General features: G+C 38.1%; 1 protein-coding gene and 1 non-coding gene across 2 annotated transcripts; one reads left to right on the top strand and one right to left on the bottom strand.

Annotated features, from left to right (window-relative positions):
* Positions 1–42994: 42994 nt before the first annotated feature.
* On the bottom strand, positions 42995–124453 carry SLC15A5 (solute carrier family 15 member 5). Its single transcript, XM_059183617.1, has 9 exons — positions 124093–124453; positions 119548–119770; positions 107469–107638; positions 97381–97601; positions 93068–93254; positions 80159–80347; positions 65800–65928; positions 46066–46174; positions 42995–43142 (listed from the first exon to the last, which is right to left on the bottom strand). The coding sequence occupies exons 1-9, from the start codon at positions 124451–124453 to the stop codon at positions 42995–42997; spliced, it is 1737 nt and encodes a 578-aa protein (XP_059039600.1).
* Positions 62592–62698, top strand: LOC131839973 (U6 spliceosomal RNA). Its single transcript, XR_009357095.1, has one exon. It is a non-coding gene; the product is annotated as a U6 spliceosomal RNA (small nuclear RNA).
* Positions 124454–144179: the final 19726 nt, after the last annotated feature.

Here is a 144179-nt window from a genome sequence, read left to right as displayed (position 1 = left end):
GAAGAGCCGCGAGAAGGTTCTAGGTGCGACAAATGTGATCCTGCGATGATGCTGCTTTCCCAAATCCTTTAAAGCTCTCCTGATTCTGTTGCAGAAAGCAAGCCTGTAAACTCATTACCCCAAGGCATTCCCATTTATTCTTAGGCCCACAGAGAAGGAAACTTGCCACCTCAACTGTTATCTTCAACAATGTGAAATTCCGGTGTCTATCAGCGCTGGTCTTCTCTATTTTCTAAGCTCAGAAAGATAAAGCCAAGAGATTGAGTTCTAGTATCTGTGCAAGCGAACAAGGACCTATTAGGTCTGTTTTCCAAACTACGTGAAGATTCCCGTCTTGCCTTTCTCCCTCCTTGCCTCCGTGCCTCCCACTCCCACATTTTTGGGAATCATGGACCTAAACATATAAATGCCTAATAGGGGCACTTCAGGTATCTGCTGAAGGCCACACAGGAAGAGATCTGAGGCATGAAGCATTTAGCCCACGAAAATCCTACTGGTAACTGACAGCCAACTCTGCCTGCCAGTAATTACAGCCTGTCAGAGTTCACAGGCACTTGCATTTCACAACGATGTGTGAAGTGCACAAGCCTTCCATTTCTCAGGAGGGGCCGGCCCTACGGCAATATTTTTACAAAATGACAGTTTTCAGCAAGATATAGGATCTTATTTAGGCAAATAAATAAATAATAATAATAATAAGCGTCATTCTTCACCTATAGGACTGTAAATGAGGTTGTAATTAATGAGCTTGCAGTGAGGAACACTGCCAAAGGCACTTGCTCAAGTTTGGTTTGGAGCTATTTATTTAGTCATCATTAGGAGACCCCAGACCTCTTTGGGGCGACAGGCAGTGTGGTCTTAATTCCTTTATCTGCTTTTTTTTTTTTTAACCGATTCATCCAGATCTCTCAAGGGTAAGCTGCCTCTTTTTAATCTACCTATGCAATATAAAATTAAGAGCCAATTACACCACCGTCAAGCAGAGGAAGGCTTTTAAAGGATAACTGGAGAGTGATATATAGGGTTTGCTAATCACTACACCTAATTGCAAAGAGGAGTAAAGAAATTTTCATGAGTATCTGAACTAAAATTAAGCACAAATAATCAACTATGAACTTTCCATTATTCTAGCTGTGTGTTCTCTGAGGTGACCACACTTTCCCCAGGAGGACATAGATTACTATTTGTGGTAAATCAACTGTGTACAGAAAAAAAAAGGGGGGGGCATACAACAGAGTGGGAAAGAAGAGAGATAAGACTCCAAGAAAGTAGCTGTAAGAATTCCTGAGCCAGGAAGAGGTGGGGGAGGTTTTGGAAGCCAAATGGAGAAGAATTAAAGAAAAGAAAGACCCCAATAAATATGAAATGGGAGGAAAGGGTCGCTGGAAAAGCAGAGCTAAAAAAGGAGGGATACGGAGCCCATCTCTAACATGCTAGGGGAATCCAATCCCAAGATATCAGTTTCCAAGCTGGACTTCATTAAAAAAAGAAAAAAAAAAAAAACAACCCTCACTCAATGGGGACAAATTCAGCTGCTAATTTGTTTACACACTGTGGTTGATTACTGGGCCAAGATCACTCAGAGTCAGTTTCCTCTCTGGGGTGGGATGACAGATTCCGGAAGGAAGGCTGTTCACTGGGGATAAACGGGCAACATGGAAACGTGTTCTTGCCATTCTAAAGGCAGGGGATTTATTCATTTTTTTCTTCCATTTCACATTTCTTTGGCTTGTGCCAGGTTCTAGGCTAGAACACTTTCTTGAAACCGTGAGCCAGACCAACAAGTTTGTTTTCATCGTCCTTACTTTCTGGCTAAGGAGAAAGATGACCACACAAGTAACCAAGACAATATCAGGTAATAAGATCGGCTATGAAGAAATCATAGTGAAATCCTGGGATGGAGGATACACTTTCCTATATGGAATGAATTATTAGGCTGTTTTCTCTTTCCTTCCTCCCTCTCTCTTGCTGTCCTTTCCCTCTTTCTGTTCTTTACATGTTTTATTGAGCCCATAATACATGCCAGGCATGTCTGGTTCATCTTTTTAAAACTTCCCAACCCCCGCCCAAGATAACAAGTAAGTGTTTTGCACCTGACAGGCATTCAGTGAGTTGTTGGAAAGACTCAGTTGTTCACAAACTTAGATTCTACTCAATGAAGAACATAATATATCAAAAGAGAGAAGAGACAAAATTCTGCATAATTAACACAGAAACAGGTTAAAATTAGATGACAGTGAGCCTTATTGGCACAAATAATGACTATATCAATATGGCATTTGAAATAGCAGGACCGCATCACAGCTCTCACTTTTGTGTCTCATCTGTCTTATGAATTTGGAGAAAGCAAGGCATTTTGCCAAATTTAGAAGCAATTCAAATTTTACGTATTGAGAGTTTCGACTGAAACTTGTGTATGTCTGTATTTGAGCTCTGATTGCTGGCAAGATAAAATTTCCTAGTTAAAGGAAAATTGGTCCTCAAGACTGAGAGAAGGAGGAGGGGGGAGGAGGGGGAGGGGGAGAGCACGCCAACTCACAGAGTTAACTGTAAAGAATCAGAAACAGATGGACTGATGTCTTCAGAGGTGGAAGGGAAAACAAAGGGAAAACAGTGATTGGCAGAATGCAATTTGGAGGTTGTTGCCTTTGATCACGGAGCCTTCGTATGTTGGGTGCCTAACAAGCTTAGGCCGATTTCCCCTGGTAAAGAAGCTTTGGATGACATAAGCCAAACATTTTCCCTCTTAATTCTCCTGGTAATAGCCATTTATCTTTTTCAAACCGTGGTGGAAACGGAGGAGTGTACATGAATGCAGATGCTGGACCTCTCTGCCCACCTCACATGTAAATGTTATAATAGGATTTCTCTGACTTAGCAGCACAGAATCAGAATTCATTTGGATTCCCACCCTGGCTCATGAAGTCTAACACATAGGTCTGTAGAAAAGATTGGCACGAAGCGGAAAAAGTCACCGCCACACTAACACCTCTGGGTTTATCCTAAAATACAAACCGATCTGAAGTTCTCGTAAGAAAGTCATGGATGTCTTAGAGTGGGGGGAGCTGATCCACAACTGAGTTCGGCAGATGTGGCAACTGGCATTATCTTGCATTTCAACATTCATGAATAAATTCCCTCAACCTAAGGCATATAAACACACTTTCATGAAAGAACCCACACGACTCTTTATTTGGAGGAGATTACATAAAATATTTATGTCCCTCTGTCCTCCTAACCAATTACTTTCCCTTCGAAAAAAAAAAAAAGTACATATGAATTGTGATTAAAAATTTACCTTGTAACAAATAACTGGCAATTAACTAATTCATTTCCACATTTCTCCATTCTCCCTTACAGTCGGGATGTATTGTAAAATAACTATCACTTTGGAACCTTTCAAACTGGAAATACACCATATCAATGGTGGCAGGCAAGTCAAAACACAGTGTAGATTTCGTATCAATCAGAATGTCAAATGATCTCATTATAGTTTCAGGTCTATATGTGGGTGCATTTCAACTGCTCAGCTTTTGTGGCATAAAAGTTTAGCAAAGATTAAGTCATTTACCAGCGACATTTGGCTAAGGCAGCTGAGCGGAAGCTTTGATGAAATGTGTCAGTCATTTCCCAGCAACCCTGCCTTCGACAGGAGGCTATCGGGAGTCACCCCTGTCACTGAGCTATTGCCAATGTGGCTGGAATTCTTTTGACAGAATATTCCAACTCTAAATTTTGTCCTTAACTTGCACGTGAACGTTTTATGTCTATGACGGTCTTTGCCATTAAGATGAACTTTCTCCACATCATAGCCCGGAATGACTATTCCTCTTCTGAAAATAATTTTGGGAGGTAATGTATTGAAGTGATAAGCTTTAGAATTTCTATAAAGAAAGAGTAAATAGGTAGTGCGCATGAAACTTATGTAAAATGTTGTTCCAAGTTTTCCTTAAAATTAACGATCCACTCTGACTTAGCTTGGTTCTGGGAGTCAAATATTATTTCTGGTCTTGTCCCTCTCATCGGCCTGATGCAAATCCAAATGTCTGGTGGTGCTAGTACACAGCATAAACTCTAAACTTCTGCTTGTGGCATATTTATGTAAAGCAGAAAAATCTTGGCCTTCCAAGGGTCTCGGTAACAGATCATTCTAGGAGCTCTTCCAACTATTTCAGATACCAAGCTTCCAAAACATTGCTACTTCTCTTCTTCTGAGGAATCGATAGCAATCAGATCCTAGCAAAATTTGGAGTCTCTGAGCATGTGTACACAAATATTACATAAAATGAGAAGCAAATGTAACACATAAGAAAATGGATTTGAAGTAATGACCATCTGTTATTAAAACAGATTTTACCCATCTTTCAACATTTTTCTTAAGCTAAAGGAAGCTGCTTTACATTGATCTTACCGCAAAAATCTGCCACAAGGTTCATGACTTCTGTTTGAGAAGCACCTTGTGGAATTCTTGGTCACACGGTACTGATTTTAACCAGCAACTCAGTAATAACCGAGTAGACCGACCTTTAATAACGAAACCTATCAACCTGGCCAACATGACCGTCAATTGGAAACAGAGGACCTTCTAGTTCAAAACTACCCTCTCAAATTAGCTTGTGTAAATTTCAAAAATTAAATATTCATTTTAGGATATTGCATATTAATTTAAGGCTTTAGTGAAAGGCGCATATTAAGAAACTGAATCACACGGTAGGGCACTCTTAAATATTTTCTAAATATAAAGGAACTCTCTTTGGGGTTAATTTCTTAAGGAGAAAGTTTCTCTCAAAAAATTCTGAGTTGTGTTTTGAGATCTTGAAAACTTTCAGTAGGTGAATAATCAAGTGGCATTGATTTGAGGGTGAAAAAGACATGTCAACAGATAATTACAATAAAATGTGATAAGTGCTATTATAAGGATTTGTGCCAAGTCCTCTGAGAGGGCTCCTCCCCTTCCATATGGGAATTTTGGCAATGACAGAATCAGGGTGTGGGTGAATTTGCTGAAGTGATTGCAATCAGGTCAGAGAATGAAAGAACTCTTAAAGTAGGGACTTAAAACAGTCTTCCTACTGATGGTATATTGAGTATGAAGGAAATAATGTTAAATAGGATAAAAAAAGATGTTATTAAGATTATCTAAGAACTCACTGTGGCATTCTAATTGAAATTAAAATTCCACCTAAAATTGACTACAGTTATAATGCTTAAAATTTATGTAACACTTTGTGCTTTACAGAGTAATTTCTCATTGTATTAGCATTTGCTTTAAAAGGTAATTTAATTTTTAATATATTCATTCATATACCATTCATTCACTCAATAAATATGCTCTGTGCCAGATACTCTGTCAGGAGTTGATAATTCCAAGATGAATAAGGAACTGCCTGTGTGTTCATAGAATTGTATTCTTGCTAGACTGTGAACACTGTTTTTATTTTATTTATTTATTTTTATTACATTAGTCACCATACAGTACATCATTAGTTTTTGATGTAGTGTTCCATGATTCATTGTTTGTGCATTAATACCCATGCAATTAATACTCCATGCAAAACATGCCCTCCGTGATACCCACCAGGCTCACCCATGCCCCCCATCCCCCTCCATCTAAAACCCTCAGTTTGTTTCTTGGAGTCCACAGTCTCTTAAGGTTCATCTTCCACTCTGTTTCCACCCCTCTTCATTTTCCCCTTCCTGCTCCTAATATCCGCCATGTTATTCCTTATGCTCCACAAGTAAGTGAAACCATATGATAATTGACTGTCTCTGCTTGACTTATTTCACTCAGCATAATCTCCTCCAGTCCCATCCATGTTGATACAAAAGTTGGATATTCATCCTTTCTGATGGAGGCATAATACTCCATTGTATATATTATCCATTCTTCTGTTGCAGAGCCTCTCGGCTCTTTCCACATTTTGACTATTGTGAATCTTGTTGCTATGAACATTGGGGTGCATGTGGCCCTCCTTTAACTGGAAACACTTTTGAAGGAAAAGGTATTATAGCATATATATATATATATATATATATGTGTGTGTGTGTGTGTGTGTATACATATATATGCATCTAGTGTATAGTATACCAAATGTTTGCTGATGAATAAATGAATGTATGTATTGGTCAAGTTGGCAAATAAACAGTTCTTTTACTGAAGAGAAATTTGGGCATGATAAATTCATAGGGGCTGGAGTCAGAAGCCCTGGTTTTAAGTTTTAGCTTAGATATATAGTAGGATACTGGGAAATTCACTTAACCTTTCCAGTCTCAATTTTTCTTGCTGTGGGCATAACTAATATATCTCTTATAAGCTTGCTATGGGGATGGATGTGAAAGTGGTTTCTAATCTGAAATGCTATTTAGATGTTAGTCATTATTAGAAATGTGATCCCAATATTCTACATTATAGAGCAACATTTAACAATAAGTGGCTCCATCAGGAGTAAAGTAGTATAGACTTTCCAGAATGGATAATTCAAGAGTGCTAGTCATGGAAAAATGCAACCCTGAGGCAAATTACACCAGTGATTAGAATCATAGGTTGAGACAGACGTCTCTGTATAGATAGGTAAACCAAAAGGGACTGGAAGCACTGTGACTTGGAGGTAGGGCAGATCCCAAGTAGTTGTAATTGAAGGTATGGGGTTCTAAATCTGACCAGCAACAAGCACACTTGTTCCAAGGTCAATGAATGGTCCTAGCAGTCACATTTCAGGCATCTGAATTTTAGTTCTGGTATTCTGACGGCACTTGGAGTTTCATCGGATGGAAGCTAAGGAGCTGGGTGAGTGTATAGATGAAGGGGTATCATGGATCTTGCTAAAAATATGTGAAGACAGAAGTAATTGAAATGAGGTTGGGCTCATAGACAGTGGGATCGATAACAGGGATGATGATTATGATACTATGACTACAAGGACTGCCACCACTAGCGCCAGTAACTGTATGTTGATAGTTTGCAGGGTATTCCCCATTATCTCTGTTAATACTCATTAGAAAGTTGTAAAGCACTTATTCTCATTCCATTTTACAGACAAAAGCATACATTCAGATGAATCAAGTCACTAGTCTAAGGCCATATTTCAAGGAAATTGACTCAACTCCTGGGACTCCACATCAGATGGCACTTCATATAAGATGATTAACTCTTTATGTCATGGTCCCAGGATATCAGGGTTCTATGCAGAGTGGACTGGGGGAGCAGAAATTATTTCTGGATAGTCAATAGCATTTACTACAGGATGCTTTGAATTTTTTTTTAACATATATCTGTTTTCTTCTTTAGGAAGTGAAAAACTCCTTGAGACCAATAAACTTATTCTCCCTTTTCATTGCTATAGCTTCAAGGACAGTATTCGTATCTGCTAAATGAGATAAGTACATTTAGTCATTATTAGTATTTCAGTAAAATTATCTACTAAAATCTATTAGAATTTGCTTTCCATTCAAATAGCTAATTCATGAATTGCTGCCATTTCTGCCCTCTCTAATAGACATATGCAGATTTTACTACTATACCCATATCTTTTTCATGCTGCTAGATCTCTCTGCTGGATTCTATGACCAGCAAATCATGGCAAAACTCTTCAGGCAGGGAAGTTCCTGAGTATGGCTCCTTGCTGACTTGTTGCCCATGACCATGATTCTCTTTTCTCTCTACATAGCCTGTGGTTCATCTAATCTGCCATACACTATCCCATTTCTTTTTCTTATTAGTTTCTCTATTCTTCGTATTCTTCAAACTTTGTCTTTCAAAACTAAGTATTTAGCTTATTAAAGAAGGATAGACAGAAATGGAAAGTGGAAGGTTAAAGTGGAATGAGTAAAGTGAAACAAATGAAATAATTGTTAGATTTTAAAACACAACTTGTATTTAAAATTAAATTGTGTGTCTCATCGTTAAGGACTATCAACTTGTTCATAGAATGGAAGCTTGGGTGAGGCCAAAATGTAGGTTCAACACCTATTTTTGTTGTATATGAATCTTATTCTGGTAGTGTAGGATCTGTCTGGCTCTCCAGTCATACCAGACTCTTTCTCTCCTGGCCCAATCTTTTTAGAAACCAAGTGGGATGGGCTTCAAAAGGGGCCAACTGAAACTGTGTATGCCAAGATTGAAGACTTAGTAGTTCTTGACCAGCAGGCTATAGCAGAAACATCTTGGGAGCTTTGCAACCCATCTGGCCCACTTTTCATCTCTCTAATGAGTTACCAGAATGTCTAGTGGGGCAAAGACCTGGAAGGCAGACACTTACCCAACGGAGCCACGCAGGCAACCGACTAGATCTGTGGCTTTGATTGAACTATATAACCTCTCTCTCTGATCATCTCATTCTCTCATTTGAAAAATGTAGTTAATAATTCCTGAAATACTTAGACAAATCTTGCTGAAATCCATGCTAGACCTGTCTAGTAAAAACTAAAGTACACTGATAAAAGAAATTAAAACCTGAATAAGAGGAAAGACATATCACATCCACAGAGTGGAAGGCTTTAGGCAGTTAAGAGTAATTCTTCTCAAATTAATATAGTCACTCTAGTGTTAATAAAAAATCTTATTTTGAGTATGATTTTTATAGAAAATGACAAATTGATTCTAGAATTTGTAAGGAGATGCAAAAGATCTGGAATAGGCAAAAACGATTTTGAAAAAGAGAAAGGAAGATGGAGAATTTACGCTACCTGACTTTAAGGCTTACTATAAAATTGTAGTAACTAATATGGTGTGATCTTGGCATAAGGCCATATAGATCAGTGGAGCAGCATAGAGTCCAGATATATATTATCAATTGATTTTTGACAAAGGTGCCAAGATAATTCAATGGGGAGAAAGGTAGTCTTTTTAACAAATGGTGCTGGAAAGGGTGGTTGTCTGTATGGGGGAAAACATGAATCTCTGCCCTTATTTCACAACGTATACTAAAATAAACTGGAGATGGAGCATAGATCTAAAGACAAGTGGTAAAACTGTAAAACACCTAGAAGAAAACATAGAAAAAAAATCTTTTAAACATTGGGTAGACAAAGATTTCTTAGGACACTAAAAACATAAGAAAATATTTAATAAATTGGACTGCATCAAAATTAAAAGTTTCTGCTTTTCAAAAGACATTAATGAGTGAATGAAGAGGAAAGCAATGAAAAGAGGGGAAATATTTATAATATTTAACAAAGAACTTGAATCCAGAATTGATCAATTACTTTCACAATTCACTAAGAGAAAAACAACCCGCCAAAATGAGCAAAAGATTGAACAAAAGCTTTTTTTTTTTTTTTTTTTTTTTGTAAAGATCTTATTTATTTATTTGACAGAGACAGCGAGAGAGGGAATACAAGCAGGGGGAGTGGGAGAGGGAGAAGCCTTTTGCTGAGCAGGGCCCGATCCCAGGACCCTGGGATCATGACCTGAGCTGAAGGCAGATGCTTAACAACTGAGCCACCCAGGGGCCTCTGAACAAAAGCTTTTAAAAGGAAGATGTAGAATGGCCAATAAACACAAGAAGAGATGCTGAACATTGTTATGTATTAGGGAAATTAAATTAAAACTGAAATGAATATGATTTCACACCCACACCAGTGGTAAAAATGGGTGGTAAAGACTGATAAAAACACTGGTAATTCCTAGTGTTCATGAGGATGTGCAGTAATAGAAAAAATAAAACCAGGAAACAAAAACAAAAACAAAACAAAAAACCCTAACCTGTTATTTTGCTGTAGGAATGTAGAATGATACATCCACCTTGGAAAACAGTTTAATGTTTTTTTACAAGGTTAAATGTACACTGACCATATACGCTAAAAGCTCACTCCTAGGTATATGTCCAAGAAAAATAAAAACAGATGTCCAAAAAATGCTCACCATAAATGCTCATATTAGCTTTTTTGGTAACAGACCCAAACTGGAAACTATTCAAATATCTCTCCACAGGTGAATGGAAAAATAATTGTGCTCCAGCCATACAATGGGCTAGTACTCAACAACCAAAAGGAATAAACTACTCATACAGCCACACTGATGAATCTTAAAAGATAATACCGAGAAACAGAAAACAGACCCAAAAGAGTTTGTACTATATGTTTCCAGTTAAGTGAAATTCTAGAACAGGCAAAAAGTAATCCATGTGACAGAAATCAGATCAGCGATTGCTTTGGATGGGGAAGGGGGGAAAGAATCGACTTAAAAGGGGTCCAAGGAAATATTTTGAGATGTTCTATATTTTGATTTAGATGGTGGTTACATAATGTATTCATTTATTGAAACATATCAAACTCTACACTTCAAATGAATGCATATTATTGTTTAAAATTATATCTCAGAATAGTTGACTTCAAAAAAAGCCTGCCTTATATTGATGTGAGAAAAAAATTATACACATGTAGTATAATATAAATATATTACATAACAAGTATCTTGTATATAAAAATGAATAAATGAAAGTATATTTCATCTACTCTTAAACAGTTGTCATCAGGACACTCTGAATGAATTATAAGAATATAAGCTATGATCATTATAAAGTGCCAGCAATTTATAGACAGACTTTGGTAAAACAAACAAACAAACAAAACCCGACACAAATGAAGAAGCAGATACTTCTTTTGGATAAAAATATTTATATAAGTTCTTCACTGAAAGTTGGTCAACATTAGCAAGAAAAAAAGTTCATTTGTCCTTTTAAAATTTTACATTATTCCAGTAAAGTTAACATACAGATTATTATTAATTTCAGATGTACAGTATAGTGACTTGACAATTCCACATATCACCCAGTGCTCATCACAACAGATGCACTCCTTAATCTCCTTAATTCCCATCATGTATGTATATATATACATGTATACATACATACATACACACACACACACACACACTCACACATATAGACACACTACAACTTCTTTTTCCATTCATCTATCGCTGGACATTTGTGTTGCTTCCATAGTTTGACTCTTTGTAAATAATGCTGCTGTAAATACGAGGGTATCTCTATCCCTTTGAATTAATGTTTTTTGTAAATAGCCAATAGTGTGATTATGGGATGATGGGCTAGTTTTGTTTTTAACTTTTTGAGAGACCATGATACTGTTTTCCACAGTGGTTGCCCCAGTTTGCATTCTCACCAAGAGTGCAAGAGAGTTCCTTTTTCTCTACATCCTTGTCAACATTTGTTGTTTCTTGTGTTTTTTATTTTAGCCATTCTGACAATTGTGAGGTGATACCTCGTTGTAATTTTGATTTGCATTGTTCTGATGAATGATGTTGAGTATCTTTTCATGTGTCCATCAGATGTCTGCTTTGGGGAAATATTTGTTCATGTTTTCTGTGAATTTTTAAAAAAGATTTATTTATTCGAGAGAGAGAGAGAGAGCATGCATGCATGAATAGCAGGGAGGGACAGAGGACAAGAGTCTCGACCAGAATTCCTGCTGAGCAGGGAGCCTGTTTTGCGGCTTGGTCTCATGACCCTGAGATCATGACTTGAGCTGAAACCAAGAGTCAGACGCTTAACCATCTGAGCCAGCCACCCATACCTGGGTTATTTAAGGATGTTAAGTGATATAAGTTCTTTATGGATACTAACCCTTTTTGGATAGGTCATTTGCAAATATCTTCTCCCATTTGGTAGGTCGCCTGTTAGTTTTATTGATTGTTTCCTTCACTGTGAAGATGCTTTTTATTTTGAAGTAGTCCCAATAGTTTTTTTTTCTTTTCTTTTCATTCCCTTGCCTCAGAAAACATATCTAAAAAATGATGCTACAGCTGATGTCAGAGACATTTCTACCAGTGCTCTCTTCTAGGACATTTATGGTTTCAGGTCTCACTTTAGGTCTTTAATCCATTTTGAATTTATTTTTGTGTATGGTGTGAGAGTTGCTGATCAGTTTTCCCAACACCATTTGTTGAAGACATTGTCTTTTCCCCATTGGATGTACTTTTCTTCTTTGTTGAAGATTAATTGATCATATTATTTTTATTTTAGATGCTTCATTTGGAAGAATCTGTAAGACATCCTTTACTATGCATTGGTGCCATAACCATATTAAGTGAATGAGTGTTATTACCTCAGGGAGAGATGGACCACCAAAATGAAGGTGGAAACCTGGAAGTGGGCCAGTAGTAGGAAGTGATGCTGGACACCTTTCTGAGAAAGCCTCTGAGTGAATTAGAAGGGTCTGTCCAAAAAAATAGAGGAATGGATCTGAAACATATTCTGGGTTCTGTATGTTTATGGTAGGCTAACAATAAAATTGTTCTGAATCTGGCAATGGACTTGACTCATGTACCTTTCCAAGTACTAACTGAGATCCTAGATTTAGGCAAAGAGCCCAAATGTACAAAATGTTTATAGGATGGCTTGAAAAATATTTGTAGTTTTAATAGTTCAATGTTTGATATATTTTGAGTTAATTTTTTAAGTTAAAATCATTTAATCAATCAACCACACACCAGCCAACCACAACATAAAATCTAGATACTATCTTAGACTGCAAAGATAATAGTTTCTGCACTAAAATGACTGGGGAGGCTGTAGAAATTCCATTCAAAGTCTGATCGTGTTATTGAAGAACATGAAAAGAATTTTGGAAGAAGAATGCTTGAAAAGAGAAAGGAGAAGTATTTGAAAATCTGTCATGTAGAAAAGAATTTTTCTTCATAGCACTCAAGGTTGGAAGCAAAGCCAACGGATAGAAATTGCAGTGTGGGAGGTTTGGGTTTAAACCATTACATTATATAGTTTTCAGATGTTTTGTTTCTGCTGGGGTATTTCTAGGGAAGGGAGAGAACTCACCTCATCACAGGGTAGCTCAATTTTCAATGAATGGCTCTAGATGTTAACATGAAGTACAGGTTCATAGTTAAGAGAGTAGACTCTTGAGTTTGAATTCTGTCTCTACATGTACTAGCTATATGACTTTGGACATGTTGCTTCATCTTCTGGAGCTCATTTTCCCCAACTTTCGGATGGCTCTTACCTTCTAATACCTTTGTGAAGCTTAGAACAGGATCTAGCATTTGGTAAATGTAAATTAAATGTTAACTATTAATTATAATTATTACCTTTCTGGAGGACTGATAGAGATTTCTGTGTGAAGTAGGAGGCTGTTCAAGATGATCTCAAAGATTTCTTCCAATTCTGTGTTTCTGTAGATTCAGCACATTGTTTTAAAGGTTTACATATCATTGGAAAAGGACATCCAGCCTTGGATGTGGAATTCTCTTCCATGAAGATTTTGAAACAGTAAGCCCATCTGGTACAACTTCGCATGACTTTTTAGGCTAGTTAAAATACTTCCACACGAGAATGACTTTTCTCTCCAACTCCTTGATCTATTGTTCCTGGGTCACTTTTCATGTGTGATATTCATGTGTGAGAAAAATAGTGGGACACAATACCTCTTTCTGTTGTTTCACAAGCATTGTACAAAAGGGCATAGTTCCATGCTATGACAGTTTATTAGAACATATTGACTAATAATTCTAAAATAGAGAAATCTGGGGCACCTGGGTTGCTCAGTTGGTTAATTGCCTGCCTTCAGCTCAGGGCATGATCCCAAGATCCTGGGATCGAGTCCTCCATGGGTCTCCTGGCTCAGCAGAGAACCTGCTTCTTGCTCTCCCTCTGCCCCTCCCCCTTGCTCATGCTCTCTCTCTCTCTCCCTCTCAAATAAATGAAATCTTTAAAAAAATAAAATAAAATAGAGGGACCCCTGGGTGGCTCCGTGGGTTAAAGCCTCTGCCTTTGGCTCAGGTCATGATCTCAGGATCCTGGAATCGAGCCCTGCATCGGGCCCTCTGCTCAATGGAGAGCCTGCTTCTCCCTCTCTCTGCCTGCCTCTCTGCCTACTTGTGCTCTCTCTCTCTCTCAAATAAATAAATAAAATCTTTAAAAATAATAAAGAAATCTCCTCTCAACTATGAATTAATAAATACATAAGAATGCATGCTATGACATAAACATTGTATGAAGCTTTGGAAATACACTCATCATTTAAAGTCCAAGTTAAATACTATTTAAAAAAAATCTGACCCAGATGTGTATCCATTACCCATGGCTGTGTTACCAAGCACCTCTAAATTAATGATTTTTTTTTTTTTTTTTTGTCTTAGACTCAGCCAAGCAGTTCTTCTTGTAATTGGGGTGAGCTTTGTCTTGGCTGGGAATATCTCTGCTTCTGGTTGTTGTTGGGGGTTGGCAGGAGCTGTGGGTGACTGGGCCAGGTATCTCTCATTTTTCTTCAGACAAACCTGGGCTTGTTTTCCCTGCAGAACCAGGGGTTCAAGAGAAAGACTCCAGAGTCGGCTTAGAACATCACCTTTTTCACCAAATTCTACTGACCAAAGCAAATCCCAAGGTCAGTCCAGATTCAAGACTTGAGGAAACAGGTCCCATCTCTTCATGGGGAGATCTAGAAATTCGCATTGCAAAGAGCATAGATACAGGGGAGGCCAGTGATTCAGGCCATCTGTGCAATCAACCCACTACAAGATGCAACCACCAAATAGATGAGAAATGTTACTATAACCCTGATATAGAGTCAGACACTCTGCAAGACAGTGTAAGAGATTAACCATATTCACTGTACAAAGCTTCTCACAACTAATGGAAAGGTAAGCCACACTGGGGCTCTGCCTGCCTGACATTTTTTTTTTACTCAGACAGCATTCCCAACAGATGTCCAAGAAGCTGACAAATACGTAAAAATTTTAAAACAGCAAACGATATCAATTATAAAATTAGAGTGTCCAGAGTAATTTAACCGGAGGTGCCAGAGTAAATAGCCAGCGATGTGAATGTTCTAGAGGTATGCCAATTAATTACACAGTGTGAGAACCAGGGACTTCTGTTTACAGACAAGGAGTTAAACTCTCACAGCAGCGCCAGAGAAGACTTTTGAATTAATGGCTAATTTCAAACAAAGCATTTAATGTCACCACTTGAAATGTTTCAGTAATAATTCAAATGGTTTAATTCTAAGCCACTTATGATTAAATTTCAAATATGCTAAGGTATTATTAGACATTTATAGGAAAAATCATTTTTTTCCCTGCAAATTAAATGTTCTTCTGTGACAACGGTTCAAGTTATGATGGGGGGGGGGGGGGTTCCTGTTTCCTTTTAATTATAGCCCAAACACTTACACGGATAAAGCGGCAATGCGATCGCTATTTCATTTCGGAGCCATTATTACCGAAATGCAAACTATCTCAATATCTACCCCCTCCCCCTCCCCCTAGGTTTTCTTTTTAATCCCATAAAAGCATCTGTCTTTGATTTCAAGTGGAGTACCTGCTGTGCTAGATGCAAGGCAAATCCAATTTGTGTGTAACAAAACCAAATGGGCTGAAATGAACTCTGCATTTTAAAGATGTTTTTGTTTAATCATTGCCATCACTCGTCCTTAATGAATGCATAATCAAGTTAAACTTCAGGCAAGAAACGGAATGGCTCTTCTTAAGACGGAGAAAGCGAATTCCTGTGATATCCCTCACCGCCGATCTGCCTCCTATTCCTGTGTTGGCAGGAAAAAAAAATAAGAAAGATCTTCAAATGCATCTTATGGCCAACTGTTGAGAACCACGGCGTGAGCGGCAACACTGCTCATTTTTTCTGCTTTCTTCAGAAATCATTATAATGATTGTTTGGAGCAGAAAGTGAGATGTAAGGGTCCTGGGTTCTCATTTCATCCTCCCCTTTGCTACATGGCACAGAAATAGGAGGTGCAATAAAGTACTCTGGGACTTTGCAGGAGGATCTGGGGGTATTTCTGTGCCGCACATCACCCAGCCCCAGTATTGGTATGTAATTAACCAAGGTCAGAGTTTCTTTGTGGTAGTGAGACTTCAGTGGTTTCTTTCTTTTGGAAGAAGGGAATCTACTACAAAGACCTCAAGGTGGTGGTGATTTTTGTAACGTCGTGACACTTGACAAATGGATCGGTGACACACAAGGAAATGGTAGGAGAGGATGTTTCATTCATTTCACAGATGGGAAAGCCGAGCTCGAAATGTGCACTGACTGACTAGCGTGGAGTCACAGGGTTAAAAGTTGGAGAATCTGAGAAGAAACACTACTCTCTTGGTCCTCAATCTAGGCAATCCTAAAATACAAAATCACGTTACTATGAAGCAGAGATGACAGACTTCAAAAGGGGAGTATCTGGAAGACCCGTTAGGTCTGCATACATGAGCTTTGTATTTAAGGTGATTGTAGGTGACGTATGGTTAAGTACAGTGTGTACCTGTTTTTTTCTTGTTGTTGTTGTTGTCAAACAAAAATCTAGAGCTTTATGAGGGTGCCTTCTGGCATTTCTTCTGGTTACTTTTAATGGATAAGAATTAGGATTGGTTTTATTAATAGCTGAGAGTCTACATGGCAGGATAACTAAAACTCTGAGATGGAGAGTTTGAACACCTGCCATTATGTTTGACATTCCAACACTGCAAGTTATTTTTATGGAATAAAGTATTGTCTTCTATTAGGGAAAAAATCTTTTGGAGCACTAACACTGTGAGCCAGCATCTGTCTTTTACCCTTAAATTTTCAAAGACTCATTAATTTCCTTTCTGATTAGGAACATCTCACTGGGAGCAGAGTCCTGTGATTGTACACCATGGTTGTGTTGATGATCGATGAGAAGGTTAAGGAAGGCTGGAGAACTGCTTACAGGCCAAGCCTGTTAAAACTTATAGAAACTATTGTGGAAAGCCAGGGAATGGACCAACACTGAGGAAACCCCAAAGCTATATGCACCTATTTGCAGCTTTTTTGAGGGAGACTGCCCCCGAGTTAAGCCATTCAGAGGGCAGATACAATGATGTGTGTTCCAAAGATGATGTCTTAGGGGTTCCCTTGTCCTTGTCCTTGATCTCTTTACCTTGTCCTCCAACTTTACCTGTTCTATTCAGATAAGGATAGGAATGTTGAGTTTTGAATGGTTTTAAAACTTTGCATGTGACAGCAGGAAAAATTACAAGCATAATAACTAAACTACATTCCAGGAGAACAATATAACATGATATTTTTTATTGGCCAAATTCTTTCATCTCATGGCAGAGTAACACCAAACACCTTTCAATAATATTATTCTGGAGAACTTAAAAGACACATGTGTTCTTTCCTCACTGAAAAAATTTCCATTCCTAAATTGCACTAGCTGGTCAATGAGACCTCTTGTCCCCTCCAACGTTTTTGTTCCTTTTCCTACTGCCAAAAGGAAGACTTCATCAATATTGGTATAACGTGCACACCCTGAGGCCAAAAGGTCATCCATATAAATGGACTGAGTTCAACAGCTTATGATGTTCAGAATCTTTTTTTTTTTTTTGGCAGTTAATGTCATCATGTACTTTGGTTTAATGTGGTAGGTTATGTTGAGCAGTGGACTATGATCCCGGTATCCAAAAATGAATTTATTTGACAGAGATAAATTTGCCCATTGAACTCTAAACACAAATAGCTGGGTACCAAAGGATCCCACTTAAGATATTTTAAAAACTGTTAAAACCAAAAATCTTTTAGCATTCTCCGCAGCACAAGGGTTTATGTCAAATCATAACTTATCATTGTGGTGATAATTCAGTTGTTATCAACCTAGGTGGCCACTGGATGTCCCCACTCTTCCTCAAATGTGGCCAAGGCATCACTTAACTGGCAGTTATAAAAACAATGCATTTTGCAGGGAACCTTTAGAAAGATCGCACAAGAGTTCTGGTGTGCTTAGCAGCAGCATTGTGTGCCCCTGGCAACAGCAGGGTGGCCTAGAAATGGTGACGTAGAGACAGAGTTGAGTGGAAGGAATTCTCTGGGTCATGTCACTCTGTGTCAGGTATATTTACTTCCATATCCTCTCCAAAGACTAGCTTTTCCAAAAATCTTAAAAAAAAAAAAAAAAAAGTATGTCTGTGGATACTTCTATTATAATTCACGCAGGTGAAACAGGTATGACCAGGGAAAGGCGAGAACATGGGAGTGTGTCAACCTTGCAAAATACATGAAAAACTGACTCCTGGGAGCACAAGATAGAAAGCATTAAGAGATTTTTTTTTAGCACAGTGGAAACTCTGAATTTTGATCACTCATTTATTCTGAGCAGTTGTACCTACCCAGGTAATGGCTATCGGACAACAGACTGAACTTTATTTTTGGAGCTAGGAGACCAGGCTTTGAATCTGGCTCTGTGCCATTGGACAAATTTGCTTTGTTTCCCCGAACCTCAGGCCCTTGTTTGTAAAAGGGAGACAGGAGTCCTGTCTTCAGAGTTGTTAAGAAGTTTAAATGATATTTTATATATATATGAAGGAGCCCAAGACATAGTGGTTACAGAATAAATGTCAAATATATTAGAAATCTGAGATGCAATGAAAAGTTACAAAAGGACTTTACATCTTCAGGACATCTAGGTCTAGCGAAAATGGAAAAGAGAAGGATTTAGTTTTACTTCCAATATACTTTATGATCTACCTGGAATTAATGAAAATTTGTTTAACCACATTAACGCTCCCTTTAAAGTGTCAGGGAGGGAAACTAATGCAAGCTACTTAACGCTTCACCTAAAAAAAGGCTTTGGAAAGTAGAATCCTCTTAAAAAAAAAAAAAAAAAAAAAAAAAGTACCGTAAATACTTCATTACTTCTTAGGATTTTATAGAGGGGGAGGGCCATGCAAGTGAAATGAGGTGTTTTGTTTTGTTTCTTTTTGTTTTGTTTTTACTGAGGAGAAGCTGAAGCACAGAAAGCTGTGCGAAGTCAAGGAAGGAGTTTGCACTGTTCATCACGTGCCTGTGTCAAAGTCGAACTGAGGGGATGAAATGCGGTAGATTTTGCGACATTTGTCTTGGAACCGTGGTCTGAAACATTCAGAGAATTATGGAAAGCCGGGACTTTCCCCTCTCTGAACAGTGTTGGTAAGGCTCCCAAATGAAGTCCCGTTTCTCTAATTCCATTCTACCACCAGACTATTTTATTTTCGTTTAGGGAAAACAATAAAACTTGCCTGTAACTAAGGAGCAGTCCTGGCACACAGTTCCTGCTGGGAAAACAGTATTGGAGCTCCTCTGCTGGGAGACAGTTCCTCGTGCTCCCTTCCAAGCACTGACTACCAGGCTACTAATTAGTATTTCTCAAAGGAAGAAGCTGACTCCTTTTTTTGGTTATGTATTCTCTACAATAATACCAATGTTTCTATATAGTTTGGCCAAAAAAAAAAAAAAAAAAAATCAGATAGTATTTCTGTCATTGGCAGGGTAAGTAAAAGTTATTTCAGAGATACTATTTGATTTGAATGACTGAAAGTAAGATTCAAAGGCTTTTATTAGCTTTGGTTTGGTTGAGAGTGATTGTAAACTGCTGAGACGTTTGGGAGTTCAGGAGTTAGGTTGGTGAAGAAATACTACTACTCAAGGTTTATGGCCATGGCACAACTTTGTAAACTGGCTTTGGTTATCCAATTGAGAGCTCTTTTTTTTTTTTTTTTTAAGATTTTATTTATTTGAGAGCGAGAGAGTGAGCAAAAGAGAGACCACAGGCAGTGAGAGAAGCAGCTCCCCACCGAGCAGGGAACCTGATGCAGGGCTTGATCCTAGGATCATGAGATCCTGAGATCTCAACCTGATCAGAACCAACAGAGCCAGCCATCCGGGTGCCCCTCCACTGAGAACTTTTATGGACCATATTTTATAGAAAAACTCCACCTACAATGTAACGTTGCAGAATGCTCCACAGAATAAATTACAGGCTCTGCTGCCCTTAAGATCTTCGGACCCAAGACCCAGACATGCGTTAACCAAGACCTAGGGGAAGTCTCACGGATGTTTTCCTTTTTTTGGAAACTAGCGCTAGGTCTTAATTATTAGTTAGGCATTTAAGAAATGCCAATGGAAAAAAAATATATTACCTCTTGTGAATACAAATAATGCCCTTCTAATTAGTTTTCCAGTTTGGGTAATAAACTTGACTCTAACTATCCAGACTGTTTCCCCCAATTCCCCATATTGTTTAGCTGTTTTTAGTTGGGAAGAATGCTGAATAAGTAAGGAAAGGGTAGAAGTAGAACTGCCAAACAAAGTTGGCTCTTCTGTCTGAGAATTGAACTGCAGTCTAATTAGCTCTAACTAGCTGAGCTAACCAATCATAAAGTCTAAACTGAGCTCAAACTTTTGTATGTATCGGAATCATCTAAACAGCTTGTTTAAAGCACAGCCTTGGGCATCATCTTCCAAAATTTTAATTCAGTGGATCTATGGTAGGACCCAAGAATTTGCATTTTTAGTAAGGACTACTGTGATTCATCCTCAGATGGTTCTTGGGCCAGACTTTGAGGAACAATGGTAGATGATACCCAAATCATGTGAATTCACTGGAAACTAGTCAGGATGCAATGAAGAAACAAAGATTTACCTCCCTCCTAAGGGCTGGAAAACTGAGGGGGAAAGGGGACAGAGAGGAAATGTAGTTGATTAGATGTTCGTACTATTGACTGTGAAAGTCATACATCCTGGAAATGCATAGCTTTCCTTTTTCATTATATAACTACCTTCCACTGTCCACTTAGGACTGTGGACCACACATAGTTTGGAGGGTAGTACTCAGCCCATAAGAGAATGTGAAAAAAGTGCTCAGAACAGTGCCCAGAATTAAAGCCTGCCCCTTAGTAAGAAGTTAGCTATTACTACTCTTGCTTTTAATTCAGTGCTTTTCTGGGAAGGAAAGGAGATGCAGGTGGAGCTGGAAAAACAAACTCACCCAGAATAGAAGAAAAAAAAATGTAGAGCTTCTGAGCTCTTAAATTGTGCCAAACCATTTTGTGACTAGATTTCAGTTATTTTAAGATAAGACATCTCTATCTTGTAAACTTGTCTGTATTTGAACTACATTTGCAGTATTTGTTTTTTATTTTGGTTTTGCTTTGCTTTTTGGGAAAGTCCTGTATGAAAAGATTCTAATGTTGATGTAAAGAGAGTAATACCTGAGAGCATTAATTCTTGGGCTTGAGGGAGTCTCTGATACAAAATTTTACCTATACATACTTACGTGCTTTTGTGGACACTGGCTAAGAATTTTTTCTCTACTTGGGGTGCCTGGATGGCTCAGTCATTAGGCATCTTCCTTTGGCTCAGGTCATGATCCCAGGGTCCTAAGGTCGAGTCCCACATCGGGCTCCCTGCTCAGCGGGAAGCCTGCTTCCCTTCTCTTACTCCCCCTGCTTGTGTTCCCACTCTTGCTGTGTGTGTGTCTCTCTCTGTGTGTCAAATAAATAAATAAACTCTTAAAAAAAAAAGAAATTTTCCCCACAAAATCTTGGAGAGTACTGGGATACCAGAAAGGTTAACAATTCATCCTCTGAGAACCAATTTACATGTGACCTCTTCCTGACCCCACTCTCTATGACCCTAGGTGAGTGGTGGTCAACCAAGGGCAGCTTTGTTCCTTGCTCTGGGGGCACGTGGCAAAGTTTTGAGATATTTTTGATTTTACAAGTAGTGGGTGCTACTAGCATCCAGTGGGTAGAAGTCAGGAATGTTGCAAAATATGCTATAATGCATAGGCAGCCACTCACAACAAAGAATTACCCGATCTGAAATATCACTTGTGTCAAGATGGAGAAATCTTGTCCTAGGAGTAAGATCCGTAGAAGCGCAGCTGGGGGCTGGAGGCAGACCTGGTAAAGCTGGGTACTAAGTGAGAAGCAGCAGAGCTGGGGACAAGGGAGATCGCCACTCCTTTCCTTTTCCAACAATAGGACGGGCTTCCTACCAGCACAGTGCCAGATGCCAATGGCAGTAATCTTTGTTTATCTACAGAATATTCCTACCAACACTCTGTTTGGGTCTTCATGGCTTGAAAGTGTTGGGGTATACTCTTGTCAAGTTGTCATACCACTTACCCTGCTCACAGGTCAGGTATTGGGATCACTTCTGATTCAGAAGCAGGCAAATTTAAATTTCTTCTTTTTTTTTTTTAATAGCATTGCTTTTATCAGGGAAGGTATTTCCTTACTTGGGTAATGGAGTCCCAATAATAATTAGCAGTAATTGAGATCCAGGTAAGAGCTTTAGTAGAAAGGCTGACAACTCAATCACTCATGGTGGTGACTGGGGAATAGTCTCATAGGTGCTTGTTTAGTCACATGATTGAAGAAGAGGAAGGCAGAATTGAATGAGATTATTGTTAGTTTTCAGGAAGCATTGCATTTATTGTAAGCAATTGGAAAACAGTTTATTTGGACTAAATGCCATGAGCCGAACACGACTCAACACACACACACACACACACACACACACACTTAAGGAGAATCTGAGCTCTACCTAATTATACACAGAGATCAGAGGGTCAGCAGGATTTTTCTTTGAATAATAAATAGGTTCTGTCTAGTAGCCTGGGGACAAGATCACATGTGTCCCAGTCATGTCCCTAGAGTGTCTTTGTGTGACTCTTACTTAACTTTCCTTCAGTTTCTCTATTATTAAAATGACCTAAACCTTTATTGTTTTCTGTTCTGTGAAAACTTTCCCGTACCTCTAGAGGTATTTGGAGGGAAGGCTAACATCAGAGAGAGCTGTGAAGTTTACAGAGACATGAAATCATTAGCATTCTAGAGTCCTATCTTGGTTTTCTGGGGGATATAGAGTAAGTGTGGGAGATAAAATCATTCAGACGATGAGGACATCCTTTTAGTTGGATCACAGATGAGAAAAAATTCAGTGGAAAAAAAAAAAAACCGGAAAGAGCCAGGGTACCTGCCATGGAAAATAAGATGTAAGACTTTGGCTTTGTGATATAAACGTGGGGAATAGATGCCAATCAAAGTTCACAGAATTTTGACAGTTTCTTTCTAACATTTCTCATGAGAGTAGAGAATAAGAAGTCCTCTGGATTGTATTAGGGCAAGTTTTCCATAATCTGGGACAAATGTGGTAGATACCAAAGCTGTAAGAGTGTCAGAAATCTTTGCCCTGTTGTTCTTGTGATTTTTCCATGAGGAGAGAAAAGAAAGAATTGTCTGGATTCTAGTTCCAGCTTTGCCACTCACTAGCTGGAAAAAAAAAAAAAAATTCTTCATATGCCAAGAAAAATCCCAGATGACTTTCTATGACAGAAGTTTCTGTGAGAGGTATCCTGCGTGGCTGAATCAGTTAAGCCTCTGCCTTCAGCTCAGGTCATGATCCCAGGGTCCTGGGATCGAGACCCATCTCCTTGCTCAGCAGGGAGCCTGCTTCTTCTTCTGCCTGCCATTTCCCCTGCTTGTGTTCTCTCTCCCTCTCTCTCGGACAAATAAATAAATAAAATCTTTAAAAAGAGAGAGAGAGAAGTTTCTAAGATAAATAGAATAACACTTCTGTAATCCATACCCCTGGGACTCCCCAATTTTGAACAAAATCTGCAGCTTGGCCTTTCTCCTCGCTGAAGTCATCATCAGAATTATTTACTGCTAGTGAGTCCAAAGCTTGAGTCTAAGCTGCTGTCACTCCAGGCAGTAGGACACATCCATTCCTTTTGGCAAAACCAAGCCATTGAGGTCACTGACTCACTAGAAGCCTATTTGCCTGGAGGCCTGTCAACATTGTGTATTCTCTGTCCATGGTAGAAATTCTTGGAGAACAGAGTTGTAGGCACCCAAGCTTGCTCTCCTCAAAGGTTTTGAATACAGAGTGGTGTCCATTATTTTCATCTTCCTGTTCCCACTAACAATTCCATGAGATGTAAGGGTGCCTGGCTGCTCTGCTTTGGTATTTGTGTGACAGGGTGGAACACAAAATGGGCAAACGCTTTGGTGGGGAACAGAACCGGGGCTTCTGAGAATGAGGTCACCAGAATACAGAATCTGAAAGGCTGTAGCAGAATTACACAGTCAGGAGCTGTCAATGTACCCAGGGGCCCTGATGAGGGGATTAACAGTGGTGCTACCTGGAGTGGTCTTGGGGACTCTGGGAAGGACGATCCTTATGGTTGGTGGCCTCCCTGTGGGTACAAGCTGTGCTAGTGAGATCCCCTTGAGTGGCTTTCTAGGGAGTATGTGTATATGGAGAAGATGTCACACACCAATGAGTAGTCCACATGAGGTGGAAAAGGTTCTTCCATGAGAACCTGTGAGATCCCCTTTGGGAAGACTCTGAATAGGGCAGGGGCTCCACCAATCACAGGCCCAGGGGACAATTGGACAAACGTGGTGCATAAGTGTAAATGTGACCCCCTGTTTTCAGTCACCCTCTTCCTCCTCTGACAGCACTCATTCATACCAGCCTCCTCCCTCTAACCACCCCTGTTTCCTGTGCTGAAAACCACTCAGTCGGAAGTGAATTCTCATGGGAAGTCTGAATAGAACTGAGTTAAGTAGTTCCAGTGCTAGTTACTGCATGTTTGAAAGCAGTTCTTATATAATAGTCAGAAATAGAAATGCTTTCAAGAGGTTTAAGATCATTTGATTGTAAATTTCAGATGATAATGGTAAAATGCAGGAGAAATGCTAAAAGAAGCATCCAAATGGAATATCCTGGAATAGAACTTGTACACATACCATAACTTATTGGAAAAGATCCATAGCATATGGTGAGCTACGCAACCTTACCTGGTGATCCTAGCTTGGAACAGAAAAATCATCAGCCTAGTTTTTGTGACTTTACCAGGTTCAAAATAATGTACAATTTCTTAATTGCACTGATCTCTCTACCCTGACCTCCTAGATCAGGATGACTAAAATATCTCTGACCTTTATTTTATTTTTGCTTTTTTTCACCCATTTACCCTATTTTGGGTGACTATACCCCAATTTTCCCCTGGCAAACTACTCTTTTCCTGACTTTCTGTTTCCATCCTTCACTTCAGAGTACTTGCAACCTCTAGCTTCAGAGATGGGCTCTGGGATCATGGAAACACTGCAGAAACTAACTCAACTCTTTCTATTTCACTTCTTGAGACTTATAAATTCTACTAACACTCCCTCCTACAATTATTGATGAGCATGGAATGACTGAAAGGAAAAGCAGCTAAAAGTTGCTCTTTCTTTCCCTTTCCTGCCAATGATCATTTTCAGACTAATGGTTCACTAATACAGGGAAGTAATACACAAGCAAGAACAGTGCTCACAGGGCTGCTTGGTTTTTTGTGGTTTTTCAGAATGCCCTTGCTTGCTTTCTGCATTCCAAGTCAGTTCTGATTCAGAGGGAAGGTACGCCTCCCTGGACCGTCAGCACCCCTGCCTACTCAGTCACAGACACGGCAGGCTTTCCGTGTGCTCTCTTGGAATCTTCCAGAGCCTCTATACATTGTGGGGTTTCCTGGAATTCCTTGTTTCTGGTTCATCGTGAATGCTATATGCATTCCATTGTTCCACGTTCCATTTTCCCCACTATTCTTGTAAGATTGATACAGATATGCATGTACAGGCTATGAAATATGAGTTGTGGTGATCCTGCATGTGAGTTCAATGCTCTTATATTTGTATCTAAAATGGGCACTGCACAATATAGAGATGAATGGTAAAATTCAAGCTAATAATTTAGCATTTTAATTTTTCTTCTCTTAGAATGACTTAAATAGCAAAAAGTAAAAGGCAAAAATGCCCCCAAAACCTAAATAATAAAACCACCATGATAAGTTGGAGGGAGACTAAGAGAGGGAAAAAAGCCTAATGTTTTAGAAGCATTTGTGATATTTTGTTCTTATTGTTGTTGTTGTTACTTTTTGAACCATGGGCACCACAGTTTCATTTTTCACTAGGCTTCAGAAATGATATCCAACCTTGCGAGGGACTGGTATGAGTTTGCTAGGGCTCCTAAAACAAAACTCCAGACTCAGTGGCTTAAACAATAGAGGTTATATTCTCCTGGTTCTGAAGGCTAAACGTCTAAGGTCAAGGTGCTGTCACAATTGACTTCTTCTGAGGCCTTCTTCTTGGCTTGCAGTTGGCCACCATCTTACTGCCTTTACACGTGGTTAGCTCTCTGTTCATGTGTACCCCTAGTATGTCTCTTTGTCCAAGTTTCCTCTTCTCTTAAGGACATTAGTCAAACTGTATTAAGGCCCACTAACTTAATGACTTCATTTAACCTTAACTACCTGTTTAAAGTACCTCTCCAAATATAGTCACATTTTGAGACACTGAGGGTGAAGGTTTCAACATATGAATTTTGAAGGGCTATGATTTAGTCCATAACTAGGCTTTTCAATGGCATGAGACATAAATTTCCTTTTTTAAATGTCAAGTGTGTTGGGGGTCTTTTAGCTGCTGTATTAAATGAAAAATGGATAGAGCACACGACCTGCCGAATGAGGGGGCATCAGCTACTCGTGGGGTGGCAGTTCGCTTCTTCAGCATTTCAGCTTCCACGTTTGGGGAAGTAACCCCAGGGTCATTTTGATTGAAGGTGCAGTTTCAATACACTCAATCAAAAGAAATAAAGTCACAAGATTTATTCCACAGATATCCCAGAAGTGGGGCAGAGTGTAATGAGCCCAGGGGAGGGCAGACCTCCACCCAGGTCATGAACAAGCAGGAGACAGAGAGCAGAGAAGCAAGCACCTAGTACTTATAAGGTGGTAAGGGCATAGGTCGTTAACTTTCTGTGGCCTCAACCACAGTGGTTATTTCAGCAGATGCCCTTGGGAAAACCAAAGCAGGAACTTGCGGTGGGAATCCTAAGCTCAGGTCCTTACCTGAATGTCCAGACTCTCGGCATGAGCAGGTCATACAGTAAATGCCTAAATGAAGTAAAATAGCTGTTTTCTCATCCCATCGTGGAGGATTCTGTGAGGAGGTTTTTGGTCACTTAGAACTTGAAAGAGTCTAATTGAGACGGCTTTCCAGTGCAACCTCTCGGCTTCTACACCTCAGTATTCTGTTCTCTGCAGACAAAATATTGTTAATGCTCTTAAGGGAATGAGGGAAGAAAGACAGACAATGTTGCCGTAAGATGCAACCAGCTGTTTGTGAAAATATACCTTCACATTTTGTGTATGAAGCTCAGAAAATACTAGTGGTAGAAAAGATCGGGTATCAGCTCCTTCATTCTGTAGATAGAATGCGAGCATGAGAATGAGAATGTAGATGGTAGAATGAGAGCTTGGGGAAGCAACTGAAATCTAGTTAGCTGGGTGAGCAAATACTATAACCCACATCTCCTGATATCTAGTCAGGATTCTTTCCATTCTATTCAGTAATACTTACCCCCAATGCCCATAGCTGGTACCGAGATGAAGTGCACCATTCCGATCCCGAATTGGCTCACTTGTTTGATAAAAACCTCGTCTCTCAGGTGGTCTTTGTGACTTTTTTTTTTTTAAACAAATGATCATTTGAATAAAAAATGTACCCAGTGTACAAAAATGTACCAAGATCCCTGGCTAAATTCAAACTAGCAAAATATGTGCAACAGAAGAGTGTTTTCTCATTTTCAAACAACTTCTTTTATAGAAGTAATGCAAATGCATGCATTTCTCATTCAGGAAAAATCACAAATGCTACAATCTAAACTGAGATCTTTGTAGATGTGACTTCAATTACAGTATGTGCAAGGTAATCAATAATTATAGAAGGCAACTTCTCTAAGGCAATATTGGGCTGCGGAACCAGGATTGAGATTTGAGATTTAGAACATCCTCTACTCATCCCCTGGAGTTAATTCTACATGCAGGGCATAGGCTTTGGTCTCAAGAACGAACAGGGAGCAGAAAAACACTATTTTACTTGCACAATTTTCTAAAGAGGAATCACGTACGGGGTGGATGGATATTTTTTATTTATTGAATGTTATCAGCATTTCTCATTGGTGTCTCTAAGCAGCAGCACTTAGATCAATAGGAAGGCATAAAATTGCAAGATGGGAATGAAAAATGAGATTAAGAGTAATGTTTGTAAAAACGCTAGCTAAGATACCTGTTTGAGAGACAGTAGAGGCTGGGTGACGGACTCTCAGTCTCCCCTCTCTTCTTGCATAACAGAGCTGATGCTGTGGCCTCCTTTAAAAAGCTATTTCTAAAGTGTGGGGAAAATATAAGGCATTGTAGAAATTGAGACAGTGATAGAATGTGATTTCAAGGGAAATGACTATTTGGTCAAAGTTGAGATATTTGTCACTGTCCTAAATACCTCTGACTTTAAAGTAATTTGGCTGGGTGGGTTTTTTTTGTTTGTTTGGTTTTGGTTTTTGTTTTGCTTTGTTTGTTTGTTTTGGCTTTATTCTGGTTTCCACAAATATGCTAATACATCCAAATAAATGTTTTCATTCAAAACAGCCACCTTGATAATGCATGTATTACAACACAGTAGGCATTGCTTAAAACATCTTGGGATTGCCTTTATTTTCAGAGCTAGTAAACATGTGTCTGCTGATTTCTGGAAACTGCCGGAAGATTGGAAGTGCCAAGTTTGGTGAATAAAGCCATGATTTAAGCAAGTCGTCTTTTTTCTTTTTTTTTCTTTATTGTACAGTTGCTAATCAAACATGGAAAGTCAATATGAACTAATGGAATTGATTTTCTTGTATTGTTTATAAAGTGATGCTGAAGGGTTAAGAAGGAGTTGAACAATGACAACACCTTAAATAGAACTTCTGAAGGTGGTTATTATGAAGGGTCTCATATTCAAGTACATCTGGTTCTTTTTGCAAACACATACGTATACATACGAGTATGCACATAGCTTGCATACAGGTTGTACTATTTTCAGTTGTCTTGGTCGTGTAAAAAAAATAACTTTATATGATTCAACTAAATATACATTCCAAGAAACCATTACTCCCTGGTTATAAACATTACAAACTAAGTCACTTCTGAGTTTTCTCAGTTTCTGGTTTAAGCACCATCAAGTCAAAATTTCTGCTTCTTCCTAGGTCTAATCTAAGCTGTGGTGTTTTCATAGTCTCATAGCAATAGCAAAGAGATAGTATCTACTCCTTGGTCTTTACCTGTCCTGAACTGGTCTCTCCTGGGATAAGCACTTATTTCATTTGGTCCTCCATGCTGCTTCATACTTCTGTGCCCCCCTCATTATGATTGTAGGGTCCATCTAGGGCACTTATTCTCTGTATTTCTCTCTTTCAGAGCTAACATCTGCATCCTGAAAAGGTGAGGAAAGAGAAAGAGTCAGTGTACCTCCCATTCCTTTTGGAGTGCTGCAGACTGGGAGAAATCTTGGATCCTGTACCCTAGGAATCCCATAAAGCTGTTCAGCTCCTTTGCTGCCTTGCTTTGGTGGTGTGGAAAAAAAAAAAAAAACCCACTATATAAAGATGTGTTTGGTGCATAACCAAGATCCCTATGAATATTTGTTGATCTACAGACTGAATGAATGCAGATACTGTTCCCCAGAGTTCCAGAAGGGAAGTAGGGAATAGTTTTCTCTTTTGGATTCCCCAAGCTAAAAAAAGATTTCTTTCTTTTTTGCACTCTCTTTGAAACTATTCCTGAAGTGGGAATGAAGGGAAAAGGATGAGGGGCCTTCTAAGAAACCTGGCGAGAATACTTCTAGATCTCCAAGGACTCGTGTATCAGTGTAGTCACTTGAGGAGGCTGCTGAGTGTCCCACCTTCTTTGGTTAAATTATACTTATTTTTTAGGGTCTAGATGAGACCTACTCTTTACTCTCCTCTGGACTGTGTGCTCCATGAGGAGTCTTCTCTGTTTCTATCACCTTCGTATTACCAGGTAATGTACTTGGCATATACGCAGCCAATACGTATCTTTGAAATAATTAATGCGAGTATAAATAACTGAGCTATCTGAACCAGTGTATTTGGACATTTCAGAAGATTACTGGTATTTTCTAGATTTTGGTGGTTCAGTTATCTCAGACGACTGGAATTATTGTCTTAGTCCTGGCTGTGTCTTTACAAATCTGGAGATAGTGGGGTAAGAGGGAAATGTCATTATTCCCAACTTAATACTCCATATTGAGCCCAAAACTCAAGGACACGATCTGGTTTTAAGATACCACCTATTTAACTTTTTACATAGTTAGTTAAAAAAATTTGTTTTTGCACACATTTAAAGTCCTATTAGAATGCCTTGGGACAACTTGAGATTTGACAAAGTCAGTAATCATATGTAAATTTTTGGTTATATAACCAACAATCCATTTCTTATATTCTAGATTCCTCAGTGACCATAAATGACTTTGAAAGGAAGAGTAATCCTCACCAACTAGGACAGGGAAATCTCCAATGGACACTTTGCACAGTGAAGATTAGGAATGGCTGGTAAATCTTTAATGGACAATTGGCTCCACTCTTCATGGGTTTATGAGAACAGCTACACCAAGCTTACTAAATTGAAATGTTCTGCATTCTGCTAAGAAGGGTCAACTTTTGTCTTCCTTCGTTCCTCTTTTTCTTCTTTCCTTTCTTCCTGCTTCCCTCCCTCTCTCCATTTCTTCCTTTGTTTGTTCCCTTGTTCTTTATTTTATTTCCCTTTTTACATTTCTAGCCATCCTGTCTTTAACCTAGTTAACTGTATTTGCACAGAAGTAATTCTACTATGATCAGTACATGTGGGGGAGAGAATAGTGCTTATTTCCATTTTTTTAAACTGTGTCTATATCTAATTCAGCTGTGCATAAATAGGAGCTAAAATTCTTTAAGTTTTAAAAATTCATTAAAAAAAAAAATACCAGTTGTCTGGGATTTCCTCCAGACATATGCCTTCCTTTTATCAGTTACAAAAGACAGAGAGTTATTATGCATCTTCAGAGTCAAGACAAATATTTATCATTGTGCATGCAATATTCCATCTTTGTTACCTTGGATTAATCACAATGAGACAGCACAGCCAACATGAAGGGTGGGAGTTAGAAGACATCAGTCCTTTATCTTAAATTTGCAAAAGATTATTGAACTATGGTTTTTGAAATCTGGAGCTTCTTTCACTGGGGCAAGCATGCATTCAATTTTTCTTTCTTATTTCCTTTTCCTTAGTTTTGCCAGTGGATCATCTAATATACATCTTATGTACCCAATCCCAGCTCCAACATTTATTAACTCACAGCCAAATTTGACTGATCTCAATTTTTACCATTTTCCCTCACCTTAAATTATGTTGAAGAGAATATTAGACATCATAGCATTTCATCCATCTGTATTTCTATATAGATATTCAAAATGATACAAATTATCTTTAAAAATTAATAATAATTACTATATTATTAAATATTACCAGTGTTCAATATACTGCATCCCCCCCCCCACATCTGTATATTGAATCAGGATCTAAATAAGTTCAAACATTGGATTTGATATTATTTTTAACTTTCTTTTTAAAACTTTTACTTCATTATAGTAAGAACATTTACACCAGACCGACCCTCTTGACAAATTTTTAAGTGTACAGTATATGATCGTTGACTATAGATGCAGGGTCTTACAGCAGATGTCCAGAGCATATACATGTGTTTAACTGAAACCTTATGCTGATTAGTAACTTCCTATTTCCCCTTCTCTCAGCCCTGGTAATCACCACTCCATTCTTTGATTCTATGAGTTTGACTATTTTTTGTATTTTTTCCTATTCTATAGATTGCGTTTTCATTCTGTTGATAGTTTCTTTTGCTGTGTAGAAAACTTTCTAGTTTAATGTGGTCCTACTTATTTATTTTTGTTTTTGTTGCCTGTGGTTCATGTCATATCCATAAAATCATTGCCAAAACAGACATTTAAACTGTTCTCCTGTTTTTCTTTTAGGAATTTCACAGATCCAGGTCTTACATTTAAGTGTTTATGCATTTTGAACTGATTTTTGTGTATAGTGTTAGATAAGAGTCTAACTTCATTCTTTTGAATGTATACCCAAATTTGATTTGGCTATTCATGGTCTTTTGTGTTAGTATATTGTATAATTTTTTTTCTATTTCTGTAAAAGATTGCCATTGGAATTTTGATTGATATTACAGTTGATAATATTAAGTCTTTAATCCTTGAATATGGCATTTCTGTCCATTTGTTTTGTTTTATTTAATTTCTTTTATCAGTGTTTTATTTCTAGTATACAAGTCTTTCACTCCTTAATTAAGTTTATTACTAAGTGTCTTACTCTTCTTGTTATTGTAAATGAGATTGAGATTGTTTTTTTTAATTTCCTTTTCAGATAGTTTGTTGTTAGTATATGGAAACAGAACTAATTTTCATTTGTTGATTTTTGTATCCTGCAAATTTACTGAATTCGTTTATCAGTTCTAAAAGTTTTTTATGGAGTTTTCATACACCTTTCAAGCTGGCAAAGACTCAGCAGAATTTAGTTTCAATGTCCCCAGTTTCTTCAAAGTCTTCCCACATGTCCCTGTTTCAGCCTACAGGATCCCATTCTTTCCCAATCAATGCCCTCACTTTAATAGTAGATACTTGTGAGGCTCTGCTTTCAACTGGGTTATAACTCAATCACCAAAATCACAGGATGGTCCTGCATTTGATTTTCAGCAATTTCATCTTTGCAGGTACAGAAGATAGAGGTCTCTTTTGGGGAACATAAGGAAACTCTTAGGTCCTTTATGGGGTGCTTGGAGTGGGAATTCAAACCTCTTGGCTCATCTTTTTCTTGCACTACTTTGTCCAGCAATGTTAGGAGTAAACAGCCAATGTCGCTATATTCATTAGTTTTTTAAAAATACTCAAAAATTTAATTACAGAGTTACCTAGTTTCTTGATTCTTGTAAGTGGTTGATTAGGAATATCCCATGCAGATGTTTTTGGCTAGGTCATGCTGTGGACTATCAGTATTCTCTTTATTATTGGAAGCAGAGTCATTAACATCTTTGTATCTAGTCAGGTTAGAGAGCCAGAAACTCTGGAACCAATTCAGAAAACTTATTCTTAACGTCCTGTTCCCCTAGAACCACTTTTAGTACCAAAATCTGTATTAGTCAAGGTTCTCTAGACAAACAGAACCAATAGGATATACGTATGGAGATTTGTTATGAAGAACTGGCTCACACAATTAGGGAAGATGAGAAATATCACAACCTGTTTTCTGTAAGTTGGAGACCAAGGAAAGCCAGTGGAGTGATTCTAGTCCAAGCCCAAAGTCCTGGGAACCAGAGGAACAATGGTACAGATCTCAGTCTGAGGGCAGAAGACCAATGTCCCAGCTCAGCAGGCAGGTAGGAAGGGGAGTCCTCCCTTCCTTCGCTTTCTGTTTTCTGCAAGCCCTCCATGGATTGAATGATATCCACTCACGCAGGGAAGATAATCTACTTTACAGAGCCCACTGATTTAAATGCTAATCTCACCTGGAGACATCCTCATAGACACACCTAGCAATAATGTTTTATCTGGGTACTTTGTGGCCCAGTCAAGTTGACACATAAAATTAACCATCACAGTTTCCTTCCATCTTATATACTGATTATATGTATGAATTTCTAACTCCATTTATAATTCAATATGAGTACCAAGGAAGTGAAGACTTGCTAATTGTGTATCTGGAGAAATTCCAAATTCCATGAAGTGAAGTCTTGTTATGATGAATCAACAGGGACTTTTTGTTCTGATAAATGAGATTTCTACTTCTCCATCTCTTCTAGCCTCAAATTGGAAGAATTCAGGGTCTGGTATCAAGGTGATTAGTATTAACAGGTAACAATTTTATCTGGAGTAAAATAAATAGGAAGGACAGACTCTTTTTAGTTTTTCTGAAATAATGGTGAGGAAAATCATATTAATTAATATGTATCTGTGAATGGTTTGGGGAAATATAGAAGATGTCCAGTGAATAATTCCTGGTTAAAGAGGAGGAAAAAATAGTAGCTGACTTATTTTTACCCAACATCTCTGTGTCTGAGGGTCTTTGCCACATGCATTATACATGCTGACACACAAAGTATTGTGAACAATATGTTCTTACCCTATTTTGCAGATGTAGAAACTAAGGCTCAGAGAATTAAATGAATTGTCAAAGACTATGCAGCTACTAGCATGGGGAGACTTAATTCAGTTCCAGTCCTGATTTCAAAGCCTATGTATTTTTTACCCTACCAGCACTTCCAGTGTGTAGCAAAGAAGATCAATGCCAAGAAGTATTCTTTGAGTAAAAGACTGTGTGATGGGGCACCTGGGTGGCTCAGTGGGTTAAGGCCTCTACCTTCAGCTCAGGTCATGATCTCAGGGTCCTGGGATCGAGCCCCGCGCCAGGCTCTCTGCTCCGCAGGGAACCTGCTTTCTCCCCTCTCTCTGCCTGCCTCTCTGCCTACTTGTGATTTCTCTCTCTCTCTGTCAAATAAATAAAATCTTAAAAAAAAAAAAAAAAGACTGTGTGACTACATTAATTTAGAAAACTCTGGATAGGGAATTTGTTTCTTAGCAATTCCCAATGTACGTAATAAAACTTCTGAGAAGTCCTGAGGAAATTAAACTAAATTGTTTGCTAAATATAGCATTTGACTATAGACACTTTTGTTCTTTCATAATGAGTATTTGGAGAATCCATAGTTTACTGAGCTAGGTTAAGAGTCAAAAGTCATGGAAGCTTCCCTAGTTAACCAGGTGTTTTTCTATGAGCAAGTTGGATCACCTCTTTGAGTCTGGATTTCCTCATTTATGAAATAAAAAATTGTCCAGGTACTTCATAAGGTCTTTTTAAAGTATAAATGATTGATGACTTTGATTCATTTCTAACATGAACAAAATCCATTGTGCCTTGTGTAGATCATCAGCAAAGTGTCTGAAATCTCCACTCAATTTTCTACAGGACTCCTAAAATTCATTATGTACAAACATGTTTCTTTCCTATTCTCCCATCCTCCTGTATTTCTTTATTTCCCTATTTTATTAAAGGGCATTAATAGTCACTTAGTTGCTTGTCAGAAATCTGTTGATGATCCTGGACTCCTTTTCCCTTGTCATCACCACATCCAGTCAGTATTAAATGTGGTAATTAAATGTGTGGGCTTCAGTGTTAGACACTAGAACTCCTAGTTCTGGTTGTAGGAAAATGGGCATGTAACTTGACTTCCCTGTGTCTCAGTTTTCTTGTGTAACCAAAATGAACAATAATAATTCCAAGTTCATAGAGTTTTTGCCAAAAATACAATGAGATAATTAAATGTACAGTAGAAATCCAAACAATGGGTTCTTCCTAGTATACTGCCTTTGAATTTCTTCTGTTCTTGCCCTCTCTCCATGCCCAGTACTGCCACTATAACCTCAGACCTCATTACTTTACCAATATTCACTTACAGGTAGTCACCAATTTGGGCTAACTCTTGTCTAGTTCCCACCAATTTTATTCTGTATTTCTGACTGAGCACTGTTTTTTTTTTTTTAAATTTTTTATTAACATATAATGCATTACCAGCCTCAGGGGTACAGGTCTATGAATCGCAGGTTTACACACTTCACAGAACTCACCATAGCACCTACCTTCCCCAATGTCCATAACCCAACAACCCTCTCCCTACCCTCTTTCCCCCAGCAACCCTCTGTTTTGTGAGATTAAGAGTCTCTTATGGTTTGTCTCCCTCCTGATCCCATCTTGTTCCACTTTTTCCTTCCCTACCCCACAACCCCCCCACGTTACCTCTCAAATTCTTCATATCAGGGAGATCATATGATAATTGTCTTTCTCTGATTGACTTATTTCGCTAAGCATAATACCCTCTAGTTCCATCCACATCGTTGCAAATAGCAAGATTTCATTTCTTTAGACAGCTGCATAGTATTCCATTGTATATATATGTACCACCTCTTCTCTATCCATTCATCTCTTGATGGACATCTAGGTTCTTTCCATAGTTTGGCTATTGCGGACATTGCTGCTATAAACATCCGGTGCATGTGCCTCTTTGGATGGCTACATTTGTATCTCTACGGTAAATACCCAGTAGTGCAATTGCTGGGTTGTAGGGTAGCTCTATTTTCAATTTTTTCAAGAACCCCCGTACTGTTTTAGAGAGTGGTTCTGAGTACTCTTTTTGAATCACTAATTTGTCATCTGATTCTGCCTTTGAGTCTTGCACTCCAATCAAACAACTATTCCAGCCAAAAGTCCAAATGACTTGTCGTTTTCAGAATAGGCTGTGCTGTTTCACACTTTGGTAGTTTGCTTGTGCCACTTTCTAATGTTACCTGAAATGCTCCTACCACTGCCCTTTGTGTGTCTAACACATATCTGTTCATCTTGAAACTTAAAATGTCCACAGTCTCACTTCTGGACCCAGAATGAATTTCTAGGATCTTACTACTTCTCACCAAGAGATGGAGCCTAGTACTTCTCTTGTTAAATCTAGACATCACTTGCTGACATCCTCAACAAATCGAACCAGCATATGCAATGCTGTGTAGACCCTGGGGTCCTAAAAGACAATAGGGTTTACACTTGGCTTTCTTTTTGTTTGTGTATCTGTTGGGGGTGGGAGAATACTTGCTCTAGGATATCAATCACTAGGCTCCAAAGAAGCCCAAAGTAGCCCATGTAGAGAGATAACATGAAGAAGGACACATGGAGAGGAAGAGAGGCTCTTAGCCAATAGCTAGCATCCACTGAGGGCTGGATCTCAATCTCTCTCTCCCTCTCTGTGTGTGTATACATATATACACACAGACATATATATGTGCATATATATATATATATAGTCTCTATGCTCTCTCTTTATATACAGATATATAGAGATCAAGATACAATATATAGAGAGATGATGTGTATATATGTATATCAATCATATATATGAATGTACATATATATGTAGAGATAATATATCTCCACAAAATATATCTGTACAAAAATCTCTGCCTTCACGAACCATGTATTCCCTATAGCCTGTGGCCGTGTGTAGGAAGAAAGGATACTGTAGTAAAAGAGATGTCTTCAATGCAGCCACAAAAGAGGAAAGCATCCTTTTAGATAGATTTACTCATTAATGTGAAAAAATCATTTACAATTTAGCATGAATTAGAAGAGAAAGCTGGAAGGAGAGAAGCTCTTGGATTTTTTCCACCTGCTCATCTAGCCAGTGAACTTCATGGACAGTTATGCATTCAAGCTTCTTTGTAATTTAAGCCTTCTCTTGTGTGCTGCATATGGCGATCTGGGCTAGCCGTCTGGGATGTGACTCCTGCTTCAAGAGTAATGCTGAAGTTTGTAGCACTCACTGCCGTGGTGGGAAGCAGACTGTTGTTGAAGTGTTATTATTAATGAGGATTACTGCTGGACAGCTTGAACTAGAGGATAATTTATTCTCCGTGAACTTCTAATTGCAGTAAAATGGTTCATTCACTGCCACACTTGTCCATCTTGTTTGCTCCTGTCTTTCAGGCACGGTTGGCTGCAGTGAAATAAGACAGAGCTGCACAAGCTGCACAGGAAACAAAAGTCTGCATTTCTGGAGACACCGTGGAAACTGGTCAGAGAGCTTTAACTCATGTAAGAGAGGCTTGGGAAAAGGATGTAAAGCATTCTGGCATTCTCACGGGGGTGATAATCAATTCAGACGAACCAAGGCACCTACTATGCACAAGCCATTGTGCCGAAATGGGAAATGAGTTTCCAGATGGCCTCTTGCTGCTCTCGCTTTTGAAGCCCATGCTTTCTCTCTGGCATTTCCGAAAGAGAGCTCTTTCTCTTATTTTAAAATTTCACATACCCTTTCCGTTCTCTCGCTCTACTTTAAGAGATTGCCTTGGGGGAATGAAAACTGCCCATGAGAATGACGTGTGCACTTTCTTGGTAGTATCTTCGATGTTATGGTGACTTCCTTCTGATTTTTGCCAAATTTCTCTCTCTCATCGATTTCGTTTTTTTCTCCATCTTTTATCTCTGGTAGGATGACCGCCTTGCTCTTTGCATAAATGTCAGTAAATGTGCTCCTTACTTGCTGCTACCATGGAAATAGACGCTTGTCATAGACTCATTACTGTATTTATAAAAGATTTGATCACTTGTGGTTTTGCAGGCTAAAGAAATAACCGATTCCCAGCCAATAAAATGATTCAAGCCTGTCTAAGATGGATGATAGATTAGGGTTTGGGTGCTATTGTTATTTAATAGTTAGTAAGGTCTCCGAGTGGACTGGTGACAGGGTATCACCTGGGGAAATGATCTTGGCTGTCAAATAGCATCCATTCTACTGTAGACAATCTTAATGGGACACTCAGCCAGGGGCGGGGAGGGGGGAGGCAGCAGAAAGAGACAGAGAAAGAGAGAATGAGAGAGAGAAAAAGAGAGAGGGATAGGCCGAGAAAGACGGAGAATTGAATTTTACCATCACTATCCTTGATAACCTTTGACAATTACACACTTACTGGATAACTGGGCCTGGAGGAATCCCAGGAAATGTCTTCAGAGATGCTAAGGAAGTGGAGAGCCTAGTTGACCTCAGGCTCCCATCTTGATCTAGCAATGAGTGCTTTATGTGAGGAACAGATGGCTTACATTGTGATTTAAGGACCACTGGGAAAGTAGCCATACAATAGTTATTGGCTAGTTGTACCCTTCACTGCCACAGAGCCTGAAATTCTGTCCTTAGAGTCATGCCTTTGCTTTAAGCAGGAGACAGTAATTATTCACAGAAGGGAAGGGTGGGAGGCACAACTGAGGTGTTAAGAATTGCTTGTTGAGAGTCAGCCTAGTCATTATTTATGGAAGAAGTCATATTCTTATAGGTTGGGACGTAAAAAGATTAGAATTCATTGGGCCAAGGTATTGGCTTCCCTGGAACCCCCTGAAATTATATAACAATCTGCCGTAGAGAACAGCTTACTGAGGCAATATAGAGAGAGGGCTAGACCCTGGATGTTATAGCCAGACTCCCCAGGCCTAAACTTTTGCTCTGCCCATAGTGCCTGTGTGATCTTTGGAAAGTCATTAACTTTCTCTGGGCTTCATATTTTTTTATCTGTAAAATGGATTAACCATTGTACTAGCTTATAGGGTTATTGTGATGATTAAAGGAGCTAACATACCAGACTGTTCACTTAATACAGTGTCTTACACTGAGCAAGTACTACAGGAGCCTTCACAATTATTAATATCATAGGGGGTAAATTTGTTGGTCTCAAATTGTTGTTTTCCGAGGCAGTTTGGAATTGACTGTAGCACTCTGGAGTGCTACAGCAAGCACATCAGTGCTTCAGCAAGCACATTTGCTGAAAGGAGAAGGGAAAGATGTTTTGAGCCCAAGACCCCCGACCCCCACCTCAGTCACTCTGAGTGGCTCTTCTCAATGGGGTGCTTCTGACAGCCTAAGGTCCACATGAGGACAGGGCACAGCTCCACAAAAGCTGAGTGAGAGAGATGTTAGAAAGATCCTTGCTTTTTTTGTTAACCGTTTTGTCGGGGTCTCTAAGCCTGCCCTAATATTCCCCCTCCTTCTTAATTTCCTTTTGGATGACGTAGAGAGAGAATCGCCTGAGTGGCTGGGGATGAGCCAGTGTTGGGGACACTGTGAGTGCTGTTTGTAGAAGTTGCTGGCACTTTAGAGACAGAAAGACCAAGGTCAAGTTCTGTCTGTGACATCTACTCTCTCTGTGAATCCTGATAAATCACTTGACGTCTCAGAGTAGCAATCCCTCATTTACCAAACGGGCATGCCAAAATGTGCCTACCTCCCAGAGGGGTGGTGCTGATCAAATGTGGTGATATGTGTGACAGCAACCTGTAAACTGTGAAGGGGGACAGAGATGTGAGCCGTTACTATTCGTGGTTCCCTGAGCTTCCCTGTTCTCTACAGGCAGACCTGCCTTTCAGCAGCGGCACCTGCGTGCTGTCATCACTTGGCTGGTGATTTTCTTTGAGGGCTTTTCTTGTAAGCCTGTAACTGGTAATTGTACTCGGGCTTCTCTTGCTGTGGAGATGGTACCCGCCCACTGCCGGACTGGTTCAGGGAACACGCGCTGGAAGCTCTGTTTCCACGAGACAAGGAATCCTGATGGTGCTCGGAAGGGGTGATGCTCTCTCTCTCTCTTCCGTTTGTGAATCACACTGTATTAATAGGAAACTTTTTGGAATCATGAGCTGTTTTTGCAGATACTGTTTCTCTGATAGTTGAGAAACAATTTCAGAAACCAAGAGAATTAGAGGTTGGCCAGGGTGGAATGAATGCTATAAACCAAGATTACCTGAGGGGATAGGAGAGATAAGGGATTAAGTTGAGTAAAGAGATAACAAGGGGAAAATATACCAGGAGCTTGGGGAAATTTACCGCTTGCAAGAGCATATGTTTTAGCACTATTAAAAAAAAAAAAAAGTCATTCTGATGAAAACATCTTCACTAGCAAATTCACGTACTAAGATTATGGTTTTCTTAATTTTGTATCCTGGCTCAATGCAGTGACATTTGGCTGCCTTGGATTGAGGTGTTACTTGAAAAAAATGAAGAGGAGAGAGATGTCACTGTCAGTTGTGGACAGAATCAGATGGGGTCAGATCTGTGCTCTCCGGGTCACAGAAAACATTTTCAAATACCTTGCCTTTCAGGTCTCGATCATGGACAAAAATAGAGCACAGAAAGTGCTTCTTAGGGAAGACTTCATTTTCCCGATCTTTCACAACTGAAAAATGGAGCAAATGAGTGTCTGGGTATAGACCCTTGGCACCAAGTGACTGGGAGTCAATGGAACACTGCAGGGACACGGAACTTTGCCCGCCACGGAGCATATTACCCGAGAAATACAGTACAGACCCAGCAGGCTTCTGCAAACAACACATCCCTTTAAGTTAATTGGTGTTATATAGAAGCTGAAATGCTTCGCTTATTTACAAAGCTACAGATTTATGTAAAGCAAAACCAATTACACTTAATGCCTAAACTATTCCAGGTGCTCAATGATAATGTTGCTAGGCTCTAGAGAAGAAACTGCAGTGTGAATGCGTCCTGTTCCGAACCGAGGCATGTGTAGTTACTGCAATTTAGCTAATCACAAGTGTCAACCCCGATGTGAGAATTCTAAGCTCTTTTGGTGTTTGCTTTGGGTCAACTTTAAAATTCTGTAGATCTCTTTTCATCTCTAAGGACGAGTGAAAGCATAATGAGCACTTTTTTTCTATTATGATGTAGAAATTAGGGAGATGAAGGCAAATTAAAAAAAAAATCAAAAACGCACACGCAACAAAATAAAACAGACCCTTATTCTAGTGGTGAGAGAGACTGCCAGAGCTCCTTGCTTGTACTAAGGTGAAGTGTTTAAAGGTTTCTTGATATTTTGGATGTTCATTAAACCCAAATTGCAAACGTGGCATTTAACCTTATTTTTTGCAGCAGAGAAAGCCTCTAAGACATATCCAGGGGCTGGCCTCACTATTTTGCCATAGAACAAACACAGAAATTAAGAAAGATTTGGAACAGTTACAGGGCAAGAATTCATGTGTGCTCGAGCTAGTCTCTTTATTTGTCCGCCAAACAAACAAGCAAACAAAAAATTGTTTGAGTAAGAGAAACACCTGGTGCTTTACAGCTGCTCTTTTGCAATTAAAAATGCATATCATATCTAATCAAGCTGAATAAATCTTTTATTCTACAGATCTAAAATATTTTCGGTATACACAAGGGAGGTGCATAATTGCAGAACCATTTGCAATCAGCTGATAAACCTACCTATCCTATCCTAGATGAACTGTCCTAGAAAGCAGTGGTGCTTCTACTTTAGGGAGCACAAGAATGATTTGGGTGTGTTTGTTAAAACCACTGGTTCCTGGGAAAAGAGCTGGGTTAGAGCAGTCTTTGGGAGGGGCCAGAAAATTGGCCTAAAGCAGGTGACCCTCAACCAAACTTTGACAAGCACTGCTACAAAGGACTGGGGCACGAGTTTTATTTTATATTAGTTTATTATTACTATGTATTTTATTTTGGTTTTTTAAAGAGAGAGAGACAGGGAGTTGGGGAGGGACCAAGGGAGAAGAAGAGAGAATCTTAAGCAGACTCCACACTTACTTTGGAGCCAGATGCGGGGCTCGATCTCATGACCTCAAGACCGTGACCTGAGTCGAGACCAAGAGTTGGACACTTAACCAACTGAGCCACCCAGGTGCCCCCGTTCATTATTTTTTATGTGAATTTCCACATTTCTTTGTTTATATAGGAAGAACCTCTTTTGGAAGACGATTTTGTGAATGGGTCTGAATTGGTAGCACTGAAGACCAAAAGATGGGAATTGGGTTAGAGAATTTTTTTTTTTTTTAAGATTTCTTATCTATTTATTTGACACAGAGAGAGAGAGTGTGTGTGTGTGTGCACACACAAGGAGGCAGAGCAGCAAGCAGAGGGAGAAGCAGACTCCCCACCGAGCAGGGAGCCTGACCTGGGGCTCAATCCCAGGACTCTGGGATCATGACCTGAGCTGAAGGCAGCTGCTTAACCACTGAGCCACCCAGACATCTCTAGACTAGGGAATTGCTTTAATCTTCTCTATTTGATTTATCACTTACCTTCTCAACACTTGTTTCACCTTCTCCAGTTTTCCTTTTTCCTTCAATCATTCTATCATTTACCTTTATTTTATAACTTCTTCAGTATGTGAATATTCTTTCTTTGTTAAGGACCTCTATTTTAGTTAACATTGCTTCTCAACTCAGAGAAAATTTCCTTACTTCATATCTTGATAGTGTGACATCGAGATCAAATACAATATAATGACATATAGATTTATTAGTCAGACATAGTATATGATACAAGGCTTGGCATGTAATAAGTGCTCAATAAATATATAGAAAGAAGGAATGTTAACATACAATTATTTTGATTATATTAGCACATTAAAACTAACAAATAGCATTTCTATTGCTCTTAGTGGCTGAACCATTATTGCAAAAAATTGTAAAATATTGTAATGCACATGAAACTGTCACTTTGTTGTCATGGAGTAATCATAGACTTTGAAATTAACTGTAATGTATAATGTGTTAATGCAAAAGGCACAATAGTTTACTAGAGGAGTCATAATTAGTTTTTATAAATAAAGTACACAGATACTGTTCATGAAGTCCCTCCCATATGTATTAGTTCTTAAACTAAAAAGCTTAAGATGTTCAGCAGAAGAAAACAATGACTACTTTGCTCATAAGATGGGTAGAGTCAAACATAGTTTCATAGGGCTGTCTCCCAAAGATGGATACTTGAAGAAAATTCCCGCGTACTGCCATAAAACTTCAGAGACTTTTCATGGAGGAGAAGTGTTTCTTCAAGATTACTTCCACTGATGTTCTGGGCATTAAAATGATTTAGATTACAATACCTAAAAAAGAAAGAAAGAAAGCTTTTTTTAGGACCAGATGTAGATGACTTGATAAATCATTTGCTTTCTTCCTGTGCTTGTCTACCTTTTATTATGGGCCCATAGATACTGGCACAACCGTGATGATTATTTAAGAGCACTGCTCACCAGGAACAGTCTTTATAAAATGACAAAAGGAGTTTTAGGACCTGTTACGGTGTCTCATAAAGACCTCTAGATGGCGCTCATTTACAACCTGCAATGAGTATGACAAAGACAAACTGGAAAGTCTGAAACCCTATCGACTTGATAGCGTTGTGGAGGCCAGGACTCAGGAAGGGCTCATCAAGTGCATGGGGGATTTGTAAATTCGGTGTTGAAGCTATATGGAAAACACCATTATCAAAGAAGAAGTCCATGCATACTTTCTAGAATGTGTGCCCTTTACTCCTGACCCAAGGAACACCTGGTTTTCCTGAGTGTCTTCTAAAGGCCAGGCACCAGGCTAGGGCTCTATCTCCACCCTAACTTAATGAATTCTCATTATAACCCTGGAAGGATGAAATTATCCCCATTTCACAGATAGGGAAACTAAAGTTCTAAGAGGTTACATAACTTCCCTGGGGTTTATATGAATAGTAGTCTGCAGAGCCTAGGTTTGAAATCAGTGCTCCCCTAAGGCACTTAGAAATAGCATGCTATACAAGAAAGTGTTTATAAACAAATGCATTTGGTTTTCAATCCTAGGAGTGTGAACTTAGTTTACCTACCTAGATTCTCACTTTGGTTTTCTTATTTATAAAGTAAAATAATAGGGTTTAGGTAGCAGGGACGTAGGTGGAGATTACATGTTATTTGTCTTGCATGCTGCCCAAGATAAGAAGTGCTCAACACTTGGAAAACTGATTTCTTCCCTTCCTGCTTTGTTTTATCCTCTCTCTTTTCTCCCCCTTCCCTTAAAAGTATACAGAAAAAGGAGGAAAAAGCATAGGAAACTAGAGAAGATACGCTAAGAATCAGATTTATTTCTATATCACTTAGTCCCTTCTCATCTTTGGGTCCTCCAATATTTGGTGCTTTGTACAATTTTGTTCTTGCCTCCTTCTCTGCACCCCATTCCACCATCTTTCCCTTCTTTATAGTAACTCACATGTTCGGTAATCACAGAGAAAGAATCACACTTAAATAATTTAACTTGAGCACTAGGTATTAGCTCCATGTAGACTGGACTGAACTGCTTTCTTCAGTTCTATCTTTTCTAGTGCCTGGAACAATGCTTGGTATATTGCTTGAATGAATGAATGAATGAATGAGTAAATCCCTGAGCTAATAGATTCTAGGTCCAGTGCTATTTCGTCCATGAATTCAGCCCATAATCCTGGTCATCTTGGCCACACCTCTTCATGAGTCTAGAAGAAGAATTAAAAAGGAGGAAGAAAGGGGGCATAAAACAAAGAACAAGTCCATTGTTATTACTGTAGCTAACATTTTTGAGCATTTTTTCATCCTCACAACAGCTTTATGGCATAGTTACTGTTCTTCCTATTTCATTTTACAAATGAAGAAATGGGCTTGAGCAAGTTAAATGCCTTGCTCATGTTTGTACAGCTAAGTTGTAGAACTGGATTCACTTGGGATAACTCGAAAGATTGCCTTTTAAATTACTTTATGAAAAGACAAGGGTCCAATCTTACAGTGGGAGAAAAAGTAAAAGTTGAGAAACTGCAGGTTTATGAGACTTGGCAGATGGGCACCACTTCCGTGTTTGGAGGCAACGGATGGATGGCAAAGATGAGTTGCCTTCACCTTCCGTTTTCACTGATGACTCTGTTTTGCTACAAAGCTGAGGACATTCCTGTTGGATTCTTCTGCAAGACTCCCTGATATTCTGCTTTGGTTTTCAACCCAAGAATGAGATAGAGAGAAACTATACATGGTGAGGGGTTAATTCGATAACTTCTATACTTTGGAAAATAAGAAATTTAAAAATTCAGACTTTTGCTTTTTGTCATTAATTCTGCCTTGCGTGAGATTTAAGTGCCTCTCTCCTATACAGGACCATAAGCTCCATGAAAGCAAGAGCATATATAAACATTTATAGACGTACTGACTTTATGTGCTTCTAGTTCATTGCAGTGCCCATCACATGACCAGTGTTCCAACAGAGTTTTATTCAATGAATAGGCAAAGAAGAAGTGAAAATGATGGGATAAAATTTGACTAAATAGATACGTGACTGGAGGAAAGTGAGAAAAATAAAGATCTCTGTCGTTTCCACAGTGTGGTAGACACGGTGCTCGGCCCTTTACCAAAATTCATACCCCTAAAGCCCCCAAGATGCTGGTATTCTTGATTTTATTTTACAAGTATAAAAACAGAGACTCAGAGAGGTTAGATAATTTGCTCGAAAGTACACAGCTATCCAAGAATATGTCAGTGAGGGAGAGGTGGGCTGGCGATGGATGGATGGTAGCTGATGCATATTAAGCCACTGAATGGTCTCAGGTGACTGACTAAATGATTTGGCAGTTTGTTATTGACCTTGAAATGGTCACTGCTGATTTAAAGGCCTGAATGGAATCCAAATCTTAAGCATCATTAGATTTCTAGCTATTTGTTTAATGATATTTGCTTTTAATGATAATGACTCATTCATTCTTATTATCAATATGGTTATTTCTAATTCTAAAGTGGTACTATACAGTGGAGAAAAAATATCTTCCTTCAGAACATGTTTTAGAATCGAGTAAAACACTATTTTATTATAAGGATCAATGGCAAAAGTGAAGCCTAAATTGAAATTTCTTGCTCTGCATAATCTGTTAAATTTCGCTAATATGCTAATTTGTCCAGTCATGGCATACAGGATTCCTGTTGGCTCGGTGATGGTTCCCAGATCAATATTTCATGGGCTCAGAAATTGCTTGTCTTACCACACACTTACCTTTGTGAGAAACTCCAGAATCCCAGGACGTTCAACAACGTTAATGATGCCAAAAAGAAGAAGAAGCTTTCTAAATTGCCTTTGTTTAATGTGTTTGGAAACCAATTGCCTGTTTGGAACAAAATGTAATTGTTATTCAACTGCAGAGTTATAAGTTTCTGTGAATGTTTTATCATTCCACTATTCATAGAGATTTATTCGCTTCAGTAATATCTACAAAGCAAAAAAGCTCATCTGAAACTCATTGTTAAAATTCATTTAATTCTCTAATTAACAGTAAAATGGCAAGCAAAGCACCCCAAATATTTTGAAGGTCACAAAACCTGAATCTGCATAACACAATATAAGTTCAGAAGAACTGAGCTATAAAAGTAACCCTGATTATGCTAATTTACCAGAACCAAGCAGGTGTATCTTACTCATCCTTATCGATCTAGTATCTAGAACAGTGCCTGACACATAAGAATCGGTCAGTAAATATAAACTGAAAGAATGAAAACTTTTTGCCACAGCTAGACAGTCTGTTGCAGATTCTAATTGTAAGGTTAGTGACATAATACATGTAGATTCCAGATGTTACTTTATTTTGGCAACTTGGGTAAATCCAGTTTCACCTCATTGTAATATCACAGACCCTGTTGGTCAAATTACTTGCAATCTCTTGTTGACATGAAGGTATTTTTTTGACCTGATAAGTAATGCCTCCAAATTAATGCTTCCAAATAAGATAACCCCACTTTCTTATGATGTCAAACTGCTCTATACAAAACCATTAGATGAGTATATATGAAACTATTTAGGATTCAAGGTAATTGCTTTTACTTTGCTGCTAAGTTTTGACTTTTGCTTTGGATCTTTGCTATAATTCTCTCTCCCTTTCCATATCCAGATCCATACTTTTATGTATCATCTCTATTTCTCTATTTTCCTTCAGTGGGTTTGTATTACTATTTAATACATAATATGAGATAATGTATTATATATGCAACACTTATTTTTATGCAGTACTTTTAAAACAACAAGGGGATCTTAGTATTAACAAATACAGATATATAGTATCACATAATGTTCAAAAGATTGTTCAACTAGAGGGTATTATGCTGAGTGAAATAAGTCAATCAGAGAAAGACAATTATCATATGATCTCCCTGATTTGAGGAAGTGGAGAGGCAACGTGGGGGGCATTAGGGGTAGGAAAGGAATAAATGAAACAAGATGGGACCGGGAGGGAGACAAACCAAAAGAGACTCTTAATCTCAAAAAACAAACTGAGGGCTGCTGGGGGTCGGGGGATTGGGACAGGGTGGTGGGGTTATGGACATTGGGGAGGGTATGTGCCATGGTGAGTGCTGTGAAGTATGTAAACCTGGCGATTCACAGACCTGTAACCCTGGGGATAAAAATACATTATATGTTTATAAAAAATTAAAAAAAAAAAGATTGTTCAAAAAGCCAAATCTATCTTCACGGAGAGAGCTTATAATCAATTGCAGTTCTGAATGGGCACAATATTTACCAAAAAAATTATGCATTATGAATACAGGACTTAATCTTCTTTGAGCAGTCAGATGTCAAGGTTTTGGCATTTTCTTCTTTTTGTAGGAGCAGTTCCTACAGTGGGTTGTGAAAAGGGGTGTGGGCCTAGAGCAATCAGTCTACGTGCCAAAAGACTTGATCTCCAGTGCTATCTTTGGTACATGGGTTGTGAGTTGCTTCCTGAACTAGAAAATGGTTCTTGGCCTTTCCCTTGACAGTGCATACTTTTAAATGGAAATTTGAATTAAATGCTCTGTTCAGGGTTGATAGTCAGCAAGTACATAAGTATGACAGCTGTGATTCATGGTGCCACTTCCCATTTAAAGCTGTTTCTCTTCTGTCCTTTAACAATGACTATTATTTTGGACCAACCATGAAAATTAGCTTGTGTCTTGGACCTATAACTGAAATGTGGTTTTGAGCTGAAATCTATGCAGTAAGTTCTACTTCCCCATTTTATTCATTTGTGTTCCATTACAATAGAAATGTATAGTGTTATTGCTATACTGACATAATGCCTTCCTTTGACAGGAGTAGTTTCATAGAATGTTTCCCTCTGTGTCTGGGCCTATGTAGCCTCTGTGTGTGTGTGTGTGTGTGTGTGTCTGGGTGGGTGGGTGTGCACGTGTGTTTAGAAACTACACATTTGATTGTACTTGAATGAGGGGAGTTGGGGTGGAAGTCAAGGTAAGGTGAGATGACATCACACATATTTTCAGGAAGAACTAAACCACCTTGCTAAGCTTATTCAAACAGTCCTATTTCCTTATTTCTCTTGAATTAATATCCCAATCTTATTTCTGTCCTTTTCATTTCACATCAGCACTTTGCATGTGATGTGATTAGACCATCTTATCACTGTGTTTCTCTGGCTAGACTAAGAGGAGTTTGCACAGAGTATGTGAAGCCTCAGAATTAACATGACATTAATTTTTCTTGGAGCATGAATTTTGGTCCATAATAAGTAATTGGAAAGGCTATCTTTATATTATAACAAAGTTAGATGAGGGAGAAGCATATAAATTTTGTAAGATCTTTATAGGTAAAACATAATATTTCTAAAAAAAAAAATAGTTGTGCAATTACAGCACATACCAGCCTATCTGGTTATGGTACCAGCTCGCCCTGCCCATGACCATGTGCTTGGAACTGTCACTAGGGGTGCTCTGGTGGACATAAATGAGAAGTGCCGGGAGATGGAATTATGGGCATGAGGGGTGAAGGGAGGATGTCGTGCTGGAAAGGTTAGGGAAAGGCAGTGGGAATTTATGAGCAACACAAAACATTTCGTGAGTGGAGTATTTAAAAAATAAAATGAAAGATTGACATATTACCTATTCAAATTCTATAGTCTTTCTCAAATATCATTTTCAGTGTTCAGCTTCCTTCCTAATGCTGATCCTCATGCTAGCTCCGTATTTTTTTTTTTAATTTTATTTATTTATCAGAGAGAGAGAGGGAGAGAGAGCGAGCGAGCACAGGCAGACAGAATGGCAGGCACAGGCAGAGGCAGAAGCAGGCTCCCTGCTGAGCAAGGAGCCCGATGCAGGACTCGATCCCAGGATGCGGGGATCATGACCCGAGCCGAAGGCAGCTGCTTAACCAACTGAGCCACCCAGGCATCCCGCTAGCTCTGTATTTTTGCCTTACTTAGCTATAAGCTTACATTCCCTATGTAGCTAATTCACAAGGTGAGCTCTAAGGTAAGGAGAAAAATGATCTGAATTCATAGACTGGAATATACACTGGCATCAAGCTGGACAGAGAGATAGTTCCAGAAACCTAAAATTTGCTTTATTAATACAGAGTTATCAGTCTATGTAAAGAGATAGCTTTGAGGGTGAAGAGACAAAGAAAGAGCATGGCAGAGAGACTTTTGAAGTCAAATACTGTCTCCATTATTTAATAGTTTTGTTTTGGGGCATTTGCCCAATCAGACCATTTCAGCCTTGGTTTCTCCTCTCTAAAATGACAACACCTTTCTCACCGAGGTGTTATGAGAAGTAAAAGAGATAATAGATGTCAAGAGTTGGACACAGATCAGGCACTCCAAAACTTGAGATTATCACCACCCACCACACCTTATAAAGTGGCATATACAAAATCCTGTAGCCTGAGCTTGGTGTTGGACCCACTTCCTATCAGATATCTCTTCATGTTCTTCATGTGCCATTTTTTTTTTTTTTTTTAATCATTGTCCCAGGACTGGTTGTAAAATGTTCCATTTAACATTGTCAGTTGACTCAGCTCTTAGGTACTATAACTTTATTTTAGTAGCTTATAAACTTTTATTGTCGTAATTCACATTTGTGCCATTTTTCATCAGACATTTCTAGTAGCTGATTGAAATCTGGGGCATCCTTGCAAGAGGAGACAAAGAGAAGACTTAAGGTCTAGAATGGAACAAATTAAACTTCCCCAGGTCTTAGTTTGGGTGGGTAGGAAGGTTAAAAACACAAGAAAAAATGCATGCCTCAACAGTGGAGGACAGGAAGTGCCTTAGTGAACCCTAGTTGAGTACTTTAATAGTATATCTAGCCTACTTAGTAATGAGCATTGGGCCACTGAGTAATAGAACATTCACAAAATACTTTGCAAGACTCAGAAGTTCCCCAAATATTTTTTGTTCAGTTAGATCTATTTGTTCATCTGAAAATCATTTGCTAGGAAGTTGTCATGTACCAGGAGATGGGCATTCCAAATTGCTTAAGAAAAAAGAGCTCAGAGAGGTTGGTAGGGCAGGCATGCAAAAAGATAATTACTCTGGAGTATTAGGCCTTAAGAATACTAAGTAAAATGTTTTTACTTACTTTAAATTATCATGGCCATTTTAAAGACAAAAGGACTATGGAATTATCTAGACTAGTTCTTGTATTTTACGGATTAAAGAGCAAAGGCAAGAGAGATAAGTAGAGGCATGGCTCAGTAGAACTCTCATCTTGTTACAACTGCACTGCTAAAGCCACCATTGATGCTAATAGAATTATGTTGCTGTAAACAACACAAAGTTGCTAGTATGAAAAAGGAATATACTTTATCCTTGTCCCTTATGTCTTGCATTGTGAGGCCCCAAATTTCATGTGCTGCCCTCATATCTTGAAGCCTCACAGGGCTCCAAAGTCGTAAGCACATACTTCTCTGCTCTTTCAGATGCCCTCCCCACCCAGTGGGAAGTCCCCCCTCCTCCACCGTCCCCTACAAGGCTAGCTCCCCTGTTAGTCACACCAGGTGCCTGGTACTGGTCCTAGCCCTAAAGCTTTTGCCTCCCTATCAGCCTTCAATGTTATTCAAACAATCACATCCTCCTGCAGGACCCAGGAGCTGCCTCACTGCTTTGTTCCTACCAAGCCTGCCCTCCGCAGATCATCATTTACTCTACTCCCAAGTGCAGCCTCATACGGCCCTGCATGGCACATTCCCCTGCCCTGGGCTATGAGTATATGTGACTAATAAACTGCTCTCAGTCCATCGCCCAGCATCAGGTGTCATATGCCATCAGCTATCTTAGCCCATTTAGGTTGAGGATCTCTTTCCTACACCAAGCTGGTGAATAGGAGGTGATCAGAACATACCCCTACACAGAAATCAAGGTCAGTTCTAAAGAGAATACTGGTAGCTGCTGTTGTTCTAATGCATAATTACTGCTTTGGGAAGAAGTAGCATTTCCATATTCCATTCTAATCAGTACCCAACGCCAAGTACCTCTGCTTCTAGTAGCCCCTTAAACCATAAGACATGAAGTAGTGGGAGCATGACCAGCAAGACACACTGCATTCATGTAGCATAGCTCTCCAAGAAACACATTACACATGAATGTGATTTTTAGGGAGCATCCAAGAGTCATGTATGCTTGAGACCAGTTTACAATCACATCATTTGATCAGATGGTTGGACAATCAGAAAATGGTGTAAAATTCTCATTCCAGCCCAGCAGTCTGCTCCTCAGAGTAACTTGGGGCTTTAATAGGTGTACTTTCACAGAAGACTTTATTAAAAATAAGGAAAGGGAGGAGACTAAGGGAATCCACATAAATTCTTCACTGGTAAATACTGTCTCTCGATAAAACTCTTCTTTTGAAGACGACTAAATATAAAAACTACCCTGCAATCCAGTAATCATACTACTGGGTATTTACCAAACAAACAAACAAAAACAGAAAACATTAATTCAAAGGGATACATGTGCCCCACATTTATAACAGCATTATTTGCAATAGCTAAACCATGGAAGCAACCCAAGTGTCCACCAATAGATGAATGGGTAAAGAAGATGTGTGTGTGTGTGTGTGGACATTATATACATATATATATGAACATTTTTCAGTCATAAAAAAGAATGAAATCTTGCCATTTGCAAGGAGCTAGAAAGTATAATCCTAGGTGAAATAAATCAGTCAGAGAAAGACAAATGGCATATGATTTCACTCATATGTGGAATTTAAGAAACAAAACAAATGAATAAATAAGGAAAAAGAGAGACAAACTAAAAAACAGACTCTTAATTATAAAGGACAAACAGGTGGTTACCAGAGGTGAGGTGGGTGGATGGGTGAAGTCGGTAAAGGGGATTAAGAGTACATTGATAAAGAATACCCTTCACTATTATCTTGATAAACCTACAGATAGGCTTAATAAAAAATAAAAGAGATTCAAATGAAGATTATGAACAGGATAAAATGTGACTTGTCTTCTGGTACTAACATTGCTCTGAAGTTCTATGTCCTGGTAAAGATGCAAAACATAAGAATTAATATTGGAAAAAATGATTAAAAAAAATTATAATTAAGATTAGATAATTTTGTTGTAAACTTAAGGTAAGCTAAAATACTCTCATACATTAACTAAGAAAGTTTAAGAAGTTGAATGCAAGGCACAGACATAAATATTAATAATCCCCCTATATAATAGTGATTATGTCAGCGAGTTGTAATGAGGGAAAAGGAGTCGGTTCATAACAGCAAAAAGAAGCAGAGCATAAAATGCTTATAATAAGCCCAACAAGAAATGTTCAGGATATATGAAGAAAAGAAAATCTTACTGAACTGAATTATTTAACATTGAATAAAGAAAAAATTGTGTTATATACTTAGGTAGAACACAAAAGATTATAAAAGTTTTATTTTTTTAAGTTAACGAACAAGTTTTACGTATTTTATTAAAATAAAAACAAGATTTGGGGAAAACTGATAAAATGATTCTAAAATCCATCTGGAAATATACACCCTAGGAAATAAGATTTTTACAAATGAAGACTAACCATAGGAGAAGTATGATTAGTAATAGTTGATAGGTAATATATATCATAAATCAAGAGGCAGCTCAAAGGTAATCCTGAAATAGCCCAAGAATCTCCTAAGAACTAAGAATATATTAAAGTATATATTACTGATTAGTTACATTCTGATTATCCTATGGCTGTGGAGTACTTACAGATTAACTAATTTTTCCCACAAAAAAATTGAGTTATGCTGTGAAATTTTGTTGTTTGAAGGAAATAAGTGGGTACCTACACCACCACTACACTTTACAGGGTAAAGTCCACAAGGATGAGAATATTATATTTGAAATATGAAACTACTGAAATTTCCACAGATAAATGCAGTGATATTAATCGCAATGGAAAAGGTTGATAGATTTCATCACATGTATCAGCAATACTTGCACAAAACAAACTCATCTATGAAATTAAAATGTTAAGTTAAAACTAGGAAGATATTAGCAATAAATTTGACTAAACGATAATATCCCTAAAGTTAAAAAACTGTTTAAAATTCAAAAAGAAAAAAGACAAATAGACCAAAAAGGAAAATGGGCAAAGAATATGATCAAGCATTCTATGAATGAGAAAAGATCAAAGTATTCATAACATTAAAAATTTCAATTTTCCATTTTGGAAAAATACAAATTAAAGTAGTAATGCAATATAATTTTTTCCAATCATATTAACAAAAACCAAAATATGATTATGCTCAGGGCTGCAGCTTACACACTGAAACAAGTGTTATTCTACTGCAGTGGTGCATAATTGATGCAGCCTTTTAGAAAACAATTTGTCTTTACTTCTCAATAGTCTTTAAAATGTTATCCAGGGGCACCTGGGTGGCTCAGTGGATTAAGCCTCTGCCTTTGGCTCAGGTCATGATCTCAGGGTCCTGGGATCAAGCCCTGCATCAGGCTTTCTGCTTGGCGGGGATCCTGCTTCCCCCTCTCTCTCTACCTGCCTCTGCCTACTTGCGATTTCTCTCTCTGTCAACTGAATGAATAAAATCTTTTTAAAAAAATGTTTATTTTTTGGGTGCCTGGGTGGCTCAATGGGTTGAGCCTCCACCTTCAGCTCAGGTTATAATCCCAGGGTCCTGGGGTCGAGCCCTGCCTTGGGCTCTCTGCTCAGTAGGGAGCCTGTTTCGCCTCTCTCTCTGCTTGCCTCTCTGCCTACTTGTGATCAATCTCTCTCTCTCTCTGTCAAATACATAAATAAAATCTTTTAAAAAAAGGTTTATCCTTTTTGAATGAGTAATCCCATTTCCAGGATTCTAGGGGGGAAAAAAATGAGGGATTTTTTTTGTGTGTGAATTTGAAGTAACATGGAAATATGCTCACAATACTTGTAAGGGGAAAAAAGTGGGAACTTGATATAATTATTTTATTGAGAATTCAGCAGAGTTTATTCAGACCCCAATTTCATTTAAAATCTCTATAAATTTAATACCCATGCACACATGCACACAAATTAAAAAAAATATTGGGAAAGAATTTACCCAAACAGTAATTGTCATCCTCTTACTGGTCTTTCCCCTGCTCCTTTACAGTTTGGATTTATTTCATCATATTACCTTTACTGCTAAAAATAATCTTTGAAAACCATTTCATCAAGCATACTTTTGGAAAAGCTGACTTCCCTAAATCACTTCCGGTTTTTGATAAAACAATGGAAAAGGGTGGTCTTCCATCACAACCTACTCTTTTTCAGCAGCTGTAGTATTGAATAGCAACCTTGTGCTCCAGTTCACAAGTTAGGTGCTGTTTCTACAACTGTCCTAAGATATCATTTTGGAAATCACAACATCCCAAGTAACAAAAAACAGTCTATTCTGAAACCCAAGATTCACTCAACTTCCGTGATAGCTCCCTATATTTCCCTACTGAAACCCTAGGATTACCAAATATCTCAAATATACATGCATTATTTTAAGGGCTACGGCATATTGCTTTTGATTGGAGGTGTATTTCTGCTATGTCTTTTCGGAGGAAGTTTCCGTAGTTCCTCTTTGTACTAGCACTGTTTTATTTTGAATGCAATGGGACTTTGAAAATATTAAAATGTGCCTTTTGGAATCTCTTCAAATGATTGTTGGGCACAGTGAGCCATTATTTCCCCCTCAGACTTTGTTAGATCTTTTTATTTTCCCTTTCAGTTATTTTTTGTAATGCTGGGGATCTAGCAAACGTCCAGAGTTGTTGAGACAGAACAGAAATGGGTTTTATACCTTACTTTATCCCTCGCTTCCTATGTGCGAAGAAGTATGTAATTAAAAATGTGTAACAGCCATTCTCCAGGATGGACCTGCTTCTGTGCCATGGGAAATAAATTCTAGTGTAGCAAAAGGAGCTTGGGAATCAGGCATCCACCCCTGCTGTAAGATTTGGGCAACTGACATACCTTTCTCCGTTCATTTTCCTCTTACGAATGATGAGGCTACAAACATCCACCCCCAAAGAATTGTTGTGAAGATTTAATGAAATAATATCTTTGCAAAATACATACAGCAAGGTCTGCATATAACTGACACTTAATAAATGTTAATTTCTTTCCTTCTTCCTTTCAGTAACCTGATTTAAATGCTTCATTTGAGATTCATAGCTCTCCTACCTGAGTTAATTTTTAAAACACATTAATTTTCATGATACCTGAAGGAAATAATATCTAACAACTATATGCTAACTTTGGCTTTTCTACCACTTTTTCGTATTCGTCTAATAAGTACCCAAATTATGATTACCCTCAATTTACAGACGAGGAAACAGAGGCACAGAGAGGCTGAGCTGTTTGCCTGGAGTCATGCAAAGGAGACAGAATAATTATTTGTTGATTGAATAGGTGAACTGAGGTTGGGCCCCAAATCTGCACAGCTTGATACCTTGCTCTCATAACAAGTCTGCATGTGGAGCCTTTAATTTGCATTTGTACTTCCTGGGAATTGTGGATAAAAATGAAGTTAGGTGGCTGTTTCCAGGAAGGGACACTGTGTCTTTCAAAGCTGTGGAGAAATTGCTGTGCATTGTTCACCTGAACTGCAGAAAGAATGAGCATGGGTGATATTTGGGAGAACAGGCTTTCTTATAAGGGTGAGTTCATTCTGTTGAAGAGCGTTGGGAGGTAAAAACCCATCAAGATAGTGTGTTCTCATGATGATTTCAATGAATTATCATGGAAATGAGTTTTAGAAGAGAGGTAATGCTTTGTGATAATAGCCCGATAATGCCATTAGCTATGAACTGTAATTGTAATAGCATTAGTCAAATGAATATATCTGATATTAATTTGAGTGTCAAATATTTCTATAAGGTTCTTCTTGTTAATTAAACATCAGCCTTGGTATTATTAATTCACTATCTGTCCAGGGCTGGCACATAGTAGGAACCCAGTACGGATTTGTGAACTGAATTTATAAGTCAACCTCAAAGTGGAGCTATTTAAAATAGTAAAATGGTGAGTTTAAATAACACCATGGATACAGCAGGAACTGATTTTGCCCAATATCTGCTTATTTGTACAGTGTGTTCTCTAATTTGTAACTTCAGTCAGCTAATGACATAGACTTATTTCAGAATTTGAAAAGAGATCCATCCCCCTCTTTTGCAGGTTTGGAGGGAAATCGCATGTAAGATTCACTTCACATTACTTTAATTCAAGAAAAGATTTTGTACTTTTTTTCCTGTTCTGGGTTCTTTAGGCCATTTAAAAATCTACCAGACAGCTTCATAACTGCATTGGACATCTGAATGAATACCACTGGACAAAATCATGCTTTCGGTCATTTGGTATCACTCTTCGTGATTACCAGCATCAACTGGGCCTTCAACACTGCTGGCAATCTTAACGCTTCTCTTCTAAATCCTCTTTTCTCGCTGGTATGAAACATGTTCTTAGCTCTTTGCTCTTTCTATTCCTCATTTTCATCTGAACCCCCTTTTGCTCTCACGGATGGCTGGCTGCCCACGTCATAAAGAAACCCAGGAGTCTTGAAAGGTAGGTACCAGCATCTTTCCAAGACTAGAACCACACCTCTGCTTCCCCGGGCACCCATCTTCCCCATTCTCTCTTCTGTATGAGTGCGGGGATCCACCCTCCAGTAAGATCTTAATCTCCATTTCTTTCTCTTACATTTTTAGCTTCTCCATCACCAGATGTTTTCCTCAGTTAAATATACTCAAGTACTGTATGATGACTAACATAGCACAATAAAAAAATTAAAAAAAATATTAAATGAAATCTGGTCATTTGCGACAACGTGGACGGAACCAGAGGGTATTATGTTTAGTGAAATAAGTCAATCAGAGAAAGACAATTATCATATGATCTCCCTGATATGAGGAAGTGGAGATGCAATGTGGGGGGTTTGGGGGGTAGGAGAAGAGTAAATGAAACAGATGGGATCATGAGGGAGATAAACCATAAGAGACTCTTAATCTCACAAAACAAACTGAGGGTTGCTGGGGGAAGGGGGGTCGGGAGAGGGGGGTGGGGTTATGGACATTGGGGAGGGTATGTGCTATGGTGAGTGCTGTGAAGTATGTAAACCTGGCGATTCACAGACCTGTACCCCTGGGGCTAATAATACATTATATGTTTATTAAAAAAATTAAAAAATTTAAAAAATATATATTAAAAAATATGCTCAAGTATCTCTCGAAATAAAAAAGTATCTCGAACTCCCACCTCACCTCCCAGATAAAATACAGGACTCACCATTAAATTTGAACTTCAGAACAACAATGAATTATTTTTTTAGGGTAACCGTGTCTTAAACATTGCACAAATAATTTTTTGGTGTAAAGTATGTCCACAATATTGCATGGGACATGCTTGTACCAAAAAAAGTATTCATTGTTTACCTGAAATTCACATGTAACTGGGTGTCCTATACTTGTATCTGCTAAGTCTGGCAAACCTACCCACATTCCCATCTAGCCCCCGCTTTATCTCTTAAATCTTCTTCATTGCCAAGTTCCTTTAAAAAGTTGTTTAAATGTGGTAGCCTTTATTTACTCACTTTCTAAATGTTCTTCACCCAACTCTAAACTGGTTTTCATTCCCTTCTCACCACTGAAATGACTCTTGGTAAAGTTTTCAGTGATCATACTGTTTGTTGCTAAATCTATAGATATTTTCCATTCTTCATTTTATTTGATCTCACAGTAAGATTTTACCCGGTTTATCATTTCCTATTTGAAACAATCCTCTCCTTTATCTTCAGTAAATAAACATATGCATATACACGCACACTTCTCTGGCTGCTACTTTTCTTTCTTCAGCAGGCCATTCCTCCTCCAACTAAACTCTAATATGGGGCTTTTCAGGTCTAAGTACTGGGCTCCTTTTTGCTCTCATTCTCAATATTTATGCTAGGTAATTTAATTTACTTCTACGGGTTCCAATGCTATTTTTGTGCCAAGGACTCTCATATTTATGTATTTAAGGCAGATCTTTTTACGGAGCTCTAGATATTTCTATTTGGATGTCTCACAGGTATGTTAAAATTAATATGTTAAAAAATGAACAGGTGACAAGTTTCCCAATCCATTTGTCTTCTAGTGTTCTCCATTTAGTAAATGAAATTTTTGTCCATCCTATTGCCCTTGGCAGAATCTGGATGCTTCCTTGATACCATTCCTCTCTTCTGCATCCTACCACCTCTTGACTCCACTAGGCACTGGTGATTCTACCTCTAACATCAAGCTTATATCCATTCATTTCTTTCCATCTCCCTATTTCTTCCCTAGTTCATCCCTCCTCTAGACTTGCTGGGGTTAGTTCAATTGTATGCTTCTCCCAAACCATTCTTTCCCCCCTTCTAAATTATAATGCATTCACAGTGATCTCAAAACAAATAGATCATGTCACTTGCCTGGTGCCTTTATGATTTCATATTGCATTCAAGTTTTAAAAAATTCTTATAAGCCCAAGGTCCTGCATAATTTTGCACCTAATTGCTCAACCTGACTTCATGCGATTTCCTCCCATTTGCTGATTATTTTCAGGTCACTGATTTTTGAGTTCTTCTGATGCGCCTAGTAATTCTTTACCTCCAGGCCTTGGTATAGGTAGTCTCTGCCACAAATACTTACTCCTATGCTCACCAAGCCAAATAGCACTCATCCTTCTAGTGTCAACGTCAATACTATTTCCAGGCACTCTTAGAGTGAGCACTAATGCATATCTAATTTCATCTAGAGTTGTATGTTTTCAATACAAAGGAAGCTCCGCTAATGACAGGGGTCCATGAGGCCAAGAAGAATCTCAGAGTATTGCTTTATTTCATCTCATTCCAATCCAGAGCTGGAATTGAAGCTGAATAGGATACCCAATATCCTCATTTATGGAACACGTTCTTTTTTGAAGAGTTATTGGAGTGCTACAGCAGATCATCATATCCATGATAATCCTAGCTCACTTGGAAAAAGTTGAGATCCCAATCAATTTACAATAACAACAATATAAATCATTATTTCTGTGCACTTTTATTAAGCTAATGCTTTATATCTATTTCCTCTAGTCCTTATAGAAATCTTGGAAGTTAAGTTATTTAGTGACACAGTTTTAGAGATAGAGCTATTGAGACTCAGAGAAGTAATGGGCTCAAGATTTCACAGCTTGTTAAGGGCTGAGTTGAATTTGAATTTGGGGTTGTCTGGCTCAAAAATCTGCTCTTTCTTCTTGTGAGCCAATAGCAGTGGATAGTTGTTTCCCATAGTCTAAGGGTATTTTGAAATCTGCTTTGGTACTGTTATGAACCCTGAGGCATTGGAGCAGCTCCAAGGGTCTCTGGAGGCCAAAGTTTGGGGGGTGTAGGATAAGTTGTATCTGAGATTCATAACCTCGTTGTGTGAGGAAGATTCTGCATCTACTTCTGACTGAGGAAGTGAGCAGGATTTGCCTGTGAGAGTTAGCAGGGGCCTGTCAGTTGATCTAGTTGATAGGCAGGTGGCATATGGCCTAGCTAAAGGTAAATGATGGAGTAGCAGGCCTCTTTCCCTGCTTAGTGTTGGGATCCGTTATCAAAGGAATGAGACTGAGACAAAGTTAAAGTTATGCAAAGCCTTGTTCTATGCCAAGCATTAGAAGTCAGACTGACCGGCCAGGGCCACCTCCGAAGAGAGCGACCCTCTCCCGATCTCACAGGCTGGTTTTATAGGGCATAACCGCAGACCCACAGTACGTGGCTTCTATTGTTAAGGTGTTTACCCCCAGAATGGATACCCGGAACCATACCAGGAACTACTGGGGCATTTATTCCCGGAATGAAGTTCGTGGATGTAAACAACAATATGGCTACCTAGGCAATATGGAATTGCTCTGGCTAAGCAGAACCTAATAGTTAAACAGGTTTTAACATGAAATTGGCCTTAACACTTAGGTCTAAAAATCTCATCTCGAAATCCAGGTGAGGCTGGACCTGAGGCACTGGCATGAATTTGAAAGAAATCTCTCTGGGAAAATAAACACGGACCCACGGAATCCAGTTAAATAGCTTTCCAGGTGTATAAATATTTTCTTTCAAGTTTACTGCAACTGTAAATTCCTCTTTCAAGAGTGACTCTGTGATTCAGGCTGACATGGCTGTCCATGGTCTCGATAACCACAGACATTCAAATGAGGAATTTAAATGATCACATTTTTAATTTAAAATGATCTTGATGGGAATCAAACAGCTAAATCCTTTGCTCTTCTCCTGAACTCTAGGAGGAGGACTAACAGGGACAAGAAGATGTACTCCTCCCCTTCTTGATTCTGCCCAATTATGCTTTTTCCCGTAGACATTTTTGCTTTGGATCTTTCAATCACCTGCACGTCCATAACTAAGATGTCACTTTCCACTGAATTCTGTTTTGTTATTTTTGTCAAAAGGTAAGCTTGAACCCATGAGTGTGAGAAAATTGATCTGGTTGCTAATGGGATATAGTGGAAATAAGCAGCTTGCCTGACTTTTTCACTCCCTCATATTAGCATTGCTACTTTTAGAGAAACTATTCCTGAAATGATTAGTGTAGGAGGATGGGTTTAGTCTTGTATCTTTTCCTTTAAAGCACTCGGAGTTAGAGATCCCAGAAGGATCGGTTTTCTCACTTGTACTGAAAATGTCACTCTAACAGTTATCTGTCTGCACAGTCAAGTTTTGAGAAATCTTTTGAATTTACCGCATTCACACCATTCTCCATCATGGTGCTAAAAATGACTAATGCGGCTTGGAGACTGGGAGACTGTGAGAGCTGATCATCTCTCCCAATCATAGACCAACACTTACACACTCACATACACACATGCTCAGCTGACATGAATCCTTAAAGGTTTAAAATATCTTATATGCTAAATGGAATGCAGAGGCGTGTGGGAGGCTTAAGTACATAGTTGCAGCGCTGGTGTCGCTCTGGTCGGTTCTGTCAAAAAAACTGGTCTGGTTGTTTGACTGAAAGACTGGTCTTGTTTTTAACCAGAGAGGCTACTATATCATATATGACTTAATTTTCTATTTAAAAGAACCTCTGGTATGAAAATGATCAAATGTACTATTTAATTCTATCCTCTCGTTATCTCTGAGAAAAATGGAGTGCAGTATTCCCTTTTTCAAATAAGAGAAAACAGTCTTCGGGAAGATGGTGACCTACTGGAAGTCAAAGGATCATTCTTTTTTAGGGGCCCTGTTAGTCACCTGAGCCAAGTTAGGGTCACAAGAACCAAATCCTCTAAATAACATCATCTCCTTTCTTGATGAATTCTATTCTGATGGCTAAAGGGATTATCACAAACATAGATATATCCTGCTCCCAGAAAAACATATGACAAAGTCTCTCGTGACGTCTTTTAGGGAAAGATGGAGAAGAGCATGGGCTGAATGATAGCAATTAGAAGTGGGAGCTGATTACATCCAAAAGGGGAAGATTAGTTGATAACTGGCAGTGAGTGAGGTCTGTGGGAACTTTGCGCAAGGCTCTATTTTTGGTCCTGTCCAATTCACCAATTTTGTCAATTACCTGGATGAATTCTAGGAACTTGCTTACTAAGTTTGCAGATTACACAAAGCTAGTAAAGCAATAAAGATTAGTAATTCACTGGGTGACCGAATCAAGTTTTTAAAAATGTCCGTTACTTAAGATGGTGAGTTGACATTTATCAAGGATAAAGTCTTGCATTTAATCAGAAAAAAAATTGTGATAGGATGAGTGAAACTTAACTGAGAGCAACTGATAACAAATTTTAAAAAGCCTCAGGTTTTATATGACCATAAGCACAATGCAACTACTGAAATAGTCAACACAATCTCTGTTGTCATGCAGAGAGAGAAAGGGAGAGAGACACCAGGCTGATAAAGATTAATCCTAGAAGCCATAGTACTAGATCATAGCACTAGCCATCTATATGGAGCACATACTGTGTGTATTAATTACTTAATCCTGAAAACAGCATGATGAACTCTGTATTGTTGTTACCGGCACAGAAACTGGGAACACATTTCCAGACCATCTGGATTTGAACACTATACCTCATTGTTTCTCTGAATACTTATCAAATGTTGGAAGAGTTGGTATGTGGATAGAAAATTAGACTTATTCTGTGGAACATAGTTGTTAGCAGATGGGCAGACAAGGTTACGCGCAAAGCAGAGAAATTTTCTAGGTATTAGGTGACACTGTACATCTAGTTTTGGGTACAATGTTAGACTAGATGGCCTCCGACGTTAACATCCAATTGTAAGATTCTAATTTATTGGGTGCCCATTTTGGCGGCATGTATACTAAAATTGGAAGGATACAGAGAAGATTAGCATGGCCCCAGCGCAAGGATGACATGCAAATTTGTGAAGATTTCCATATTTTTTGAGCACTGGATGTTATATGCAACTGATGAATTATTGAACTCGACATCTGAAACTAATGATGTATTACATGTTGGCTAATTGAGTTTAAATTTTAAAAAAAGATTCTAACTTATTGGGAGAAGATTTAATGTAACACAATATTATCACGAACACCACCACCACCATTAAAAAGCTTTAAAAGAATAAGTAAATTGAAATAATAAGTAGTAATGTAAATGGTGTTCTCTTGAATACAAGTTCACAGAGCATTCCACTCATACCCATGTGGCTAAGATGTCCTCACCATTTGTCCTTGGTGAACTCCACCAAAATCATATAGACTTTTGTTTATCCATCTTTTATTATATTTAGAATATTGTCAGTAATATCCAACATGCCGACCCCCATCCGAGGAGGTTGTTTTTCAGAACTAACAACTGTCATTAAAAAAGCCCTCACACTGTGTGACTCGTAATAGCTGTTGGTGTATTAAAAGCAATATTGATGTTGGTTTCAGAATACTGAAAGGGTTAGATCTCTGTCAGATACTAGTTGTGATGACACGACCACTTTGCTTTTTTTTTTTTCTGTTTTGATTACATTTCAAAAATAAGGATAACTTTGCCTTTATATGATTGTTGCAATAAATGCAATAATGTAAGTAAGAGTTCCTATCATATTATTCAGATTCTCAAGAAAAATGTAGGTTTTCAATGAAGTGGATGATACGAATAATTGTGTGTAATAGAGAATTTGCCTGGCCTTTGTCCTGGGTCCTGTTTGGTAAACACTAAACCCATTGAATTTTCTAAGTAAATGGAATGCCTTTGTTATACAGGGTGGGGCCCTCCAGGTTCACCTGATGGTCAATTCTACAGAAATGACCCAGAAAGGGCCTGGCCAGCCAGGAACACCAAGCCCAGGATTAGAGGGTTGAGGCTTTGCGTCATGCGGTAGCCCAACTCTGGAGCAAAGAGCCCAGAGACTGTGTTCAATCACATGGTCAATGGTGCAATCAATGCTGGGTACATCATTAAACCTCAATGAAAATCCTGAAGTTCAAGGAGGCTTCCCTGGTTGGCCATATTCTGCATATTGTAACACACTGGTGCACCAGCTGGCCACTGCATCCTTGAAGAGAGAAGTTTCGCTTTTGGAACCTTCTTAGACCTTGTTCTGACTTGTATTTTTTTGCCACCGTAAAGCTGTAATCATAAGTACTGTGCTTTCCTGAGTTCTGTGAGTCATTCTAGCAAATTGTCAAATCGAAGGGGCTCTGGGGGGACCTCCACATTTATAGCCAGCTTATCAGAAGTGACGGCCGTTCTGGGGAACCTTTGAACTTATGGCTAATGATTCAAGTGAGCATAGTCTTGTGATGCTCAGTTTAACTGGGTATGTTTCTCAAACATACATAGGAAAAAAGTAGATTCATATAAAAGATAAACTGATAGTAATATTTGACTTTGTAGTTCTTCTAGAATTTGTCAAATATGGTTTGATTATAGACATTCTTAAAAGCAAATTTTCAGGGCACCTGGGTGGCTAAGTTGGTTAAGTGTCTGCCTTTGGCTTGGGTCATGATTCCAGGGTCCTGGGACAGAGTCCTGTATCTGGCCCCCTGCTCAGTGGGGGGCCTGCTGCTCCCTCTGCTTGTGTACTCTCACTCTCTCTCAAATAAATAAAATCTTAAAAAAAAAAATTTCAGAAACATCTTCATTGAGTACTATTGAAGAAAATAAATGTATGCTGAACATGAAAGATGTTTAGGTAGAGATATAGGTAAGACTTTTCCTGGTTATCCTATAAAACTCTAATACCAGTGCTTTGTTCCTTGTTTATACATAAAGAATCTAACCACCAGAGCAGTCAACAACTTGCTGCTGTTCACAGAATTATTATGACAGTTTGAATTTTCATCCTTTGAGAGATGGAACCATATCTCACAAATTCCACATAGGACAGAGCCCGGCACACAAGAAGTATTGCAATACACGCTTGTTCCACTCTCTCAGTTAACTAAGACAAGGGCAATAATTCATCTTATTAATAATCAATCAAGGATTGTACATTTGTTCCCTAGAATTCTACTCTACCTATCATCAAATTTATCCTTCTTAATTTTACTTCTTCCCTATGCCCCTGAAAATTTTGTGAGGATTTGGGAGTGTTTATTTCCTTGTCATGGTATCCCCACTATCCAACATGGTCCCTGGAACAGAGTGGTCATCCATAAATATTTTTTGAATGTAGATAGTGTTAAAAGGAGTTTCTCATTCATAGAAGTTAATTTTTCCATAGTTGGAAACTATGTAAATTAAATTTGTTACAGGAGATCCCAAACCAACATTTTTTTTACATTATTTTAAGTGCACAACTGTAAATACCTTTGAAAGTAGAGAACAAGCTTGTAGTATTTTAATACAATAAGCAAAAGTAAATTTAAAAAAAAAAATGTTAAGCCATGTTAACATCTTAGAACAAATAAAGGAAAAAGCTTGTGGATTTAAAATACAGCCAGAGACATTTCACCATGATATCTAATCATTGTCATTCTGTTGATTTTTCTGTCAGCACACGTATGAGTAGTATTTTTTTGTTGTATGTGAATTTTTCAGATGGGGTGTATCTCCTGATCAATTACTATGGGAAAAAATTTTCAAGACCATTTTCTATTCAATTCACAGCTTCCTTTGGTTTGCGTAGACATGATTTCTGGAAAATCACAGGGAAAAAAGATCATCCATAGACCCCATTCGCCTACATTTCCATAGGACTTACCTTTCCTGAAGATTATCTCTGCCAGTTATGAGGCATTATTGAATATGACCTCACTGAAAGATCTAATAAGAATATAATACACTAAAGAAAGACAGCAGACAGGGTCTCATGAGAAGTAACATTCTGTAATTACCTCCTCCTATCAAAAGAAAAACAATTCCCAGAAATTAATGAATACAGCAAGAGTCTATTTCCTATCTTAATTCTATCTTAATTGCAAAAGTGGATCAATTAAAAAAAAGACTACACTGGCAAAGCCCTTCTTTTAAGATTTTGTCTCCCAATTCTCTAGTCATCAAATCAATATATATATGTAAGCATACCATGAACCTATTTTTACCTTCTGAGATGACATACACCATCTCCACCAGCAATGCCCCCATGAAACAACCAAATCCATTGAATAGTGTCAAAAAGTTCATAGAAGTTCCTCTTATGGTACTTGGAACAAATCTGTATATTACAGAGACTGAAAGGAAAAGAGAAAGTAAAAATTTAGAACATTCTCTGTAAAATACTTCCATAGAATATTATTCAAATTAGTGTTGATCATACCTCAAAGAAAGTTTACTGATAAAGGCAAAATTGGGGTTTGACTTCGTTAAAGTTACTACAGTAAGGCATACTATGATGTTACAATTTACATGTTTCTAAAAGGAGTAAAATATGGCAAAACATACTCTTTAACAGCTACAAGGAAAATTTAATTACTTGGTGGTTTAAGTGTCCCAATATATTCACCCAAATTTCACCCCAATGTGAATACTTCTTACTAATTTTGGATTGAGGTGAGAGGTAATATGACAGTCTAGTAATAAGGTCTATGATCCTGTGATTTTTACATAAATCATTAGTTTCCCCCTAGAAAACTTGAATTTATCATGTAAAGTCAGCATGGAGGCTAAGAGGATGTTCTGGAATGAGACAAGATTTTGCTAAAATCCCAGGTCAACTATTCACTACCTCTGTAATTTTAAGTAAGTTATTTAAACTTTCCAAGCCTCAGTGTTCCTCTCTACAAAATGGGAATAATATCTTTACTCACTTGCAGAGGTGCTGTGGCTCTTACTTGCTATAATGTATATGTAATATTATAATGTATGTAAAAGGCTAACTTGTAGGAACTGAATCAGGTTGGCTATTTTTAACAGTAATAATCTTACCAAGTCACATGGTTTCTACTTGGCAAAGTCCCTTACATGCATTTAAATTATCCTATTTAAGGAGAGGTTACCTAAAGAGAGACTATAGCTTAAGCTTTGGGTCTCCTAAAAAGTTATCTTCCTTCACCCAGATCATTGTTGGGGTAATGGTGGCAAAAGGTTGAAAAAAAATCAAGAAGGAAATCTTTTTTTTTTAAATTTCAGTTACAAATAACTTTTTTGAACAGACTCTTAATTATAGAGAACAAACTGGTGGTTACCAGAGGGGAGGAGTTGGGGGATGGGTGAAATAGGTGATGGGGTTTAGAGGGCACACCTGTGATGAGCACCAGGTGAGGTTTGAACTCACTGAATCACTGTTTAAACATTTGAAACTAATATAATATTATGTGTATATAAATAACTGAAATTCAAATAAAAACTTAAACTCCTCCCGCAACATGTGCACACGAATGTTTATAGCAGCAATATCCACAATAGCCAGATATGGAAAGAACCTAGATGTCCAACAACAGATGAATGGATAAAGAAGAAGTTATATACACACACACACACACACACACACACACACACAAGGGAATACTATGCAGCCATCAAAACCCCAAATCTTGCCATTTGCAATGATGTGGATGAAATTAGAGGATGTTATGCTGAGCAAAATAAGTCAATTAGAGAAAGACAATTTTCATATTTTCTCTCTTACATGAGGAATTTGAGAGGCAGGGTGGGGGGCAATGGAGGGTAGGGAGGGAAAAAAATGAAACAAGATAGGACAGGGGAGGGAGACAAACTATAAGAGACTCTTAATCTCAGGAAACAAACTGAGGTTGCAGGTGTTTGGGAGGGAGGGAGGGGGTGACTGGGTGATGGATATTGGGGAGGGTATGTACTATGTTGAGTGCTGTGAATTGTGTAAGACTGATGATTCACAGACCTGTACCCCTGAAGCAAATAATACATTATATGTTAATTTAAAAAGACCCTCCCCAATTTTTCTGGTATCAGACATAGATGAAAATGAATATATCTGATTTTGCACACATGATATTAACTATATTAAAATATGCATGGCAACCTTAGGGGTACATGCTAAAATATTTACAACATTTATCATACTATGTTATCTGGGATTTGCTTCAAAATTATACAACGAGGAGGAAGAGAGTGTGCAAGTGAAGGTGGAGATGAGATCAGTTTGGCTGGCTTGAAAATTATTGAAGCTAGAATGTGAATACATAGGAGTTTATTGCACTAATCTCTCTGTTTTGTATTATGTGTGGTGAAAAATTAGAAGAAAATACATAAAATAACAGGAATAGTGTTAGCTTTGATTGGTTGAATTATTGGATTTTTAATTTTGCTTCTCCTTACTCTTTTGTACTTTGCAAATTTGTCTATAGTGAGAGATCATAAATAAACATTAAAATTCGTTTAAAAAAGAAAAGTGGTGATAGAAAACCAGTATACTGGAGAGGCTAAAAACCTCCAGTTTCCTTTTCTTTCTTTTCTTCTCCTTCTCCTTCTCCTTCTCCTTCTCCTTCTCCTTCTCCTTCTCCTTCTCCTTCTCCTTCTCCTTCTCCTTCTCCTTCTCCTTCTCCTTCTCCTTCTCCTTCTTCTTCTTCTTCTTCTTCTTCTTCTTCTTCTTCTTTTTTTAGATAGGGGAGAGACAGAAGGAGAGGGAGAGAGAGAATCTCAAATAAGCTTCACACCCAGCATGAAGCCCAGCTCTGGGCTCGATCTCATGACCCTGAGATCATGACCTGGACTCAAAAGAGTTGGACAAGTGTCCAACTTGAGCCCCCCAGGCACCCCTTAGTTTTCTTTTCGAGAAAAAGATCTTACTATCTCCTCCCTTCTCGTTCAGGAAAATGTCAGCCCTGGCTTACGTGCCTTTTCCCTCAGAAAAACTGCATTTGTTTGGCCCTTTTGAATAAACTTACTAATACATCCTATAAATGTATTCGTGCACTTTCCTAGCATTCATTTAACATTTCTGTTTGGGTTTCTGCATGTCCTGCACATGCTTTTATTTCTCCTCCAATAAAAGTTCAGAGGAATCTCTATATGCACTTCAGCAAACGGACTGCGTGCTGAGGCTGAGCCCACCGTGGGCTCAGGCACTGGGGTATCTTTCTAGGATTTTCCACTCTGGGCGGACAGAGAGCAGAGAGACATGTGCGATGCTAAGGGCAGTGTTAACAGGCTCTTAATACCACAAATACTTATTGGAAGTGAAGATAATGATGGTGCTAAATAAAATACTGTGGAGAAAGGCTTCAAATATCGGCGTCAAGGGGCCATGGGTGCCACGGCTTTCTTGTGCAGTGCAAATCACCCCGCAGGAGCCCGAGGCCAAGCTCACAAGTTTGTGTGTGTGTGCTTTTTTTTTTTTTTCCTGGAAGATCTGGAGGACCATATGAGAGAAATGCTGAAGAGGCTTTGGGAAGAAATGATTCACTGTTATAAAAAGGATTTGGCTTATGAACTTTCCTTTCTATAAATATGAGGAGACAAACAATGGACAGAAAGACTAAGTAGGCCGATTTCTTTCACTGAGAAAAAGCAGAACGTACAAGCCCATTATTACTCTGCTAGTTAATTATTAATCCTATGCTTTTCTCTTGCTAGAACTTCTGGTGCGGTATATAATTCATGAACACACTTTGCCAGCTCTCTGCCTGCTGGTTAATCTCTCTTTGGTGTCATTTTAGTCGTTTTGAAAGCCTCCGGTTCCCTTTTAGAGAACTTAGCTTTTCAAGTCCTCGGATCTCCATTTTCAGGCATCGACTTGCATGTTCTGATCTCTTTCGACTTTAGTGATCATCAACCTGATTTTTTAGGCTCTGTGGTACTTCTTTTCGCACATAATAGCAGAGATAGTATTCACAAGTCTGCCACAATCCCCAAATTCTCATTTTACTGTGAAGATACAGTAAAAAATATTCGGTACGTGTGAAAGCTGGCCCTGCCAAGGAGAGCTGAAATGTGCCTCCAGGTGGAGTCTGGTTAGTGTTTGCAAAGATGCCCCATCACAGCATCTGTGGAATCTACAGACCGGGAGGCTATAACCACTTTCCTGAGGCCCCTGATGCTGGGGACTCATTGCCGAAATTTCTTTTACTCCAATTGTTCATCAACTGTTTGGTGTGCTTATTATGTTTGGTGAGAAGTTATTTCGAACATGTGTAAAAGAAGTATCCCGGTCCCAGAAAACAGAACTTTATCCTATTAGCCATTTTCAGATCACCATTCCTTCCTCATCCCAAAAAGCTTTGGCTTATTGTTTCTGATTATGTCCATATCATTTGATGGCATCACCTAATTGTTTCTGATTACGTCCATATCATTCGATGGCATCACCTAATACTTCTCTCTTGTGTAGTCATCTGTCAACCTCTAGGACATTTTCCTCTGTTATTCGAAGTCATCAGCTCCTCTCACCTTTTCACATTCTCCAGTTCTAGTCCTGCCTTAGTTCCTGGCAATTTTATCAAATACAGAGATCACCCATCAAAACCTCCATCCTGCTAGATCTTGGTTTCTCAGTTCCACGACTTTCTTTCTAATGTTCTCATCCTCCACTCTACCTTAGCCATTCATTACCATGGTCACACCCTGAAACTTGTCCCTCAGACCAGGAGTTGGTGAACTACCTATGATCAGGTAAGGTTTGGCCCACTACCTGTTTATAAATAAAGTTTTATTGGAACACAGCTGCACCCATTCATTAGATATGCCTATGATGGCTCAGACACTATAATGACAGTTGAGTAGTTGTAACAGGGTCTGGCTAGTGTGAAAAGCCTAACTATTTACAATCTGACACTTTTCAGGAAAAGCTTGCCAACCCATGCTGTAGGCCAGTAATTGTAAACATTCCATCATCTCAACTTTGTGCATCCCCTTCTAACTACAACCTGCTGTCTTCCCAGTTTACTGTCTGCTATTCAATCACAAAAATGCTTAGACTCACTTAGGATCTCCACTGCACCGCTCTGCTCCTTTTGTTAGTCTTACCTCTTTCATGCCTTTATATTCCTACTACTCTTTTTAGCCAACTTAAATTCCGTGGTTAATTGTTATGATCATATTCTTTCACATATCCTCATTCCCTTGCCTTTCACTTGCTTTTTAGAGACTCATTGGCCCAACAATTCACTCCCTGCCATCTCTGCTCCTAGATCCATGCAGTCTAATGTTTCTGGAAGATAAACATGTAACCATAACCATGTTGACCACTCACCTTAAATTCCTGACCACAAATCTCAAATGGTCTCCTAATGCTCCCTGGCAATTTCTATAACTCCCGAGTTCATTCACTCTTTCATTGTCTTAGACAACAATTTCTTCCCTCTCCCTTCTCCTCACACCCCCCAACTCTATTCTTCCATCCTCACTCAGAGCTCATGGCCTGACACTCTACTTCACTGAAAATAATCAGTCAGCCAGCACAGAATTTCCACAGGAATCTCCTCACCTATTTATGCACCCATGAGTTTCCACCTCTACGCACTCTGCTTTCCACATTGTTACCATTGATAAACCATCCTTGCTTCTATCTAAAGCCATATTCTCAACTTGCAAATGAAATCTCAAACTCTCTCCTTGCAGTAATTTCCCCCTTCCTAATACCATCGATTTTCCCTCTTTTTAAAAAATTTCCCTCTCACTTGAATCATTCCCACCAACATGCGGTATGATGCCATTATCTTCCCTTCCTCAAACACGAAAACTTGTTCTTAACCCCATTCCTTTGTCAGTTACTGTCCCATTTCTTTGCTCTCTTGTGCTGCAAAATTCTTAAGATGAATTATCTATAATTCTCTTCCCATTATCCCTTAAACTCATTCTAAACAGGCTTTTCTACATTCCCATATCCCACACAAGAAAGCTCTTTTCCAAACCACTAGTAACTGCCAAATTGCTCAACTCAACGGTCAATTCTCAGTCCTCATCTTGTTTGACATATTAGCAGCATTTGACATGGATGAACACTCCTTCCTCCTTGATACCATTTCTTCATGTGGTAAGATATTGCTCTCTTGGTTTTGCTTTTTCTTGCTTCTTTTCTCTCTTCTTTGCAAATTTCTCATCTTCTTTTAATGTCTTAATGATGATATGCTTCAGGGTTGAGTTCTTGAACCCTCTTCTTTGTCTACACTGACTCCCAGTGTACTCTGACTCCCTTGGTGATCTCAACTAGTCCCATTGCTTTAAATGCCACTGATATGCTTATGACCCTCAAATTTGCATAGATCTCTTAGCTCAATATGAAAATACAGACTTGGATATTCAATTCCCTATTTGTCACTTCAATCTGACATCTTATTCATGTCCAAAATGAAACTGGCTACCCTTTTGTCTCTCTGTAGATGGCAACTGCAACTTTCCAGGTGCTCAGGCCATAAACTTAGATGTAAGTCTTCTCTTTTTCTCATACCCTATTGTTCCTTCTTCAAAATAATATTCTCACCACCTACACTGCTACTCTCCTGGTCTGAGTCAATCATTTCTTCCCTTAATTCATCTATCTTCTATCCTTTTCCTTATTGTAGTATATTCTTTTTTTTTTTTTTTTAAAGATTTTATTTATTTATTTGACAGAGAGAAATCACAAGTAGGCAGAGAGACAGGCAGAGAGAGAGGAGGAAGCAGGCTCCCCGCTGAGCAGAGAGCCCAATGCGGGACTCGATCCCAGGACTCTGAGATCATGACCTGAGCCAAAGGCAGCGGCTTAACCCACTGAGCCACCCAGGTGCCCCTATTGTAGTATATTCTTAATGTCTCTTTTTCTTCAGGGTAGTATGTTCTAGACAGCAGAGAGAAGGTTTCTTTAAAAGTGTGAGTAATGTTGGGGCGCCTGGGTGGCTCAGTGAGTTAAGCCTCTCCCTTCAGCTCAGGTCATGATCCCAGAGTCCTGGGATCTAGCCCCGCATCTGGTTCTCTGCTCAGCGGGGAGCCTGCTTCCCCCACCCTCTTCTGCCTGCCTCTCTGTCTACTTGTGATTTCTGTCGAATAAATAAATAAAATCTTAAAAAAAAAAAAGTGTGAGTAATGTCATGTCATCCCTTTTCCCATTTCACTCAGAGCCCAAGTCAGAGTCTTTACAACAGCCACTCTGACTCATCTCTTACTAGTTTTTCTTTTCCTTACTCTCCTCCAGCTGCATGAGACTCCTTACCTTCATTGCCAGATACACTCTCATCTCTGCATTTAATGACTCCTTTGCTAACAGTAATGTTCTTTCCAGATATCCTTGTGGTTGACTCTCTCAACTTTTTCAAGTCTTTGTGTAACTATTACTTCTCATTGAGATGTATCCTAGTCAATCTTTCTCTCTTTGGTAGAAGGTAGGTTCTACAATGGCAGAAATGTTCATCTATTTTTTAAAATTAATTTACCTTAAGGTTCTAGAGTAGTGTTAGGCATATTGTAGATACCAACACAGTATCTTTTGAATAAATAAAACAAACACAGATTATGAGATAGCAGGGGTAGACAGTGTTATAATTAAGACATAATTTGAAAACTTCTCTGTGTGTGTCTGTGTGTGTTGTTTTTTCTTACAGATCATCTCCAAGTTATAACATGACTTAGTATGGTAAACAATGTCCACTGAAATTTGGGAAGTAACTCACTGTGCTTTCTTGCTTAATGCCATCAATGTAGGACATTGTCGGTAATTTGAGTGATATATTTTTATTGTACTCATATAGAAATAGCTATAGATTATATTAATTAATTTGTTTTTACAGTATATTTATGTCATCTGCTCTGTACAGGCACTTTTAAGGAAGGAAGGATGGGCTATAAGGATAAGAATCTTGACTTAAAGATGACACATTCTCATAGTGAGAGGCAGGTAGTAAACATACACATATAAATAAGATAATTGCAGGTCCTGACAAGTACTATTAGAAAAAATGGAAGAGGGTAATGGAGTCGAAGTGATAGACTCACCTGGACAACCTCTCTGAAGAGATAATCTTTGAGAAAATTTGATGTTGAGAAGAAGCCAGACACTTTAAAACAGAGGAAAGGGGATTCTAGGTAGAGAGAAGAGCAAACACAAAGGCCTTGGGGTGAAAATAAGTTTGACTCTTTAGAAACACAGAATGAAGATCATTAAATTTCTAATGGAGTGGTCAGAGGAAATAATGTTATAAAATGCAGTTGGAGCAGTACAAGAGGCCAAACCATGTATAGTCTTATTCACCATTTAAGGAATTTATCTCCAAAATCCTATTGAGAAATTTGAAGCAGGGGAATGGTAGGAATTCTTTTGGAAAGAGCATGATGGCTGTTTTGGAGAATGGACTCCTGGGCCAGGAGAAGAAGCAGGGAGACAAGTTAGGAGGCTCTGACAGAATTAGTGAGATAACTAGTGTAGACTAGTGGAGAGCGAAGAAGATAGTGAGACATGGTGAGATTTAGATTATATTTCAGAGTAAAGACTAAGTTTTGCTGTTGGATTGGAGGTGAGAAGTAAGGGAAAAAAAGGGATATGGGGGGAGGGCACCTGGGTGGCTCAGTTGGTTAAGTGTCTGCCTTTGGCTCAGGTCATAATCCCAGGGTCCTGGGATTGAGTCCTGCATCGGGCTCACTGCTCAGTGGGGAGCCTGCTTCTCCCTCTCCTCCCCACTCGTGCTCTCTCTCACTATTTCTCTCTCACTATCACTATCTCTCACTATCTCTCTCTCTCTCAAACAAATATATAAAATCTTTAAAAAGGCGGGGATTTAGGATGACTCACATGAGAAAGATTCAGTTTTCCTCAACTACCAGGTCCCTGGTGTTCAGCTTATGGTAGGTGTAGTAGAAGGAGCTATGAGCAGGATATATGTGCTTGAGTCCTGAGACTTGCCCTATTCATTCATGTGAAAGATTAGAATACAGGGCTTCTGGGTGGTTCAGTGGGTTAAGCCACTGCCTTTGGCACAGGTCATGATCTCGGGGTCCTGGGATGGAGTCCTGCATCAGGTTCTCTGCTCAGCAGGGAGCCTGCTTCCTTCTCTCTCTCTGCCTGCCTCTCTGCCTGCTTGTGATCTCTGCCTGTCAAATAAATAAATAAATGAAATCTTTAAAAAAAGAGAGAGAGATTAGAATACTAATACTAGCAGCACACATTACAGTTGCTAATTATTGAGTGTTGTCCATATACTGATACTCTGCCTTTTCCTCTCCATAAAACATTTCACTTAGTCCTGATAACAATCATTCCACATTTTATAGATGATGAGAAAGGCTCAGAAGTGCAGAATAATTTATCTAGAGTCACACATTTAGTCAATGGCAGAACTGGGTTTAAAGCCCTGGGTTTAAACTCATATTTGTCTGATTTAGATATTAACCACTATGCTGCACTGCCTCCCAGAAGAGTAATTTTTGTTTGTTTGTTTTTTTGTTTGTTTAGTATTTCTTCAATTTACAGTTCAAAATACCCTTCACATGTTGTCATTTAATTCTCGAGGAGTAGTCCCCATTCCCATTGATTCTTATATTGCTGCTGAGATATGAAGAAGAATTTTTTTTCTTTTCATATTTTTAAAAAATTTCTTTTCAGTGTAACAGTATTCATTGTTTTTGCACCACACCCAGTGCTCCATGCAATACGTGCCCTCCCTAATACCCACCACCTTTTTCCCCCAACCTCCTACTCCCTGACCCTTCAAGACCCTCAGGGTGCTTTTCAGAGTCCATAGTCTCTCATGGTTCACCTCCCCTTCCAATTTCCTTCAGCTCCCTTCTCCTCTCCATCTCCCCATGTCCTCCATGTTATTTGTTATGCTCCACAAATAAGTGAAACCATATGATAATTGACTCTTTCTGCTTGACTTATTTCACTTAGCATAATCTCTTCCAGTCCCGTCCATGTTGCTACAAAAGTTGGGTATTCATCCTTTCTGATGGAGGCATAATACTCCATAGTGTATATGGACCACATCTTCCTTATCCATTCGTCCGTTGAAGGGCATCTTGGTTCTTTCCACAGTTTGGCGACCATGGCCATTGCTGCTATAAACATTGGGGTACAGATGGCCCTTCTTTTCACTACATCTGTATCTTTGGGGTAAATACCCAGGAGTGCAATTGCAGGGTCATAGGGAAGCTCTATTTTTAATTTCTTGAGGAATCTCCACAGTGTTCTCTAAAGTGACTATACCAACTTGCATTCCCACCAACAGTGTAAGAGGGTTTCCCTTTCTCCATATCCTCTCCAACACATGTTGTTTCCTGTCTTGCTAATTTTGGCCATTCTAACTAGTGTAAGGTGGTATCTCAATGTGGTTTTAATTTGAATCTCCCTGATGGCTAGAGATGATGAACATTTTTTCATGTGTCTGATAGCCATTTGTATGTCTTCATTGGAGAAGTGTCTGTTCATATCTTCTGCCCATTTTTTGATATGATTATCTGTTTTGTGTGTGTTGAGTTTGAGGAGTTCTTTATAGATCCTGGATATCAACCTTTTTTCTGTACTGTCATTTGCAAATATCTTCTTCCATTCCGTGGGTTGCCTCTTTGTTTTCTTGACTGTTTCCTTTGCTGAGCAGAAGCTTTTGATCTTGATGAGGTCCCAAAAGTTCATTTTCGCTTCTGTTTCCTTTGCCTTTAGAGAAATATCTTGAAAGAAGTTGCTGTGGCTGATTTCGAAGAGGTTACCGCCTATGTTCTCCTCTAGGATTCTGATGGATTCCTGTCTCATGTTGAGGTCTTTTATCCATTTCGAGTTTATCTTTGTGTACAGTGTAAGAGAATGGTCGAGTTTCATTCTTCTACGTATAGCTGTCCAGTTTTCCCAGCATCGTTTATTGAAGACACTGTCTTTTTTCCACTGTATATTTTTTCCTGTTTTGTCTAAGATTATTTAACCATAGATTTGAGGGTCCATATCTTGGCTTTCTACTCTGTTCCACTGGTCTATGTGTCTGTTTTTATGCCAGTTCCATGCTGTCTTGGTGATCACAGCTTTGTAGTAAAGCTTGAAATCAGGTAATGTGATGCTGTCAGTTTTATTTTTGTTTTTCCAACATTTCCTTAGCAATTCGGGGTCTCTTCTGATTCCATACAAATTTTAGGATTATTTGCTCCAGCTCTTTGAAAAATACTGGTGAAATTTTGATCGGAATGGCATTAAAAGTGTAGATTGCTCTAGATAGTATAGACATTTTAACAATGTTTATTCATCCCATCCAAGAGCATGGAATGGTCTTCCATCTTTTTGTGTCTTCTTTAATTTCTTTCATGAGTGTTCAGTAGCTCCTCGAGTACAGATCCTTTACCTCTTTGGTTAGGTTTATTCCCAGGTATCTTATCGTTCTTGGTGCTATAGTAAATGGAATTGATTATCTAATTTCCCTTTCTGTATTTTCATTGTTAGTGTATAAGAAAGCCACTGATTTCTGTACATTGACTTTGTATCCTGCCACATTGCTGAATTGCTGTATGAGTCGTAGTAGTTTGGGGGTGGAATCTTTTGGGTTTTCCATATAAAGAATCATGTCATCTGCGAAGAGAGAGTTTGACTTCTTTATTGCCAATTTGGATACCTTTTATTTCTCTTTGTTGTCTGATTGCTGTTTCTAGGACTTCTAATACTATGTTGAACAAGAGTGGTGAGAGTGGGCATCCTTGTTGTGTTCCTGATCTCAACGGGAAGGCTGCAAGCTTTTTCCCATTGAGGATATTTGCTGTGGGTCTTTCATAGATAGATTTTATGAAGTTCAGGATTGTTCCCTCTATCCCTATACTTTGAAGCGTTTTAATGCTAGATTTTGTCAAATGCTTTTTCTGCATCAATTGAGAGGACCATGTGGTTCTTCTCTCTTCTCTTATTGATTTGTTCTATCACATTGATTGATTTGTGAATGTTGAACCATCCTTGTAATCCAGGGATGAATCCCACCTGGTCATGGTGGATAATCTTTTTAACGTACTGTTGGATCCTGTTTGCTAGGATCTTGTTGGGAATCTTTGCATCCATATTCATCAGTGATATTGGTCTGAAATTCTCCTTTTTGGTAGGGTCTTTGCCTGGTTTGGGGATCAGGGTAATGCTGGCTTCATAAAAAGAGTTTGAAGTTTTCTTTCTGCTTCAATTTTTTGAAACAGCTTCAGGAGAATAGGTGTTATTTCTTCTTTCAAAGTTTGGTATTATTCCCCAGGGAATCCATCAGGTCCTGGGCTCTTGTTTTGGGGGAGGTTTTTATCACTGCTTCAATCTCATTACGAGATATTGGTCTATTCAGGTTGCCAATTTCTTCCTGGTTCAATTTTGGGAGCTTATAGGTTTAAGGAAGAATTGTAATTGTAATTATTTCCATTTTAAAATATCATAAAGGTGAAGCTTAGAGGTTGCATGAATTCTCAAGGTCACAAATGTAGTAAGTGACAAAGCTGGGAATCAAAACAAAGTCTTCTGGTCCCTACCCCATGATCTATAATAACAGATACGACAATTGACTTAGTTGGATGTTGAGTTCCTCATGGGTAAATCAGTGAAGGGTAGACTAAGTGGTCTACCTTTTTAATAGTCTATAGTTGTAAGTATCGTGCTGGCTTTTGTCTCCCATCTAAGTACTAACCAGGCCCGACCCTGCTTAGCTTCCGAGATCAGACGAGATCAGCAGACCCTTGCTGGATTTTGTATGTTGAACCACTATTGCTAAACTGTCTGGGAATTTCCTGATTACATTCACTCATCACCCACATTACTGTTACCTTGCTTCACTTCTACCCTACAAAATTTTGACAATATTCTGGAAACCACATCAGGGAAGTCACAAAGATTTGTGCAGTGGCATTCTTTTATAGTTCCTCTATATTTCTTGTAGTGTCAAACAGTGATAGGCCCATCTTAGAATCTCATAAGACAATTTATTTATATAAAATGAATTGAGTGGAATGATTTAAAATTATAAAAAGAAGTCTAATAGAGGGGTACCTGGGTGGCTCAGTCAGGTAAGTGTCCCACTCTTGATTTTAGCTCAGGTCATGATCTCAGGGTTGGGAGATGGAGGCCTGAATCAGGCTCCTCACTCAGCAGGAAGTCTCCTTAAGATTCTCTCTCTCTCTCTCTCTCTCAAAATGAATAAATCTTTCTTTTTTTTAAGTTTTTTTTTTTTTGGTAAAAGATTTTATTTATTTATTTTAGAGAGACTGAAAGAGAGAGCATGAGCTGGGGGAAGAGCACAGAGAGTGAGAGAAACAGACTCCCCACTGAGCAGGAAGCTGATGCAGGACTTGATCCTGGAACTCTGGGATCATGACCTGAGCCAAAGGCAGAACCCTAACTGACTGAGCTACCCAGGTGCCCCAAATAAATAAATATTTTTAAAAAAGAGATCTAATAGGTATATATAGTTATAATTCCATAGATTTTTTTTCTTTTTTTCTTTTTGAAAGGCAGAATGCCACACGCAGCCCCTCATTTAGATGTGTCTGGAGTCTTGGAAACTTGACTACCCTACATTCTTCTACAGATGATGCTGAGAGTTTGTTTGGTGGTTCTACAATGGGAATGTAGCTACTCATATACCTTGACTGAAGAATGTTCCTTCTCTATGGAGTAAGTCATCTTTTTCCACCTAGTGTGCCACTTTGGGAGGGATGCACATGGAGTAGTGAGGGAGGAAGGGGATACATGCCTAGCCAACAAGATCAGCCAAATCAACCCTCTAAAGGTTGTGTGCTGGTTGATAGAGTGGGAGAGATAGTAGAAGTAGGAAGATAAGAAGTTAAAAAATAATCTCTATAAAGTATATTGAGTTACAATCAGGGCTCCCACTGCAGGGAAATATAAAGAAGGTAAAATATAAGATGCAATAGATTACACTGATAAATACACACACACACACACACACACACACACACACTGTTGTATTGCAAGAAGTCACTGAATTATCTTGATGAATTTTAAAATGGCTGGCTTAATTAATATAAGCAATCTAGATAATCCAGAAAACCCTTGATATTTAATAAAGTTATTCTGAACCTGTCTTAGGAAACACAAGTGATCACACTTAATTTAGTGTAACTTAATTTAAAGACAATGAGTTATCTGGAAAATTGGCTCAAATTTTCATTTCATTTGCATGTTTATATACTCTCAGGGTACATTATAAATGTCACTTTTGGAGGGAGTATATATGTGAGTTTATCTATGAGTGAGAAGGCAGGAGGCGGAAGAAGAAAGACAGGAGAGCTTTTATCTGGGTATACTGCACTGGTCTTCTAGGTTTTAGCAGTTTTTTCCTCCTGTTGTGTATTTGACCAAATAGTTACTGCCTTTAACTAAGTTCATAAATCTTTCTTTCCATCTACATTCAGGTAGAATTAATAATTTTTCTGTATCTGGCAGAGGAATGAAGAGAAATTAAACATTTTTGCTTTTTTAAATAAGGGTGATAAATAGGCTTGTTCTGAAGCATTGTGGGAAATCTCCAGGGAGTTAATAGGTCGCCAACCGCTTGAGGTGATGTGTTCTGTGTAAAGACTTGGTGTGTTCTTACATGAGGTGATGAAATCATTACTCACAGGCTGGGCTGACCAGTGTTTCAGCCACTCCAAGTAAAACATACTGAAGAGCCAGGTGGAAACAGGGCATGGAAGAAACGGTGACGACTTTGCCTGAAAGAGGCTGCTCCACTGGAGGGAAGTGTTTTCTGTGTATTTCAAAGAAGCCAGCTACCATCACAGACAATGCAGCAGAAAGATTTCCAGCGACTTAAGGAAAACAATGCAGAGGAAAAAAGAAAGAAAAAAGAGCCCCAAATCAGTGTAATAGTCCATGGCATTTTTACACATTGACACTCAGAGATGTTTGCTCAATAATTTTTGCCCTGAGACTACCCAGATGCAAGCTAACTGTGTTATCTGACTATGCTGCTTTGACTCTGGTCTCTAAGAAACAACTGCACGGACTCCCTATTTCCCGATTTACTGCTTAGAGGGCCTCTGGAAAGTTAGTTAACCTAGTGATCACTTTCCTCAGCTCTTAATATAGGGTTAATAATGTTTACCTTTGTAGGGTGACTCTGAGATTTAAGTAAGATACTGTACTGGTATTATTATAACAGCTCCTGATAGCAATAGGGAGCAATTATTGAAGATAAAGCCACAGTTTTGAATTTTTGTCCTCAGATAAATTATTTTTGATAACTTTTTAAGATTTATAGGAGTCAAAAATAGTTTGGGGGAAATTTAAAATGGAGTGATCTCTTCACAAGGTTTTAATCATTTAAAAATGGTTTGAAATAATCTGCATTATCAGTCCTCAGTTTTCGGACATTTCTCTGATCTTTGTAGAGCATTAAGGACTAGAAACTTTTGTTTAGAAAAAAAATAGTAAAGGTGAATTAGCTAGATAAAGAGTATAAATGGAAGCAATTATTCAAAAAGTCATCTTGCTCTTCTTTCTCTTTTATTCTTGAGGAATTACCTAGAAAATTTTGGTTGAAAATGAGTAGGGATTTTGCCATGATTTTTTTACAGTTTATATCCACTGCAACCATTCCATTTCCCAATTTATCATTCATATTACTGGACTTAATCCCATTGTTAGAGCAGATGCAAACTTGAGCTAGATGGAATTTACTTGAAATTTAGAGATAGTCACATTTTGCTAACTTGCATAAAATTTCAGATAAGGCAAAGCTTTCAATTCAAAAAAATCAATCTAATGTTTAAATAGCTTAGTGTTTGTTTTGGTTGATAGAGAAACTGGTAGGTAAATTTTTTGATTGTATCTCAGTATTTAAATGTATCTGTAAGGTCTGCTTTTTACTGAGTCTCTAAGAAATAGAAGGTGTAAAAAAGGGGGGGGGGGATCTGAATAACAGAAAATTTGAGGAATTTTTTATTTTTATTTGAAATTTGGTTCCAGGAAGGCTCATTCATTAGCGGGGTCGAGATTTTGGTTCTTTAAACAGCTTATATAAAAAATTTGAGTTTCAACATTATCTACTTTTAAGATCACATTCATCACACAATTGCACTGATTTAGATTACTTGGCACATTATAGACTCATCAGAAAAAGAGCTAATATGTCAATTCAATTTAGTATTTACTCTCTTCCTGTTCCATGCAAGGCAGTATGTTAGGCACAGTTGGAGATAGAAGATTAAAAAATATCTGTTCTCAGCCATTGCAGACTTATACTCTATTGGGGAATCTAAGAAGAAAAACTTATTTCTAGCTGGGGAGGTGAGAGAAATAATTTTATGCTTTAAAGAAAGAAGGTAGGGGCGCCTAGGTGGCTCAGTGGGTTAAAGCCTCTGCCTTTGGCTCAGGTCATGATCCCAGGGTCCTGGGATCGAGCCCCACATTGGGCTCTCCACTCAGCGGGGAGCCTGCTTCTCTTCCTCTCTCTCTCTCTTCCTGCTTCTCTGCCTACTTGTGATCACTGTCTGTCAAATAAATAGATAAAATCTTAAAAAAAAAAAAAAGAAAGGAGTCCATATGAAGAGGTAAAGACAGCATCACTGTCATGAGCAGAAGTACAGAGTTGTACTTCTTAAGGAAATGAGACAGATTTTCAGAATAGTGAGAAACAAGTTATTTGGGGATCGGGGGACAAGATAGATCATAAGAGGCATTTAATATATTTTTAAGGAATTTGTAAATTGCTCTGAAGGTAATGGAATCACTGAAGATTTGAGACACAAGTGAAATGATTAGAACTGTCATTTGGGATGACTACTCTAAAGGTTATGTGCTGGTTGATAGAATGGGATACATAGTGGAAGTGGGAAGATAGTTAGGAAGTTAAAAAATAATCCTGATAAAGTATACCGGGGACTTAAGTTACATCATGGCTCCCACTTTCAGAAAACATAGAGAATAGAAACATGAGGTGCAATAGATTCCACTGATAAAACCATAGCAAAAGCAAGGAGGAAGAAGATGTCAAAGTTGAGTATAAGTCTTGGTGACTGGAAAGATGGTAGTGCCGATAATATAAAGAAGATCCATGACAGGGAGAAAATGAATTTGATTTTGAGTTGAGGTAGAGGCACAAAGATAATTTAAAGAAAAGTGCTCAGAGAACAATTAAAAATGTGAATCGTAGGTCAGAAGGTGGGTTGAGTGAAGAGATAAAGATTAATGAGTCATCTGCAAGGAATGGAAATTTAAGGGCAGGTGAAATTTAAAAAATGATGGGGAGTGAGGGAAGAGAACATCTAGGCAATGCTTTTAAACATTTTTGCATTTGGTGTCAAGACGAAAGCTAAAACCATGGAAAGAAAGGTCAGAAAGATAAGTAATCTCTAAGGGAAGGTTTCAAAGAGGTGGTGACACAAAACAGAACTTTTGATCTTTCCCTGCTTCCTATTCACTCTTCCCCATCTCCTCCAGTACCTCTACCTACTCAAGGCAGAAATCTGGGATCCTCTGTCTTTCCCTCATCTCCAAATATATTATTAAGTTATCCAGATTCTACTTCAAAATCTATTGTGAATTAACCTGCCTCACTTCATAGCCACTGCCGTCATTCTAGTCTAAGTCAATATTTTTAACCCAGGCTATGTGCAATAACATATTTAATGGTCTTCCTGTTTTCACTCTTATGCACCTGTGCCCCCTTAAGCACCTAACAGTCAGGGAGATCTTATATAAATGCAAATTCAATGTTACTCTCCTGCTTAAATTCCATCTATAGGTTTTTATACAATTAAGATGAAATCTCAAATCTTTAACGCAGCCTTTATGATCTTGCCTGTGCTTATCCTCTCACTCTAATTGCTTGCTACTTTCTCCTCTCTTGACCATTTTCAGCCAAATTTTCTTGACTATCTTAAATTCGTTCTCACCTTAGAGCATTTGCTTTGCTCTTCTGAAACATTTACTGGCCCACACTCACCACTGATATTCAGTGTATTACTGGAAATCCTAGCCAGAACAATTAGGCAAGAAGAAGCAATAAAAGGCATCCAAACTCATCAAGTTGTGTATATTAAATATGTACAGATTTTGTAGATCAATCATACCTCAATAGAGTTTTTTCTTTTTTTTTTAAGAGACTTATTTGGGGGCACATGGGTGGCTTAGTTGGTTAAGTGACCAACTCTTGATTTGGCTCAAGTCATCATCTGAGGGTCGTGCTATCCAGGCTCCATGCTGTAGGTGGAGCCTGCTTGGGATTTTCTCTCTTCCTCTTCCTCTGCCCCTCCCCTCAACTCGCTTATGCTCAAGTGTGCTCTCTCTCTCTCTCTCCCACCAGAAAATTTTTTAACGAGACTTATCTGGAGTATTTTAAGAGGGTCCAACCCCTATTCTAATCAATAGGTATTGAAATACAGATAAAATGAAGGAGAGGAAATTATATTTTAAAAATAAAAGAAAATCTCTCTGATTGAGAGATCAGTGAGAGTACCCGTGAATAGTGCAGTGGTTGAAAAGACATTTACCAGGGCACAATAACATGGCATCTTAGAATAACATTGATAGGAAGAGTTCTTGAGCTAGGAAAAGATGTCATAAACACAGAAAAGAGCAGAGGAAGGGGACTGGGCTTTTGAACCGTCCTTCAAGTCTGTGGATCACAATAAGAGCAATAGCTTCAAAATTATGATGAAAAATTATTTTCAACCTAGAATTCAATGTACAATCAATTAATCAAGTAAAAGGGTAAAAAGATTTTCAATTATATAAATTCTTGGAAACTTCTACTTTTCATATGCCCTTTCTTAGGAAGTTGCTAAAAAAATAAATGATAATGAAAGAGGAAGCAAGTTAAGGAAGAAAAAGAGGTTGTTAGAGAGCTAACACAAAGAGCACCACTAAGCCAGGGTAGAGGGACATGGTCAAGACCCAAAAAGTCTTTAAAATCTCCCGAAGCAGAGGAGCCCCTAGTAGATGACCTTATGTATTTTAGCACTGAGACAAAGCTAGTGATAGTACGGTGAAACTGGTAGAGCAGTTTGAAACTTAAAAAACAAACAATTTTTAATTAAATAATTGAGAAAAGCACATACTTTTTAAGTACAGAAAATAAATTTTTATATGAGAAAATTGAATCAAATTCTTTGGTTTTGCCATGAGAGAGAGAGAGTGTGCGTGTGTGAGAGAGAGAGAGAGAGAGAGAGGGAGAGAAAGAGATTGATTGCCAATTTAAATAATATTTCTATAATCATATTATTTAGTAGAATTAGATAAACAAAACCTAAAATTTGAAAATGATTTGCCTCTGGGCAGATGGCAGAGAAAGCCAGAGCTGGAGACCATTACTTACTATTGAAAGGCTTTCAACATTATTTGTTTACTAACGTAACATGTTTCCTGAATCTAAGATGAATTCAACTCTAAGAAGAAACATGTTTTTATGTATCACTGAGAAAGGAAAAAAGAGTTGCCAATCCATTACAATATGTAACCTAATTTCAGAGATGAATTTCTACATACATATACTGTTGCTATTGAGCGAGTTATGCTCCTTGAAAATAATGCCTTGAAGCCTTAACTTCCAATGTGACTATTTGAAGAGAGAGGTTTTAGAGAGGTAATTAAGGTTAAAAGAGGACAGAAGGGTGAAACCCTAATCCAATAGGGCTAGTGTTCTTAGAAGAAGAGGGAAAGACATCAGGTCTGTGCACACAGAGGAAAAGCCATGAGGGGACCTAGCGAGAAGATGGTGGTCTGCAAGCCAAGAAGAAAAGCCTTAGGAAAAACCTAGTCTTCCCACACCTTGACCTTGGGCTTATATCACCCAAAACTGTGAGAAAACAATTTCTGTTGTTTGAGCCACTTAGTCTGTGGTATTCTGTTATGGCAGCCTCAACAAACTGATGAAGGTATGTTTAGGCATTACGTAAAAATTAAGTTGTACAAATTGGACAAACTATATTGTCCATGATAGTCATATGAACTCTAACAAAAGTGTTGAGGTAGGTAAGAACAGGTTTTCAAACTTTCTTGTTTTAAAATTCAAATTCTGTGAGAGTCTCCTATGATGCCCTCCATCCTAACTAATTAAGGCTAATTTAGACAAAAAATATCATGTCCACCCCTGCACCCCCTCCTTTTTTTTTTGATTATCACCTTGTACTATGCAAACAAGGTTGTATTTTATTCTGAAAAGTTTATAGCATTAGAGGCAGTAGCTTAGATAAGATACCTGAAATTTTTTTGGGTAAAAGCCCAATAATGAACATTTTTGAGTTTGTGGGGCAAAAGGGCAAAATTTTGAAGATATGAAGGTAATTTATGCAACAAGAGATAGAATATGCTTCTACAAATTTTTTATGGATGGAATTCAAGATAATAATTCTTTTGGGGAAGTGATGGAATTTCCCTTAACTGGTATTTAAAGTTACTGCTTCTTACCCTCGGCTCAAGAGCAATGTTCATCTGTGAAAATAATTCTTCATTTGCTGGGGCAGTGTGAAAACAAATGGTGGGTCAGATTTGGCCCTGGCTTAGCCATCAGCTTTTAGTGCCTACTCCTGAATTGTAGCTCTGGCCGGTAAAGAAATAATGGCAATTTTTCCTGGACTCCTGCTGCCTATTCACAGGCATGAAACATGACACAGCAGTCTCATGGCCTCTTTCTCTGTCCTCGATACTCAAAGCGTAGTTAGTCCCTGACCAGGTATCACCTGGGAGCTTGCTAGACCTGCAGAGTCTCCAGTGCCACCAGAGAAGGACTGAATTCAGATCTGCATTGAAACAAGGAGCCTCAGAGATTCCTGGTACACATTAAACTTGAGAAGTACTATTGCAGCATAAAGCACCATGAGACCTAATCTTGCAAAATCCAATGAAAAACGGTTCTCCAGACAATTTCAAGGGAAGCACAAATATTTAACTCATTTACCCAGATATTTTAGGGCAAATCATATTTTTACCGGAAGGATCTAGATAACTACATTTGCTTTTTATTTGCTACTGCACTCTGATGCTAGTGAAAAATGACTTTCTTAAAATTCAAAACAAAGTTTGATTCCAACCTAAATTTAATCCATTCCGCTTTTATTCTTAACTTCTATGAGATCATAACTCGTCCAAAGCAGAGCACAGTTTATCAGAATGTATACATTTTAAACTCCTATCAGATCTGTATTTACAAGATAAAGCACATGGTTCCAAAGGAGATATATTTGGATAAATAATGTATGTTTTAATATTGGCTGTGTGGTTGTAGCCAAGAACATAAGAGTCTTCAAGCTCTTATAGTTCATTCTATTATCCTGCCATGTAATAATTTTCCAAATTAGACCACAATGAAATAAAGGAAAGTCAGAATTTATTCAAGCATTGCCACTTCATACTGAAGCAAACTCTAATCCTAAAAAATAGATATGTTAAGATGCTTCAGTTATTGCTTAAATTTACTGACTGAGAAAACTATGGGTTTTTTTACGGGTAGTCTGATGTACGAGTCTCTGATATGTAACACAACTGTGCGTATGAAATTTTACTGAGCCATGATCCATGATTTTGGCCAATTCCCAGAATAGGAAATTTGCTCATGTGAGAACACGCAGGTGTTCATAAACCACTCTCACAGAGACAGCTATGATTTTATTGTCAGATGTATCTGCTGCCTTTGCAGAAGGTATTACTTACCCGCTACTAGAATGGCACGCTTTTTACTTTTATTGTTCCTATTAGTGGTGTGTTCCTATATTTGAACTGAGCTATTCCTATCCAGTCTTTTGTTTCTCTGTAGACCACCAGAACTCGTTTCCGGAGAGTCAGCTTCGGTTGGTGTTTTAATTTCTAAATATAGAGCAGGTAACTCATTTACATAGAGATCAGATAAACAAGTGTATCTTGCAGATACAATGATTACTTCAGTTGGCGTACTAGCTGGTCTACTTTACCTCAAATTTAATCCATTGTTGATGTCCGCTTTAAAAATGAGAACTTGAGAACACTTACGTGCTTTTACGAAACAAAGGAACAATTGAAGGAATGAATGATTCAGGCTGGATATTTACACATTTCCTCTTTTAGTATTGACAGTTCCTTCGATCAGGTATTTTCAGTGGGTGTGCACTGTGACTTTTTTGGAAAAATGTATCAGTTCTAAAACTGTGATAACAAAAAAACTGGTTTTGTTAACATAATCCCATTTTCTTTCTTTTTTCAAATTTTTATTTATTTATTTGACAGAGAGAGACAGCACAAGCAGGGTGAGGATGAGGAGCAGAGGGAGAGGCAGAAACAGACTCCCTGCTGAGCAAGGAGCCTGATGTGGGGCTCCATCCCAGTACCCTGAGAGCCTGACGTGAGCCAAAAGCAGACACTTAACTACCTGAGCCACTGGGGCACCCTAAAATAATCCTATTTTCAATGAAGGTGATTGGACCGCTGACTCAATTTTTAATATATCAAGCACTTTGGCTCTAATCAAGAAAGGAACTTTTTAAAAAAAGTTATTTATTTATTAGAGAGAGAAAGTGCGCACACAAGTGGAGGTAGGGGCAGCGGGAGAGAATCTTTAAGCAAACTCCACACTGAGTTGTGGAGACCCAGGCAGGGCTCATTCTGATGTCCCATGAGATCATGATCTGAGCCAAACCAAGAATTGGCTGCTTAACCACCCAGGCGCCCTCAGAAAGGAATCTTTTATTACTCTCAATTATTAGAACAACTACAGTTACTGGTAATGTAAAAAGTGACCAACACTTGGTTGTCACTTTATTGTAAAGGACTTGGGGTTAAAACTTGAATCTTCAAGCTTTTATTTTAAGGGAGATATTTAAATATACTTCATCCGCATTTCAATTTAAATGTTATTTAAAAGCCAAGATAATTGCTACCTACTGTGTTATACACTTCTGCTTTATGTAAGACTTAATAACAATCTTAATTAGGCTAATTTTAGTCAGATTAATACTTGTGTATGTCAGCATTAACTACTAAATACCACATACTGCAGGATTTTAATTAACACTGAGGAAAAGAAATACTCTTACTATAAACATTTTTGAACTGGAAAAGGCTAAAACGAAGTATGTCCAATTACGACAGAGGATAAATCACAATATCACTGATTTTAGATTCTAGGTGAATTAAGGTTGACTTTGAAACAGATAAATCGGCTCACATGTAATGTTAGGAAGATACAGTCTTGATACACAATTCTGAGCCTATCAAGCCTTTGCCTTTCACAGTTCTGGAAGGTTTGGAGATTCTTTATAGTTGGTGCTGTGATATGCTTTTTGATTTCTTTAGGTGATAAAGTCAAGACTGCCATATCTTGAGTCAGAAACTCTTCTCTCGTTGCATTGTTTATGAGCTAGACAGAAAAAGTAAGTTTCTTTTTTCCTTTATTAAATTTCTGGTTTGACCAATTCAGTGAGATTTCCCCATCCCTCACTCTTGGCCTGGGCTGTGATTATCCATGTCAAATACTAGGCATCTGCACCATCTGCACCATCTGCCTCCTGAAACATGACAGTCCCTGGAAGAGGAATGACGAATGTGGAAGGGGGGGGGGTGTCTAAGCAGTAACTGCCTGTTGTAGTGACGAAAGGATTTTTTTTTCATTAATTGCAGAGCCTTAATTAGAAATGGTAGTAAGGGGGCTCCTGGGTGGCTCTGTCACTTAAGCATCTGTCTTTGGGCTCAGGTCATGATCCTGGAGTCCCAGGATCTAGTCCCACATGGGGCTCCCTGCCTAACGGAGAGTCTGCTTCTTCCTCTGTCCCTCACCTGGCTCTTGGTCTCTCTCTCACTCTTTCTCTCTCTCAAATAAATAAAATCTTTCAAAAGGAAGGAAGGAAAGAAGGAAGGAAGGGGAAGGAAGAGGAAGGAATAGTAGGAAGGGGGCACCTTGGTGGCTCAGTCACTTAAGCATCTACCTTTGGCTTAGGTCATGAACTTTGGGTCCTGGGATCCAGCCCCGCATTGAACCCTGCAATGGACTCTGCTCAGGGGGGAGTATGCTTCTTCCTTTCCCTCTGTGCTCTCTCTCTCATTCTGTCCCAAGTAAATAAATACAATCTTAGATAATAAAAGAAATAACAGTAGGGATTCCAAATTAACAATATTTTATTTACCTGCTATCATCTAACACTTATAGCTGGTAAGTGGAATAATAATAATAATAATAATAATAGTAATAATAATACTGCTGCAATGGCCTGAGAATGGGAACACCTGATTCAAATGACACATACTCTCTTTTAGACCCTTGACCTATTAAATGACAGTTTATGATGAGGCTAAATGGGCTATGTATAAGAAGGCGCCTAGGTTCAAATTAGGAACTCATAAATATTTGTTCACAATTTATGAATTTATGTACTTATATATTTCTCTCACATTTTCAGGGCATTTGGGTTCAAAGTGAAAGGAGATTTTAATATTGGACTAATTCAGTTATGTAAATTACTACCAAAAAATTACCTGAAGTTTGTGCTTGTATGTCCTGATAAAACTTGTTAATCTTCCATAATCATAAGTGGAATATGAAGAAGTGAAGCAAACATCTAGTTTTAAAAGATGCATATCATCACACTTTTTTTTATACTCCCATAGCAAAATATTATGCAAATAAATGAACAAGTATGTAAATGAACAAATGAATGGAGTCTGGCTTAGACACAACTGAATTCAGTATTCTGTACTCAGAGGAACATAGCTCAGTTTTTTTTTTTTTTTAATGAGTCTAGTTTTTCCTTTTTCCTGTCCAACAAGTCTGTTACCAATCTTGAAGGGGAATATTTAGTTCATATATATGAGATATGTTAGGTAACTCTGCCTAACTTTCTTCCATCCATAAAAAAACATATCTCTTTTAAAGAATAGAAAGGATTTTAAATATGTAAGAGTGGAGAATTGTCCAAGAGAGAGTTGCTCATATTTAAAATGAATTTAAGGTACCTTATTCTCAGGAAAGACTTCTAAAGTCACTCTTTATAGCATATTTTCCTAAAAAGAACCAATTTTTTAAAAATTTAGTGATTAAGCATAATTTGGGAGCCCACATTGGATTTCCATTATACTGTACAAGACTGCTGAAGCTTTTGGCATTTTGCATTATCAATTACTCCCATTTTGTCCTTCATTTATTATGTTTTAATAGTATGCTTGCTGGGGGCACCTGGGTGGCTCAGTTAGTTAAGCTTCAATTCTGGATTTCAGCTTGGGTTATGGTCTCAGGGTCATGAGACTGAACCCTGCATTGGGCTCACACTCAGCACAGAGCCTGGATGAGATTCTCTCCTTTTTCCTCTGCTCCTCCCCACATGTATGCTCAATCTCTCTCTCTTTCTTTCAAATAAACAAATAAATAAAATCTTTTAAAAAATAGTGTGCTTGCTGAGGGCATGTAATATGCCTTGCTTTTTGTTTATACTAAGTGTTGGGCATTCACTAAATACTGGTTTTAGAATTTCTACATTGGCAGACCAAAAAGCACTTTTTAAGACTTAAGGATTATCAAAACCTAGTAAGATTTACAGTTACCTAAACCAATTACGATAAATAAAGTTAGGGTTAGTGGCTTAAGAACTCAATCAAAAATGTTATTTGCTGGGACGCCTGGGTGGCTCAGTTGGTTAAGCAGCTGCCTTCGGCTCAGGTCATGATCCCAGCGTCCTGGGATCGAGTCCCACATCGGGCTCTTTGCTCAGCAGGGAGCCTGCTTCTCCCTCTGCCTCTGCCTGCCATTCTGTCTGCCTGTGCTTGCTCTCTCCCCCTCTCTCTCTCTGATAAATAAATAAAATTTAAAAAAAAAAAATGTTATTTGCTAAAGGCATCTATCACTGGAGATAACAACATGCACTGAGGTAAGTTTAGTCACTTTGAGTTCTTTCCAAAAACAGATCAACCCTGTGAGGTGATCAGAGGTGATCTGGTTGATGGCTTTGGTAAATAACGAGAAGCATGCTCCCTAAAAATAACTTCTACAAAGAAACAACCAAAAAACTACAATAACAGGTTACTAAAAGGCAGTATGGTCTCTGCTCATCTCTGAAAAGGAGGAATTAAGAATAAGACCAGGTTAACCAAGAGGAGAGAATCTTCTAGATGCCTGATCTTATTTCAACAGAGTTATTTCTCACGCAGACCATAAGACATTAGTTTATCATTATATGCTATTTCTTAAGTGTTTCAAATTCCCTTTGCTTTCTGTTTATGCTTACCAATTAGACCTGTGTCCTACACATGATGGCTCAATACTCGTTAATATAATAGAGCTTTCAACGTGTCTGGACCATGTTCCAGGCACTGACGTCATCCGGCATGCTTTTGAAAGTCTTCCAGAATAGAGGGACCCCAAATTGATTGAGGGTATGCCCCTCAGTGAAAGAAATAAGGGAACTAGAAGATGAGGAAGGTTAGGTGGCTTTTCAAGGTCATGCAGCAGCAGCTCAGTGGCAGAGCAGAGGCTAAGGCCCAGATCTCTGATTATTGGGTTGAGCCTGGTTTGGCTGTACCAGTACTTGTCCCCTGGTCCATGGTGGTGTCTGAGGGATCTCTGCCCGGCTGAGGCAGAGTATAGTCAGAATGGGCTTCAACTCCTTCTCTGCCATTGCAACTGGAGAAATTTTATTTTATGGTCTATTGCCTGTGTTCTGAGTAAGGTGACCTAATTTTTCCCCCCTCAACAATGAAAGTAGAGTTTTAGTGTTCTTACCATAACAAGAAAGCCCCAATTACATGAGGTTGAGGATGTGCTAACCAACCTTAATGTGGTGACACTTTGCAATGTATACTTGTATCAAATTGTCACATCATACACCTCAGATTTCCACAATGTTAAGCATTAATTAAGCTGGAAGATCAATAAAGCTGGAAAAAAATGCTTGAAAATTATTGCTATGTACCTTACTGTATGAATAAGTATAATGTAGGGACTGAATCACAGTACTAATGTTTAGTAAATGTACTACTGGTTCAGAAGTTAATACCTCTCAAGTATAGTCAGGCATTATTTTGGGGGTTCATTAACCTGTGTTAATTTTTTTTTAATAAAGATTTTATTTCAGACAGAGAGAGAGCACGAGCACAGTGCTGGTAGAGGGGCAGAGGGAGCGGCAGACTCCTGGTTGGGCAGGGAGCCTGACACGGGGCTCAATCCCAGGACCCTTGGATCATGACCTGAGCCGGAGGGAGATGCTTAACCAACAGAGCCACCCAGATGCCCTAACCTGTGTTAATTTTCAAGAACATATTCAGCATTGTCTTGGGAGTAAGGACCACTTCCCTTGAGGAAAGATAGGCCATTTGGTAGCACTGGAAATTTCACTGGGTCTTTATATCAGCTGCGTCCTCTGAGGAAGCATCGAAGGTAGGAAGAAAATGGGCCACTTGTGTCTGCATCAAGACTCGAGGAGCTGGATGTTCTTCCTCTCAAAGTCATTTTCTTCCCAACTTGTCAAAATGGGTCTCTACTCCAGAAAATATAGCTAGCTTAGATCTTAGCAGAGTGTTTTTTTTTATTGCAAAAAGTTGCAAACAGTTCACTTGAGATGCTAAGTTGTACTTACTAATGCATGGCCACAGAAATGATCCATCTCTCTTCGAGGGAAAGAGGAAGGTGCTCAAATACTCCATACAAGGCGCCAGAATTAATAATGGCAGGGTGCTGACGACATTCATTACTGCAACTGGCAGAATAGATCCATCCAAATTCCTGTTAGAATTCATGGTCTGCACATAATAGCCTGAAGGAATCTGTAGTTGAGGGGGGAAAGTAGCCAGGCATTAAGAGTGTGGTTTAACTCTGGAGGAAGCATCTTGCAGGAGATGCTTTGCCCTTTGCAAGGGCTCTGTCTGTGACAGATGAACAGAATGTTCCTCTGATCCTCCACGTCCCAGTTATGAGCTGGCACAGGGCAGTATTGTCTCTGTGGAGTCTATCGACAATACTACTGATTCTTTATAGAGGAATCTTGTGTCATCCTAACTTCTTAATCTTCCTATGCAAAGTAAAGGTGGCCGTCATTTTGTGCTTAGGTTGACACCTAAGAAGTCAAATAACTTACTGAAAAAATACAGCTTTGTGTATAAGCAAACAGACTTTTTCCTGAATTAATTAATTAAATTCAAATCAATTAAATTTAATTAATTTTCCTGAATTAATTAATTAATTAATTGAATCAATTCCTAAATTAAAAACCAGTTGAAGGTATTAAGGATGTTTGTTTTTACCCCGATGAAAAAAAATTGGGGGCAAGAAAGAAATCCTTCGTATGGCATCTAATGTGATGGCAAAATAGATAAGAAGGATTTTTACTAAGAAGAGGGGCCCAGGGTAGAAACACGATACTTGTCAGAGGCTGTCTTTGTTGGCTCCTTGGATGGGCTTCACTTCTGAAATGACCCAAGTAATTGAAAAAAGAGAAACAAAATACACTTGTGTTTATACCTCATTTTAAACTCAGTGTGTGACATTAGTGGACCACAGAGGAAGCTGTGTGCAAAAGGTTTGCATAATAAACTAACAGATAAGAAATGAAAAGCAAACAGAATCCCCCTAAAACCAAAAAGCCCAAACAAAGAAGACCTCTACCACATCCCAAATCCTCAGTGTAGTGTCAGAATTTCTTCATTTTTAAAATAACCCTAATCCTAACTAAAAGCATAACCTGAACTTGGAGACTCTTCAGGTATTCCAAACCTCTTGTTAAAAAGCACAGGGTCACAAGAAAGAGGGCACCTACTTGCTTTTCTATTTGTGAATGTGGTTGCAGTCACTCGTGATTATCAGTCAGAGAGCCTAGTACTTCTCTAATTCCCAGTGGAGCACAAAACTGCTAAGTCAACCTGAGTCTTGTCCGTAAGGGATGGATTCACCAAACTATTTTTTTTCTTTCTGTGCGTGAACTACGATAGGATTTGTGCCTTATTACCATACTGGGAGAGCTGCCCACCTCAAACATCCAGATGATCACTTCCTGTTCGAGTATTTTCACCGACTCCTCTGCTGTCAATCGTACAATTGGAGAGGGTATAAGAAGGGTCTTTGTCATAAGCACAGCAGTTAATGAACCCATCGCTTGTAACATAGCCTCTTGCTATGTTAACTACCTAAACCCAGGGAAAGACCACATTTTCACAGACATTCTCTCTATTTGTCCAAAATGTGTCTTGGTGATAATTCATCTTCCAGTCTTCAATGTGACCTTTAGGATTATAAACAAGGATTGCTTTGCTGGGGGCAGATAGCAAGACTGAAGGGAACATTATCTAGTTCTGCCTCACTTCAGTAAAATTATTAAGCACATATCCCCCAATCAGAGGAAAATGAGTGATGCTTTTAAAAAAGAGTGCTGGCAGCAGATCTGCTCGAAGACTGAAAGGCTCCCAGCAGAACCTGGAAGTTTCTGTTACTGATTTCAAATGAGAATTATTGTTAATAGGAATAAAGTTATTATCGGCATGAATCACAGACACAGAAACCTGTTAACTTAATAATGTGGCGAATGTACTATTAATCTTTAGTGAAGCAATATTAATATATTGCCTAATCTAAGAAAAGGCTCTAGTGTCTTGAAAGCTTGAAATCATTTCTGCTTCTGCCTCAAGTTCTGAAATCATCCCCTTTTAAAATTTTAAATACTTTTATTTCATACAAGCCTCTGAGTATTCAGAAATAATTGCTGTCAATAGAGATTCATTTTCACCTCTGAGTGGCCAGTAATGTCAAATGGTAACATCATCAGCCTTAATATCAACATATTTTAAATGTATGTCTTGGAACTGAAGGTCAATAAAGGCTACTAAATTTAAAATACGGAATTCAAGGATGTTTTATTCTTGGTACTTTGATCGCCTTTATGCTGGTGAGTATTTCATCTGAAGGTAAAAATCTATTTTCAGCCTATCCCATTGGAGGTTTCTTCTACCTCTCTTGAGAAGCACATTCTAAACTTTTTTTTTTGGGGGGGGGAATTGTCTGGCATAACATTACTGTGCATAATTTTGGAGCCTATAGGTCTGTATCAGGGATTTTTAACCCGGTTGCAAGAGACATTGTGGGTAGTAAACTCTGGGTGTTTATACCAGCACTAAATTGGGATGCCATATATTAGTGGGGTGCCTGCAAGCAAATTACAGAATCCTGCATGTCTCTGAGACGCATATTTAGGATCAGAATAACAACCACTGTAAGCTTGCTGTGGGGATTAAATTAGATATGGTGAAGTCATCTTTTAGGAGTTATGACCATATAGGTGATCAATGAATAACAATTTTTGTTCTTTGCAATACCTGGGCATCTAGAGTTGGTGAGATAGTTAAAATTCAGTTTATTGGAATTTATGGTAATTTATGTCAAATTAAAAAATTTATGACAGTTTTCAGAAGAGAAATTTAGTCAAAAGAAATAGTAAGTGTCACTGCATTACGAAAATAAAGAGTCAGGAATTTGTGCTTTTTTCACAGAAGGTTCGAGGCTAGCTATGGACTACTTAGTAATTTTATACTTACTATTAATTTTGCCCTTTTAAGATGTTCCTTATGATATTAAAGATTATATACACAGGTAATATTTTTGTGTTTTTGTGCTGGCTGCTATAGTGCAGTCAGGAAAGAAGTTGAATCTGCCAGATTAACCTTGTTTTCGTGCGACGTTTACAGCAAGGGTTCTTGGCAAACTTTTTTGCAGAGGGCCAGATAGAAAATATTTCCACATACTGATTCTATTGCAAACACTCAAGCCTGCTGTTTTCATGCACCAGGAAACAGTATGACAAATAAACAAGAATGGATATATTCCAATAAAACTTTATTTATTGGTCCTGAATTTTGAATTTGATATGATTTTCCTATGTCATAAAATATTTTTTCTTTTGATTTTTTTCAAGTATATAAAAATTTTTAAACTTTTTTATCTGGTAGGAAATGCAAACAAAACAAAACAAAACAAAAAACCAGCAAGCTGGATTTGGCCTGCAGGCAGTAATTTGCTGACCCCTGGCCAATTAGAGCAAGCATTGCCCTAAGAGTCAGCAGGTAGATTTGCCTTCCCTCTTGCTATTATTAACGGTGTGACTTAGCTGTCCTTCCAGAATCACTTAATTTTTCTAGCCTCAGTTTCCTCTTCAACAAATGAAGTAGTTGAGTAAATTAATCTCTAAGTTTCTTTTTCAGCTCTGCTGCTCTGAGATTTATAAATCTACCTCATTCATTAACCATCTAATTTCCAAGTTAGCAGCAAATATAGTCCTGAATTTCTTCAAAGTCTTTATAGTCACTTGTATTTCTTTGTAAGTTTGTCTTTGAACATTATCATATTAAAATTGCTCTTTAATCACATATGTTTTAAAAGGTACTTTGGACTTGCTGTTTTCCCTCTAATTTCTCCACAGCACAGGGACAGATTCACCAAGGAACTAAGGGTGGGTGGGGAAATAATCTTTTGCTCATTAGAACATATACTTCAGTACAGGGGAGGTGGTACTTAAATCAGTCATGTTAACTACGTGTTAGTACTAGATTTTAAAGGTTTAATGAAGGAGGAAGAAAAGGTTGGGTAATCGCCCACAGATTGCATATTTTCGTGCATTGCTCTAATGCCTTGTGACTATGCATTCTGAAATATCGTCTGCGTCTTCTGAAAGACATTTCCAGTTTTACAAGAGAAACAGCATACTAGGTTCTCCTCAGGTATGCCTCTCTCTGCCTGACCCCTCTTGTCTCTTGAAATTAGAGCCTGTAATGTTGAGAAGCATTTATAGGATAACTCCCTGACAAAGTGTATGAGAAGAGTTTGATGGGGTGAAAATAAATATTTAACTTGTAATGCTCACATACAATCACTTTACTATCATGGGATAGTACTCACTACCTTCCTTACCTGCATAATGCATATTCTGTAAAGGAGCTGAGAAATGAAGAGAGGGAGAAGGGTGTAGAAAAATTTTGTATCTTCCACGTGGAGCTCACTGTAGCAACCGCCATTTTTTTTCTTGGCATGGTCTAACCAGCTTGTCACATCTCCAGCAAGATGGCAATAGCGCAGACAGCATATTTTCAGAGCATTAATAAACACCCCAAAGGTTGTCAGGAGGGAACAACCTGCAAGTAATTTGAGATATTATGTATTAGTAAAGGAATTGTTCTTCAATTTTCCAGGACGTCCATCAGAAAGATGACAATTGCCAGGATGAAGGGCAGTAAAGTGACTGAGAAGGTTTTAGCACCCAAGGGGTTGAATTCAAAGGAACATGCTCCTGACAAGGGTTCTGGCATCCTGGTGACCAGCCGAAGGTGATGGCTGACAGCTAATGTAAAAAATGAAAAAGGTAAGATCAATGGAAACATATTAAAAAAGGAAGAAAGGTGACAAAATAAAACACCAAAGTAAGAAATTCCACAATCTCTTAGAAGTCTAACTCATTAATGAGTGAGACAACCAAAACTTTCTTTTACAGTCTTAACACAAAGGACTAGGACTAGTTCTTAATATAAATGGTTATATCAATAATCCTCACTTGTCAGGTGGAGAGTGGTTTCTTATTTTGACATGGAGATGAAATGAAATGTATTCTCTGCTTTGACGTTATCCTTGAATTTCAGATGTAAGGTTAAACTTTGAACTCTTCAAATGACTTTATACATGTTGATAGCATCACTAAAAGTTCAGATTGGATTAGCTGGCTTTTGACTTTTCCAGTAGTTTCCTCTGGGTTTATATAGCTGTCACTTCAGCACCCAAAGCATTTTATTACCCAAGATGTTAGCAGTCACTTACTGCTTGTGATTTGCAACCTCACTGTTGCTTCTTTCATGATCTTTCAGATACCACCTTTTCTTTGACTCCATTAAGACTTCCTGATACAATGACAGATAAGTGACACTTCCCCCCCCTTTGAGTTAGCAGTTCAGCTGTGCCACCATAATTGTTACAATTTTTCATAGTACTCTTTCGACCAAAGAAGTCCTTCTGCAAATTACATAGACACCAAGCCATGGTTGCAGGATAAACGGTATAATAAATGTAAAAATGTTTGAGTTTCTCCAAGGAAGGTCACTATAGAAATTCAAAGTATAGTTTGATGGTCATTTTGCTTATGTTCAAATTTCCCATAATAAAATTCCACGTGAAATACATTCTAACAAATTCATATAAATGTGGTCAAGCGTTGGTTTTTATATTTAAATAAAGAATATTTATTAATATTTCTTTTTATGGTTATAGAGTGATTATATTGATTTGATCTGTTTTAAGAGTTGTAATAGACCTATTATGTCAGCCTTTGATTAATTGAAGAAGCTGGGGGCCTGGTAATTGAATATGGAACCTTTCACCCCTAAGTCACTGAATCAAATCCAGCCCAAATTGGTAGTGACCAAGAATGATTATAGCAGTGGCTCTTTGGCGGCCTCTGTGAAGTATGTTGAGGTCAAGTGGAAGTATGTTGAAATAATTGCATCTCCTATGGGCTCATACCTGTGGTCACTATTGCTTCTTCTTAGTCACTATTGCCAGAACACAGAGGAAAGCCCAGGGACTAAGAACACCAAGGGAAAAGAAGCCCCAGTGAGTGGTTGTGTCTCTTAGGAAAGAAGAGGGACATCTTTTTATTATTGCAGGAGGAACTGCTCTATTATGAGACTTTCCTAGCTATTTCAATTAGTTTACTTAAGACTTTAGTGAAATGAGAACTGAGAATGCCTTGATGAACAGTCTGGAAACTGAATTTGAACAGGTCTGGGCTAGGAGGCTTAACTTCCTGACATTTCTTTATGAACTTGTCTCTGTTGCTCATCAGTCTGTTCTCTGCTCAACTTTTGCAAAACAGTGCTGTGTAGATGGAGGGTTATTATTGGCATTAATCCAACTTACTCTATGCTTTTGAATAAGCTTTATGATGAAATGATGACTATTCATAGGATGAAAGACTATTTCCAAAGATATTCTCCCCAATTTCCCCTCTCTTTCTTTAAATTCAGGTGCTTATATTGAATATATGTTTTGAACCCATCATTCTGTTTTTGTTTGAGTGAATCACCATTTGTTGCAAGATGAATTGTCATCTGCTCTTAATGCATGGCAAATTGATACCTGCAAACAATAAATATTTAATATTCTTTCTTAGGAGGAATAGTTTGGATTATTGCTTCTTAAACTAGCTGTGTTAAAAATTTTTTTAAAAAAGTTTGAACCATTATGGTCAATACATTTTAAAAATAATCATAAAACATAATACCTAAAGAATAAAATAAAACAAAGACATAAATAATGTAAGTCCTGATATTTTTATTATTAGATTCAACAGACATAGAATCTAACTTTCAGTAAATGTTTCTACATGTTTTCTCTCAGTGTCTGTATTTATTTTGTTGCATACCAATAACAAACAGTTAATTGATCAGCAGTGCTCCATGGATAAGGTTTTGAGTAGCACTGGCTTCAACTAAATACACATTTTGAAAAATGAATTTTATTTAAGCAAGTAAAGTTATATCTGATAGAGTGATATGAAACAACAAAAACAATGGTTAAGAACAAGAAATGATTGAGCATGAATGAGGTCTAAAATTTTAGCTAGGATAGGGAGGGCACATAATTGATTCCAAACAATTGTGAATATGCAATCTTTCATTCATTCAGCATACTAAGTTCCTACTATATGCCAAAGGTTTTTTGAGCCTAAGAATAATAATAGTGAACAAGATCCACAAATTTCTGAGTTTTCCTTCTGGTTGGGGAGACACTTTTTAGCAGAAAAATATAAGACATGCTCAATGATGAAAGCAAAATGGACTTCTAAGATAGACACCCATTATGGGATAGAGTATAGAGACAGCAGAAAGAGTTGAAATTTGAACTGTGGCTCGAATGACTGGAAATAGGCAAAAGACATGGAGGAAGCATATGCCAGATATGTCACAGGGTAGAAATAAGCTGAGGGGCACTTGGGTGGTTCAATTTTTTAAGCATCTGACTTCAGCTCAGGTCATGATCTCAGGGTGCTGGGATTGAGCCCCGGATCAGGCTCCTGGCTCAGTAGGGGATCTACTGGTCTCTCTCCCTCTGCCCTTTCCCTGCTTATACAATTTTTTAAGCATCTGACTTCAGCTCAGGTCATGATCTCAGGGTGCTGGGATTGAGCCCCGGATCAGGCTCCTGGCTCAGTAGGGGATCTGCTGGTCTCTCTCCCTCTGCCCTTTCCCTACTTATACCCCCTGTCTCTGTCTCTCTTTCAAATAAAATAAAGTAAAAATCTTTAAAAAAAAAAAAAAAGAATCTGAGAGTGGTTCGGTATCCATAAAGGTCAATTTGAGGCAGTACCTCAGTTAGAAGATTGGAAGGAGGTGAGGTCCCAGAGTTGGTCAGGGATCCGACTTCACGGGCTGAAGTAAGGAGCTTGGAGTTTGCCTTCAGTGTTACAGGAAAGCATTAGGAAATTTTATGCAGAAGGGAGATAACTGTAGGATGTATACACTTAAAAAGTTACTCTTGAAGTCTGGTAGTGGTGTGGATAATAGGTTTGGAAAACAAGAGGGGGAGCTGAGAGAGGGCAAGAAGTAATGGTGACTTGGACATAGCGATAGCAGTGAAGAGAAGTGGACAGGTAGGCATGTGTGTTTGAACCACCAGCAGTATTTTTTGATGGAAGGAGCTTGAAGAAATGGGGAAGTTTGAGGATGACTACTTACCTTTTCCTTAGAAAACTGGGTGTTGGTGATAGACACTGAGATGAAGAAGACAAGAAAGGGGCTGTGTTGCAGTTGGGTGAATGAGGACTTGAGTTTTGGTCAGGTTAAGTTTGAGAGGACCATTAGATAACCAAGTTAAAATGTCCATGCCTGTTTCCAAGAAATGTAGGAAAAGCTTTTGTCTTCTAATAGCCTGTTTTCTGTTCTTTTCATTTTTGAAAGCTGACACCTTTTTGTCCTTGTATTTTTGTTTTAATGAGGTTTGGAAAGGTAACATTATATATATATATATATATATATATATATATATATATATATATATATACATACTATATATACGTTTACATATATTATAGAGAGAGAGGGAGAGGGGGAGGTAAACTGTGTAGAAATGTTTTAAATTGAAAAATAAAAGTTTTCTACCATTAAAAAAGGGTTGACTAGAAATTGGATATGTATGTTTCAAGGTGAAGTCAATATGAACTTGAGTGTTTGGTATATAGTTGATATTAAAAGTGGGATTACAGGTTACTTGAGGAAAGAGGGTGTGAAGAGATGAGGTTCAGGGAATGAATCCTAGGGCTTTGCATCAGTTAGAAGACTATCAGAGGAGAAAAGAGAAGGACTATCAAGGAGATTGAGAAGGAGTGGACAGTGTGCTATATGGGTTTTAAGTCAGAGGGAAAAGAAGGCAGAGAAGTAGTAATCCTAAATTGATCAGAGGACCTGGGAGGGAATCATAAGTTAGTTCGAGAGGGCAAGAAAAGGAAATGTACAGTCATCTGTCTGCTCAAGGAGAGTAGCAGATGCCCCATCTGTCTGCCCCAGGAGAGTAGCAGATGCCCCATCAAACCAGGGTGTTATCCCTGAATGTTAGGAGAGATACCCTGTTGAAAACATCTCCTTCTAAACATCACACCACCTCCGTGGATTAATCCATTAGACTTAATAGAAAATTCATGACTTCCATACAAATAATTTGGGGTGTCATGTAGACTTCACTTTTAAAAAAATCTATTGTCATTATGATTTTCAAATTGCTTTTCTGCACCAGGAGCAGAAATGGGAAGTTGAAAAAAAAAAGGGATGAAAATGCAACTGAGACTTCAAGCTCTAGTTTAAATGTGGATGGCAAACACACCAGGCGTGTACATTTTAAAATGAAACAGATGAGCTATTTTAAATGTTTTATTGCAATACTTAAAGATTGTAGCTATTACTATTAAAAAAAAAAAACTTTAGAAAGCAATTTTTCTATTCTTTGTACCTTTAAGTCCTTGGCTCTGATGTTCTGCTCCTCTGACCTTGATCTAATCATGAATATCTATGCTACTTAATTATAATAAAAAAAGCCTACATTGCACTCTAGATGGTAGATGCACATTTTTTCTTCTTTGGTCACCTGCCAGTTCTCAAAATTATAGCAGTGGGAAGAAATGCAAATGAAGGCCGTGCTTGACAGCTAAACATAATGGAATGCATGGTCCACATTTGAAAAGTTACCTTAAAATAAAAGGTAGCATATAAAAAATCATTTCTTTAAGGTCACCTATGGCTTTGAATTACAGCTTTGAGGAATTTCCAATTTAGTCATCAGAGAGGAAGAAGCCAAAATAAGGATTATATACTTGGCTAGAGGGAAGACAGCATTTTACTTCATCGTAGTTGGGTGATCTTATTACTTGGAAATAGAAAACAAAACAAAAACTGAAAACTGTGAAGTATTCAGTTTATGGAGTATTGTGTAGAGTAAAAGACTCCAGAACATTTTCTATTATACTTTTAATTACAATTATAAAATTCTTTCTCATGAATTTCCTAAGAAAGTTTACTTCATCATATATTTAAATATGTAACATAAGGGCTACAATAGGTTGGTGGTGAACAGTAGCTTATATATGTCTGTATTACATGAAGAATTGTATCTCTTTATTCAGATAAATATATTCTTAAATAGGAAATAATTTATATAGATAAATTATGAATTTATATTCACAAAACCCTGGAATTATTTGCTAATTACACACTCCAGAAATGACTAAACTTATCTTTCCATGAAATTTTATGCTTTACAATTTTCTCTTTTTTGCTCTGTGGGGCTGACAAAGACCAACCCTCATAGAACTTTCTGCATATTGAACCCATTCCACAGATTGCCAGGAAGAAGTGTACTGCTTAGCTGTGATCCACATACCACAGAGCTCTGAGAAATGGAGGCAGATGTTCCTATGGATGAAATTTTCCGTACTTCCAAATGTGCTATAATAAAATGAGCTCCACACTGGGTGTTGTATGTAAGTGATGAAGCACTATATTCTACTCTGGAAGAGAATGTTACACTGTATGTTAACTAACTCTAATTTAAATTTTAAAAAAATCATAAATGATATGTTGAAGTTGCTGGAGAAGCAGAGCAAAGCATATGGAGCCCAAGCTATAAAAGGATACAAGGTACCCTTCTTATCTACTTCACAGGCTGGGGGTGAAAATGAGGTAACATTGGTGAAGACCCTCAACTGGTAAAAATACAGCTCATCACATCACTCTTAATGGTAGTAGTTGTATAGAGAAGTAGTAGAAACAGTGGTAGTAGTAAAAAGAAAATATATGAGAAATTAAAGTCAGAGTTAGATAAGATAGATTAATAGACTAACCAAGGAACAGCTCCAGAAATGCAAGTGTCTATGTACAATGAAGGTGGCATCTTGTATTAGTGGGGAAAATCCAGACTTTGAAATAAGTGAGTTTGGATAACTTGACAGTTACATCGAAAAAAGATAAAATTAAGTTCATTCTTAAAACCTATTTTGTTTTATTTTAAAAAAAGATTTAATTAATTAATTAATTAATTTGAGAGAGAGTAGGTGGAGGAGCAGAGGGAGAGGGAGAGAGAGAATCTCAAGCAGACTCCGTGCTGAGCTTGGAGCACGATGAGGACTTGATCCCACAACCTTGAGATTATGACGTGAGCCAAAATCAAGAGTTAGAGGCTTAACCGACTGAACCACTCATGTGCCCCAAAACCTATTTTAATATAATTTCCAATGGGTCAGAGATATAAAGATTAAAAAAAAAGAAGAAGAAAGAATATGAGTACTGAAAGAAAATTTGAGTGAATATCTTTATATTCTTGGAGTAAGGAAAATTTTTCCAACATAATTCAAAATCTAGACGTAATTAGGGAGACAACTGATATATTTTATTATAAGCTTAACCCCTCATCAAAAATAAAAAAAGGAAACTTAAAAATCTTGTGTGTAGAAGAAAAACACAAGAATCAAAGTTAAAAACTATATGACAAATGGGGAATAATATTTGCAAATTTTATCATAAATAAAAGTTTAACATCTACAATATAAAGAAATCTTCTAAAAATCAAAAGAAAAAGTCCACAGTCCTACAGAAAAAAAAAAATGGACTAGATGTATGAACAGGTAGTTCACTGAAAGATATACAAATTGTTCTAAGCAATGAAAAGATGTTCAACTTTTCTCATAATAAGAGAAATGTTAATTAAAACTTTTGCAAGATGCCATTTTCCACCCTCAAGTTGTCAAAAATCCAAAAGTTTGACAAAATTACTTTGCTGGAAAGACTATGAGAAAACAGGCATTCTCATACATTTTTGGTGGAAACTCAACAATACAACCACTATGGAAGGAAATTTGTTGAAATATAGCAAAGTTGTGTGTATAATTACTTTTTCACTTAACAATCCTACAAAGAGAGGATTACAGCAGGCTATTCATTAGAAACTACTTAACATAGCAAAAGCAAAAGCAAAAAAAGAAAAAAAAAAAGGCAAAAAAACCCCCACCAAACAAAACCAAAACCCCAACCTGAATGTCCATCAATAGGCTGGTAAAATAAACATCAATATGAAGCTGATTCATTACATAATGGAGAACCAAGCAGCTATAAAAAGGAATGGGGCACATTTTTATATACAATTATGAAGCAATCCCTAGGATACATTAAATGAGAAAAGCAGGTGAGAAGAGTGAATAATACGCTCTTGCTTATATAAGTAGGGAAGTAAATACATACATGGAGACATAAAGACACACACATAAAAAATTTTAATAGTTTCCCTTATTACAAAAATGGAAAGATAATTCTTTAAAATATGTAAATGGACACCTAAGGGAATAAGAGAGGATATAGGAATATAAATAGACTTTGTTTTCTACATAAATTTTAGATACATGAAACTATTCCCAAGACTTAATTAAATTTTAAAAATATGTCTAAGTATAAAGAAAAATGGAATAAATACATTTAATTTTACATAAAGTTACTGACACAACCACACAGAGAGAAACTATGAGTAACTTTAGGACATAATAATTTTGGTGTACATTCCTAGGGATTATAAGATAAAGAAAAGAAAAAGTGCAAGAATCTTGAAACTATTTTCGATAACCATACTGGGGGCGCCAGTGTCAGGCTAAGATTACTGAGTCTTTGAGATAAAGCAAATGTGTGGATTATTGTTGTCATTGAGAACTGGGATTCTTGGCCTAGGAAATAAGAGAAAAAGACCCGAGTTTGATAGGATAAGAAAAAATCCTTCAGCACTGGTTTTGATTAAGGTATTAGTATAATCCAAAATGTATGTTATTCTAGAAAGAAAAAATGATAACATTTTCTAGCTTTGTCCACAGAAAAGTCTAGGAACCATGATAGACTAAGTAGCATTGAGCATCCCCATGGCCAAAATTATAGTCTCTAATTACCAACATCCGTGGAAAGGAAACACCGTTTTTTGGAGGAGATGATTCCAATTTCAGGGAAAGAAATAATGACCATAGAATATGCTGGCATATCAGAAAACAAGGAAGCCAGAAAAGAAAACAGAGGCTTGTCCGGAAGACTCAGACACCAACTCAAAGAGAACCTCACTGCCCAAATATGGAATAATCCGAGCACTGATAACTGTGGTGGATTGCAACTTACTAAAAATTTTAAGTCTATAAATTAATAATAATAGTTTTTCTAAAGAAATCATCCAACAGGTCTACCTCTGGAAGATACTGAAAGTCTAAAAATAGAGTAAAAGAATTAAACATTTGTTTTCTTTTTCCTATATAAACTGTACCTCTGTATAACTGAATACTTACTGAGGAGAGATTTCTCTTCATAGAATTATTTCAGCTAATGAAGGAGGCATAAATATGGACTATCACTGCCTTGTAACCCACAATGGAGTATGGACTTAGGCAGAAATCATCAGTGGGTGCTGATACTGTAAAAACAGATAATCAGACATCTCTCCTCTTCATTGAAGTACATAACACCATCTATGAAGGAATTTTGTTTAAAAAAAAATCTTAATCTGATCAAGCATGTAGGTCTTTCAGACAATTAAAAGGAATTAAGAAAGAGGAACATCTCTTGCATGACAACATGTGGATGTAATCCATGAAATTCAGACTACGAGAAATGCTCTGTGGAATGTTCAGATTTCTTTAAAAAAAAAGTGAAAAGAGATAGAAATGAAAGAGGAATATAGATGATGTAAGGGGCACTTCTGCCATTCGGAATGTATGGACCTATTTGGATGTGAAGTAAACAAAATACACAAATTTCAAAAAGGGAAACAGATCTTAACAGTGAGCCGCTACTCTCCCTTTCATTGTGTGTGTGTATGTAATAATGACATTGTGAATATGGTTTTTTAAAAGTATGTCATTTACACACTTGCACACAAATGAAATGCTATAATATTTTTTTCAATTTAAATTTTAGTTAGCTAACATAAAGTGCAATATAGATTTCAGGAATAGAATTCAGTGATTCATCACTTACATAACAACACCCGGTGCTCAACCCAGTAAGAGCACGTCTTAAAACCCATCACCCATCTAGCCTGACCCCACCCCCTCCCTCCATCCACTTTCAGTTTGTTCTCTATCTTTAAGAGTCTCTTGTGGTTTGTCCTCATCCATCCTTTTGCTTCAAAATCACCAGGTGGGATGGGGAGAGAGTGAGTGGAGTTGATGATAGTTGAAGCGGAGAGTACAGACGGGATTTTTGTCCTACTTTTGTTTTTGTTTGAAACATCCAATTATTAAACTGATTTGAACAAGGGAAACCGAAAAGATCTTAGAGATTGTTGATATTCTTACAGATTTTACTGCTCTCAAGTGTAGCAACTGGCAGACTCTACAAATCCTGTGAGTTGAAAGAGAAGTTACAGGGGATCAAAGATGAAGAAGATCAAGTAGATCAAGAAAACCATCAAAATCAAATAATTAATGTGAAGTGTGATTTACTTACATTTTTCTGGCTGATAAATCAAGTCACAGTGCATCATATGAAGGGTTATCAAAGCCATAAGTGTAGACATAAAGGGAATGAGTAGAACCAGGGCCCCAGCCCCTGAGTGCTGGATGTAAGATATTCCCAGAAAGACAACAGTTGCTTTCAGGTTCATGATCCAGCAAAACCTGTGATACACAGACAGACAGAAATAAAAAGACCATTGAGTTACTTCAGAGAACATTTGTTGATTTTAATGCTTTGATCTAGATGTAAGCTATGAAGTGGTGGCCTGTTAGCTGAACTAGAATTTGTCAGTATTATTTTAAACTTCTTTAAAAAAAAAATTCTTTTTTTATTTGAGAGAGAGAGAGAGTGAAAGAGAGAGAAAGAGAGACAAGGAGCAGCGGGAGAAGCAGAGGGAGGTGGAGAAGCAGACTCCTCCACTAGAAGAGAGCTCGACAAGGGGCTCGATTGCAGGATCATGACCTGAGCTAAAGGCAGACACTTAACCACTTGAGCCAGTCAGGCACGCCTGTTTATTAGACTTCTTAATAACTGTGAACATATCAGCTATGGAGTCTTATCATTTTTGTTATCTTTGTTTCATTCCTTTTAGAACACGTGTGGAGAGAATGTGTTATCTAAAGACAAACTTTTTCTGCAAAGGGCTTCATAGTAAATATTTGAGGTTTCGAGGGTCATACCATCTCTACAGCAACTGCTCAACTATGTGTTGTGGCACTAGAGAAGCCATAAACAATACTTAATCAAACATGCCTAATAAATCTGGGAAAGGCTGCATGGGTAAAAAGCTGAATCTTCCTATTTATTCTACTCTTCAAAGTATGGGTAAACTGAGGAATACTTTGGTTATACCCAGACCATGCATTAAACCAAAGAAATGCGTGTCATTTGAATAAAACTTTCAGTACCTTTTCCTGATGAATAGTATTACAACTACGTACCCATAGCAGTAGTCTGGTTTGTAATGGGGGAAATAATCTGTATCTCTCATCCTTTCATTGGGTCTAAGCCCATGCTGTTAGAGTCCCATGGCAGAGGAGGGGTCTTAACATTAATTTATAAAATTTATTAGGGTAAAATTAAATACAATAAAATATCTGCTTAAATATATAGTTTTATGAGTTTTGGTAAATTTTTCAGTTGGGTAAACACTAATAAGACCTAAGTTTTAGAACATAACATTATCACTAAGGTTTAAAGGGCCAACCTTGTTAGATCAGGCCCATCCAGGATTCTAGGATAATCTCTTCTTTGGTTAATTTAAAAATCAAATTATTAGAGACTTAAAAAAAAGTTTTTATTTATTTTAGAGTGAGAAAGGGAGAGACAGTGTGTGCACAAGTGGTGGAAGGGACAGAGGGAGAGAGAAAGAGCCTCAAGCAGACTCCCTGCTGAGCAAGGAGCCCAACCAAGGTTTTCAATCCTATAACCCTGACATTATGACCTGAGCCAAAACCAAGACTTGGATGCTTAACTGACTGAGCCACCAAGGCACCCCTAGAGACTTTAGTTACATTGCCAAATCCCTTCACTTTTGCCATGTAACAACACAATTAGGGTTTGGAAAAAGCCTAGGAATGGAAGGGCTAGATGATACAGTAGATGAACATTTAATATTTTAAGAAATTTCCAAATGCTTTTCAAGTAATTGTAACATTTTGCATCAACTACAACATAGGTATGAGAGTTTTAATACCTCCACATCTTGGCCAATACTTGGTATATGATCAGTCTTAAATTTTAGCCATTTTAATAGATGTGTGTTCGTATCCCATTGTGATTTTATTTTGCATTTCCCTAATAACTAGCGATATTGAGCATCTCTTCATGTGCTTTTATCCATCTGTCTATCTTCTTTGGTGAGATTGCTGTTCAAAACTTTTGCCCATTTAAAATAAAACTAGGAGAACACAGGCAGCAACCTCTTCGACCTCAGCCGCAGCAACATCTTCCTAGGAACAACGCAAAAGGCAAGGGAAGCAAGGGCAAAAATGAACTATTGGGATTTCATCAAGATCAAAAGCTTTTGCACAGCAAAGGAAACAGTTAACAAAATCAAAAGACAACTGACAGAATGGGAGAAGATATTTGCAAACGACATATCAGATAAAGGACTAGTGTCCAGAATCTATAAAGAACTTAGCAAACTCAACACCCAAAGAACAAATAATCCAATCGAGAAATGGGCAGAGGACATGAACAGACATTTCTGCAAAGAAGACATCCAGATGGCCAACAGACACATGAAAAAGTGCTCCATATCACTCGGCATCAGGGAAATACAAATCAAAACCACAATGCGATATCACCTCACACCAGTCAGAATGGCTAAAATCAACAAGTCAGGAAATGACAGATGCTGGCGAGGATGCGGAGAAAGGGGAACCCTCCTACACTGTTGGTGGGAATGCAAGCTGGTGCAACCACTCTGGAAAACAGCATGGAGGTTCCTCAAAATGTTGAAAATAGAACTGCCCTATGACCCAGCAATTGCACTATTGGGTATTTACCCTAAAGATACAAACGTAGTGATCCAAAGGGGCACGTGTACTCGAATGTTTATAGCAGCAATGTCCACAATAGCCAAACTATGGAAAGAATTGAGATGTCCATCAACAGATGAATGGATCAAGAAGATGTGGTATATATACACAATGGAATACTATGCAGCCATCAAAAGAAATGAAATCTTGCCATTTGCGACAACATGGATGGAACTAGAACGTATCATGCTTAGCGAAATAAGTCAAGCAGAGAAAGACAACTATCATATGATCTCCCTGATATGAGGAAGTGGTGATGCAACATGGGGGCTTAAGTGGGTAGGAGAAGAATAAATGAAAGAAGATGGGATTGGGAGGGAGACAAACCATAAGTGACTCTTAATCTCACAAAACAAACTGAGGGTTGCTGGGGGGAGGGGGTTTGGGAGAAGGGGGTGGTATTATGGACATTGGGGAGGGTATGTGTTTTGGTGAGTGCTGTGAAGTGTGTAAACCTGGTGATTCACAGACCTGTACCCCTGGGGATAAAAATATATGTTTATAAAAAATAAAAAAAATTATAAAAAACTAAACTAAAATAAAATAAAATAAAATAAAACTAGGTTATTTTCTTATTATTGAATTTTTAAAAAGATTTTATTTATTTATTTGACAGACAGAGATCACAAGTAGGCAGAGAGGCAGGCAGAAAGAGAGGGGGAGGCAGGCCCCTGCTGAGCAGAGAGCCCGGGCTTTTATTGTTGTATCTAGGAAATCTTTCCCTAACCCAAGATCACAAAAATTTTCCATCTCTGTTTCAGAGGAGAAATTTTTGCCTTGGAGACCTTTACGGTTTCAAGTGAATTCTCACAGCTGCATTGTTGCAAAGGCATGAGTAGGAGCCCTCATTCTGGTGCAGCCTCTAAGAAGAGGCTAACTTGACTATGTCTTTTTTACACTTCTTTCCTATCATCAAGTTCATGACACCACCATTTCCTCATTAATACAAGCTTTAACATTAGAAATTACCTTTCACTCATGCTTCTCGCCAAATTTTATATATTATTAATTATAAATATTGTTTCTTTCCCTTGGAATGATGCTCAAAAAGACATGAATTTGGGACACCTGGGTGGCTTGGTCGGTTAAGCATCTGCCTTGGCTCAGGTCATGATCCGGGGTCCTGAGATGGAGCTCCCACCTGAGTAGGAAGCTTCCTTCTCCCTTTTCCTCTGCCCTTCCCCTCTGCTTGGGCTCACTCTCTCTCTCTCTGTGTCTCTTTCTCAAATGAATAAATAAATAAATAAAATCTTAAAAAAAAAAAAAAAGACATGAATTTGAGTGAAAACTCTGATAATCACATGATCTGTGTCTTAGGCTTTTTGGATTTCTGGGTCTTTATCTTTAAAGTAGGGATCATACCCTCTAGTCAGGTTTCTTGTGAAGACTGAATGGAGAATACACACTGGAGCTGCACTGTGCTAAGCTAACGTTGTCATATTCTTCACTTTTCTTCCATCTTGTTTCCAGAAACAAAATGAGCAAGGAAGTTAGAGCGTGGTGAGCAAGGAAAAGACCATTTGGAGACGTGATCCGCGCTAATTGTGATTCAGATCATGCAAGGCCTTGAAGTCCATGGTAAAGAGTTTGGTTTTTATTCTTAGTATATTGGGAAGCCATTTGAAGGCGATTGATCATGGAGCTGAAATGATGTGCTTTTAAATGGAAAAAAGAAAGGATTATCATGTGAGGTCTACGCATGTAGATTATGCATGGTCAGGGCCTGGTAAGACTAATCACAGCTGCTGTAGCCTGGAGGAGGGTTAGAAGTGAACTGGACTGCGGTTAGCAAAGTCAAGGGAGAGAGGGAGAGAGGTTTGTGACGTATATTTGGAAAGGAGACATGCGCCCAGCTACCCCTGTGCCTTCTCTGTCCTATAAACATGGTTGCTCATTTTCACCTCTAAAATTTTTTTTTTAAGAATTTTATTTATGTATTTATTTAAGAGAGAGAGAGTGCAGGAGTTGGGGGAGGGACAGAAAGAGAGGGAGAAGACTTCCCAATGAGCAGGGAGCCTGCCATAGGGCTTGATTCTAGGATCCTGAGATCATAACCTTAGCCTAAGGCAGATACTTGACCAACTGAGCCACCCAGGCACCCCCATCCTTACACCTTTTGTCACTTAACTAAAGTTCCATGTCAAGTCTCTTTTCCTTTATTCAACATTCTCTTGAATAGAAATTCTCTGAACTTCTAAGATAATCCATTCTGCAATGATTTCACTTTTGTTAGTTTTGTCTTCTCACAAGCTGTCAGGCTTCCTGACAGGAACGCCTTGTTCTTTGTCTCCATAGGACATAACATGGTTCTAGGATCACAATATAGGGATAGTAAATAAGTAATTGACGAATAACATGGCATCTCACAAAAACCACATTATCCAACAACAACGTATAAAAACATTTTCCATAATTGACCTAGGAAAGTAATCAAACATCCAACATGGCCATGCTGAGGACTCTGGTTTACTACAATCCACCACCAGAAACTTGTCACAGTGCCAGTGAGACACAAAGCTAGAGTTTTGTAGGACATTTGGATAGAGCTCTTAGGCTCAGTCTCGGGTCGTCCTGTCGAGCTGTTGCAACCTGCACACTTGAGTTGCGGCTCACGCAACTAAGAGAAGCTGGAGCTGCAAGCAGTGTTATAGCTCTTTCAATCGGCAGGAAACACTTTTCTTAAATGTTCAATATTGCTGAGAAAATCCAAGAGGACATTGTGTGGCTCCTCGGAACACCACATGGTGATGTAAACTAAATCACTCTAAAGAGGGTCAGGGAAAATTACAATTATTCCAAGACTTCAATCTTGTAAAAGGCAGTTAGAAACAAAAGAATTATAGTGTTGAATAGCTTCATATAGGAAGAGATTTTACACCAAGTACTAAATGTATTTTAACAAATGCCATCCAACCTATTTGATTGTGTAATTTTCTGGAAGAATTACCTAGTACAGGCATGTTTTATATATGTCTTTATTGATCCATGGACAGGATAAGCCATAGATAATTAAGGGTGAAATTGTATATGTATCAACTGTAAAAAAATAAAAGAAATAAAAACCCACAGTCTTCAAACTCACCATTAAGACTCCTTTCATCTCATAGCTCACTAGCAAATTGAGTATATAAAGCACCTCTCACACAGAAAGTCAAAGAGCAAAGCACTAACACAAAATAAATACCAGTGATTAAGGAAAATTGAAAGCAGCAGTAAAAATATGTTTCTTTAGTCTACTTTTAAATACAGACTGGGAACTGCAAATAACTGGGAGTACATGTAAGTCTAATTTTTTTTTTTTTTTTTTTTTGGGTCTTCGTGATTCTATGGCATTGAATACAAATAAGGGAAAGAAAACTTGTTGCTGCAAATCTCAGCAATCCTTTTGAGATTTTTTTTCTTTTAAACATTCACCTTTACTTATTTAGTAATCATGATTGAACTCACTCTTATACTTTGTCATCTCTTAGGCTGTCTCATTTTGACATACTTCAAATTTATTTTCAGTGATTTTAGGGGAAATGGTTTAAACTGGTTTTTCTTAACCCGAGAAGATGCCAAGAGGGAAGGCAAACTCTTGGGTCTTCATGGCAGCAGGAGACAATGGACAGAGTTCAGGGAAACTATTTTACTCTGCATTGAACAATATTGAGATAATTCACTAGGGGATTTGTGGTTCTTCAAAAAGAACTGAACTGTTCTTTGAACTGTTTAGAAAAGTCAAGGACACACTTGGGTGCTGACTTCCTGGTGGGTCATGGTTGACAATGGTTGCTTCTTCCAGCATCACTATAGACCTATAGAAGTACTTCAAAGAATACTCTGGTGGTCATGAATTTAGAGAAAAAAGAAGCAAGTGGAAATTTTGCAGTTCTAGATGCTTTTTATCTATAATTTTTTTCAACAGTACAGATAAAGAAAAGGCATCTAATAAAAGCAGAGTGTTGGTTTTGGTGAACAGACAGCATGATTTAGAAAAGATATATATATATATATATATATATATATATATATATATATATATTTCTTTTTTTTTTAAAGATTTTATTTACTTGACAGAGAGAGATCACAAGTAGGTAGGGAGGCAGGCAGAGAGAAAGGAAGGGAAGCAGGCTCCCCGCTGAGCAGAGAGCCCGATGCGGGGCTCGATCCCAGGACCCTAGGATCAGGACCTGAGCTGAAGCCTTTAACCCACTGAGCCACCCAGGCACCCCTAGAAAAGGTATATTTTTAATTTTTAATCAAGAAATTTGGGAATAGGTCTCACTCATTCTCTCTTGCTCTCCTTGCCTCTTCTTCTTTTAACTTACTATCATTCTCTTTCTCTCTCTGATCCTCCCTTCTTCTTTTTTTCCCCCAACATTGCAACCATAACAGTTATTCCTGTATATCATTTTCTTATTTCCTCAATTTAAGGTCTTTAGATCACTGCGTGTTTAGTGATGAAAATAAGTCCGTAGTCATGTACCTACCAAGTTGAAAAATGACCAAGCAGGGCTTAAAAAAAAAAAAAAGAAAGAGCAGTAAGACACAAGAAATTCGCCTTTCTTTCTTTTTTTCCTCAGTGTTCTTTGGTTTCCACAAGTATATGTTAGGCAGGAATTCTGAGTGTATTTCCTGAAAGCTTACCACTTTGGCAAAAGTAAAGAAGGAGTTGTCTGTTGTTATTAGAGTGGGTGGGTAGGATTTGTTAAGCTTGGGTAGAGCCCATGGAAATAGAATTTTGGAAGGTTTAGTGATTTTTTTTTTTTAAAGCTATTTATAAGCTATTCCTCAGTGTGCAACTCAGATGATATTTTGAGAATTAATACAATTATTCCGTGAACTGCTTTGATTTTGTTGGCTGAAATGTACCTTATAAATTATGATTTTACTATTACAGAATTAAGTAGATTCATGTTTCGTTTCTCTTCACAAGGAATTTCTCAATCAGATAGGTTTCCAAGTGGGATGAAAAATCGCTATGAATTGTCAAAACTTTCCAAAGCCGCCTCATATCCAGTATGTGCACCCCAATGATGTCCAGTTCCATTCCTTTTCTTTTCTTTATATTTAAGTTTATTTATTTATTTGAGAGAGAGAGAGAGAGAGAGACAGCGAGAGAGGGAACACAAGCAGGGGGAGTGGGAGAGGGAGAAGCAGGCTTTCTCCCAACAAGGAGCCTGATACGGGGCTGGATCCCAGGACCCAGAGATCGTGATCTGAGCTGAAGATAGACGTCCAATGACCATGCCACCCAGGTGCCCCCCATTTCTTTTCAAAGTTATCTCTAGACCATGCTAGTATCCCCTTTCCTTATATCTCTGCAATTGTTTTCAAAATTCTGAAGCACTTGATAAAAGTGGTAAACCTTCCCCAGCTATGCTTCCAGTATATTCTGATCTTGGCCGTTGTGGGTGGGGCCTAGGAAACATTTTTAAATAAAGCCTGTAAATGATTCTCAAAATCAGACAACAGCTTGAGAGCAGTAGTCCTTAAATCTGACTACTTAGGCATCTAAATAAATAAATAAATAAATAAATAAATTAAAAAAAATCCTGGTCTCTGGATCTCACCTCATACCAATATATATGGAATTTTTGATGCCAAGGCCCAGGAATCAGTATTTTTAAGAGTCCTCAAGTGGCTTTTATGTCAATCTAGGATTGAGAATTTCTGCTTTCGAACAACACTCAACTGAATATTAAAATAGCTTCTGATAAAACATTCCGTGGGATAGTAAGTTTTTACCTCTAGCGTTTCCCTAAGAGAAAAGTTATTAAGTTCAAGCAAGTATTAACATCAGAATATTTTAGTGTAGGACAAATACTGTGTACAGTCAATCTGAGTACCAGATATTCAAAATTTCTGGGATAGAATAAGTTAGTCTCTAGATTTTTTTTCAAGAACTCTACCAATATTCTATTTGGACTTTTCAATCACGTATAATTCACTCTGGTAACTAGTTAGGAACAGACAATGATATGCAGATTGGATGCAAATTACCAGGTGAAGTAAGTAGAGAAATGTGGAAGCAAGATTTGAAGTTAATTGCAGTAGAATTTAAAATTATGGTTATAGACAGACTTAATTATCCACCTTTCTTTTTGCTTCCAGAAAAGATTCTGCACAGGTGTATTTACCTAGATGATCTCTAGCATGGTGACTCTTAATTGCACACCTTAGATTTTGGAAAGTGCTGGAAGAGCCAGGTTCTAATCTAGATAATGGCACAAGGATGTTGGAAGATTATTATGCCTCTTGGTTTTCAGGGAGTTTAGCTTTATTCTTTCAGTAAGGTACATAGTTGAAGAAGATCCAGTACCAGATGGTAATGTTGGCTGGGAGTGGTTTTCTCACCTACACTTGGCAGCTCTACTCGGAAGTGGTGCTTTCAATGCTCGAGACTTCCAGTCTATACTATTTAACATAATCACTAGGAAGCTTTAGGTGGTAGAGATGCAATGACACATCTCATTAAAGGTCCTGTAACTAGGAACATCTGACATCTGTGCTGAAGATAGAACTGGATGCAGCCTTCGAGTGGTTACGGATTCAAGTGGTATGCTGTTTTTAAAGACACTATGGAAATTCATTATATTAGCCAAGTTTGTACTTTCTAGAGGCGTTTTTCTGACATGGAGAAATAGATTTTAAATGAAAGTGCTGCCCATTTAAAGATGGCGGCCTCCTCAATGGGTTCCCTCTCACTCAGAACTTAGACAATGGTTTTAGCTGATTTGTCATTTAATAACAATAGTTACCCTATTTTGAATACCTATGATGTGCTAGGATCCTTTATATATGAGCTATGCAGCCGCACATAGTCCCATTTTGTGGATGAGGGACTTGTGTCCGGAGAGGTTAAGGGACTTGCCAAAAAGCAGAACACTTCTTTGACAGAGCCAGGATCCTGTCAGCCTTCAGGCTGCCCCATAAGGTCTCTGTCCATGTAACCACCCACCCCTGAAGTATGTAGTGCAATAGAGTTAATATATTTTTCCATAAATTACAAAAAGCAGCTGCCCATAGAAATTGCCCTGTAGCTTGGTACTATAAACTTAGGAAAAAACCCCAAAACTGAAACAACCAGATTCAGCCTTTAAGAAGCTTACCATCGAGACAGTTCTGCATCCAAGAGTGACACCTTGACTTTAGATTCCTCATGCACATTTCTAGGTGTTTTTTTTTTTTTTTTTAAGATTTCATTTATTTATTTGAGAGAGAGCATGAGCAGAGGGAGGGGCAGAGGGAGAATCAGACTTCTCACTGATCCAGGACCCCAGTGTGGGGCAGGATCCCAGGACCCTGGGATGCTTAATGGCCTGAGCCAACCAGGCACCCTACATTTTGAGGTGATTTAACTTTAGGTTTTAAAAATTCTGCATGATTCTTTCCCTCTTTCTTTCATTTTGTCTGTCTAAAAATTTATTTATCTATCTTTAGGGGAGAGAGAGAGAAAAAACATGAGAGTGTGGTGGGGAAATTCGAAGAGAAGGGGAGAGAGAGAGAGAGAATCTCAACACATTCCCCACTGAGCACAGAGCTGCTGTGGGCTAGATCTCTTGACCCTGAGATCATGACCTGAGCAGAAAAAACGAGTCAGACAACAACGTCCGCAACAACGGAGCCATCCAGGCGCCCGACTCTTTTTATTAAAGATTTTAGTGAAATTAGGAAATAATAAAAACCACATTGAAATGTGTTCGTCCTAAATTCTGTCCTGCTCGCACTGCAGAAATTCATTTTCACCCCACTCCCCATCCCCCCCTTTAAAGGCCTAAAGTACAAACCCACTGGGAGTCCCCCCCTTTTCCCAAAGGAAATATTTCATTCATATAATGTCTCCTTTGTAATCAACACTGAGAAATGTCACTTTGATTAAACACAACTCTGAATGACTAAGACCATAGTACAATAAATTCTCCAGAGCTATCTTTCAGAACAACTGATTGCTCTCCAGTCTTAATCCTCCAGAGTCTTATTTAATCAAAATGATGTTGCTAATTAAGGATTAAAACCTCCGAATAGAATAAAAAAGAAGGATTTTTCTTTCTCCTTTGGGCAGGTCAAGGAGGCAGAATTTACTATAAGGAAGTAAAGAGTCCCTTCCACCTTTGGTAAAACTGCATTATTTTCTGACATTTGGACTGAATCCAAAATAGACCTGAGTGCTTTGTAATATTAATATAATGGGGGGGGAGAAAGAAAGGAAGAAAAAAAGAAAGAAAGAAAGAAGAGAAAGAGGGAGAGAGAAAGAGAGAGGGAAAGAAAGAAGGAGAGAAAGAAACGGACTGCCTTGGATAGTTAAATATACTGGGATTATTTATGCTAACTTTTTTTTTTCATTTAATGCTTTAAATATGAGTTTTCTTTAAACGTTTTGTCTGATTCTCTCTGTGCCTTGATTTTTTCCATTGCTAACATTGGTGGAAAGACAGAATATTTAGAAAAATGTTGACAACTCATTTCACAGAGAAGAGGGAACAAAAGAATGTATCTCAGATGTACTTGACATTCACTGATGAATAATAACAAAATATTCTACCTTAAGATCAAAAATTTTTCTTGAATTTGTATTTGATAATAAAAACTGGTTCCTTAAAACTGCATCAAACTGTGTAAGAACTCACTGGGAGAGAAACGGATTCCCAGGAAAGTGGTTTGATTTTCACGGAGTACAAACTCTTTTAGGTGTTAAGGGTAAAGTGGATTCCAGACAGAAGGCTGGTTTATGTTTCCACAAATTGTAAAATACTTTTTCTGTCCTTTTTATCTTTTCTCTGCACTGCCTGTGAATTTATAATCTCTGCCCAATTCTCCTCTTACAGGGTAGACAGGGCTAGGAACAGGTGCCATCTGGGATCACCTACTATGTGCCAGATTTTCTGCCTGCAAGACACATATTATTGCCTCTAATAAAACCCATGAAGAGGGATTATGATAAGCTTTCACAAAGATTAAACTGAGGGGGCACCTTTGTGCTCGTTCAGTTAAGCGTCCACCTTCAGCTTGGGGCATGATCCCAGGGTCCTGAGATCGAGCCCCACATCCAGCTCCCTGCTCAAGGAGTCTTCTCCCTCTGCCACTTCTCCTACTTGTGCTCTCTCTCTCTCTCTGTGTGTGTGTGTGTTTAATAAATAAATAAAATCTAAAAACAATGATTAAACTAAAACTTATAGAGAATAAACGACTTTACCAAGGTCAGATAGCTTGCGTTAAGTAGAGTTGAGGCTGTTTGGCTCCAAAGCCACCTTCTGTTGGGTATGACAAGCCACTTCACACTGGTTTATTTGGAAGGTAAATGTATCAGTGTGCTTCCAGAAGGTGCTGGTAAGCTGCGTTCATCTGTACCTGACTCATGGGCTCCCACACTTACTGGCTGAATCATTGTCCAAGGCACTGTCACATTGTCACTTGACCCAGACCAGTCAATAACTAACACTGAATTACTGCCATCAACATGGGACCAGAGGGCAAACAAGAGAAATCCCAGGAGGGAGAGGAATGTTGTAAGGCTCATTGCACTCCTAGCCAGTGGTGCTTACCAGTTAAAAAAAGACATTTGTTTCTGGGATCCATGCTCCTTAAGGCTGTAAGCACCCGGTGGACAGACGATGGCTCTCAGTCCTCCTGTGCCAAGGCAGATGGCCAGCAACGCTAAGTAAAACAGCCTCTTTTGCTCCTTTTTTGGTATATGGTTAATCATATGGTGAGTGCCTATATAGAAATCTCCCAAGGGAAAAGCAACCACAGATAACAAAGCAGTGCCTGTAGACAGAGAAAAAAAGGAGAATAAATACGGCGTAGACCACCTGAATCACCAAACCACATTTTAAATAAGGTTTTTCCTCTGAAAGGAGCAGCATTGTGTGATTGTCTTCTTGACATACTTGTTAGTTACTACAATTCTGGAGACAGGATAATTTTTCTAAATGTGAACATTTTCTTCATTATGGGTTTTAATTAATCCAGAGGCCTAGTTTTTCCCCCCTTAGACTTGACCTATCTTCTCTTGCAGGGTATATAAGCAAATCATGTCTGTTTTAACAAAATTGGGAAATATATAAGAAGCGAGAGATGCCTGTCATCTCACCCCCCAGAGAAAACCACTGTTAGTAAGGGTTATTTTTTCTCAGTCACATATCAGACTTGTCAGTAACTTTTAACTTTCTTGTTAAAGAAAATGTTTGACAGAGAACATCATCATAGAGGTAACAAGAACATAGATCCCTTTGCCTATTCTCACTTCTTAGGCCACTGAGCAGAGCCATCTTGGCGAACACAGAGGTGAGAAGGTGAGGTGGGTGATTCCGTACTGGGCAGCAGGAGGGGGAAGACAGGCAGGGACAAGGGGCGGGAGTCAATCCTCTTCTCCCTTCCATCTTGCAGGGAGTAAACGTAAACATTTCCCTTGTTGGGAGAAATTATAATTCAATGCCATACTTTTGCTAAGCTCTTTGAATTCTGTAAAACATTTTTATGTATTATATTATTTCATCTTGGAAAAACTTGGTGATGTCAGAAGATAGATTTTCTTCTAAGTTTATGGACATTGGGGAGGGTATGTGCTTTGGTGAGTGCTGTGAAGTGTGTAAACCTGGTGATTCACAGACCTGTACCCCTGGGGATAAAAATATATGTCTATAAAAAATAAAAAATTAATAAAATAAATAAATAAATAAATAAATAAATAATAAAAATAAAAACAAAACAAAACAAAACAAAACCCAGGTTCAGGGAGGTTAAGTGACTTGCCCAATGTTATAGAGTATCCCAGATATAATCTGCTACCTTTCATAATTCCTATCAACTAGTCAAATCGTCTTTTTTGTGTGTGTGTGTGTGTGTGATCAATTTGATTAGTCAAAAATGGCTTCTCCCTGTTATTCTTGTCCTCCATTTTATTTTCATATTTTTGGTATGATTTTTTATATGGCGGCGGTATGTGGTTAGTTTTCTCAGTTGGACTATAAGTTCCTTAAAGGCAGAAATTAGGGTCTAATGTTTTTTCTCCCTTACAATGGCTTTTACAACCTGAAGAATATATGCACTCAATATGTGGTAACAAATAGATTTACCATGAGAACGGGCCCTTTATATAACTGAGTTTGAAACATTTCCTATGAAGTTTGGCCAGATATGATATCAACTGCTTTCTCCCTGCCACTCAATCCTCTGTATCTCTGGAAGTATGATGTGAGGCCTGGGGAGGCTAAGGATTGTCCATAGGGGATGGGCCGAGAGTTATTTCTTGCAGAAACCATATGCATAAAGACAAAGCACTTTTAGTGGTCCATTTGTGTAAATTAGAAAGACACATTCCTTCCATCTTTTGAGGAAATGTCATAGTGTATTGATTTCATTAGATCAAAACTTTATTTTTATCTTGTAAAACTGAAGTAATGAAAATACAAGTCTATGACATGTATGATAGAAAGTCTCCTCTTTGATATGTGCTATATTGGGCACTGCATATTAAGCGCACATTCTCGGTAGCTTTGTATAAAACACCAGGATGTGTCATAGCCTCTGCTGGGAGCTAGCAAGTCCATCAAAGAGGACAGATAACCAGGTGGAAATTAGATTTTAATGTGGTAAGTGAAATTATAGAGGTATGATTAGAATGTGGTTAAGCAATGTGGGTCTTGAAAGAAGGACAGGATTTTTCAAGTCTTGGCTATGGGGTAGGAAGATAAAGGAAGGTTGACAATTTCAGGCATAGAAAAAAAAATGCATAAGTAACAGTAGAGAAGTAGGGGATTAGAGGCAAGCAAAAGTTCAGCAGGGTTGAGGTCATATACTGAGAGAAAAGTCTAGAAAGTTAAATTTGGGACAGATTGTAAAGATTTTTATGTACTAAATTGGATTTTGTTTTTTAGATAATAAAGCCGATATATAGATTTATTCTATAGACATATAGATCTATATAGACTTATTCTTGTTTATCCTTAGTGTTGTAAATAGAAATGTAAATGTAAATAGAAATGGAGTCATACTGACCTCCAATAGCCCAGTAAGTAGGCCAGGGTAATGGTCAAGAAAAAGAAAGCCTCATTTTTGAGCTAAGGATTAGCATTTGAAACAGAAGACACATTTTTGGTAGAACCTCTGACACTCAGTGACTGGTTGGAATTTGATGGCAGCCATGAGCGGGGACCCAAGGAAATAGTTTTTAGTAAGAAAATGAACGGATATGGAGTTGACTTGGGTCTTTTGTTTGTCAAATTCTAAAATCGGGACTCAGTCCTAGTCTGATGGCTTCCGTGGGAATTTAGACTGATAGGAATTGCCATGTTAAATAAGAAGTTGCCAAGTGCCCTGGATATGGCCTGTTACCAAGTCAAGAAGAGCAAATCATTCAGATGCTTGCTTAAACATCTCCTTATCAGAAAACATTTCATGATACAGAACAGCAACCATGTCACTGTCTAGTCTGCTCTGTCTCCACCCCCTTACCCTCTTATATATTTCTTTGTAACACTCCTGAGCACCTGACATAATATCACTTGCTCATTTATTTTCTCTTTCCCATACCAGAAAGTCACCTTTTAAAAATTTATTTATTTTTTTAAAGATTTTATTTACTTATTTGACAGAGAAAGGGAGATCACAACTAGGCAGAGAGGCAGGCAGAGAGAGAGAGAGGAGGAAGCAGGCTCCCCCCTGAGCAGAGAGCCCGATGTGGGGCTCAATCCCAAGACCCTGAGATCATGACCTTAGCCAAAGGCAGATGCCAAACCCACTGAGTCACCCAGGTGCCCCAGAAAGTCACCTTTGACAGAGACGAGACTGTTTTCTGTTGCATTCCCAGATCCTGGGAGAATGCGTGCCACAGAGCAGTCATTGGAGAGTATTTGTTGAATGTTGAGTGAATATTTGCCATACAGAGACTTTGTTTTTACTTAACAAAACTGACACAGTGAAGAGTTATAAGTTTGAATCACACTCTAAGTGATGAGTGGTGAATGGTAATTTATCATCGGAAACTGGGGGATATATTGAATACCTGATATCCATCCCTTCCTCGTTTATCTCCTCCCCTATCCCCCCAAACCTTCGTTTTTGCTCCATTTCATAGTATTGGTGAACTACATACTAACTACATACTAACTTTCTAAGTTCCTCAGCTCAGAAACTTGGAGTTAATTTTTGTTTCTCTACCATATTTGTTCTCTTGTTTAGTTGCCAAGTTTTTCATACTTTTTCATATATTCTCTCCTGGATTGACACTTCTCCTAGACCATCCTCCTGGGATATCCTGGTCTCCTGCTCTTGAACCTCTCACTGTGGTTGCCTCTCCTGTTTACTGAAGAAAAACACTTCCCAGATGTGTTTCATCATATCTTCAGTGACTCCTTGATGTCCAGAAGAACAACTTGAACTTTTTAGCCCCAAATTCTAGACTGTTCATCAACTTACTTTCTATACCTTATCAAGCAATCTTGATTTTTCCCCATTTCTCACTAGCACATCTCTCCCAAAGTTTTGTAGATATATGTTCACTCCCAGTGTTTTTTAGATATATATGTATATTTTTCTATGTGAAGGAGCTTAGTGTAGCATTTAAATTCATTCATTTATTTAGCATGTAGCCATAGTTCATAATCTAGAAATCATGTCTCCATATTCAATCTTAATTACTCTATGACTAATTAAAAACCACCTTTTCATGAAAACATTCTTCAATTATTCTACATGAACTTCAGAAACCTTTTTAGCACATTTCATCTTAGTTGTGAAGCAGATGAACTTCCTGTGACACATAGAATTTGTCACGAATTTGGGCTTGAGGTAGGAGGGGGGAAAGAGAGGGTGTTTGAAGGAGTCCAGAAGACAGATATATAAAGAGATAATTATTATAAAATATAATCAGTGCAGCAATATAGGTATCAAAGGATACACACACACACATGCACATGCACATGCATTTACTAGCATCCCTCCAATAATACAGAGAACTAAGTAAATTGAGACAACATTCCTACTTCATTTATCACATTTTATACTCAGAGCAAGATAAGGATAAGAGTAAAAATCCTAACAAAAATCAATTAAGTTGCAAAACGATCCAGTCAGAAGAGGATACTCACCTAGAAAATGTAGACATAAGCAAGCACATACCAGCTTGTTTCTTCCTAGACAGACATCAGCAAGCCATCCCGCAAACATAGGGCTAATTATTGAAGTTCCAATAAAACACAGGTTCAAAATGGCTGCCTGGTAATTGAGATAGCCAAGCTTGACAGTGCAAAAGGGGATCATGTTGCAGACGACTTCAAAGAAAGTGAACCTCTCACACATCTCCACCAGAAGCAAACAGATTCCAACCCGAATTTTTTTCACAGCATATGTTGAAGAGAAATAACCAGTATGTCTTTGAGTTTTCTCTTTCTCGCAGCTGTGATGTAAAGATACTTTCGCATCCGTGGTTTTAAAGTCTATAACAGACATGACTACCCTCCTTAAATGCAACTTATGACAGTGTTTTGAACTTAGTGATTTTTTTTTTTACTCCCACCCTTCTAATGAAAAAATAAATAAGATCTTTGCTTTGAATTTCACAACTCCATGCTAAAGTTTCATGGGGCTTTTTTGCACATTAACGTGGGGGAGCACAGGAGAGGAGACACAAGTATTTAAATGTTCACGGTAGCCCAGTGTAGCCAAATCTGACTTGTTTGTCTAATTATTTAGAGGCTAATTAGGCTCTTCCTCCAAACTTATATTGTATTGCATGAATCCTGTTGCATACCTGTGGAAACTCATCTGCCTCATGCTGATAAAGGTTTAAATACTGAGGCAAAAGAAGCAGTTTTTCAGGAGAATTTGAGCACTAGATCAAGAAATAATTTGAGTCTAATAATTTCTGATACTTTAATTAAACAAACCAGAACAGCACCAAGAGATAAAGCGTGAAAGGAAATCTGTTTTGAGGGGGCAGGATACCTTATCATTATTACATTTCTTGTTATTTTTGGTTGGAATTCTGATAAGAAAGCTAATTAGGTAACATAAGTGCTAGTACATTTAGGTAACAAGCAGAGTTTGCAAGAAAGTAATTTAAGTGCACTAATGAAAGGAGAAAATATTAAACAAAAACCCTTTTCCTTTAAGTTGACCCCATGCTTGTAGAACAGCCTCTCGGAGGAAATCGGAATCAAAAGGTGATTTTTGAGTCCTTATTATTAGTCAGCAGCAGGAACACAGCAACCATCCTACACAAGCTTTGGGGAATATTGGATCTGGTATCACCCTGACCCTCCTCCAGCTGGGTGAATGGATGTTAGCATTCTATTTTGGAAAGCAGGAGGGCACCAATTAAGTTAAAAAAGCAGCAGCAAAAGAGAACACTTGAACATTTAGGGATTTAGCTGCAAGGACATAGGAAGACAAGGAGATGGAACTATTGGGTTAAAGTCATAATAATTCAACACACAGGGAGTGAAAATAGGAATGTTAATTTTATGTTGGAGTCAGAAGCAAAAGACTGATTAGGGCTTTTGACTCTGATTCTTATCTTTTGACCTGAGAGATTGGGAGCAAACACTTTGCTTCAGTTTCTTCTAATAGTTTCATTATATTTTCATCTGCTCAGCATTACCTCCCCGTCTTTGGTAACAATGCCCCATTTTTTTCCTTTGCGTAGAGTGACCATGCAATTTATTACCTAAATTTGAACACTTCCGTGAGTGAAAATGAAGCTATTTATAGTTATTCCTGAAAAACACATATAAACTGGGACCATCTAGGGCAAGTCCCAACATACGTCTTCCCTTTAGGGAATAACTTCCATCTATGCCATGGGATCCTGGTGGGGTTTTCTTCTGGCCAGAGGAATCAATACATGGTTCAAGGCCATCCTCTTACATTTTCTCCCCAAGAATTTTAATCATGGAGCGGAATGACTCCAGTTTGGACAAGGGAGCTAAGTCATTCAGATGGCAACTCTCAGAAAAGGGATGGTTCGAGAGATTCTGATGGAAAATTCAGTACCATCCTGGCTCTTATCCTTTAGGAGACATGATTAGTTTTTCCTCTGTAAAGGACTCACTTTCCAATCAACTCTAGATTGACTGAAGTAGCCGTGTTTGATTTCTGTGGTTGGTAGAGAACCCTAAGTGATACTTTGTGTTGTTGTTTGCCCCGGATTCAGGGAAAGTTTTTCCCAAGCCCCTGGGAATGCATTTAACCAGTCCCTGACAAAGGACTCCTGCAGGATTGTATCATAAATTAGGTAGTCCTGACCCTTTCCAGGGCCTGACCCTAAGTATGTTGGAATCCTTCAGCGTAGTGTGTATCCTTGTTCCCAAACAGACCACAGGTAGTGGCAACCTGTGGTTTGGAGACCGTCGAGTAAGGGAGAACAGCAGCAGTTGCGGAGTAGATTTAAAGCAATAGGAAAACACCTCTTTTTTACTGCTGTCTCTCAAAACTAGGCTCAGAGGGAGCATAGACAACTACTGGTTCTGCCTGAAAATGACACTTGACAGGGAATATTGAATGCCATCATCTTTATACAAACCTGAGCCCTTGAGTGCGGGCTTCTGCATCCTTCAGCTTCACGCAAACTTCCCCCCACCCCAAACCTTGGGTTTGTTCTCTTTCTCCCTCTACCTCCGTTAATAAAATCATATTTTTCCTCCATTTTAACAACAATGTATGTACGTTGGACCCAACGTGGAAAATATCTAGAAATAGAAATGAAATGAAAGTTTTTGCAGAATTTACTTTGATGTTTTCCCCATGACTATTTTTTATTAGTAGACTTTAAATATTTAAATTATATAGTTATAGGCAACTACTGTATAATGCATTTTTATCCATTTTGTAGGTAATTTAACAGTCCATTATGAAGTCTTTGTGAACATAAATTTTTATGGTTGTATTAATAGATATATCACTCACTTAACTATTCCTCCATTTTTGGTTGGTTACATTTGTCTCAGATCAGTTATAAGCCAGATGTTCTTTAACTTTTCATTATAAATGCACATCTAAAAGAAAAAATATCCTTATAGACAATGCTGGAATGGGTATTTGTTCATAAATTTCCCACATTCCCATATTATATTCTTTAACATGTTTTAAAAATTCCAGTTAGTGTACGGTGTAATATTCATTTCAGGTCTACAACTTAGGGATTCAACACTTACATATGACACCTGGTGCTCATTACAAGTGCCTTCCTTCATCCCCATCACCTATTATACCCATCCCCGCCCCCCCCAATCTGGTAATCCTCAGGTTCTTCTCTATTGTTAAGAGTCTGTTTCTTAGTTTTCCTCTCTCTTGTTTCCCCCTATGATTATTTGTTTTTTCCACAAAACGAAATTATGTAAAGAGCCCAAATGTCCATCCACTGATGAATGATAAAGAGGTGGTATGTGGGACACCTGGGTGGCTCAGTGGGTGAAAGCCTTTGCTTTCTGCTCAGGTCATGGTCCCAGGGTCCTGCGATCGAGCCCTATATCGGGCTCTCTGCTCAGCAGGGAGCCTGCTTCTCCTCTCTCTCTGCCTGCTTCTGCCTACTTGTGATCTCTGTCTGTCAAATAAATAAATAAATAATCTAAAAAAAAAAGAGGTGGTATGTATGTGTATATATATATATATATATATATATACACACACACAGAGGTGGTATATATATGTGTGTGTGTGTACATATATATATATATACATATGGTGTGTGTATATATTTATATATACACACATACTATCACTCAGCCATCAAAAGAATGAGATTTTGTCATTTGCAGTGATGCGATGAGGGTATTATTTCACTAAGTGAAATAAGTCAGTCAGAGAAAGACAAATACCATATGATTTCACTCTTATGTAGAATTTAAGAAACCCACGTTGTATTCGTAGACTAGTATATAACAGTATTACGGAGTTAGAATGTGAGGAAGTTTTCAGGCATGCAGACATAAGTCAATTGCAATACAAACTTCAGGTTTTGTTTTGTTTTGTTTTTTAATTGGAAACCCTATGTTGTTTTTGGGATGCAAAGGCTATACTTAACACTAGAATTCTTTTTTTTTTTTTTTTTAAGACTTTATTTACTTATTTTGACGAGAGAGAGTAAGGACAAGCAAGAAGGGCAGAAGGAGAGGGAAATTCAGGCTCCCTACCCAGCAGGCAGCCCAATGCCAGGCTCAGTCCCAGGATCCTGGGATCATGACCCGAGCCACTCAATCAGCTAAGCCACCCAGTTGCCCCAACACTAAAATTCTTCACTGGCAAAACAAAAGTCATCATGTGTGGGGTAATAATGTTGACGAAACTTACAGGTATTGGAAAATGTATCTTATTTAATATGGAAAATTAGTCAGGAGCTCATCTGATGAACTATTATCCTCCATGGTTTTTACTAAGCATCTGGAGTGTAAAAGCATTAGATCCCGTGAGGGCTGCAAGAATGTGCCAGAAATGGAAGCCCTGCTTTTAAGGAGGCTGTTTTTAGTAATGAAGGATTATAAAGTATTTTTATAATCTCCAAGTTGATTATAACTTTTGAGAAAACTGTAGTAGTTTCTAAAATGGTTTTACAATGTGTTACTGTAACACTTTCAAATTTTATGTACATTTGCGGATTGACTTTTCATAGGTCCTCTCAACGTGTAATAAGCTTTTTAAGAAACAGGCTTTTCTAGCTCAATAATTCTCTGTATATGATAAGCACAAAGGTCATTTGAAGATATTTATTCTTTTAGGCCTATTAATTCCATTTTATTCCATCGACTATGAAGTTTGGTAAAAAACCTGGTTTGAATGTTGACAAGAACAGGAAGGACTGGTCTTAACTATAATTATTAAAAATGGTGTATCAGAGACTTGTTGGAGTAAAATTTTTGTCGCATTGTTCAAGCTGCAAAGTGGAAATGCAAAGGTACACCTCAGGCTGCAGTTTTGTTTCAGGAACGAAGTTCTCTGTGTTAATCTTTCTCTTGCATTATACAGATGCTCTGGCAATTGTATGTGTTTCTACCCCAATCCTTCTATCTAGTATAAAGGAGAATCACTTCAGACTCCAGCAGATAATACCTCATGCAGTCCCAAGTACGCAGAACATGTTCCATTCTTTTTTTCTGTGGATAACTAAGAATGAAGGCCATTGTACTCCTGAGGGGATTTTCTTCCATACCACTAATGACTACTATGAATTTTGCTATTGCACTGAACGCTATATAGAAGGTATATTTGTATAAAGTAAGAGGAGAGTGATTTATCACATGTGCTCTGTAACAATTGACTCTGTCAACTTGGCTGGGCCACAGTGCCCAGGTCATTGGGCCAAACAATATTCTGGATGTTTCTGTGAAGGCATTTTTGGATGAGATTTACATTTTAATCACTGTCTTTAAGCAAAGCAGATTACTTTATCCAATCAATTGAAGGCCAGAATAAACAAAAGACTGGCTCTCCTGAGCAAGAGGTGATCTTGAAGATTGCCCTTGGACTTCCCTGCTGTATTGGCTCTTCCTGGATCTCCAGCAGACTGCCTTTGGTCCAGAACTGTAATTTTCTCCTGAGTCTCAAGCTTCCCAGAGTCCTCTGTCAGATTTTGACCCATAAAGCCTCCACAGTCACGTGAGCCAATTCCTTAAATCTCTTACTGTATAAATGTGTATCCTTTTGGTTCTGTTTCTCTAGAAAACCCTGACTGATAGACACCATCCATACCATCCCTCTTTTTCTGTCTTGTCTTTCTGTTTTGATCATGGAGGGGAAACAGAGATGTACTTAAGAATATGGACTTGAGAGCTCCCAGATCTATGTGTGTAACCAAGACCTTTGTCCTGAGTTTCTGATAAACTGATGGACATCTCCATCTAGAGTTCTGTTGAAAAACCCAATCTCATCACAGCCTATGCTAACTCATCATCTTCTTTCCAGGTCCTCCTCCTCTTGCTCTACCTTCTTTAACATCACCATCTACCCAAACATTTAAACTGGAAAACCATGAGATGTCTTAGATTTTTTCTTTATTGTTTCCTTACCTATTTTGTCTACCTTTTCACAGAAAATATTTATCGAGTTCTTACCACATGCCAGGCACTATTTAGACTTTGAGAGCAGGGGAATACTGTCAATTCAATCTTCTAAATATTTCACAAATCCATCTTTTTCTTCTTCACCTTTTCTACTCTGATATAAATTTGAACTTTTCACCTTTCTCCCTTTTTCACTGCCTCCAGTATGGCTTCCTCTGATCTCAACCTCAATCATGTGTACATTATTTTCACCTATTTGCCATGCCTGTGGACTCTCTTGTCCCTCTGCCTGTCCTGATTTTTTCATGTTATATTATTTCCTTAGTAGTATTATTTAGAACAATTTGTTCTTTAAAATCAAGTAAGTCTATTTAACAGGACATTTTAAGTTATTACTGTAAATGGCATCAGTTGCCATAATAGATGGTAAAACTAAATATAATAATCCTAATTAAAAATAATAGCTAACATTTATTAAGTGCTCTTTTGGTCAGGCTCCATTCTAAGAATTAATTCATTTATCTTTGAAACCATTTGATTATGTAAATGCTATTTTCATGAATCCTGTCTTATAGTTATGGAAACTGAGGCACAGAATAAATTAACTTATTCAAGATAATTAATTATAGATCAGAGACTTCAACCTAGGTGCTCTGACTCCAGAGCCTACACTGAACAGATGCTTTTTCTTTTATATAATAAAAATATGGAAAGATACTATGTAAAAAAATCACCCCCCCCCACAAAATTCTACATTATTAATGTCCAAACTATGTATCACCTAAAATCATTTCCATTTTCAAGATATTGGGAAACAATCTTCTATGTAATTCTCCCTAAACCCTTCAGAAACTTTTTTTTCTTTTTTTTTTGGGGGGGGGGATTGATCCATTTGCTCCCATGCTTAAAGTCTGTGAACAACTCCTTTAGACTAAGAGATTAAATTAAAAATCCTTTGCTGGCACGTAAGGCCTCTGATGATCAACATGCCGCCTTGTGACAAGAATTTTCCCTTGCCAGTCTGCCATGGCGCTGGATGACATGCTCACACTTTCATGACTAGGCTATGCTCTTTTATCTTCTCATGCTTTCCACATGCTGTCGCTTCTGCCTGGAACGCTTTTCCACTCAGGGAGCCTCTTTTCATTCCTTAAAACTCAATAGAAGCATCACATCCTTAGTCAAGGCGGCTCTGATTCTCAGATAGTCTTTTCTGTGCTCTTAAACACTGTACCTCTCTCTCTCTCTCTCTTTTAATACATGTGTTATGTTATATTAATTAGCTTGCAGAACTCTTCTCCTCATTGACTGTGAGAGAGTGGAGAACAGGAGCAGTTTCCTACTTATCCTTCCACGCCCACGGCAGAGCACACTGCCTGGAATGTACTCGTTGTTTCAGCATGTGTCCAAGGGCGGAGGGCGGCTGTTCTGTTTGCCATATTCAGACACAACCTTGATTCCATCAGAGTTCTGTAAGGACTGTTATTTTTTTATTTTTTCCCAGTCTGCTACGAGGATCTGGACTCTAATAACTGGGTAAAATCCACTGGAAGCCTATATATTTAAACATTTTGAATGGATAAATGTGTAATTGACTTCCTGAATGAATAAATGAAAGATTGGTTTAGGATGAGATGTCTTTGGGATGTTATGAAGGGAAGCATTCCTATATACCAGAGGACCTTATCTGACTCTGAACAAATATTTATTAAGCACCCAGTAGAAGCCAGGCCCTGAAGATCCCATAAGGACAAAATACCAGACTTGGTTTCCTGGGGCTTACAATGTAGAAAGGAATATCAACAATTCAGCAACAACTATGGTCCAGTGAGCTGTGCGCCATGATGAAGGAAAAAGAAAGGACCTCAGAGCATACAGCAGAGATTCTATCCCAATCTCAGCAAGTTCACAGAAGTGTTCCCATTGAAGCAATAACTCTGCTTGGGTTCTTTTGAGGGATAGAATTTAGCTTGGGGAAAATGTGTAAGGGGAGGGTTCTCCTCACAGAGCAGGTACCCTGTAATACAGAATGCCTACTCTTGAAGGACCTAAGAAGCTTTTCCTAATGCTTTGAGGCAGGAGAAGATTCAGAAGGTCTGGATCAGGGAGCTACAGGATTTGGGGAGATATGAGTGCTGAAGCTGAAAAGATTAAAAAAACAAAAACAAAAACAAAAACAGATCTTAAATGACTTTATGAGGCAGAATTTTGACCAGTTCTCGAAGTCATCTTTCTTCTGTATGCCAGAATTTGAGTAGAATGAATTTCTACCAAAAGCAAGGATAAAGGACTAAAGTTTTTGACATCAAATCATTTTTTCCCCCTACTCAAGATCAGAAGTATGAGTGAAGAGGTACTGGCAAGACCCAATAATTTCTAGATACTTCTTTTCTTACCACCACCCCCTAGAGAACAAATATAGTAATTTAGGCAAAAATTATAAATGGAAAAACGTATAGGATTTGATAGAAAATCAGACACGAAGCTTTAGTGTTCCTTGGATGTGTGACATGAAGAACTAAGGGCATTCAGGATGATGGGCAGCTTTCTAGTATAGATATCTTGGTGGATAGTGGTGTTACGCAGCACAACGGAAGGGATCTGGAGAGAAAAGGAAGCTGATTTACTACACGACAGATCAGAGTTTGAGGCCCCAACAGCATATTCAATAGGCCAGGAAGGAGGAGTATCAAATTTGCTTTCTTTGTGCATGTGGAAAGAGTTACTTCCTGCTTTGAGCCCCAGTGAAATGTATCTTCCAATGAAACTTTGTGTAACAATACTAAACATTCCCAAAGCAAAGAAAGCTTAGAACATTGCTTTCTAGTTAATCACCTCTTAATTCACATTTCATGAGAATTTGGGGGCCCCTATGCCACCCCAAAGACGGGGCCTAAAGGAGGCTGTAGGAGACTGTAGCCAATGCTAAACATAAGCTGTGGAACAACAATAATCTTTTTTTAAAGGAAAAGTTAGTTTTTATTAAAATAAGAAAATGGCTATGCTTTAGTTGTTTTAAAATCAATTATAAAATATGAATTTAATTTAGTTTTAATTTCTTTGAGTCACTTCCACTTATTTCTTGGAGTAAACTAAACAATGTGGCTGTTATTTCAGCTCTAGATTATATTTTCATTAAAAGAAAAATGAAAGCAGTTGGATCACGTACTGTGTTAATCAACCAGAAGGCGAAACTAAATTCCCTGTCATTCATCTCAGATTTGGGTTTTGCCTACACCAACTTTGGGGGACATATGCAGGAAGAAATAACTAACTTATATAGCACTGGTCTTGAAAACTTAAAATAATGGTGAATGTTAAAGCCCCCTCGACCTCCCCACCCAGCCCTTAAACCAATTTTTTGCTTAGAATATGAGCTTGGCCATATGTTAACAGACCAGACGTGCTTTAAAGAAATGATGGCCCCCTTAAGGAAGACGTTTTACCCTTGGTGGGGGAGGACTGGAGATGGTGGATACACAGAGAGGACTGGGGTTATCTCCTTTTAGACACTCATAATTTTAGGTCAACTATCCTCTAATTTCAAAATTATATAATTTTAGATCTGGAAGAGGGCATTTTGGCCAAGCTCCTTGCTTCACAGTGTTTTACAATGGTAGGTCTGAGAGGTGAAATGACTAGTCTAAGCTATTTTAACTAATTAATAGCCTGTCCTGCCATAAATTCATGTCCTTTTGCTGCCAGTCTAATTTTATTTTTATAACATTGCAGCTGGGGGTAAAAATATGTCTTAGGGCTTTGAAGTTTGAGTATTTTGAAAATTAGAAACTGACCTGCAACAATAGAGCTTATCTATAATATTGTAGAAATTCTTTTAGATCCAGCTCTTCTACTATCTACACAAATGTGTACAATAAAATTTTTAGGACCTCTGTTTTCTTAAGTAGTGACTAAGGGCCTTGGGGTAGATGAGATTTAAGGCCCTTTCTGGTTCTCTGATTCTAATTTCCCTTGCTAAAGACCTTGGAAATTTACAAGAAATATATCCCTTTCACAATAGTAATAGAATTGTCTTCCTATAAATTTTTCCTTTTGTAAATGTAAACTATGCAGAGGGCATAAGTAAGATTTAATTATTTTAAAAGATACAATTACCTTGGTTATGGCTAGATTTCTATCTTCATAGTACGGTCCCTGTGGATCCAATTTGAGGAGGGGAAGGTGGGAGGCAATGGAAGAGCCACAGCATCGCTCTCTTTCTCTGGACCCCAGAGTTAAAAATTATTATCCCTAGCCTTTCAAAATTTATACAAGAGGAAAAAAAAAAAACAGAAAAACTTAAAAATATATAGCTATAAATAGCACTTTGGTTCTGATTTTATTGTTTTTTCAAACTCTGCACATTTTATTCTGGGGACTTTGTTCGAACACATGTAATTACCTAAGCTAAGCAGTTTTTCATACTTTCAAAGCTCTGGCATTATTGCACCTGTACGACGGCTTTATAATTCAGTAGTAATTGAACAGCAATTATTTTTCATGATGCATGTACATTTTTATATCAGATTGTTGGCAGATATTCTTTATGATGATGTCGTTTTCACTAATGAGGAAATTAGAGCGAGTTATCTCACAGAGTGAGATGTCTTTTTCTGACTCATTTCCTAGCTCTTGATATGGATTGCAGAAAAGTTTTTGTATTGTAAAACTGCATCCACAAAAGGGAACAATGTTATCTGTGAATCCATGGAGGGCAAGGAGAGTGTTGAACTATTTTATAGGAACAGTAAGATCATGTGTGTCTTGTCCATATTATGGACTCTGGTATTAAACGCTTATATGCAACTATGTATACATTTAGATTATAAGATTCCAAGAGAACAAAGATCAAACTTTTTAAGGTTTTTACAATGTTTGCTTAATGTAGGTCCTCAAAGGACAGAATGACAGACTAACTTACTCAAAAATTTGGCATAGCACAACAGAGCAGAGGACTGGCATGGTTTTCCAGTGAACTCAGGCACCAAATCAACTCAGTCTAGAGCCTTTAGGACCAATAAAAATTTAACAATTGTTGAATACTTGTTGTATGTAACATATATTGAATACTTCTTGCATTTTGCTTGATGCTAGGGATTCAAAGGTGAGTAAGAGCTGATCGTTAACTTTCAATTTCCCCCATATGTATTTATTCCATATATATTCCATATGTATATATCCATATATATTCCATATATACATATTCCATATGTATATATAGGATATCTAATATATATATAGATATATATGTCACTATGACTAGACTACTTAATTCAACCAAGAAATATTTATTTAATATTTGTTTGTGTTAAAAAAACTATAATAAATAGAGAGGACTCAGAGAAAAAGACACAGATCTGGCCTTCAAGGAATTCAGTCTGATGGTTGAGATTGAAATAAAAATAAAATTAGAAAACAGTGACAACTGTTCTCATAGATGTATGCACAGGACACTACGGGATAACAGATAAAATACACTTTAATGTGACTATATACAAAAAGCTCTCTGGAAGAGGTATGCTTGGATCAAATCTCAATGAAGAGCAAGGGGTTATCCAGGCCAAGAAAGAAGGGAAGTGGGGTGCCTGGGTGGCTCAGTGGGTTAAAGCCTCTGCCTTCGGCTCAGGTCATGATCTCAGGGTCCTGGGATCGAGCCCCGCATCAAGCTCTCTGCTCAGCAGGGAGTCTGCTCCCCCGTCTCTCTCTGCTTGCCTCTCTGCCTACTTGTGCTCTCTGTCAAATAAATAAATAAAATCTTAAAAAAAAAAAAAAAAAAGAAAGAAAGAAAGAAAGAAAGAAAAAAGGGAGGTGCATTCTGGGAAGAGGGAGGAGTGAGCCACAGGAAATGGTATGTGAAACCAAAGAGAGAGTTTGAGAACTGCAGATATTTTGATAATACTAGAGCACAGTGAAAAGAAGGGGTGGTGAAAGATAAATTAGATGGGGTGAAATTGTGGAGAGTCTTCAGTCATGATAAAGAGTATAGATTTTATTCTGTAATTAGTAGAATGTCATAAAAAGTTTCCACCTATGTATTGATCGAGTCTGAACTATATTCTAGGGAGCAATGGGGAACATTTTTCCAGCAACAGTAGGAAGAATGGACAGGAGGCCATAGAAACTGGTTAGTAGAGAAGCAATCTTGGTGATAAGTGATGAGAGTCTATTTAAGGGTATTATTAAAACATCTATTTATACAAAATATGCTTTTCATTTCAGCATAGTGTTTTTCTTCTTTTGATATTAAATACATATTAGTATTAGTGGCTGCGTGTGGGGAGATGCACATCTACCTCCGGTGAACCCAGAGCATCCTGCACTTCTCTGGATAGAAGGCAGAGGGCGCATGTCCACAGAAATACTGAATTCTGAGTGCTCTGCGCTTAGCCTGAAAGCCAGCAGAGGGCAGGCAAACTCACCATTACTGAGCCCTAGGGAGCACCTGCACATACTTTTGGAGGACTACAGTGTATGTTCAGTGAGGAAAGAGCTTCATTTCCTCCAGACCTACTGGAGAGATACCGCAGTGGAAACATTCAGTGTGGAAAATTCTCCCTGTCCCCATCCCAACCCATGACAGCTGTGTGTTTTGGGATCTCCAAGACTTCGTTTTTCGTATTGAAGTATTATTAAAAATACAGTTTATATTTATTTCGGGAGAACAATACAATGATTCAATATTTCTATCCATTACTCAGTGCTCATCACTAGTGTACTCTTAATCTCCTTTATCTATTTCATCCGTCCATCCCCCCACCCACCTTCCCTTTGGTAACCACCTGTTTGTTTGCTGCATTTAAGTCTTAGTTAGTTTGTTTGTTCTTAAACAAACTATATATATATATATATATATATATATATATACACACACACACACACTATACTACATATAGTATATATATATAATGTGTATATATGTGATATATATGATGTATATATATGATGCAGAATGTATATATTCTATCTTCTTTAATCACTCATCTATGGATGGACTTAGCTATTGCAAATAATGCTGCAGTAAACATAGGGGTGCATATAGCTTTTTAAATTGTATTTTGTTTTCTTTAGATAAATACTCAGTAGTGGAATTATTGGATCCTCTGGTAATTCTGTTCTCCCTTTTTAATTTTTTTTAAAGCTTTTATTTATTTATTTGAGAGAGAGGCAGTGAGAGAGAGCATGAGAGAGGAGAAGGTCAGAGGGAGAAGCAGACTCCCTGTGGAGCTGGGAGCCCAATGCAGGACTCGATCCCGGGACGCGGATCATGACCTGAGCCAAAGGCAGTCGTCCAACCAACTGAGCCACCCAGGTATCCCTCTCCATTTTTAATTTTTAAAGAAATCTTCCTACTATTTTCCACTGTGGCTGCATCAGTTTACATTCCCACGAGTAGTGCACAAGGGTTCCTTTCCTCCAGATCCTTGACAACACTTGTTTTTTTCTTGTCTTTTTTATTCTAGCCATTCTAACAGGTGTAAGGTGATATCTCATTGTAGTTTTGATTTACAATTCCCTGATGACTGGTGACAGTGAACATTTTTTCATGTGTCTGTTTAAGGGAATTTTAATGGGGATAGAAAACAGGGTACACATTAGTGAGTCATTAAAAAGTGAAAATTTGCAAATATTTCTGACTGATTTAAGTATTTGTGCTGGGGGAGGAGAAATCTGTTGATTCCCAGGCTTCTGGCTGGAGAAATTTCACAATGATATTTCCTGAGACAGTTTGGTGGAGGGACTTTGTGGTGGGAAACTTGATGGGATTGCAGAAAATAATGAACTAAGTTTTTTATGATGCTTTGGAGAAGCCTATGGATCATACAGAAAAGAGATATCCAGTATATTCATATCTGAAGTTGTGGAGGCAAACATGGATCAGAGATACAGATTGAGTCATCTATTTACTGATGCTAGAAGGAAACATAAAAGTGATTGATGCAATTCAAGAAGGATGGGGAGAGAAAAACAAAGGCAATACAGAACATCTTGGAGAATTTTAATATTTAAGACAGAAAAAGTGTTCTGTCATTGGAACATAGGAAGAAAATGGGAATGATTGCACAGGGGAGGGATTGCACAATAGAGTAAAAAGAACTGATTGTCAAATGTCAAGTTAGATAAGAGATAAAATGTGACATGTGACTTAATATCTTTGATGAGGAACCAATTTCACTGGTACATTAAGTGCCATACTGAAGGTGTTTAAAAGTGCTCAGGGCATGTTACTTGATGCCTGTATAAGATGCTTATATAGGAAGCGAGGACACAATCTGTTGATATTTGAGCAGGGCCTGAACAAAATAGGAACTTGCCTTGTGGAAATGGTGAAAAAGAATCCTATCCAGAGTATGAGCAAAACCCTGAAGTCTGATAAACCTGGAATATTTGGGTCACCGTGTGGCTGGGAATAACCTGGTCCTCCCCCTCCTCTAGGCCTCCAATTTTCCACATGTGCCCCTCACCCCAATCAAGCCGAAGCAGAAGCCAATTGGTAAGGGAGCTTCAGAAACAGAGTTTTCAGATGGCAGACCCCAGTGATACAGAGCCAAGTAGGAGAAAAGCATGGAATGAACAAGTAATGATAGAGATGGACAGGAGGAGTAACTCAAAAGACATGTCTTCTGTATTGATGCCCAAATATGCTGACTGGTTGGAATGGGCCAGCGATATTGGTTCCAGAAGGATGCAAAAAAGGTGACTTCACTCCCTCTTTCCTGAGTTCCCACACACATTTGGGTGAATGATATTTGACTGGGATATAAAATATGGAAGAAAGAGCAGGTTGGGGCCAGATATTGAGCTTGAATATAGGCATATGGTTAAAGTTCCTGAAAAACACTCGGATATCAATGGAGGACATATGGGCCTGGGCACAAAAACATGAGCCATTAATGATGTTGATTTGGGAATCATCAATGTATAGACTGTCATTTAGAGTGAAGAGAATAGATGAAGTGATCCAGGAAAGGTGTTAGTATAGGCAGAAAAGACCACCAAGGACACTTCCTTGTGAGGGGCTTGACAACTCTGGATCAGATATTGATAATACCTGCTTTCATCAGCCATCCTTCTAGATACTGACGTCTTTGTTGCCAAGGCTATTCATGGTAAGAAGGTTAGTGAAGTGAAAGACTGAGGTTATTCTGAGATTGTTAAGTATTCTAATATTTCTTTTTAAAAAGAACTTCCAGTACCGAGAGAAAGAAACCTTTCGATTGTTTCATTCTTTATTTGCTTGTATTTTTAATGTTTTTAACAAAAATAGCCACACAGCGGATTTGGGTTGACTCATTTCATTTCATTGCCTAATTTCCAAATACCTCCTCTTTTTTTGGCTTGTGTACCGATAGTCATACCCAGTTAATTCGCTTTAAAGAATCTACTTTGGGCCAGACTTTGGCCACCTCTACTGAGAGAAATCAATGACTATTTCCTGAATCTCTTTGTGCTGTGCTGACAGTCTCCATTTAACACCCAGAGAGCACAGAACATTTAGTTGTTGCATTCCCTTACATTTGCAATTCATTTTCTGTGTCAATTCATGTGGCTGATATTATAAAAATCATTTTAAACCTAGTTTAACTTTTCTTTTTTAACGTTTGGCTTATTCATAATTTTATGAGCTATAAATTTTATTGCATTGTGAATTGCCTTTCCCATCTGCAGAGAACTCTGAGGAAGTCCTTGGAGGAATTGCTTAGGATGTGGTAAAAAATGAGAAGAAAGAGACTTGTGTTGTGATTTGGTTCATGTTAGGCCAAAATGTATCCTTGGGTAGAAAATGACCAGGAAGGAAAGATTTGGGATCTTTCTAGTCAATCTAGTTTTATTTGAAGTATTTACTCTCGCTGAACAGGTAAATGCTGTCCACAACATGCAAAATGAGTATGAAATTTAATATAATTGCATGGTTTACTGAAAACAATAGCGCTAATTCATATAAAGTCCTTCTCAGTGAAAGATTTTCTTCAGTGTTAATTATCCAGATAAGCTGTCAACAAGAACTAAAATGATGAGAAAATGCAAGTTTCTAGGGTGTGTGTGTGTGTGTATGAGTGAAATACTGCCTTAGTCTTCCTATAGGTTAAAGCTGGGGTTATTATGATCATACCAAATATTTATTTTGAGATTTCCACACCTATATTTTATTATTAAGCAAAGGCAGAAATATGTAGAAGAAAAATTATACTATTGGTTTCATGTTGGGTTTATTTATACTGACAGAGTCTAAATGACTCAAAGGGGATTAAAAACAGCTACAGTGAATTTTGAGTCCAAGTTCATTTAGTTGATTCAGCACAAATGTGATTTTGTCTGATAACTAACATTTATTGTTTTTATGTTTCTAAAAATGTATAATTATTCCTCTAGAGAGTTTGAAGATGTCCAGTATCAGAGTATTAAGAAGCAGTAGATCCTAGATTTGAATATTGCTCTTCTGGCTCAATCCTCACTCTTTTAATTTTGTTGCCTTATAGACATTTATTACCTTATAGACACAGTCTGTTCATGATACATATTTTCACTGTGTCTGTAAACACCAACATGTCACCAGTGTAGGGCCCTTTCCTCAGCTTTTTCTCCGGTCTATAAAGTTTTTCCCCTAGATATCTATATGTCTAACTTCTTTACTTCCAATAAGACTTTGCTCAGATACCTTCTCAAGTAAGCATGCACAGGGCTTCCTCTTTAAAATTGCTTTCTGTCTGTTTCCCCACTCACACATTAGGGTGTCCAACTTGTCCTGGTTTGCTTGGGATTTTTCCTGTTTTAACACTGCAGGTCCAACATCCTAGAAACCCCCTCAGCCCAATAAACCTTACACTGCCTAAGTTTTTAACCTATTCATCCATCCATCCATCCATCTGCACAGATACCACACAAACATGTGTGTGCATGTGCACACACATGCGCACGCACATACACACATTTAACTGAATATTTCCCTATTGTAGAGTTAAGTCCCATAATAGCAGGATGCTTTGCTATTTCCACCCCACCCTACCACCCATGGAAACATCCCATGACCTCAAAGTAGTGCTCAAAAAAATACTTGTTAAATGAATGAAAAAATTTATATGTCAGGGCAGATTAGTAAAAATTAGAATAGAAAGGCCATGTTGATATTCCATCTGTTCAAATAGCTACCAGAATTATGTTCTGATTTTTATCATTTTTCGAGCTCATACTTACAGGTAAACTCTGAATGAGTCAAGAGTTTCCAAATGTAATGCCTTAAGCACAGGGAGTTTGAACTGAAAATTGAGATTTATATAATGAAAATGCTGATTCATATCAGAGTTGTGCTATGGGATAATCAGATTGGATAGAAACTTTCAGTGTGTCTCAGTCTATTGGAGACACTGATAGAAAAACAAAGAAAAGAGAAGGAAATAATGGGCCTAAAAGAGCATTGCAGAACTAGCTTGGCATCTGACTTTAAAGAAGGCATGGAACAGTAAGTAGTAGCAGATTGAGATTCAAATTCAATCAACCAAAATGTGCTTAGGCACTTTTATATGTAGCATACAGATATATGTTACCTAGTGACACAAAACAAAACAAAACCAAGCAAAACAAAACACCAGAACACAAATATAAGAAACCTGGGTGTGTTTAAGATGGCGTTGGGGAGAAAAATTTTTCATTTACCCTTCAAAGATTCTTCCAGCTTGTCTAAGAATTAAGTTGACATAAGACAGACTAACAGAAAAAAAAAATTAAATTTGTTTTCATGTGTATGGGAATGCTACGTCCATTAGGGATTCAAAACAGAAAGACAAAATGAGGTCGATATGCCATCCTGTACTAAGGAATGGGATAGGGCCTTGGGCTTCACAGGGGGAGGAGGGCAATTCACAGGGTGATAAGAAGAGCAGATGTTTGGTGATTAGATGTTCACTCAGCCATACAGATGGGTCACTCTGATAAAATTTATCTCTGGTAATAATTCTAAATCTGGAAAAGACCTCCAATTTATATTCCTCTAGGTAGGAAAGAGGGGCAAAAGTTTCTCTTAATACCACAAGATCTCCATTTGAAACTTCAGGTCAAAATAACCCAGATTTGGGTTCAATGTCATCAATGCAAGTACTACAAGTAAAAATGAAGACATTAGCCCAGGGAAATGGCATGCTTTATCAGGTTTACTCAGGTAGTCTCTCCCTACACGTCTTTATTATGTTTTCTTCTTAGCTTATGTCCTGGCCCTGTGGCTAAGCATAGTTACCTTTCATTTTTCCCCTAACCCTTTCTCATTTAAACTTCTGTGGTTAGGGTCTTTCTCCTCTTTCACTATCTACCACACTCATTCAGTCATCAAGCTGCTTCCTTTCACCTTCAGATATTTCTCAGATGGTCTCCTCTTTTTTATCCTTAGTGTCACTTAGTCAGCCTTTATTATCCCTTGGCATAATTATTGTAAGAGATTTCCTATTGATTACCCTGTCTCTACTTTGGTGACATTACAGTCCCTTCTCTGTTTAGCTGCCATTGTCTCCTCTTTACTGAGCCACTCTCTAGGATGAAGCCCTTGCTCCTTAAGAAGACTCACTTTGCTCACCATATTCTGGTCTCTACTTCTCCCCTCAGGGCTCTTTCTGCTTCAACATCGAACTACTCACAGTTCCTAACACAACTATGACCTTTCTTTCCTTTGGCCCATGAAGTTTCCTATTTTGTCAACACTATCCTCTCCAGTTGGCTAAGTTTTCTTCACATTTCCAGATAGATTTCAGCTTTCCCGTCCTCTAGGAAGATGTCCCTATGCTTCGGTCAATGGCAAGTGACATGCTCTTTCTCTGTGCTTCTATTTCACTGTTCTTGAAGATATTACATTATTACTATCTATTTATATCTCCTTTCTCCAGTTTGTCCTCTCTTGAAGACATGGAGGGAGTCTTACTCCTCTTTAAATTGACAGCATCTGGCAAAGTACTTGCTGATAAGACAACTGTTTATTGAATGACAGAATAAATGAATGAGTGTTTATATGGCTTCACTCCTATCAGCATTACATCTATGGGCAAGCTCATTCATTGATCGGCAAAGGACTTCCTTTTAACTCTCTTTTCAAAGGAATCTCTTTTGTTTCTCTCATGGAGAATCTTCTTTTACTTCGACACCTGACAAATGAGTCACACCTCAGCTGTAATGAAATTTTCCTTCTACTGCCAATTCTCTGTTCCTCATGGAAGGATCCATGTTAAAACTTTTTACTTTATTCCCTTCAGACTATTGTAATAGTTTTTTGGCTGGGGTCCCAGCACACATAATTAACAGACTTCAGTTGGTATGAAATGTTGCTGCTAAAATCCAATCCAACACTAGATCAAATAAGCACATAACTCTGGTTTTTGTGTCATCAAAATTAGAGATGGAAAATTATTATTAGTTCCGCATAGCCCCATTCCTCTGGGGAATTAAGGCAAAATTATTCCCCTCTGGTGTTTTGTCCAGTGAGTTTAAGCGAATCAAGCAACAGGTCCTCTGCTATTTCCCTTGGGAGAGTCTTTCACTCTCAAATAGAAATGATTAAAAAGAAGGAGGAAAAGAAGAAGAAAAAAAAAACCCTTCAACTTATATTAGGTTTTCTTAACTTTTTTCTCTCTAGCCTCTGCTAGGTTGCATCTGAACATGATAGAGTGTATCTTTTGACCAAAAGGTTTATTTTCCTTTGTGATGCTCATTGAAGGCATCGCCTTTATAATGACCCATTTAATCCCAGTCACTTGGAAATGAGTTAAATACTGCCTCCTTCACACAATCTAAATTGGTTTAACATCTTTCAATGCAAGTTATTTGTGTAATTCCCTGCACATGCTAATGTGTACACCTCAATCTGACTACATAGACATCAGGTCCAAACAAATGATTTCAGGGGCCTGGGAGTGAATTGCTGTATTGATCTATTAAATAGACCTAAAATGCTTGTTTGGATTTGGAAGTCACTTGCAATCAGCCACATCTCAGTGAAAGCTTTAGTCTGAGAATGACTTAGTAGTAGGATGCAAAGCTGTTGCCTAACTCCCTATAGGTATCAGTATTCCAAAGAATTTCTCCGAAGGTTTTCGCTACTAGCAGGCTTTGCTATGAGACTTGATGTCAGTTTCCTCCATTAAAATAATTCTTGAAATTAGGTTATGGTCATGGGGGAGAATTTTCCCATGAAAATCTCTTCACAG

Source organism: Mustela lutreola, chromosome 8, assembly GCF_030435805.1.
Source record: "Mustela lutreola isolate mMusLut2 chromosome 8, mMusLut2.pri, whole genome shotgun sequence".
In the NCBI taxonomy this organism is placed as follows: domain Eukaryota; kingdom Metazoa; phylum Chordata; class Mammalia; order Carnivora; family Mustelidae; genus Mustela; species Mustela lutreola.
Note: the sequence above shows the minus strand (reverse complement) of the source record. Positions and strands in the feature narration are given on the sequence as shown.

Bases quoted from the DNA above. Each gene is read 5' to 3' on its own strand.
- SLC15A5 (XM_059183617.1), bottom strand. From the start codon at position 124,453: ATGTCTGTTATAGACTTTAAAACCACGGATGCGAAAGTATCTTTACAT. The intron at 93,255-97,380 runs GTAAGGAAGGTA...CCTCAACTACAG, and splicing joins ACAGAATATGCATTATGCAG to ATTCCTTCAGGCTATTATGT. The intron at 46,175-65,799 runs GTAAAAATAGGT...TGTTCCAAACAG, and splicing joins GGTGTATGTCATCTCAGAAG to GCAATTGGTTTCCAAACACA.